This window comes from Myxocyprinus asiaticus, chromosome 41 (assembly GCF_019703515.2).
Source record: "Myxocyprinus asiaticus isolate MX2 ecotype Aquarium Trade chromosome 41, UBuf_Myxa_2, whole genome shotgun sequence".
Classification (NCBI taxonomy): domain Eukaryota; kingdom Metazoa; phylum Chordata; class Actinopteri; order Cypriniformes; family Catostomidae; genus Myxocyprinus; species Myxocyprinus asiaticus.
The window spans coordinates 12,465,815-12,609,993 of record NC_059384.1 but is presented as its reverse complement, the minus strand read 5'-3'; the positions used below and the strand labels follow the sequence as shown (position 1 = coordinate 12,609,993).

General features: G+C 39.3%; 3 protein-coding genes across 9 annotated transcripts; 2 read left to right on the top strand and 1 right to left on the bottom strand.

Moving 5' to 3' along the window:
- Positions 1 to 20,583: 20,583 nt before the first annotated feature.
- LOC127431697 (uncharacterized) lies at positions 20,584 to 23,028 on the top strand. Its single transcript, XM_051682220.1, has 3 exons — positions 20,584 to 20,958; positions 21,145 to 21,456; positions 22,003 to 23,028. The coding sequence occupies exons 1-3, from the start codon at positions 20,584 to 20,586 to the stop codon at positions 23,026 to 23,028; spliced, it is 1,713 nt and encodes a 570-aa protein (XP_051538180.1).
- An 11,421-nt stretch (positions 23,029 to 34,449) lies between these two features.
- LOC127431620 (kelch-like protein 24) lies at positions 34,450 to 60,412 on the bottom strand. Of its 2 annotated transcripts, none has more exons than XM_051682145.1 (7): positions 60,240 to 60,412; positions 58,296 to 59,274; positions 53,520 to 53,704; positions 48,557 to 48,675; positions 42,421 to 42,609; positions 37,983 to 38,171; positions 34,450 to 37,228 (listed from the first exon to the last, which is right to left on the bottom strand). In XM_051682145.1, the coding sequence occupies exons 2-7, from the start codon at positions 59,213 to 59,215 to the stop codon at positions 37,028 to 37,030; spliced, it is 1,803 nt and encodes a 600-aa protein (XP_051538105.1). In that variant the 5' UTR covers positions 59,216 to 59,274; positions 60,240 to 60,412; the 3' UTR covers positions 34,450 to 37,027. The 2 variants fall into 2 exon arrangements, with proteins under 2 accessions (XP_051538105.1, XP_051538106.1); XM_051682146.1 differs by having other exon boundaries at positions 58,296 to 59,271.
- Positions 60,413 to 67,544: 7,132 nt separating this feature from the next.
- On the top strand, positions 67,545 to 143,618 carry LOC127431616 (SH3 domain-containing kinase-binding protein 1-like). 6 transcript variants are annotated; one of them, XM_051682130.1, is made up of 19 exons: positions 67,545 to 67,871; positions 72,168 to 72,316; positions 84,325 to 84,482; positions 118,120 to 118,243; positions 121,306 to 121,412; positions 121,530 to 121,659; positions 123,255 to 123,448; positions 127,809 to 127,884; positions 128,019 to 128,113; positions 128,524 to 128,625; positions 129,001 to 129,052; positions 133,460 to 133,531; positions 133,864 to 134,023; positions 135,080 to 135,153; positions 135,436 to 135,539; positions 138,901 to 139,050; positions 139,314 to 139,534; positions 139,762 to 139,825; positions 142,791 to 143,618. In XM_051682130.1, exons 2-19 carry the CDS (start codon positions 72,226 to 72,228, stop codon positions 142,827 to 142,829), a joined length of 2,013 nt encoding a protein of 670 aa, XP_051538090.1. In that variant the 5' UTR covers positions 67,545 to 67,871; positions 72,168 to 72,225; the 3' UTR covers positions 142,830 to 143,618. The 6 variants fall into 6 exon arrangements, with proteins under 6 accessions (XP_051538090.1, XP_051538088.1, XP_051538092.1 ...); XM_051682128.1 differs by having other exon boundaries at positions 135,430 to 135,539; XM_051682129.1 differs by lacking the exon at positions 67,545 to 67,871 and adding an exon at positions 72,007 to 72,041 and having other exon boundaries at positions 135,430 to 135,539.
- The last annotated feature ends 561 nt before the right edge of the window (positions 143,619 to 144,179 follow it).

Here is a 144,179-nt window from a genome sequence, read left to right as displayed (position 1 = left end):
AAACTTTTTTTCATTAATATTTTTATTTATACTGTGAAGCTCTTTTGTGCAGCATTTTATTTGAGCCAAAAAAAAAATAGCTATTTTTTGTTGAAAATGAATTGTTAAATTCTATTTGATTAAAGCTTTATGTATTCATTTATGTGTTCTTTATGTTTTGATGATAACATTTAATTAAAACGTAAAACATGGAATCCAGAAGAATTTAAATGGAAAATGCAGAATTTGCAACTGCAAGACTTTGTGGTTCTTTTAATCAAGTCTTTTGCTGTGTGATTTCATCAGTAATCTGAGGCTATTTATTTGTTACCAGGGCTGGTATCAAAGCCAAAATGTTGGTATTGGAGCAACTCTAATCACTAGTGCAAGATGGTGAAATCTTTGGCTCGTACAAAAACAGACTTTTACAACCATAGAGAAAATGAAAAAACTAAACAAAGTTTAAACCCTAACCCAAACCCCAAACTTAAATGTAACCATTTTTTTTTTTTTTTTTAATACTGTAGCAAAATAACTTTTGTGTAATATGGAACAAAGAAAATATCTGGATTTGGAACAAGACGAGGGAAGTGTATTACAGGTTATTGACAAACATCAGTCATCTGTATTGTATAAATAAATATGAAATGAGTAACCAAAATTGTTCATAGATGTTCCCTTTCTTAAAATAAAATACTGAATAGGAGGAGAGCAAAAATGTTATGCCTGTACTGTATTGATTTGAAATTCTGTTTGTTGATTGGTCTCTATAGGAATTGAAGTATTACTTTTTCGGAAAATCCAAGTAATATTAAATTTTTTCCATCTCGTACGAATTTCAACGAGTTATAACATAGTAACGAACAGCAGCTTTCATGTTTTCTAGTAATTTTTTAATGTGGATAAGAATATTATATGGAACGTAACTCTAGTATTTTTGTTGTAGACAATAGATTTGGATAGTTTCTGTGATGTCATCCAGTGCTGATGAAACGTGTTTTTTTTTTTTTTTTTGTGTGTGTGTGTGTGTGTGTAAACGGAATTTATATCTTACATGCACATCTGTCTCAATCTTATTCACATAAAAGCACACAAACACACACACACACATTTATCTTGCCTACATTCACCTACACACACACACAAAACAGTCCAAATCATCTCTTAAAGTTTGGAATGGGGAAGCAGCACAAAAGAGTTCCCATAGCAACAGACTCTCTCACTCTCTCTCTTTTTCTCTTTTTTTCTTACTTTCTCAGCTCACATGAAGTCAGTAGTTTTAGATTTGTAAATGTATCCTAATAATACAAATCACTAATCTGACATGCACAGACCCTATACTGTCAAATAGTGTGCTTCTTGAGAAATACATGATTTCCTTCTTCCATTAATGTTGGTAGCTTTTGATATCTCATCATTTTGGGACACATGAGTGACTTTGTATTGGAAACACACAGTAGAGAGAGGCAGAGATGTGTTCTGATGGTGTTGCACAGCGCAGCCAGCCACCAATTACATTCTCCCCTGAGGGGCTCGACTAATTAGTGATGATGAGGTTTCCAAATTGATCTGTCACAAGCAAATGCATCCATTATTAATGCATGGCAGCTCTCACTTAACACACATGGGCAAACTTTAACTGTGTGTGTGTATTTAGGTGAAGTGCATGTAAGGGCTGGTGTGTGAATGCGTGTGTGTATGCATGCTGTGTGTTCCGGGGCAGTGCATGTATGGACTGGTATGTAAGTGTGTGTATGTGTGTGTGTGTGTGTGTGTGTGTGTGTGTGTGCTGTGTGTAATATCCAGTCTATAGTCCACATTCACTCCTCTAATTGCATTAGTGATATTGAGTGCTCATTCCTCTCCCAAAAGTGGTGAAAAGAGAGTGAGAAAGAAAAAGAGAGAGGTGTAGCGTAATCTGTCTGCTTGATCAAATCAATTTAATTCAAAGAGAAATACAAACCTAACTAATATCTTCAACCTCATACTTAAAGGTTGGGCAGAAAGCACAAGAGATATTCAGATTTTTATTTGTTGAGTTCATAGGCTGTGATATCAGTTTCTTCAATACACAACTATTTTAATTATATAATATACAGTATATTAATGTGCACAGACCATTTGTGCAGAAATTGTTTTCTAAAGCATTTTTTAAAATATGCTCTCGAGGTGTGTGTTTCATATTTACAGGATTTTTCAATGATAGAACATGTTTTTTTAGAGACAACTACAATTAAGTCAAAAGTGTAAATACTGTCTCATTTTCCTTGTTTTACTGTGCATAATTCATCAGTGCAAGTTATTTAGAAGAAAATGTTTCTCATAATAATCTTTCATCAAAATGTAATGTGTATTTATATTTAAAAAATCTGTGTGTTCACATATACAGTATGTGCTTGTGTGTGGGCTTCAACATCAAGGATTCTGTAGAAAACAAATTAGATTAAAGGGTTTACAGAGAACAGTCTGTCTCTTCTTGACCTACCATTTTCATAGAGAGGGCAACTAAGGACCCATATATAGATAAACAAAACAAACTTACATACTGTATATGTACAGTATACTTCAAAAGAAAGATTGTCTCAAATACAGCAATATCACATTTTTGCAACATTTCTGCACCACCTATACTGGGGGGAAAAATCATGAGTACTTTTGTTTTATCTTACAATAAAAACATCTAAACATGCTTCAACAAGATAGGGTAAAATGGGGCTAAAGGCACATTTGATTTGATTTTCTCCCAAAACACTAAACAGCAATAAATATTACCACAGCACTTTCCTAAGCAGCTGTTTGTCACTATGCACGGCAAAATTTTCCATGAGATCCATAAGATCTTTGCATGCCCTGTCTAAAGTTTGATTTTGAGGCAATTTGATCTAATTTTTAATATTTTTTAAAAGGTTGCAAATTTATGTAACTAATGAGAATCCCTAATATTCCCTATTAATATTCAATAAATATAAAAATAAAAATTTTAGATCTTGATACATTTTATCCCCAAATTTACTTAAAAAGCAAGACTGTGTAAGTCAAGATAATAAGAGTCATATTCAGAGAATATTACGTTTATATAAATATATTACTATATAAATATTATTTTTCTTACCCCCTTAGCAAATAGTTTTTTTCTTTTAAGCATAAATCTCTTCTCCATACTTTAAACTAGGTAAAAGGCTTTAACAATATATTGGTCTTAATATCTTGTGCAAAATGTTATTCTAAAGTTAATCTATGTTATCTAATCTAAGTATTTTAATAGGGCTGTCGATTTAATGTGTGTATTTAGTGTGATCATTTATTTAGAAATAACACGTTAAAAGTAGAAATGCACCGATACTACTGGTAGTACTCTTATTTTTATTTTACGGGTAATTCCAAATGTTTTCCGTAATTTTGGCAGATAAAAAACAGCAAGAAAAGAAAGAAAACCACTTGAAACTAGCTCATGAGTTTTCATTTGAACTATCTTCATGTAATGTATCCAGCTTCTCCCTTGCTCCATACACTTGTGTTTGAGGGAGAACAAAAGAGCGTTTTCTTTAGACTCGCACCAGATGGTCGTTGTTGTCCTTAACAATGCTAATAATGCTAACAATGCCTAAACTCCAAAAATCATATGTGTTATGTGTAAAGAAGACATCTGAAAAAGGAATAGGAGTTATTGTTTGTCACTTTTAACTAACAACAACTCAGGATAAAGCAATCAAACAAACGTCGAACTCTATCAGGCTCAATGCAACAAACCCACCACAATCAATCAGTACTAAGGCTGGATTGTCCACTCCATGAATGCCCAGGACAAAATGCATAAAATAACAAAGTTAAAGCATGAATAATGTATCATACATGTTAGCTGGGTTACTTTTAAAGGTAAGCTACACCTTGGTAAAACGGTCCTGGATTGTCATCTTCATTACAGAAAAATGCTTATATTGGCTATTCCAAGAAATCAAATACACTCACTGAGCACTTTATTAGGAACACCTGTACATCTACACATTCATGCGCTTATCTAATCAGCCAAATGTGTGGCAGCAGTACAATGGATAAAAGCTTCAGTTAATGTTCACATCAACCATCAGAATGGGGAAAAAACATGATCTCAGTGATTTTGACTGTGGCATGATTGTTGGTGCCAGATGGGCTGGTTTGATTATTTCTGTAACTGCTGATCTCCTGGGATTTTCACACACAACAGTCCCTAGAGTTTACTCAGAATGGTACCAAATACAAAAAACATCCAGTGAGTGGCAGTTCTGTGGACGGAAACGCCTTTTTGATGAGAGAGGTCAACAGAGAATGGCCAGACTGGTTTGAGCTGACAGAAAGGCTACGGTGACTCAGATAACCACTCTGTAGAATTTTAGTGAGCAGAATAGCATCTCAGAATGCACAACACTTCAAACTTAAAGCAGATGGGCTACAACAGTAGAAGACCACATCAGACACATTAATAGGACTATATGTTCCTAAAAAAGTGCTCAGTGAGTCGACAAATAGAATGGCATACATATACAAACATAAAACTACTCGTATCTTTACTCGTATTGGCCAATATCTAAAACTAGGTACTTGGCCCTTGTAAAAGTCTTCAAAAATTGGTATCGGTGCATCTCTAGTTAAAAGTATGTATTTTCTGCCTGAGTCTTTCAAGCTCTGCTAACATGTAACTTCGTATTTTTACGAGCCAAGTCAGCAGGGGGCAGTTAGCGCACCTCAACATGTCTCACAAGCAAAAACCAAGGAAATGAAAGCTGGCCAAACAGGACACATTCTTGACAGATAGACAAAGCAAAATACATCCTGTGGTGTGATTTATAAAGTTTCAGCTACTTTTAACTTGACAAAGCGTCCTAAAAATGCATTGTTTATGACAGTACAGATGGAACACAAGAATGCGTCCTATGACAGATTGACAAATTAATTTCCAAAATGGATTGCAGTGGACTGCAGAGTTGTTCAATGATATGGGAATGAAACAAACAATACTGAATTCTTTAGCCAATTTTTTAATTGTCTTATCAATGTTTAAATCATCTACCACAATAATGCAATATATTTCAGTCTGAATATCTGAATTATTTGATTTATTATAGGCCCTATGTATTACATGTTTAATTATTTGAACTATTACTGTATGCATGTTTATATTGTTACCTTTATATGGCGGGCTTTTCGGCAAATATTGATTTGAACATGTGATTTAAAAAAAAATTACATTAATCACCATGTCATGTAATTTATTCAATAAAAAATATTAATCTATTGACAGCCATAGTTTTTAGATATTTTACTGGAAAACAAGACAAAAATACTGATTAATAAAATTTTGTTTTTCTTTCTTTGCAGTTCTATATCTGGCCCCTATGCAGTGTGCACTGATATAATTTTTTGATATTATTTAATAGAATGACAGCTCTGTCCCTCACATACCTCATCCTCTCAGCCTGGCTTGTCCAGAAAGACAGCATTAAAGGGCAGATTAAGACCTTCAATTTTCGGAGGAATGCTCTTGGGAACAGCAGCCAGAGGTCTATTACAGTAAGAGGGGGAAGGAGTCCAGTCTGTGGCATTACATCACCGTTCCTAGGGGATTTTTTAATCAGTATGGACACAGGCCGGACCAGGGACTGGTTTCAGACCTAGCGCCTGTCAATCAGGGTCTGTCGCCCGCAGTCCTGGGAAGTGCAGCAGATTATAGTCAAGGTCGGGACAGACCGAACATATGTCCAGAGGAAGCACATATGAGAGGAAAGGAGGTCATAGGAATGATTGCATGCTGAGATTTTGACTTTCCTAATCTGTTTCTGTCCATGAATTATCATATGTGTTTGTTCAGATTTATATATAAAGGTACAGTTCGCCCAAAAATGAAAATTCTGTCATCATTTACTTACCCTCATGTTGTTCCAAACCAGTATGACTTTTTTTCTTCCATTGAACACAAAAGGAGATGTTAGGAAGAATGTTAGCCTCAGTCACCATTTACATTCATTGCATCTTTTTTCATACATGTCATTGCTGACACCATTGATTTGAGAGCTTCAGCAGAGGAGAAGATTTTCAGTGAATAACTATTAAAGACTATACTTTAATGGTGTCAGTCTTAGACTTAATATATATATATATATATATATATATATATATATATATATATATATATATATATATATATATATATATATATACACACACACACACACACACACACACACACACACACACACTACCGGTCAAAAGTTTTGAAACACACTCATTCTTTATTATAATTTTGTTTCTTCACATTTTAGAATAATAGTAAAGTCTATGGAATCAAAACTATGCAATAACATAAATGGAACTATGGGAATTATGTTGTGACTAAACAAAATCCAAAATAAATCAAAACTGTGTTATATTTTAGCATCTTCAAAGTAGTCACCCTTTGCCTAGAATTTGCAGACAAGTACTCTTGACATTTTCTCAACCAACTTCTTGAGGTATCACCCTGGGATGCTTTTTAAACAGTATTGAAGGAGTTGACATAGACTTGAACTCTCAACCAAAGTTACATACAAACAATACCTGACAATGGACAATGTAAAACATGAGGGTTAAATACATGAACATGGAAGAACACATGACAAGGATAACCAATAAACACAATAAACTCTAAACAAGATAACAAGACAATCAACCAATGAAAACAAGACACATGAACATGAAGGGAAACATGAAATCACATGACAAGGGAACCACATGAGATTAAACAGGAACTAGAATTTCAAAATAAGACATGAAAAACATGAACCAACAAAATACACATGACATATCCCCCCACTAAGGGGCGGCTCCCGACGCCCCAACACATGAACAAAACACATTAAACATGGCATAATAAACCCAAAGATCTGTAGGGAGCTGGGGGGGGGTCTTGAAGCGTGGCTAGGCAAGACATGGCGTGGCCTGGCAGAGTCAATGGAAAGTGGGGCCCTGAGAGGCTCAAGGGGCGGAGCCATGGAAGGCGGGGCCGTGAGAGACTTGAGGGTAGCCGACAGCTCGAAGGACCATGGTGGAGCCGGAGGTTCGGAGAACCAAGGTAGTGCCCAAGGCTCGGAGGACCAAGGTGGAGCTGGGGGATCGGAGGACAGAGGTGGAGCCTGTGGTACTGAGGTCAAAGACGGAGCCGTAGGGAAGGGGGTTCCTGGTGGAGCCGCAGGCTCGGATTGATGAAGCATAGCTGTGGGATAGGAGAGCTCAGGCGGAGCCAGGTAACTGACTGACCAAGGCGGAGCTGGAGGGACGAGGGACCCCGGAGAAGCTGATTGGCCGAAGGACCACGGTGGAGCCAAAGGGACATAGAGCCAAGATTAATCTGAGGAATTGGAGAACCAAGGCGGAGTCCAGGGCTCGGAGGGTCTAGGCGAATTCGGAGGGTCAGAATTTCCCCTTGTCTGATCATGAGGAAGGGTCCATAGGGTGGGTACAAAGGCGGGAACCATCAACAGGTCCAATAGCTCGGATGTGGCTATGACATGGTGTGGAACAGACTCAGGCGTGGCTGTGATGTGGCATGGAGCAGGCTCAGGCGTGGCTGTGACATGACGTGACATGGAGCAGGCTCAGGCATGGCTGTGACATGGCATGGAGCAGGCTCAGGCGACAGGGCATGGAGCAGGCTCAGGCATGGCTGTGACATGGCATGGAGCAGGCTCAGGCATGGCTGTGACATGGCATGGAGCAGGCTCAGGCGTGGCTGTGACACGGCATGGAGCAGGCTCAGGCGTGGTTGTGACATGGCATGGAGCAGGCTCAGGCGTGGCTGTGACATGGCATGGAGCAGGCTGAGGTGTTGCTGTGACATGGCATGGAGCAGGCTGAGGCATTGCTGTGGCATGGAATGGAGAAGGCTGAGGCATTGCTGTGACATGGCATGGAGCAGGCTGAGACGTTGCCGTGACATGGCATGGAGCAGGCTGAGGCGTTGCTGTGACATGGCATGGAGCAGTCTGAGGTGTTGCTGTGACATGGCATGGAGTAGACTCAGGATCCAGGGCAAAAGATGGCGCTAGCTCGGCGGCCATGACGTGGAACTCTGGCTCGGCAGCAATGACGTGGAACTCTGGCTCGGCGGACATGATATGGAACTCTGGCTCAGAATGCGCCTCCCCCACAGTGAAGGTGGAACCAATAATCTGCAGGGCAAGGTCGATATATTGAGCTATGCTGTGGGTTCTCAGCAAAGAGATAGACTCAGTCAGTCCAAAACGAAAAATGTCTTTGAGAACAACCACATTAAAGTCCACCTGGCATGCCAGAGCACAAAAGTCCTCCACGTAATCTTCCTGGGGACGATTCCACTGGTGAAGTCGAAAAAGCTGGATTGCTGGGTTCATATTGTGGTCAGGTATTCTGTAACGTTTGCTGTAATGTTTGTAATGATGTTGCTGGTGCTGGTGCTGGCAATGACAAAGACAATGACAATGGAGTAAAGAACCCAAGTGCAAATGTATTCAAATCATGATATCCATAAACCATAAACCCTAACTACAAATGTAAATAAAACATAAACATGAACTTGACTTGACATAAACTTGACTTAACATAAACTAGACTTGACATAGACTTGAACTCTCAACCAAAGTTACATACAAACAATACCTGGCAATGGACAATGGAAAACATGAGGGTTAAATACATGAACATGGGAGAACACATGACAAGTGTGGCAGCGGAGGCATGGTCAAGCGTCCGTCCGGAGAGAGAGAAAGTGGTAAGGGTGCTTGCACCTGAGCTAGATTATGTATAACACTGGTTTCTAATTCTAGTGAGCATGGGGAGAGCGGCGTAGAAGCAGCCTCACCACCAGCAGAGGGGAGAGAGAGTTTGGCACAAGGAAGGCCACGGTGCTCCTGAAGCTGTTATGTTTAATCTGTTATGTTTGTGTTGCTGATGTGTTTAAGTTACTACATGCCTGTGAAGCTAATGAGTTTAAGAGACTACGTTCCTGTGAAGCTGATGAGTTTGTGAAGTTGTAAAGCACTGAAGTGGCTGATTAAAATTCCTACCTGAGCCTGGAAAAACCTGCTTCCCTGTGTTCTCCTTCCCTTCTGTTTGTGAAGCTGTGTTACACTAGTGCCGAAACCTGGGATCTTGAAGTGTGCCCCATGGAGTCCTCCCAGTTGGCAGAGATCCTCAAATCCCTCACTGGCTTACACCAGTCCCACCAACAGTCCCTGCTTGAGCTCCGGCAAGATCAAGATCGCCGGTTCTTTGAGGTCCTTCGGGCTCAAGCAGAGGACCGGCATGCGATCTGGAGCCTTCTCAGCCTGGAGAGAGCCCCGGCCGCGTCCCCAGACAACCACAGCCCCATGCCCCCGCCCATGCTTCTGAAGATGGGGGCAGAGGATGACCCGGAAGCCTTCCTCGACTTGTTTGAGTGGACCGCTGAGATCTGGAGCTGGCCGCGTGATCAGTGGGCAGCCAGGCTCCTCCCGTTGCTGTCCGGGGAAGCCCAGCTCGCAGCACAACAACTGCTGGCGGCAAACCTCCTGGCTTATGAGGACCTGAAGAAGACCATCCTGCAGCGTGTTGGCCACAGTGCGGAGCAGCATCACCAGCTCTTCCGGTCGATGAAGTTGGAGACTACCGGCCACCCTGTTTGCCTTCACTCAACGGCTCTGAGACACCTGCCGGAGATAGCTGCTGGCAGGGGATCGTGACGTCGAGGGAATAATCAATCAGGTGGTGCTGGAGCAGCTTGTCCATCGGCTACCGTGAGGAGCGGCAGAATGGGTCCAGTGCCACTGCCTGGCATCGCTGGAGGAGGCTGTTCGATTGGCGGAGGACCATATGGTGGCGTACCTGAGGGCGGAAGAGCCCTCCCACTCTCTCTCCCCTCCCCCTGTGTTTTCCCCATTCTCTTCCCCTCCCCTCTTCTCACTCTGCTCTCTCCCCAGAGCCTGTTCCTGCCCCGTGGAGGCGAGGAGTCCCGCCACCGAAGCCAGTTCCCCGCGTGCGGGGTGTTGCATCGCCCACAGCAGCGACAGTGCCCTGCCGCTCTCCCCTTCAGGTGGAAGTGTCCACCGACGCAGGTGCGGGTGTGGCACCTGGGCCGGTCTGCTGGAGTCGCAGGGATCTGGGACACTTCTGGGATCAATGCCCTGTGATGGAGCTGGGAACGGTGGTCCGGATCCCCAACGCTCCGCAGGCTGCCCCCGATCGGGCCGGAGCATACCCGATACCGGTAAGTGTCAAGGGGGTACTCACCAAGCATTGGTAGACACGGGTTGTAATCAAACCACTATCCACCAACACTTGGTTCAACACGAGGCTTTGGGCACAGCTAAAATGGTGAGGGTGAAGTGTGTGCATGGGGATATTCACAACTACCCTGTGGTGACCCTTGTGATTAAATTTCGGGGAACAAAACATAGAGAGGAGGCCGCGGTTAATTCCCGCCTCACAGAGTTGTACAGAGTGACGCAGGACACTCAAACGAAGGAAGATACAACCCAGATCATAATGGGAAAGGAAAACACTGATCTGCCAAAATTGCCCATTTTTATTGGCCGGGCATTGACGCCGATGTCCACAGGTGGTGTGCGGCATGCTGCGAATGTCAGCTGGTGAATCCACCGGCCACCCCAAAAGTGCAATTGCGCCCCCTTCCGCTGATCGAGGTCCCCTTCGAGAGAATTGGAATGGATCTCGTCGGGCCATTAGAGCGGTCAGCGTGCGGACATCGCTTTGTATTGGTCCTAGTGGACTATGCAACGCGATATCCAGAAGCAGTGCCTCTACGCAGCATCTAAGCATGTAGTGTTGTAGAGGCACTCTTCAAAATAATCTCTCGGGTGGTAATTCTGAAAGAAATCCTCATCGATCAGGGTACAACCTTTATGTTACGGACACTACGTGAGCTTTACGAATTATTGGGCATTAAATCAATCCGCACCAGCATTTACCATCCACAAACAGATGGTCTGGTGGAGTGATTTAATAAAACCCTTAAAAATATGATTCGTAAGTTTGTGCACAAGGATGCTAGAATTTGGGACAAATGGCTTGATCCCCTGTTATTCGCAGTACGAGAGGTCCCGCAAGCCTCTACTGGGTTTTCCCCATTCAAGCTGCTGTATGGGCTGCGCCTGCGTGGCGTGCTTGATGTCATACGCAAAGCTTGGGAGGAGGGACCTTCAACCAGTAAAAACGAAATTCAATACGTTCTTGATCTTAGAGCAAAACTCCACACTTTGGGGCAACTAACACTGGAGAATTTGCTCCAAGCTCAAGAACGACAGAGCCGACTGTATAACAGGGGAACTCGGCTGCGGGAATTTGCACCGGGAGATAAGGTACCTGTATTACTCCCCACATCGAGCTCCAAATTACTCGCCAAGTGGCAAGGACCCATTGAGGTCACACGACGAGTGGGGGATCTCGATAATGAGGTTAAGCGAACTGATAGAGGGGGCACATGACAAATATATCACCTCAACCTCCTGAAATTGTGGAGGGAGGCGGTTCCTGTGACATTGGCTATGGTAGTGCCGGAGAGGGTGGAGCTCAGGCCAGAGGCGAATACAAAACACAATCGTTTCACCCCGGTCACTTGCGGAGACCACCTCTCACTGTATCAATGCGCAGAGGTTGCCAAATTGCAACAGGAGTTTGCAGACCTGTTTTCCCCACTACCGGGTCATACGAGCCTCATCCAGCACCACATCGAGACCGAGCCAGGGGTGGTGGTACGTAGCTGTCCCTACCGATTGCCCAAGCACAAAAAGAAAATTGTCCGGGAAGAATTGGATGCAATGCTCGATATGGGGGTAATAGAGGAATCCCACAGTGATTGGTCCAGCCCATTTGTTCTAGTTCCTAAGAGCTAGGGTCTGTACGGTTCTGTGTGGATTATAGAAAAGTCAACCCGGTGTCTAAATTTGACACATACCCAATGCCTCACGTTGATGAGTTGCTCAATCGGTTGGGCACTGCTCGATTTTATTTGACACTGGATTTGACAAAGTGTTATTGGCAGATCCCCTTGACACCAATTTCATGAAAAAACGACCTTCTCCACACCGTTTGGAATACACCAATTTGTGACCCTTCCATTCGGTTTGTTTGGGGCTCCGGCTATGTTTCAGTGTCTCATGGACCGAATCCTCAGACCGCATTCGGCTTATGCCGCTGCCTATTTAGATGACATCATCATTTACAGTAATGATTGGCAGCGGCACATGCAGCATCTGAGGGCGGTTCTGAGATCGCTGCGACGAGCGGGACTCACAGCAAACCCTAAGAAGTGTGCGATTGGGCGGGTGGAGGTTCAGTATCTGGGGTTCCACTTGGGCCACGGGCAGGTGCGTCCCCAAATTGACAAGACTGCGGCAATTGCGTCCTGCCCGAGACCCAAGACCAAAAAGGGGTGAGACAGTTCCTGGGGCTGGCTGGCTAATATAGGAGATTCGTGCCTAATTATTTGGATGTCACCAGCCCGCTGACTGATCTCACTAGAAAGGGAGCTACAGACCCGGTCCAATGGACGGAGCAGTGTCAACAGGCATTCAGGCAGGTTAAAGCCGCACTTTGTGGGGGGCCGCTTTTACACTCACCCGATTTCTCTCTCCCTTTTGTCTTGCAGACGGACGCTTCAGACAGAGGGCTGGGGGTCGTGCTGTCACAGGTGGTGGAGAGGGAGGAGCACCTGGTGCTGTACATTAGCCGCAAGCTCTCGCTGAGGGAGACTAAGTACAGCACCGTAGAAAAGGAGTGTCTTGCCATCAAGTGGGCGGTCCTCACACTCCAGTACTACCTGTTGGAGTGGGCCTTCACCCTCTGCTCGGATCACGCCCCACTCCAATGGCTCCACCGCATAAAAGATACCAACGCGTGGATCACCCATTGGTATCTGGCTCTTCAGCCGTTTAAGTTCAAGGTTGTCCACAGACCAGGAGTGCAGATGGCTGTCGCCGACTTCCTTTCCAAGAATGGGGGGAGTGGTAGACAGGCCGGACGTCTCCCCGGCCTGAGTCGGGCAGTGGGGATATGTGGCAGCGGGGGCATGGTCAAGCATCCCTCCGGAGAGAAAGAAAGTGGTAAGGGTGCTTGCACCTGAGCTAGATTATATTTAACACCGGTTTCTAATTCCAGTAAGCATGGAGAGAGCGGCATATAAGCAGCCTCACCACCAGCAGAGGAGAGAGAGAGTCTGGCACAAGTAAGGCCATGGTGCTCCTGAAGCTGTTACATTTAATCTGTTATGTTTGTGAAGCTGATGTATTTAACTTACTACGTGCCTGTGAAGCTGATGAGTTTGTGAAGTTGTAAAGCACTGCAGTGGCCGATTAAATGTCCTACCTGAGCCTGGAAAAACCTGCTTCCCTGTGTTCTCCTTCCCTTCTGTTTGTGAAGCTGTGTTACAACAAGGATAACCAATAAACACAAAGAACTCTAAACAAGATAACAAGACAATTAACCAATGAAAACAAAACACATGGACATGGAGGGAAACATGAAATCACATGACAAGGGAACCACATGACATGAAACGGGAACTAGAATTTCAAAATAAAAGACATGAAAAACATGAACCAACAAATTACACATGACACATACGCCTTCAGATCAAAAGATTCAGTCAAGTGTTTCAAAAGTTTTGAACGGTAATGTGTGTGTATATATATATATATATATATATATATATATATATATATATATATATATATATACTTTACTATGTATATAATGTAAATATCCCGCATGCAGCAGAGAGCACAAGCAGCTGTCACTTTATGATAAGTGAAATTCTGATTGTAACTGTTTACCATAAGAACTCTGTAGTCATGGAACATTTGCTAAGTTTAAGGTCTCCTGTTTGTGAGTATTTATGTGTGTGTACATTAACTACAATTGGGTTTTAAAAAGAGAAAAAGAGAGAGAGAGAGAGATAAAGATATAGAGGGAAAAGCACAGAAGAATCATGAGTGGGGCAACATCAGATAATCCCTCATGCATCACACACACACACACACACACACACACACACACACACACACACACAGCCTGATGGGATATAACATCTTTCCAGCTAAGATCAGACAATGTGGTCTCATCAACAGCCCAGTGTTTATGATGACCTGCCTGCTGAATCTTAACCTGAAACAGTATTATAGTGCCAGATACTTTTAACCTACTATCCATGATCCCCTGAAAACAACCATGTGTACCAATACTCAATCCAAGTATGGAATACCTTCATCATACATTCAGTATTACATTAATAAGACTATGGCTTAGATGTTACATTTTTAAACTGAAATCAGTGCAACATTTACTGTGAAGGCATTAGTACATTAAATCTCAAGGTGACCTTGTTGATTTGGATGGTAACTGGTTGGTGAAATCTCTGGGCGCATGATGAAACTGAGATTAGGTCAAAAGACCAGCAGTCTAACAAACTGTTAAACAAGAGGCTTCAGAGATGATATATCGGACATCACTTAATAAAATCAATTTGCACCCTCTAGGTGCTAAACTCTGATTAGCTCTTTAAGGGATAGTTTAACTAAAAATAATAATTATGTCATCTTTTACTCACCCTCATGTTGTTCCAAACCCACATTACTTTTCTATCTGTCTAAAGTGTAAAAATGTACTTTGGTAAGAATGTCCCCAAGTATTCTAGTAAAGTCTGTGGTGTGTATGGGAGGGGGAGAAAGTTGGTGAGCTAGGCTTTCATTAGACAACCTCTGCCTAGATGTTTGCCATTCTGCCTTGAGAGCTTATTAGAGGGTTTAGCTCCTGAACAGATTAGGTTTCCTGCGCCATAAGAGTGAAAACGTACAAATTGTACAAACTAGATGCAAAAACCTTTGGCAGATGTGTTCATTTCTGCAATCCCCTGGGTACAAATCCATAACATTATTTGTACAGTACATGTATGTATGTGTGTGGGTGTGTGTGTGTGTGTTTGAGAGATTTTTAAGGTGTGCACATACAGTATGCTTGGCTGGGTTCAAACTGAATTAAACTGAAATGTGTTTTTCTAGGTTTTTAATCTTTTAGTTCCATGTTTTAGGATTAAAAAACACCTATGAAACATATAGGTGTAATACCTGCAGACTGCAGATTAACAGATTAACAGATTATAGAATACAATATAAAATGACAAATATAACTGTTAATCCAATCTATTCTATATATATATATATATATATATATATATATATATATATATATATATATATATATATATATATTTCTATCTATCTTACCTCTGGTGATCTAACGGTTTAAATCGCATATGAATGTGGGGACACATGGGAACAGACTGAGGTAATTTCTCACGGAAATACGGATGATCTCATCCTTCGATGACATTGTAATAAGGTTTGTTCGTGAAAGAGGGAAAGGAGGAAGCGGGAGGCGACAGATCCAACTCAAAATGTATTTTATTTTCACAATTTATAGAAAATGTCACACTCGACACTGCGGGCTGCACAGACACACACACACACATGCAGGCTCGGCTCTCTCTCCCTCTCTGGGGTTTTGGGCAGCCTTTTATCTCCCTGCCTCTCACTGTGAACATAGAAATCACAATTAGCAGCAATTCATCAAAACCCTTACCATTTCCTCTCTCCCCAGACGAACGCTCGGCCATGCCCTCGCCTCCACATACCCCCACTGCCCGACTCATGTCGGGGGAACAGCCCAGCTTGCCCACTCCACCCCTTTTCTAGCGAGAAAGTTCATGACAGTCATCTGCACCCCTGGCCTGTGGACCACCTTGAACTTAAATGGCTGGAGTGCCAGATACCACCGGGTGATCCGGGCATTGGCATCCTTCATGCGGTTGAGCCATTGGAGCAGGGCATGGTCCAAACAGAGGGTGAATGCTCGTCCCAGGTACATTGGTGTCAAAGGGATCTGCCAATATCCCTTTGTCAAATCCAGTGTCAAATAAAAGCGAGCCGCACCCAACCAATCAAGCAGTTCGTAAATATGAGGCATTGGATAAGTATAACATTTTGACACTGTGTTAACTTTTCTTTAATCCATGCAGAAGTGGACCGAGCCATCGCTCTTAGGTACCAGAACCACCGGGCATGCCCAATTACTGTGGGATTCTTCTATTACCCCCATATTGAGCATGGCCTTTAATTCTTCCTGTACTACCTGTTTCTTGTGTTCAGGTAAGCGATATGGAGAACTAGGTTGTCTTGATCTGGTGTTTTATGAGATTAGTGCGGTCAGGGAGAGGCGAGAATACATCAGAGAAATTCTTTTGCAACCTGGCAGCCTCTGTACGTTGTGATGGAGAGAGGTGGTCTCCACAAGGGACCAAGGTGAAGTGATTGGCTTTTAGATCCTCCCTCTCCGGAACTACCATCACCCAGGAAAGAGGTACCACCTCTCTCCATGGTTTTAGTAGGTTGAGATGGTAAATCTGACGTACCCCACCCCTATCCGTATACACTACCTCATAATCGACTTCCCCAAATCGCCGTGTGACCTCAAAGGGCCCTTGCCATTTCGCAAGTAATTTAGAGCTCGATGTTGGCAGTAATACAAGTACTTTATCTCCCTGTGAAAACTCCCGTAGCCAAGCTCCCGTTATACAGCTGGGACTGACGTTCTTGTGCCTTTAGCAAATTCTCCTGTTATAGTCGCCCCAGTGTGTGGAGTTTTGCTCTCAGGTCAAGAACGTATTGAATTTCACTTTTGCTTTGTGAAGGTCCCTCCTCCCAATTTCCATTCATGACGTCCATATAACAATTAAAATGGGGAAAACCCCATGGAGGCTTGCAGGACCTCTTGCACTACAAATTCGAGTCACTTATCCCAGTTCTGAGTATCTTAGTGCATGAACTTACGAACCATATTCTTTAAGGTTTTATTAAATCTTTCGACCAAGCCATCTGTTTGGTGATGGTACACGCTCGTGTACATGAATCGATTTAATCCCCAATAATTCGTACAGCTCGCGTAGTGTACGTGACATAATAGCCAAGCCCTGATCAGTGAGGATTTCTTTCAGAATCCCCACTCGGGAGATAATTTTGAAGAGTGCCTCCGCAACACTGCGTGCTGAGTTGTTGCGCAGCGGCACTGCTTCCAGATATCGTGTTGCATAATCCACTAGGACTAACACAAAGCGATGTCCGCTTGCTGTCCATTTTAATGGCCTGACGAGGTCCATGCCAATTAGCTCAAAAGGAACCTTGATCAATGGAAGAGGGAGCAACGGGGCATTTGGAGTGGCCGGCGGATTCACCAGCTTACATTCATAGCATGCCGCACACCACTGGCGAACATCCCGTGAATGCCTGGCCAATAAAAATGGGCTATGAGACAGCTTAGTGTTTTCCCCTGTCTCAAGTGACCTGCCATCGAATTATGATGAGCCACCTGGAATAAAATTTCCACACGGCTCTTTGGTACCAACAACTGGGTTACATTTTCTTGCGTGCGAGTGTCCTGTGTCACTCTATATAACCAATCTTTTATAATTGAAAAGTATGGATATGAGAGTGCGATGCCCGGTTGGAGCCTTTGACCACCAATCACAATCACTTGGCCAAAGGCGTGTTGCAGGGTTTCATCTCGCGACTGCTCTAATGGGAAATCCCCTGCCGGTAATTCCCTAAGGGCGGGGGAGGATGACACCTCCCCTTCCCCAGTGTCAGTCTAACGTGGAGCAGCCACAAACAGCCCAGGTCACGCCTCCCCAGCCAGTGTTTTGCGCATCCCACATCGATTCACTTTCTCACAGGACCCATCCACACACAACCAGTTCAACAATGAGCAAAAAGCCAGCCAACTGGTTCCCAAAATTAGTGGATGGGTGAGGCGAGGACTAACCACCGCCTCATTCAGGGAGGTGACATCAGTGGAAGGAAAGGCAGGGGGCACAACTGCGCCTGGATATGCTGCCAGATGGTCCTCCGCCAGCTTGACCACTTCATCCAGCGACGCTGGTCAGTGGCACTGGACACACTCGGCCATCCCCTTCAGCAACCGGAAGATGAACTGCTCCAGCACCACCAAGATGATGACATCATCAGCGTCGCTGTCCTGCTTGGCCAGCACCCACCAGCAACAGGTATCACAGAGCTGCTGGGCAAAAGCAAACAGGCAGCCAACCTCACTCAGTGTTAAGGAGCGGGAACACTGCCAATGTTCTTCTGGGCTATGGCCGACCAGTTGCAGGATGGTCTTCTTCAGGATGTTGACAACCGGAAGCTGTTGCGCCATGATCTGGGCTTCCCTGTTCAGCAGTGGTAGCAGATGCACCGCCCACTGGCCCTGTGGCCACTTCATCGCTTCGGCATTATGCTCAAAAAGCTCCAGATATGCTTCTGGGTCATCTTGGGGGTCCATCTTGGTAAGTAACACGTGGGGGTGGGTGCACTGCTGCCAGGGTTGCGGCAGCAGCCCCCTCCTGGGAAACCAAGCTCTGCAGCACCCGCCGATCTTCTTCCTGGGCACAAAGGAGCATCTCAAAGCGCTGCTGCTGCTCACTTCCACTTGGTGGATGCTGGCAAGGGACCAGAAGACTTCCAGTGGCGACGACTCCATGACAGCGTACTGTATCCTGTTCCTCCAAATCCCAGCTTTCGGCATCAGTGTAATAAGGTTCATTCATGGAGGAGGGAAAGGAGGAAGCGGGAGGCGACAGATCCAACTCAAAAAGGTATTTTATTTTCACAATTTACAGAAAATGTCACACTCGACACTGCAGGCTGCACGGACACACACACACATGTAGTCTCGGCTCTCTCTCCCTCTCTGGGGTTTTGGGCAGCCTTTTATCTCCCCACCTCTCACTGTGAACATAGAAATCACAATTAGCAGCAATTCATCTCAGGTGAAAACCTTCACCGATTCCTTTCTCCACCAGATGAATGCTCAGCCACACCCTCACCTCCACAGACATCATTGTGTCTTCTCAGTTGCACAGACCTCTGTTCCACTGATCTGCGTGTTTCTGCGGTTCTCAGGTAACAGGGCGACAACATAATGGTCTTCAGGGGCTCGCTCTCCATCTATCTATCTATCTATTGTAAGACTGAGACAGAATTGTTTGCATTACAAGTTTAAAACCCATCAAAATCATTCCATATGCAAGTAGACGCTCATGAAAATACGTTAAGCGGAGTGCTAGCTCAACAGCATGGAGGAAAATTGCGTCCAATTGCCTATTACAGCTGAAAGAAATCTCCTGTCGAACAGGGATTCGACCCATGCACGCAGCATGTGCTGGCAGTTCATTGGATTTTAACCACAACAGAACCTATTGTGGGTTTCCAACCTGTTGTTGTGCATACAATGCACACGCCAGTGCAAATGTTGCTGCAGGGCCGAATTAAAGGGGTATCATCACAACGATTAGCAAGATGGTTAGCAGACATACAAGCACGCGATGTAACCACAGTTAACACTCGTATTTTACCGCACCTATTAGGGGACATGGAGGGCCACCCACACACATGCCAAGCAAAACCAGAAACACAGGGTCCGGTTCATGACCAAAAACTCCCGAACCAGACTCAAGTGTACATTGATGGCTCCCGGTACTGGCAAGACGGTCAGTTCCATACGGGATGTGCAGTGTGGACTCCTAATCCTCTAAATTCAGATGCTGACCAATTGTTACTCAAATTACCCGCAAACATGTCTGCACAAGAAGCAGAACTCATCGTGTTACTTGAGGCTGTCAGGACACATCACGAATCACTATGTGTGTTTACTGATAGCAGATATGCGTTTGGTGTAGTGCATGATTTTATGGCTCAGTGGCAATTACACAAGTTTCTAACATCCGCCGGGACACCGATAAAACATTTTAATATAATCACCTCGATTTGGCAAGCGATCAAAACACATGATTCCCCGGTCTCAGTCGTTAAAGTGCGTGCGCACATTACAAAAACCCAGACGAACATGAACAAAATAACAACATTGTTGACAAATTAGCAAAATTACCAGCTATAAAAGGGGATGAATGGCAGCCCGATATGCTAATTGCACCTGCTGTGAGTGCGGTTCAGGTTACTCCCATCAACTTAAAACAGTATCAACAGGAACTGTGGATCTCTGATGGAGAGCTTGCACCGAAATTAAAGCAGGATCAATTAATCAATGTTAGTAATTAGTCCCAAAACACAACAGCTGATACAACAGAACTTCTGGTGGCCAGGAATGGCATCAGACATTGAAAGATGGTGCAATACATGCATCGTATGTGCCACCATCAACCAAGGTAGACCTGGTCGAACTAAACTCTGCAGACCAGACCCACCAAAAGGACCTTGGGAATTATTACAGCTAGATTTTATTGGTCCACTACCCAGTGCCAAAGGGGGGTATCGCTATTGCCTAGTGATAATTGACAAATTCTCTAAATGGGTTGAAGCAATTCCCACTCGCAATAACAGTGCAAACACAGTGGCATGAGTGATAGCGAACCATATCCTCCCACTTTGGAGGGCGCCAATACAGATCGAATCAGATCTAGGAACACACTTCACTGGACAGATAATGAAACACATATGCAAAATGCTGAACATCAAGCAAAAATTTCATGTTCCATACAGGCCACAAAGCTCTGGAATGGTTGAGCGTGTGAATCGCACCATCAAAGAGAACATATCGAAACAGATCATGCAGCATAATAACAGGTGGACTGAGGCGTTGCCCACAGTTCTGACAGTCTTGCGAGCAACCCCGTCCAAAGCCACGGGCATCAGCCCGTTCGAGCTGATGACTGGACGAGTCATGAAGCTCCCCATAGACCCAGAAATCACCCCAGCAGACCTAGGGCCCCTTGTGCTCGCATCTCAGCAGACTGTGTTGAAACAATTACAAGAAAGGCTGAAAGTGTTACATACACAAGCCACCTTAAAACAGCAACAGTCAGACCTGATTAATGATGCACAGTTCAATCCAACCTCTGAAATTAAATTTGCTGAAGGTGACATGATAATGGTACGTGTCTTTGTGAAGCAAGGTGCATTCACACCTAGGTGGCATGGACCATATGAAATCAAAGCTGTATGCAACAGCTGTGTGGCCACAACCGTAAAAGGGAAACTAAGATGGTACCACATGTCTCAATGTAAATCATTCAAAGGGCCACAAAAAAACTAAGTGACTTCTCTTTCTCTGTCTCAGGACCACCATAGCGATTCCATGGAGACCGGACACAAGACAGGTGTCCGGGCCCACCTGCATCAAGCTGGGCCAAAGGGTATCGCTCATGCACACATTGAAATGTGGGAGATGGGTGTGGAAATACTCAAAGGGGCCTCTCACACCTCAAATTACCATTACACCAAGAGAAATAGTTACATGGCCTCCCGGCGTAACGCCGGAATCAAATTGTGCACCACAAATCTGTTGCAAATTAGGTTCCACCCATCTCCCGACCATGAACATCTCAACACACACTCCAGCGTGGCCATCCTAACACAACATCACTGCCTGGTATCAACTAAAAAAATATCCAGGGGCTACAGAAGGTGGGTTGCGCACCCTATATGTAAAGGACAATGATGGCATAGACCCAAAAATCTGTTATTTTGTCAACAATTTGGAACCTGCTACATATAGGTGCACCCACACAGAAACAATAAACACCACACACATTAGCTACACTGAATACCAATTCAACTTAACACTATACAAACCTTTTGACAACAAACCAAAAGCCTTCATTTGGACTAGCCGAAAGGAAGGGACTTACTGTGTGGGAAAATGCAAACATAGCATAGACAATGTCACTGACCCACACAACTGCTCATGGACTGTCAATCATTGTTTCAATTTAATCACCTGTGGGTATAGCAAGCCAAAACAATGCCCGATGCTTTATCCCATTCCTCCTGGTGGACTTATTAAGGGAAATGTCAACAAAACTTTACTGCATGATGTAAATTTGGTTATGACTCATGTAACCTACAACATTTCAAATATATTAACTGCTTATGTAAAACATTGCAATAATGAAAAAAGGCGTGTGCATGGCTACAGACACGAATCGATGATTTAATCTCTGATTACAAAGGCGCTGCAAGACAAGAAATTTTAGATCTACGTCTGTGCAAGACACCTAGGCATGTTCTAAATGATCTTATGGAAATTTTGGACCTGCGCAGGTGGCTTGCATCAGAAAAAATGAAAGGCATTAATTATTCTAAATTATTATCCACTGTAATGATGTACACTGGTGCTGAATGTTCTGGTTGCCTTGGATTCCTTGCCACCTTTCCTTTAATCCATCCAGATCAAGTTTTTCCAAATTCCACTACTATACGCCCTATTGGCGTGGTAGTGAAAGATCAGATAGTCAAATGGGATCACCTTACTGGTTACATGACGGTGAGGGGCACTGAGACCTTGTTTACCAGTCGCACATGTTGTCACGAAACGCATAACTATGTTATTTGCACATGTAACACATTACAACCTTTTTCTTCCAATGACACTAAGCTTATAAACGTTCAGTCATTACATGGGCATTCTGATGCAATCCAGGTTTCCCATACTCAGTGGTGTGTTGTCAGTGAGATGAGTTCCTTCTCGTATGGAGGACTGACCTGTCCGGCCAATCACTCCTTTTGCCTGGAGGTAACAGAGGACTTTTCTATGGGTCAGATCAACATCCTAGGGAGGATACCCCTGGACACTAAAGTTTCCCCATGGTGGGATGACACATTCTACGAACACAGCACGCAAGCTGTGGCAGACACAATGGACTTGGCACAAAGAATGATCCTGCAGACGGAATATCACCTCAACCAGGCACAGATAGAAAAAAATCTGGCCAAAAGGACTGCACAGATCCTCTCCAGTTCCTCTACACGCTCAGCACTGTATGCTTACACATGGTGGGACTGGGTATTCCGAGGATGTGCAATTGGCAGCGCCTTCATTTTCACCTTCACACTGCTCCAGTGTTGCTATTTCAGATACCTCATCGGATCCTTACGAACATCAACCAATGCGGCATTGGCCCTCAGCCCACTGCATCTGCACACACTTCAACAACTAAGATAAAAACATTTTTGACAAAAACCCAGCAGACATTTTACAATGACCCCACCTGGACGGTTCTGGAACTGTCCCTGGGGGGCCAAGCGGAGGAGCTGTAAGACTGACACAGAATTGTTTGCATTACTTCCGGGAAAGTCAAAGAATTCTGCGAGAACCAACATCACAAAACTCTCACACAGAGGAGCATCTCCACCTGAGAAAACAAACCCTACTGATTGGGGACCATAAAACGCAATTCACACTCACATCTGCTCTCTCTCTTTCTCACCTCAGGTCACCTTAAGGACACTAAAAACTAAGTTATGACTTATCCTGTTCTTATCCTGAAAAGGTTTTCTGATCATACATGTTTGGTATCATTCAAGAGGTCTCAGTGCGACTGGTAAAACGGTCTCATTTCTTTTCAGCAAAGTCAAATCACAAGTAAGATTTAAGAACTTAATAAAATACAGTATCCTATCTGGGGCATGCCCCTCCCAAGTCTCACACAGAGACCAGATGCTGTATGCAGATTAGGTGTATTCTTTGTAAACATCAAACAACCTACTCAATCAAAGGTTGACTTACAACTCCCTAAATTACAAACCAAATCCTAAATCAAACACACACATCTGAAATAACAATGGAATCGTTTGGTACTTAAGGAAGGATGGCAGAGAAGCTCGGGGAATCTGCAAATCAGATCTCCCATGCTTCGTCGTTTGCATGTAGTTTTTTCACTACCAGGTAATTGCAATTTGTATTTCTTATGTTTGGTAAATGTTTGAATGGAATACAACTTTAAATATATTATTATGTTTGGTTCACTGATAGCTTTGAGTTTGATTTATTATTTTAATTGGATTGTTTGAATGTATTACTATTACCTGGTAAATAAATTGTTATTATGATTCATTCTGAAGGACTGTTTTCTAGTATATTTCTTGTTAACTACAAATCTATGGTCAGAGTTGGCTTAATTAAGCTACTTCAGAAGTAACCCATTAGTTAAGTATGTAAGAGGCTAAACGGCAAACCGAGAATCTATAATAGATCTTAGCCAAGTAGAATCAAATGGGAATACTAAATGTAGGACCGAGAACCTGTAAAGCAGGACTTGATTGACTGGGGTTAAGCGGTGAACTGAGAATCTATTATAGAACTTAGCCAAGTAGAATCAAATGGGAATACTAAATGTAGGACCGAGAACCTGTAAAACAGGACTTGGTTGACTGGGGTTAAGCGGTGAACCGAGAATCTATTATAGAACTTAGCCAAGTAGAATTAAATGGGAATACTCAATGTAGGACTGAGAACCTGTAAAACAGGACTTAATTGACTGGGGTTAAGCGGTAAACCAAGAATCTATTATAGAACTTAGCCAAGTAGAATCAAATGGGAATACTAAATGTAGGACCGAGAACCTGTAAAACAGGACTTGATTGACTGGGGATAAGCGGTGAACTGAGAATCTATTATAGAACTTAGCCAAGTAGAATCAAATGGGAATACTAAATGTAGGACCGAGAACCTGTAAAACAGGACTTGATTGACTGGGGTTAAACGGTGAACCGAGAATCTATTATAGAACTTAGCCAAGTAGAATTAAATGGGAATACTCAATGTAGGACCGAGAACCTGTAAAACAGGACTTAATTGACTGGGGTTAAGCGATAAACCGAGAATCTATTATAGAACTTAGCCAAGTAGAATCAAATGGGAATACTAAATGTAGGACCGAGAACCTGTAAAACAGGACTTGATTGACTGGGGTTAAACGGTAAACCGAGAATCTATTATAGAACTTAGCCAAATAGAATCAAATGGGAATACTAAATGTAGGACCGAGAACCTGTAAAACAGGACTTGATTGACTGGGGTTAAACGGTAAACCGAGAATCTATTATAGAACTTAGCCAAATAAGACTAAATGGATAAAGCCAAGAACCTATATGGACTTAGTCTAAAACTTACTAATATCTGAAACTGATGAATTTGTAGTTAAAAGGACCTGTGTCTGACCAGCACAGGACCCAAATAACATTGAAGTAACAAATGCAGTCTAGAAGAGAGAATTACTAAAATTCAGAGCATAGATACATCAACGAGGTTTTTCATAATTGGAGTCAGATGAAATAAAGAAAAGAATTAATGATAAGATTAATAAAAAACATGGAACTCAAGTCAAATAATTAAAGTATTATTTAATGTCGCGCACGAGAAGACAGAATACGCAAGAGACTTTCAGCCACGCCATTGGATACCGTCCTTGGGCCAGTGGGTGACTTCCCCCCTACACTATCTATCTATCTATCTATCTATCTCTATATATATATATATATATACAAGTTTAATTATATGTGGGTCAGCCATAGCAGATATAAAAGGTAACATGTTAATGACACACCTCTCTCTCCACCTGTCTCTCTCTCTCTCTCTTTCACTCTTACCAGGAGCATCCTAATACTTTGCCACACTAACCCTGTCTTTCACCTGGGCTCCACTGCCCAGGAATAAAGCATTTAGGATTCATCTCACACAGTCACTACATCCTCCCTGGGGTTGGAATGCAATGGGAATCTTTAGGGGGAGACTGTGGAGCCTCTTTGCCTTCCATTCAGCTCTGTCTCTCATTCATAAGAAGCAGCGTCCCTGACAGAGGCAGAAGGGGACAGGGGAGGGGGGAATCACGCCGGCTCTCTGCCGCAAAACACCACCAAAACATCAATGGGAGTACAGAGAGCATACCAAACAGAGGTGGAAACAGGCGTGCACCTGCATACTAAGCAGGAGATGAAAGAGAGAGCAAATAATATAGTCTGTCTCATCATAAAGATAAGTGAGGAAGCATATGGATATTTTAGCTCATACTGAGGGTGCTCACACACACTGGTGCAGGGAGTGCAATGAATAATAGCTCTTAAGCATAATTCATGCTTTGGCATGCTCATGGATTTCTCAGGATGGTGAAGCTTTTCTCATTTCTCTCTCCATTGCCTCCCTCTCTCTCTCTCTATCTCTCCCAGCCGCAGGATGGGTAAGAGTGTGGGAAGCTTTGCTGGACACAAGCTAATGCAGTCTGACTTGTTGTGATGCATATCATGTGTTGCAAGGCATGGTTGTCTACACACTTCTTGTTGAAATGACACAAAAACATGAAAAATGCACACACTTCACTAACAAAAAAAAAGTACCATGGTTTTTGTTTTTGGACATGTACCATGGTAATACCATGGTATTCTTTTAAATACCTTGAGAAGCTACCATGTATGTAAATGCTATGGTATAAGAATATGTTAATCAATTAGTACTATGTTTAATACACTCACTTAGCACTTTATTAGGAACACTATGATCCTAATAAACATGGTCTTCTGCTGTTGTAGCCCATCCGCCTCATGGTTCGACAGTGTGGTTATCTGAGTTACCGTAGCCTTTCTGTCAGCTCAAACCAGTCTGGCCATTCTCAGTTGACCTCTCTCATCAACAAGGTGTTTCCGTCCGCAGAACTCACTGGATGTTTTTTGTTATTGGCACCATTCTGAGTAAACTCTAGAGACTGTTGTGTGTGAAAATCCCAGGAGATCAGCAGTTACAGAAATACTCAAACCAGCCTGTCTGGCACCAACAATCATGCCACAGAGATCACATTTTTCCCCATTCTGATGGTTGATGTGAACATTAACTGAAGCTCCTGACCAGTATTTGCATGATTTTATGCATTGTACTTTCTATGCATGTAATTTCTATGATTAGTAAATTGGGTATATTACTCAATAAAAGAAATACATTACAGATTACTGATTACTTCTCTAAAATGGTAATATGATTACTGATTATTTTGTCTGAAAAGTAATCACATTACTTATTATTTTACTTTTAAGTTACTTTTACATTTTACAGAAGTGCAAACAGATGTACATAGGCCTATAAACATAATTCATGTTTTAAATATGTTCTACATAAATAATATTATTTTAAAAATGCAACCAAAGGAATATGCTCAAAAGTAATTTTCACTTCATTGAAAGTCAGTTACTGTAACCTGATTACACAAATTTTAAATGTAATCTGGTACACTACCTTTTTTTTTTTTTTTTACCAAAACTGTAAACTTATAATACAGTAACTAATTACTTTATTATCAGATTACATTGAACACAGTCCATAATATTTCCATGACTTTTTTATGATTTTTCCAGTCATAAGGATTACTGGATAAGGATTTTTACAAATCATTTAACAGAGAACGCATTCACAAAGTGTAGTTTCTAGCCAATGAAATACAGGATATTTGAGCAGAGCATAAAATTGTTTTATAATTCATGACTTTTCCATGACTGAAGTAATGTTCCTTACAAAAATGTTGTAGTTACTACAGTTATTACTGTAAAATCATTATAAAATAGCATGTGGTCAGTGACAGTGGTGTGTAGGGATGTCAAAAGTACAGGTACTTCTGTACCAAGTCAATACTAAAATTAAAAAGATTAAACAATACTAGACTTTCTGCAGTATCGACAGTACTGACTCATTTTGGTACCAGCTTCTTTCGATGTGCGCTCGAGCGTGTGATTTGCGAGCTGGTAACACAGCTAAACAGTCAAATACACTTCAAAATTCCTTTAATATACCTGTCTTGGCAAGGTATTAATGTAGCACAGTTATATCTAAATTGAATGTAAGCAGTAGGGCAAAAAATACAAACCAAGGATTTATATCAAGATATCAGATCTGTGCATTGGACTTGTTATATGTAAACTTGTATTGCTTGTAATCAGTTTTATTTTAATACTGACCATTTTCTTGTCTTCTATAATTACTTGATATCATGAAAACAATGGATAATTAATTACAAATTTGTTTATGAGCTTTGATTTGGTATCGAGAATCGAGAAATTTCACTTGTATTGGTACAGACTACTGACATTTTGGTATTGTGACAATCCCTGTGTTGCCTAATGCCACAGTTTTATTGTAGTAACATTAATTGTACTATGTTACTGTGGTAGAAACCAATGTTACCATGACAGATTTTAGTAAGGGGTACAATATGCGTTAGTTTTGCCTGAGATAATGAGTAGGTTGCTAAACAAAATCTAAGCATTCCAAAAAGAAGTAAAACAAGAGATTATTTAGCAGGTGGGCCAATTCTAATAAGAGTTGTGCCTCATCTCCCACCCACCCCGTCTTCCTCCTCCCTCTTCATGGATTTCAGACCACATTACATGCGTTTCAGTGCAGTATGAGGGTTGCAAAATGAGTGGGCTTTGAGGGTGGGTGGTCTGAGCCGCCAAACAACTAGACACACATAGGACCAAAGCTATGCATTTAATTAGGAGCAAAGAGAAATTTGCAGAGACTGTCAGGGTATTCTGCAGTTGTAGCTGCTGTTGTACCGATCCATTAGAACAGGGACAGTTCCCCTCATTCCCTAACACACATCTTGAAGCCCCACAGGTGATGCTGTACATACACAAACTACTTCGCATCAGTTCAGCAGTGTGCTGTAGCTCAACACTGACCCCTGTGGACGGATGAGTAAATAGCAGCGTATTCTCGCACAACCCATACACACGTGTAGCAAAATATTTAAGCAAATGCAAACGACAAGGACTCTCACTGAATCCTTTACTGTACACAAATATATCTGTCTAACTTTTAAAATTTTCCTTCAGAACATCTTTATTGTTTGGAAGACACTCGTGGGTGAAGAGAGGGAGATGGTATCAATATATGAAACAACTTCTGTTTACCGATATTTTTATTTCATGCCTCCAAGTGTAGCCTACTAATTTTCTTAACACAAAAACACAAATACCTCTACTTAAAGCTGCGTTTTGTGATTTCCGCAAATGTTCGAACAAGTAAGCAGGTAGTCCCGCTCCAAACTCACGCCATTGGTTAAGGTAGGCAGAGAGCCGCCTAGGATTGGCTAACATGCGCGGGCCGCACTCAGACTTCTTTTTTTATTTTATTTTTATTTATTTATTTTTTCCTGTTTAGGGCACCTAGATTTCTCAGAACACCCATTTAAGTGATATGTGTCAAGTAGTACAGACATTAAATGCGTGGTAATAAAAAACGCTTTGGTTGGGCTGCAGAGAGTAATATAACTTACACTGCTTATACTGATACCCTCTGGTTAAATATTTGAATTGCATGCTCTCTTTGCTCATAATGCATGTTTTCCTCTTGTTGTTAAGAGATATGTGCCAATTTATTTCCCTATTTTCAGTTTTGTAGAATATGTGTGTATAGTACATATACATAAATGTGTGAGGCCGGATTTTAGGAAATGGACATGGGGGGCGGAGACAAGAAAGGCGGGGGTTAATAGAAGAAAGCAACAAGCGGGCAGTGGTAAAAAGGGGCCCGAATAAATTGGTTCATCAAAGTTGATCTGTGACTCCTTTATTACTTGTACACATCCACAAACAAAATTTTTGTTAAACACAAAAAACTTCTCAAGCAATTTAAAGTACTACATTTTTTTCGTGACGGTTCAAAAACAATTGTGTCAGTCTATGCATCTGTCTATCTATCTATTTGTTTATTTTTTTTCCCTGTGAGGGGTGGGAATATTTCTAATAAATATAAAAGACATGAACTTCAGCCAGATTTTGGAAACATTAGATTGTAGGTTAAAGGTAAACCTGCCATATATGGAAAAAAGAAAATTAGTATTTCAGACCACAGTACATGCGTGTCAGTGCAGCATGAGTTTTGAAAATGTATGATGACTAAGACTGCCTCTACGAAAGACCCTGCAGGTCTGAACAGACCATTTTTACTTGTTCCAGGTAATGCACATGACAAGGAAGAACGAGGAAACCAAGGGCACCTTAGGGGAAATAAACAACACACTCTATCACCTCATCCTGCTGTTTTGTCATGGTGTCTTCAGTCACAGTATGTTACTCTAGGTCTAGGTCAACTGGAGCTCCTATTTGTGGCTTAGATAAAAACATCTGCTAAAAAACTAAAATATATTACAACAGTGGTTCTCAACTGGTGGGTCGGGACCCAAAAGTGTCAGGTCTGTTTTGATGCAAAATGATAAAATGCAACTAATTTTATAATATAATAAGGGTTCACCCGCAATGTTAACATGAATAAACAAGATTTGTCAGCAATGTGTTTTGTGTGGTTAATAATTGGCTTAATAGCTACAAATATACAAATATATGTGTGTGTGTGTATATATATATATATATATATACACACACACACACACACACCAATCAGCCACAACATTAAAACCACCTGCCTAATATTGTGTAGGTCCCCCTCGTGCCGCCAAAACAGCACCAACCTGCATCTCAGAATAGCATTCTGAGATGACATTCTTCTCACCACAATTGTACAGTGCGGTTATCTGAGTTACTGTAGACTTTGTCAGTTCGAGCCAGTCTGGCCATTCTCCATTGATCTCTCTCATCAACAAGGCATTTCCATCCACAGAACTGCTCCTCACTGGATGTTTTTTGTTTCTGGCACCATTCGGAGTAAATTCTATAGACTGTTGTGTGTGAAAATCCCAGGAGATCAGCAGTTACAGAAATACTCAAACCAGCCCATCTGGCACCAACAATCATGCCACAGACCAAATCACTGAGATCAAATTTTTTCCCCATAATGATGGTTGATGTGAACATTAACTGAAGCTCCTGACCCATATCTGCATGATTTTATGCACTGCACTGCTGATTGGCTGATTAGATAATCGCATGGATGATTGTTGGTGCCAGACTGGCTGGTTTGAGTATTCCTGTAACTGCTGATCTCCTGGGATTTTCACACACTTTCAAACAATCTCTAGAATTTACTCCGAATGGTGCCAAAAAACAAAAAACATGCAGTGAGGGGCAGTTCTGTGGACAGAAATGCCTTGTTGATGAGAGAGATCAACGGAGAATGGCCAGACTGGTTCGAACTGACAAAGTCTACAGTAACTCAGATACAATTTGAGTTACAACCGCTCTGTACAATTGTGGTGAGAAGAACAGCATCTCAGAATGCTATTCTGAGATGCGCCGGGTTGGCACTGTTTTGGCGGCACGAGAGGGACCTACACAATATTAGGCAGGAGGTTTTAATGTTGTGGCTGACTGTTGTATATATAGTATAAATAATAATATGTTTAAGTGAAATGTGTTGGGTTGCTACACAACTCCTCTTCTCCTAACTCTGGAAGCAAATATTATAATTGCCTATTAGATACTCTCATTGTTATTTTTCTTTGTCCTGTAAAACAAACAGAGCTTCGTGAGAAGGAAGTCGTAGCCTGGAGCAAAAACTAGATTCCATGTAGGCACGTACTGTGTGATTTTTAACGTAAGTATGTCCAGTTGATGGATCACTTCTTCTGTTGCCAGCAGTGACAGTTTATTGTATCTCCCCTGGCTCTGTTCCTGGGATTCTAAGTAAAGTGGCAAGTAGTTCAAGTAGGTTGGCATTTTTCTGCAGGTGGCTTTGTAATTCAATATCTCATCATCTGAGCAGTTCAGAACCTCTTTGTTTGATTAGCGTGGCATTTTTTACAGACGGTTAACAGACAGTTTTTATTCAAAGCAACTTATAATACACAAATAAATGCCTCAGTGCAAAGAAAATAAATGGGTGTCTTGTGCAGTGCCACAACAGAAATCCAACAGACTACAAGCTACTCAGATTTAATCTGCAACCCTTGTGTTACCAGGAAATAACCGTAACCAGATCATGACCAGTAGTATTTCAAGAGGCAAAACACACCACATTTGATTTTCTGAAGAGAATGGAATTGGTTGTTGTGAGAGCCTTTGTAAGTGCCACTAATTATATATATATACAGGTGTATCTTAATAAATTAGAATGTCGTGGAAAAGTTCATTTATTTCAGTAATTCAACTCAAATTGTGAAACTTGTGTATTAAATAAATTCAATGCACACAGACTGAAGTAGTTTAAGTCTTTGGTTCTTTTAATTGTGATGATTTTGGCTCACATTTAACAAAAACCCACCAATTCACTATCTCATAAAATTAGAATATGGTGACATGCCAATCAGCTAATCAACTCAAAACACCTGCAAAGATTTCCTGAGCCTTCAAAATGGTCTCTCAGTTTGGTTCACTAGGCTACACAATCATGGGGAAGGCTGCTGATCTGACAGTTGTCCAGAAGACAATCATTGACACCCTTCACAAGGAGGGTAAGCCACAAACATTCATTGCCAAAGAAGCTGGCTGTACACAGAGTGCTGTATCCAAGCATGTTAACAGAAAGTTGAGTGGAAGGAAAAAGTGTGGAAGAAAAAGATGCACAACCAACCGAGAGAACCGCAGCCTTATGAGGATTGTCAAGCAAAATCGAGTTGGGTGAACTTCACAAGGAATGGACTGAGGCTGGGGTCAAGGCATCAAGAGCCAGCACACACAGACGTGTCAAGGAATTTGGCTACAGTTGTCATATTCCTCTTGTTAAGCCACTCCTGAACCACAGACAACGTCAGAGACGCCTCTGACGTTGTCTGTGGTTCAGGAGTGGCTTACCTGGGCTAAGGAGAAGAAGAACTGGACTGTTGCCCAGTGGTCCAAAGTCCTCTTTTCAGATGAGAGCAAGTTTTGTATTTCATTTGGAAACCAAGGTCCTAGAGTCTGGAGGAAGGGTGGAGAAGCTCATAGCCCAAGTTGCTTGAAGTCCAGTGTTAAGTTTCCACAGTCTGTGATGATTTGGGGTGCAATGTCATCTGCTGGTGTTGGTCCATTGTGTTTTTTGAAAAGCAAAGTCACTGCACCCGTTTACCAAGAAATTTTGGAGCACTTCATGCTTCCTTCTGCTGACCAGATTTTTAAAGATGCTGATTTCATTTTCCAGCAGGATTTGGCACCTGCCCACACTGCCAAAAGCACCAAAAGTTGGTTAAATGACCATGGTGTTGGTGTGCTTGACTGGCCAGCAAACTCACCAGACCTGAACCCCATAGAGAATCTATGGGGTATTGTCAAGAGGAAAATGAGAAACAAGAGACCAAAAAAATGCAGATGAGCTGAAGGCCACTGTCAAAGAAACCTGGGCTTCCATACCAACTCAGCAGTGCCACAAAATGATCACCTCCATGCCACGCCGAATTGAGGCAGTAATTAAAGCAAAAGGAGCCCCTACCAAGTATTGAGTACATATTCAGTAAATGAACATACTTTCCAGAAGGCCAACAATTCACTAAAAATGTTTTTTTTTTATTGGTCTTATGATGTATTCTAATTTTGAGATAGTGAATTGGTGGGTTTTTGTTAAATGTGAGCCAAAATCATCACAATTAAAAGAACCAAAGATCTTTGTTGTTTTATGTATAAAAAATAGAGGTCACCATTTATTTATTTATTTTCATAGAGTTTGAAAACGTTTTAACAGAAATTAAGATTTTTAACCTCTTCACCTCTGAGGCATTTTTGGGCTGCCATCTGCAATTTTTCACACTCAACTTTAAAAGCTCACCATTCACACATCCTGTGGACTAATTGCAAAAAACTTGTCTAATTTTTAAGAAACAATCCCCCGCCCCCATCTAAGAGATAACATTGGATTTGTCACCCAAGCAAGCTCACAGACAAGTTAAACATTTTCATTTTGTAGAAAACTGCATATGGTAAGAGCATATATAAAGTTTTTAGCTATTTGGGGCTTACAGAAGCAGTGATCGGCGCATAAAAGAGACATTTGTATTTGATGTCTTACAGAAATCATATTTCACTTTGTGATTCTTTTGAAAATCCTTTGAACTGTGGTATTAGGGCAACAAAATAAACTGTACAGTCGCAGTTCTGAGACTGAGAGCTTTCATTTGATATATGACTATGTAAGTGCTATGTGAAAGACTTTTATATTCAGATTAATATTTTTACCACATTATCTCTAGGTAGCGCTTATTTGCGACATGGATGATTTCAGGCCTTATTTCTTTATTTTATGTAACATAAATGTAGAAGTGATGGTGTTCTATGAAATGTTCAGATTCTAAGATGACTCTATGCCTGACTTATGTATCCAGTAGAGATCTGCAACCGGACCCAGGCCCGGCAGGGCCCCCCGGGCCTCTAGTGTACTGAGGGGCTGCCATGCTTTGTTAAAACTGTATGTTTATTGTTTCAATACCGATTCAAATGTGGCCTATAATGCTTACATAAAATATAGCCTATTGCAACAGTACTTGCTAGGAGAAATTATAAAGATAGTGATCGATTTCGGGTCGGGTTCGGGCCAGGTAGTGTCAGGCCACACGGTCTCGAGTACGGGTCGGGTTTCATTTTAAGGCCCGTGCAGACCTCTAGTATCCAGGGCTTTAACGTTTTAAGCGTAAAATTATTTTGCGACTTAGCGCCCCCTTCTGGAGCTGCCTGGTGGGTCCAAAGAGTTGAAGAGGTTTAGAAGTTAAAGGAATAATTCATAATATTGGATTACAAATTCATACTAAAAATTGCTTTATTGAAGAAAAATGTATGCATATACACCATATTAAGCTCTTGTACATTTCCAGAACTCAAAACAGCAAGAGATTTTAAGTGACAGTTTTACACATATGACATATTTCTTATAATATTGCCCAGAAATGAACAGACAGAACAATTCAATCATCTTTGGCCAGTTGTCAAGAGTCTATTATTCTGCCACAAGGCACTAAACGGTAGGCCTATTCTCTTTTAATGCACTTGAGTAATATTGTCTTAATTTAGCACTTTCCTCTGCCAAATCATAACTGTAATCACTGCTAAAGGCACATTCTCACTATAACAATGGGTATTGTTTGACATATAGGAGTTTAACTGTTTTTTTGGCATCACAGTTATCTAAATACCCTAAAGTGTAAAAAAAAAAAAAAAAAAAAAAAAAAACCTATGGCTTATACCACTGAAAATTCTCAAAAAAAAAATTCTTAAATCAACAAAAATAAGAATTCTTATCAGAAAGCTTCGCACTCAAACAAAAGACACTTAGAAACTCACACCCACAACTCCATACATTTATTTATAATAGTCAAACTAAACATCAAAAAAGCAAATTCTGATAAAAAAGGTAAAAGAATAAAAGGCCATGTTTTGTTGCAATTTCTGTGTGTGGAGGAATTTCTTTCAGTTGCACTGTAAAATTCCCAGATTATCGAAAATGAACAATGTGTATGTCTTTTTTTTTGTGGTCTTGCAGCTAACATAACTAAAAGCAGGCAACAAAGCTAACATCACTGGTCTCCGAATCCCAGTCGTACATGACCCCACACACAGACTCTCACAATCTTTTACGGATACGTCATTTTCTCTGCCCTGCTCTGTGCACACAAACACTGAGGATCTAAGCAGAGATTATTGTTAAAAGAAAAATGGATGAGTTTTGTTGTGAAATGGCCATTTGGCCTGATGCATCACCCTTGCAAACACTTACTGATACAGTAAACCCGAAGAGGGATCAAACTCCTATTTACATTAGGGTTACTGAGAAATATTAAAGAAAGACTTAAGTGCCTGGTTGGGGCTTTCAGACTGCTACCAAGAATAAATAACAAAGTCAAAGCACATAAATGATTCACTTATAAACAGTGTCCTGACATCACTTCCTCTACGACCTGCACCATATGCCGTATGTGAGAAGGCATGTTTTTCACATGCAATGTGATAAGTCTCGACACTCTTGTGGCACAAAGATCATAACCATGTACTAACTAGGATTTAATTGGAGTCCAAATGCCAGCTCACGTTGCATATGGATGCAATTCATATTAATAAAACAATTTTATCAGACAAATAATAGTTCATAAAGAGGCATTTGTTTTGGTAAATGTCATAACAGCCACAATGAATACTACGAAATATCAAGTGAATACAAACATGCATACTGTATGTAAAGCAACATTATATTAAACACTATAGATTAGACATACTTTCTGGTGCCTGAAGGTCTTTTGTTTACCATATACCCATTGGACACAACACCATAACACATGAGAACTCGACATAAAATGGTTCCACCATGTTTTGTATTTCACCATCACCCTCTTGCGCGCACACACCCTCACACACATTTATATACCGGTACACATCACTGCACACTGAGTCCATTACAATAAAACACTCGCTCCATCTGTCACAAATAATCACACCATTCACCCACTCAAAAAACAACCACTGATACCATACACAGTCAATAAAATACAATAGAATACAATAACAGTAAATGTAGTTTTAAAAAAAAAAAAAAAAAAAAAAAAATGACCCCATGGATAAAGGGGAGGAAGGGCGACCCAGATGACAAGAGAAACTGGAGACCAATCAGAATTCATGGGGAAAGGCAAACTGAAATCTTCCCTCCAAAGACATGTCAGCCAACCAGTTGTCAATCAGCTTGGGGAGTATTTGGGTAAAGGATTTGGAAGTATGCAAATCTGTACATTATCTGTGTGATATTGTCAAACTGATCCTTTATATTTTAACATCATGGTGGAAGAATGTAAAACAGTTAAAGGTGAAGTGTGTAATTTATTTGGTGTTTAAATACTTTATAATCCCAGTTTAATATGCAGAGACAGCTGTAAGTAAGCCCTTCATAAACACTGTCTGTGTGGCACTTTCAAAACATTGCTCCATTTTTTTGAGCATCTTGACAAGTCCGGCACAGAGACACTGGCTCAACCAATGACATTAGTTTGGGGCAGGACTATGTGTTTGTTAGATGGGAGGAGGGTTTGGGAAATCAGTTTAAAAAGACATGTTTGCAATTCCATTTGGTCAAACTAGTGGGACAAAAATTACATACAGCACCTTTCCATCAAATGGTCTGGTGTGTCTTTAATAGCCATGTATTCATTTTTATACTATACACTGAAATAAGTCTTTGCGTATTACTGGGTGTAACTGACTGGTCTCCACTAACTCAAGCCTTGTGAACTGAGAGGGGCTGTGACACGCAGGTACTAACATATCTATCATATTGTAACCTGATCTATAATAAGGCTCAGTTTATCAATTTCCCTGTGTGTGTTTGTTTTGTAGTGTCATGAATGATAGAACTTCTCATTGTAGCGGTGGATGGTGACGCAACCATGGTAAGAAATGGGACGAGGCATGGCGGCCACTCCCGTTATGATGCCAGTGGCCGGGTCATAGCACAGGATCGTGTCTGATGCCTCTCCAGTTTCACCACGGCCTCCCAGGACATAGATTTTACCATTACATACCGACATACCACAGCTTTCCTGGGAAACAAGAGAAAGAAAATGAGTCGTAAACAAAGTAGAGATACATTCAGGTTTATTTGATTAATTTTTTCAAAAAGTGTGCAAAAATAGGGTTTCAGAAGTTAAAATTATTTCTCCACAGAGAAATAGATTAAGCAATAAAGTATAAACATTTCAAGACAGACCTACCATGAGTTTTAAGGTTGCTAAGCAATGATATATACTTCTGTAGAAGCCATAATTCAATGTGACTAACTTAAAAAAAAAAAAAAAATTATGTTTATTTGCTTAATTCCCTATGAAGTACTACCCTACCCACAATCCTTAAGCGAGACCCACCAATCAGAGCAGGTCGATATTAAAATGGAAGTAGAAATCACGGCAAACGGTGGCAGCCACTCTCATAAAGCACTGCAAATGATCTACTATGAAGTCAGTCTCTTAAATAACTTGTATATATGAATATTTAGCAATAAACTTTCAAATATATGGTATTTTATATAGGCAAATTTCATTCGCAATACTAGATGGGATGAGCAGATCGTTCCCTCATAAAAAAACCTTATGTACATTGCCTTGTACTTAAATAAGCTTTTGCTTCAAATCAAATGTTGAAAAGTTGCGATTCATCTTGGAACTGATTGGTTGGTTGGTTCAGTTCTTAGAACTCTTTAATGAAGAATCTTTTAAAAAGCCTACAGAGAAAATGAATGGAAAAATACTTCCAGAACCTCTGTAGCATTTCAAAACGCAACTTCATAACGACTGGTACCTGTTTGCTGAATGTGTGCACCACATGCATCCAGTAATCTTCAACTGGGTCATAGCAGTAGATGGACTTGGTCAGGCCTCCAGAAACATAGATGAGGTTGTTCAGTGATACGGCCGTGATGCATCGCTTAGCAATGGGGATGTTGGCTCTTAGCAACCAGGTGTCGGACTCAGGGTCATAGCATTGGACCTGGAGGAACACACAGTGACATTTAAAAAAAATAAATAAATAAAATAAATAAATAAATAAATAAATAAAAATCAGTTAAAAGATACTACAGAGATGTTATTGGACATTACATACATTAAGAGATTTAAAAAAAGAAATTCATACAGGTTTTGAACAACATGGAAATGATGGCAAATATAATTTTGGGGTTAACTATCCCTTTAACCTAACAATTGATAGTAAAAACCGCTGGTTAAATTAGACTGCCTGGGTTAAACCCTTCAGGCAACAAAACAATTCTAAGGTGAAAAACATTCTGGCATTCTTCATATCCAAGTTCCAGGAGCCGCAGACATACATCAATCTGAGGGGATATGAACTTACAAAAACCGCTATCAGCGATAATGTGTCTTGATAAAAATGAAAGAGTCACACACAGACATGTCTCCTGAGAAAAGCATGTTCGTATTTTCATGTCCCTCTCTCTCTATTGTGCAGTATGTGATAGGGGAGGGGATGGCATTTTAGGTGCTCTACACATTTTGGAAATAGCAGACACTTGTGTAAGCGAATGCTCCAGGCACAACTGCTCTGGAAGACTAGAATGGAGATGTGACTGCAACAACAGTCAAAGTCAAGTTACACCACACACTGTTTTATGGGTTAACCAATCAGGGTTGAAAGGGGTGGCATAATTATCATCAGACCTTCCTTATAAGGAGACAGGAAATGTTCCAGTGTCTTTCAGAGCAGAAATCCCCTCAGGACATAGACTTTCCCTTCAATGTCCTAAACATTAATAATTAATAAACCAGCAAAATCCTCATTTTAGAGCCATTTCGCAATGGAATCATGGGTCTGAGGATTTATCTAAGTTTTTTTGGCTATTTTGCTTGAAAAAGTTGGAGAATAGCAGGACGTATTTCAGAATTGAGGGGAAAAGCATGTGACCCAGATGGAAGACTGTATCTCAGTAAAATACAAGGGAATCAATATAAATATCTGTGGCTTAGTATTTCTTCCAAAGAGACACCTGGAGAATGTATCAGGGCTGGCCTGACAGATCCAGGTCAGATGGTCATAACAGTAGATCTCCAGTAGGGGGCAGTGGTCAATGCATTCAATGGGTCTTCTGTCTATTGTTCTGCTTGGCAAAGTCAGACCATGACACAAAGGGAAAACTCTCTTTCCACAGTGTAAGTGTAAACAAGCTGCCATCACGAAACCATTCTCTGGTTGCTCTGTTCTCTGACCATTGCTCTGGGTCTACAAATAAGCACTTGATGCCGTTTTGGATACACAAAAGCTGCTGTACTATTTACCATAATAGTGCCCTGCTAATTGCATTGCTAATTACTTTGTTTTTTCATATTTCTTATAATATATGTTAAAGGAATAGTTCACCCAAAAGTGAAAATGATGTCATCATTTACTCAACCTCATGTTGTTCCAAACCCTTAGGACTTTCTGTCCTCCGTGGAACACAAAATATGTTTTAGGCAAATGTTAAGAACTGATAGCCTCAGTCACCATTCACTTTCATATTAGGGTTAGGGTTTCATTCCCCTGGTCGAAATAAAGACCTACCATACGGGCGACTATTGTCCCATATTTTACCGAAAAGTGAAATGTCCCATATTGACAGCTTAATCTCATGAAATTTATGTGAAAATGACGACATTTTTGAAAACCAAAATGACATGCTTCATTACATGTTTGGCTGCCGTTTTCCAGTGAAATGTCCAGCAGGGGGCACAAAAAACAAGTGAAATGATGATGTAATCAGACTAGGTTAAGGTGGATAAAAAAAAAAAATGGATGTTTCAATGAGTAAAACGTACCTCCCTAACCTAAAACTTTAACCTAACCAATAGTGTCTGTAAAGATAAATGAGAGGTGAACAAAACAGAAGTCCTTGCCTTAAACATACACCTACATCTAACCGGTAGTTTTAAAAGCAAATTCGACATGAATTCGACATCCAGCAGCCATATCATCCTGTAGCTCTAAACTGGTTACCCAATGAAGCTTAGCAGTACTGAGCCAGGTCTGTACCTGGATGGGAGACCTTCCGGGAAAACTAAGGTTGCTGCTGGAAGAAGTGTTAACACCCTAGTATAGTGATGGGGACACTATACTGTAAAAAGGCACCATCTTTCGGATGAGACGTTAACCGAGGTCCTGACTCCCTGTGGTCATTAAAAATCCCAGGGCACTTCTCTTAAAAGAGTAGGGGTGTAACCCCGGTGTCCTGGCCAAATTCCCCCCACTGGCCCTTATCCATCATGGCCTCCTAATAATCCCCATCCATTAATTGGCTGAATCAGTCCACTCTCTCCTCTCTACCACCAGCTGGTGTGTGGTGAGCGTACTGGCACACTATGGCACTATGGCTCACTCTCCTCAACCACTACTGGTAGTGGTTGAGGAGAGTACCCTGTTCACTGTGTAAAGCACTTTGAGTGTAGTATCAGAAAAGCTCTATATAAATGCAACATTTATCCAAAAGCACATTTACTGAAGCAACCACATAATTTCGTGTCACTTTCACTCAGAGCGCCTTGGCTGGGCTCGAGGCTCGGTCTCAAGAGTCCAAAATCCAAACTTCTATCAGGTGATCTACCACGGAATGTAATTACACTGGAACAAGTGTGTAAATGTAGGGGAGTCTGTAATACAAGCGTTAAAATGTGTAATTTTTCAAATTATGTGTTAAAGTAAAAGTGTTTTAATATGTATTATAGCAGGGTGTGATTAATAGAGCAAAAAATAAGTGTTTATAGAGTCATATACAGTCATAGTACTGTTGATTTGTGTGAAATTGAATAAAAGTTATTGTAGCACCTCATGTGTTTCACCAGGAAACTGTATCAAAACGTAGAAAGCAGCACGTAAACTCATTTTTCCAAAATGTTGTTATAGTAACATCCATTCTATGAGACTAGGTTGCATATTGAAGGCATTGTGTCCTGTATTGACGTGCCCTGGACAGAAAACAAAACACTCCTTCCGTTTATTGTTAAGGGTAAAATGGTTGTTTTTTCATTTTGTTTTTAGCTATTTCTTTCTTCCGGTTTAAAAAAAACGAAACTTGAAGAATCAAGAGATACAAGCGTAAACTCCGAGTTGTGGTTGGTAAGAGAGTACGCTAATACGCCATATGATTGAGCGTTTCTCCACATTATACATGAGACGGAACGCTTCCATCCAATCACTGGGCTACCTCATGCATTAGCTCGCATTACAGTGGAGAATTCAAAATCACATGCGGACAAGAAAGCTGTTCCTGGCCCAGATATGAGAGCAGACTTTTACACTAAACACGGTGGTGAGATTGGAATCTTTCGTCAGAATGGACCGCAGTTGATAACCGGACCGGTTCGAGCATGTTGGCCATAGTACTGCTACTCGCATTACAAACATGAAGTTTGTTTAAAGATGCACTCATTCCATTGTCTTTTCTCTACGTCGGATCATGGAGAGGATAACACCACAGCTTGTTCAAAACAGAAGACAATGATGAAAACTGAAATCTCAAAGTCATGTCAACTCTCTTTTTGGTTTCCTTTACATCAAACAAAAATGATTTAGGCCTACAGGATTTACTGGCGCTCCATTGAGAGTGAGCAAGTTGTTGTACTTGACCCACTACCCTCACACCTTTTTACATATTTTCACACCACTTTCATGACAATTTTTTAAATCTGAGGTGTGAACGACTGAACTAGGGGGGTTTCGTGACACTTTAAGCCAAAGATTTAAGTCCAAAGACAGAAATTTTGGCCCGTGTCTGTGTTTTAATGTATGATTAATCAAATTTATTCTTTTCATATTGCCTCCCTAACTAACCTGGTAAAATACATGTTTAATATTAATAATAAAAATAGCATTCATGTGGTTTCTCAATGATGTAATGGTAATTAAGCTGGAGCATTACTATGAAACTGCTCCAAGCGCCCTAATAGGACATGAGGAATAATAATTCACCATGATAGCAGCACAGAAATGCAAATAAAGCCAGTATTGCCCATCTATGAAATAAATAAAACATCCCAGATTTAATTTTAGGGCAGAAGGTTTTATAATGGGTTTATGGCCCAATGCAATGTTCTGAGGAAACATAAAAGGACTATATTAGAACATTTATGGTGTCACACCCTCCAGCACTGTGACCTAAAAATAAATCTCATGATTACACGCAGTAAATGCACAATGGCATACAGACATAACTGACAGGGCGGTTTCCAAGATGCCCTCCTCTTCTACAAACCTTATCAGAGCATGTGTTGTCGTCCGGTCCTCCTCCAATCACAAACAGTTTGTTGACGCAGCTGGAGACAGCAGGCGAGCTGACAGCCTCCTTCATGGGAGCCACCTCTGTCCAGCGGTTTGAGAAAGAGTCATAGCATTCAACGCTGCTGAGTCGTGACTGACCGTCATATCCACCAACGGCATACACCTGTAGATAAACACAATGAAGAAAAAGAAATTAGCATAAACAATCAGGGTGGTGGTGTTAGGCAGAATGACAGCCTCGGCTCAGTCACCATTCACTTTTTTTTTTCTTTTCACTTTTGTCCATACAATGAAAGTGAATGGTAACTGACACTGTAATTCTGCCAAAAAATTTTGTGTTCTAAGGAAGAAAAGTCACACAGGTTTGAAACAACTTGAGGTTAAGTCATCATTAAAATCATTTTTGGGTAAACTGTCCCTTTAAGCAACTGCCCTGTAAACAATACATATCAATCACTGTATAGTGCTGCGCAATGTAGATGCATTCAAACTGTTTTGTCTGTTTGGAATTGGACACGTGACATGTCCTGGGTGAATGATACAATTGATAACGATCTGACTGAACAACAACTACCTTTAACCCTTTTGTATTGCCTATTCTCAAATTGATGTGGAGACAAAGGGATTGACACAGACATATCCACACACACATCCCTGGGGCAATGACTGCATTAGTAATGGCAAACACTGCGTAAAAGACAAGTCTAACTTTATACCTGTGTTTTAATTATGTAAGTGGACTAAACAGATCAGATCAAGACAGCCTGAAGACAAACGTCCATTTGGAAGAATCCAACATAGTTTTTTATCAAATAGTCAACACAATCTATATGACGCAGATTCAAGGTGTCACACATTGGCAGCATCTAATAGATATGTTAAAACTAGTGGGTTTTTCAGTGACCCACCCCAGAGAACAGTGTGTAATCTAGCAAACAGGTAGACCTGCGCCAAACTCATGCCATTGGTTGAGCCACTGTTGCTATGTCCAGCATGTCGGGATACTCAAAAAACAGAGCTATGTTTTGCTAGCGCAAAGAGCCACAGTGTTTACACTTTTTCAGGGAGTCAGCCTATAGGCTTACTTATAGTTGTCTCTGTGCATTAAACTGGGAAAATAAAGTATTTAAACATAAAAAAAATAAAAATAAAAATAAAAATTACACACTTCACAATGTCAACAAATGAGGTGTACACAAAACTGGAACAATATTAACCAATTAATCGGCCTGGTCAATATTCTGTATCGGTCTATCAAAAGTTCAACCATCTCTGCTGTGTATTAGAACATGACGTCTTAAGAGTGCAAAATGTTGACAGTTGTGTGTTGTAACACATCACGTTATGACTCTTGTTTTTGTGAGCTTCCAGGAAATTTCGAGACCTTTCTCTCTGTTGATCTCTACATCATGATTTCCCTAAAGTATCACATGGAACACAAAGAACCCTGAAGATTCTGGCTCCCCCCTCTCCTCAAGTCTCCATGTTATTGAAAGGTAGAAGGTAAACATGTTTCCCCTAATAGAAAAACCACGAAAACCGGTCGGACCAGTAGTTGTGCACGAACATGCTAGAACACTGGAGGTAACACACCACTTACACAGGAGCACAAGTCCATGTGCTTACTGATAAGCTCTTTGTTCAGACTTGGATGTTATAAAGAGGAAAAACAACATCATAACACTTTATAAATTTGTCTTATCAGAATTGCCAGAAGGTATAGTTCACCCAAAAATTCTGTGGAACACAAAGAGATGTTAGTCAGAATGTTAGCCTCAGTCACCATTCACTTTCATTCCATCATTTTTGCATCTCCTTTTGTGCTCTACAGAGGAAAGTGTGTTGTGGTTTAACAACAACCTGAAGGTGACTAAATAATGACAGAATTTTTTTTCTGGGTAAACTATCCCTCATGTCAACAGAACTGCTATAAAACATGTCATCATACACACATGATAAAAACTTCAGTGTAATTCTGTTTCCTGTTTTCAATTTGCACATAAGTGTGTTTGTTAATATGTATTTGCTGACGGTGTGAGGATGTAAGCCATTATTCCTAATTTAAATCTTAATTATAATTTTGCATCACACACTTACAAAATTATAACACTTCATCACAAACACACATTCTATACATCTAAAACAGTTTCAGTGTGGCTCAGATCAGATTATTGTTCATACCCCTGTGGTAATGGTTTTATAAGTTCCCATGTTCATGAAGTCATGAATCTCTCAAACCAATAAATCCAACCACAGTTAAAGAAAACCTATGACTCCAGGGTTAGTGCAAAGAAAAACATCAGTGCTCAAAAACAAACCAAAATGATCTGCTGGGGTGAACAGTTTGCATCGAGTCTAAAAGTATTTGTTCATTTCTCATGTGACCTGAGAAAGTGTTGGAGAGATAATGTCGCCAAGAGGCTGGAGGGCGAGACAAAAAAATCTGGCCACTCAAGACAAAAGCATCAAACAAATGAAAAGAAAGAGGTGTTTATGCAGACCGCTGGATACAACTTACAGCGCATGTTACTGTAATTATTTATTTCACAAGTAGTTTCTGTTGGATCCATCCTTCCATTGTTTAAAAAAATAAAAAATAAAAATATAATTAAATTATTGAGCCTTTTGGCCTGTACTAAAATTCTTCCTGACTGAGTGAAAAACAAAATGCATCAGATCTTTCACAACAGGACAGAATAATGTACCTGACTGATGCAGCGAGCGATTCAACCCCCTGCCAAAGTAAATCAGACCTCTGGAACTGAATGTGGTCATTAAGCAATGATGAAACCGGCCTGATGTGAATTATAAAATATAAACTGAAGTATATGGATGCCTTTGGCACTGACCTTAATTAATGATATGGACTTCGATATGTTTGATCATTTTGACGTTAGTTAAGGATTATTAAAAACCGCAGCGTTCGCAAACTAGCTCCAAGGGAGAGGCTAAAATGATGACAGTATTTGACACTGCACGAAGGAGGAAAACAAGGAACAAGCAGGAAAAAGAATAACAGGGACGGAAAGAGGCTTTAAAAGTGACAGAGGGACTGACAATGCAATATAAAAAGGAACAAAAAACAGAAACAGGGAGGAAGACAAAGAGCAATAAAAGAGAAACAGACAAGCAGACAATCAATCATAAGGGAGGAATCATGTTTACAGGCTAAATAAGTGTAAAGAAACCTCACCAACACCCATTTATATATGTAATAAATATTCATCATGGTCAGAAGAGGTATGTAAACCATAAAACACAACCCTAAACAACAGGTTTTTAACAATAGAGGAACCCATATGTCCAGTGAGAAATTATATAAACACTTTCTCCTCCAGGGGCTGGATTAACAAAAACCTTAAAAAATCTTAGGATAAATTATTAGAAGTTAGGATAAACATTAAGTCTTTTCAGGAATACAAACTATTCTTAATTTAATAATAAGAAAATCGTAGTTGAAGATTAATTGAATGATTCATGAATCTTGCCCCAGAAATGTTCATTTTAGTGAAAGAAAACAACTCATTACTTGTCAAATTAGACAAACATCTTATTTTTCGATTGATCGATTTTCAAAAGCTTTGGCTTATTGCGCAGCCCACCAACAACTTTAGGGCATCCCATACAAGGGCGTGTCCAGATGGGGGGTATGGGGTGGCCCTGCCCCCCCTAGAATTTGACTGGCCACCCCTAGTGCAGTAAACTGTGATTGGTCACTTCCCAAGTCAGAGGCGGGCCTTCAATAAAACCAGGTAGAACCTTGTATAAATAACCCTCAGTTATTTATAGCTTAGTTTTTAGCTGATTATATTAGTATAACATTAAAAGACACAAGATATGTGTTATGTTTTTACTGTTATTATTCCCCCTTTGAGTTATTCCGCTTATCGGGACTTTTATGTTGAAGTGTTCTCGGAAGAATAGGAGTGAATGGAACACACACACACACACACACACACACACACACACACAAGTTAAAGGTGTTGCAAAGTGGAAATTTGCACATTTGTTTTTTTTATTATTATCATCATCATCATCTAGTACCTGGTTGATAAGGGCACAAGGTCAGTAATGTTTATTTTATGTGTTAATATTTTGCATATTCTTTGTCTTCATGTCAGTTACTTTGGTTTATGTTCAGTTTTATATTGTTTATGTTTAGATGTTAGGTTAAATGTGTAATTTTGTTGTAAAATAGCCACTTGTGTTGTCTCTGGTTTGTTTAAATCAGTTTAGCCTTGCAAATACCCATTCTATTTTATTTTCTTGTTTTAGCTTTTACAGTGTGCTGTGGAGAATATGTGAAAGGAATAAAAGGAAGACAAATCACAAATATCGGTGAAAGAGAGCAAATGTGTTTTATTCAATCGGGCTGCTACACCTCGTTGGTTTAAATCGGAGCAGAAAGCAGTGTCAGGAAATGATAGTTATCCGAGTGTACTCAGGTTAGCAATGTGTACAGTCATTCGAAATGAAATATGGCTTGAGAGTGTACTGTAGATCACGCTGCAGGTCACTCGAGTTCCGAGACCGGACACGACTAAAGTGCACCTGTGAAGAGGGCTTAAAGAAATAATTTCACTATAAACAATGGTTACATTCACTGCAAACACTGTACAACGTCACAAAAAGCACCATGAACATCTGTCCCGTTAGAGGTCTGCACGGGACTGTTTTTTTCCATATGGCTCCTGCAGTTTCAATCCCGCAACCGAACTCTCCCGCTGAATTTTACTCCATGTTTACCCGCTCTCTGCCCGCAGCGATTTTCTTCCTGATTGCTTCCATCCCATCAACCCCGCATTTGTTTTCCCACATAGGCTGAAAGCCATACAAATAAACAACTATACACAAAAAAGTTTTCTGTTATTGCCATTATCAGATGACTATGATGCCCCTCTGACTTGCCTGAGGTTGGTTTCTTAACACTAAATTGATCTTCACATCCTTTGATGACACAGTGTGCCCATGCTTTGCTCTGCGAGTCCCATTGACTACCTGCCTGCTCTAAATATTGTATAAAGTGCTGTGGTGCACATTTATTTACCTTTTTTTATTTTTATTTTTATTTTTTTTTGCAATTATTAATAATTCAAATAAAAAATAAAAGATATTCACATCGTTTTTTCAGGATATTTTATGACCACCCACTCAAAGTTTTTAAAAATCTTAAAAAAAAAAAAAAAAGATACAATGCCATGAACCTTGTAAACTTTGGCAGGGTTTTTATTATAACCATGTGTTAGTTTAAATTAATACACCTATACATTTTTTAAGTAGCAGACATTTGAGTCTTTACATAGCCTATATTTATTTTCTTTCATAATTGAATGCATTCAGTCTTAATTCGTAGAAAGTAAAGATGCAAAATAAAAATTGGAAATCAGGAAAACAGTTTTAATATCAAATTAAGTTGTTTTTAAATCATTGTTTTATTAAATAATCAATTTATCTTTGGCAGCCCCAATATATGGCTAAATTGACTAGCTTACACAAAACTGAATGCACATTGCACATTTTCTATATGTAGGCTCTTGAAAAGATTAAGAAATATCTTCTTTATTGTCTCAAAATAAACAATAGCCTACTTGATAGTATTACAAAATGCCACGGTAGCGTCATCTCTCCAACTCCAAAACTCCACAAAATTGCACAGAACTACCATGTGTTCAATAATGCACTGTTCTTAGTTTGTTCATAATAGCAGTGTCCATAACATTTATGCAGTTTAAAGAGACACTATTTAAAATGATACAGAAAAAAAAAAAATGCTATTTGCAGTATTAATAACAATTAATAAATTATTAAGTAACATTCAACTATTAAAAATTCCTGAAAATGTACATATCTTATTATTATTATTATTATTATTATTAATATCAGGGATGTTGAGTTACGCTTCATGCCACCCTTGAATGAGTCTGTGACCCACGTGGGCCACCGCAGTCAAAAAACTCTGGACACAACACTGATCCCATAGTAGGAACACCTACTAACGGCTAATAATAGAGCAACTCAACGATCTCCGATATCTTTGCATGTGCGAAAGGGGCAACAAGAGATGGGCTATTCCGGGAGGTGTGTGTGAAAGTGGAAGTGATTGGACTCACCTTTCCCAGCAACACGGCCATTTTGTGTCTCCAGCGGCCCTTGTTCAAGGAGGCAACCCTGATCCAGATGTTGAGCTGGGAGTTGTACATCCACACATCTCTGCTGTTGATTCTCCCCCCTGAAATTACACCACCAGTAGGTCACTACCGGTTTTTTATGTCCATTGTCTTAAGTTGGTTATTTATATCTTCAGCTTTATTGTGACGACAAAAAAATAACAATGTTAGACTCCCAAACATTCCTTTTGCAAATAGAACAGAATAGAAGAACAGGGACAACAGATGGCATGACCCCCACAGAGCCCCCACTGAACATCGAGTCAGTCTGGTATTACATGGAGACAGAAACAATTGAGACAGCCTAAATAGATAGAAGAACTGTGGCAAATTCTCCAAGAAGCTTGGAACATTTTATCTGCCAACAAGAAAACTGTGTCCAGGTGAACCTAGGAGAATTAGTGCCATTTTGAAGGCAAAGGTGCTCACACCAAATATTGATTTTTGATTGATATTTACTGGACTTTGTATGACGTTAATTGATAAATAAAAACTATTTATGGCATTATTTTTGAAAACATCTTCACTAAGCTACATTTTTCACAAGTGCCTAAAACTTTTGCACAGTACTGTATACATCCATCAATACTTTAAATAATAAAGCCATAGAACTGGGACAAGATGTCCCCAACTGAGACAATTCCAGTAAGACAACATACCTACAGACACCAGGTTAACCAAAAACATTTGATTATTATGAAAAGAATCAAGCAATACTATGACAGACCGTAAAAATGCTTTACATCTGTTTGTATATTTGAGTGTGTTTCTTAGATTATGTATTCTTTCTTAGCTATTCTACAAAACTGTTACAGTACTGATAGTGCTTCTAGAAGAACAGAGTGAACTCAGCTAAGCTGCTCAACCTGAAACTCACCTCAATACACTTCCAATTTCCTATTAGTTTCTGTCTCACTTTAAAGGAAAATTGCAGGTTCAATACAAGTTAAGCCGGTTTCACAGTATTTGTGGCATAATGTTGATTACCACAGAAATGGACTTGTAATGTATATTTGAGCTGTAAAGTTGTTTAAATTGTAATTTTTACAGTCATTTTAGGGTTTGTTGACATTACAACATCATGGCAACGATGTTGTAAAATTGGCTATAACTTTACTCAGAAAAGGTTAGTAAGTGATTTGATCACACTAAAATCATGTTACCATGCATATTGTTTATGTCTTGTGGCTATACTTTTTCAAAAGTTTGTATTTTAACATAAAAAAATTGGATCCAATTAACATCCAAAAGTCCATTGTGCCTCACTGGAACCCAGATTTTTTTTTTAAGATAAGGAGGGACAAAATTAGTCAAAGAAGTCATAATTCATTTTTGTGGGAGTCAATATTATACCACAAATGTTGTCGATTGAGCTTAACTTGTATTGAACCTGGAATATTCCTTTAAGCCAGGTGCACACTGTACAATATTTTTTGTACGATTTTGAACTGATGGCTGATTAAGAGAGGAAAAAGAAAATATTGAGAAAAAAAAATGTTAATACTATCTTGTCTATATTATTGTACCATCATAACAAGAAAGTAATGTTACGTTGTACTGTTAAAATTACCCTAAGTTTGCTCTGAAGATTTGGCTGTCCATGGTGTTCCGTTTTGCAGAGCCAAAACTGACTTCATTCACTCCATCTTTGTTTTTCTTTTTCAGGCAAAACATTGCCAAAATTAGCAAAAGAGCTTGCTTTTGCTTTCTGAAATTGCATGGCACCATTTTAATTTTCCATGTCAAAGAGAAAATCAGAACATGACGCACTGTCAATCTAGACCAAAGTCTAAATACATATTTGTCATAGTTGATGTTGCACAGTCGGTCATGGGCTTTTCCCAAAATCTCAACAAGCAACAAAAGGACAGTGCAAATTGTACAGTGTACACCCAGTTTTATTCTGGAGTTTGACACATATATAGATATTAAAAGCACAAACTCATTACGAGTGATTTCCTGCCTTGAAAAAACTCTGCCTTGGTCCTGCACAACTTTACTGAACAAACTTCAATAGTGGAGAACAAATAATATGTGTGGGGAAGGAATGGAGGAGGTTGAACCTGCAAGAGATGGGCAAGAGAGAGCGGGTAAGAAAGTGTTAACTAGCAAGACCTTGTTCTCATGGAAACACGTGAGCTCTTGGCACATGCAGAATGTGAACTGATCGCTCAGGATAGCCTCCCCCTCACTCACTCATGTTCTCCCTCTCTCTAACACTTTTTTTCCCTCTCTCTCCGATAGCTGGAATCCTTGGTCTCTTTTAATCACATCACGCTTTTTTTTTTTTTTTTTTTTTGCTGAACCTGCTCGCGGTTCAAAGTGAGCTGCTCCATTATGCGTGACATCCTGCTGTGTTTAACAAACCCCTGCAGATTAAACCACCCAAGAAGTAACCATTAAACTGGGCCCAGGGGTGTAAAGTAACGAATTACAAATACTCACGTTTCTGTAAGGTATTTTTCCCAGGAATTGTACTTTAAGTAGTTTTAAAATTGTATGAGTACATTTTAAGTGCTGTAACTGTACTTTTAATATGCTATTTTCCCACCGTCTGTGTTCGCTACTTCCCTGTCCTGTCCTGTTTGACTCCCGTCAAATCAAATCACATGTAAAAAACTTGAACGGCAGCTGCAGATCCGCACCAACTCTAATGGATGTGGAGGATGCCTCAATCACATTTCAACACCTGAACATCACGGCCGCACCTAAAAGCGCGTATGCCATCCGGGATGGCATAAGGGTGACTAAATGAGAGAATTTTCATTTTTGTGTGAATTATTCCTTTAAAGCCCAATGTGGCCCCTGTACCAAATAACTGCTCTACCGTCTCTATTGTGCGGGACATGACGCGCCAAGTGACCCTGCTTTTTTAGTGTTTTTTTGCATTCCTTGCCTTGTTTTGAACATGTTTTATGTGCAACAATAACTTTCTCAGTCGGCACTAAAGGGGACCTATTATGCAAAATTCACTTTTACATGGTGTTTGAACATAAATGTGAGTCGGCAGTGCGTGTACACAACCACCCTACAAATGTTAAAAGTCCACCCACTCCGCTTTCTTATTTCTATTAACCAAAAACAGTGTCTCAAAATGACTAGATTTGGTATCCACTCTAAAGTGGCATCACTTTAGAGCAGGCCTTGCCCACGACTTGTGATGGACTCCACCCTATTATCATAGATCCTCCCCTGAGTGATCGACACACAGTCTGCCATTTTTTTCCTCACTTGAACCAGCTACATTGAGAAGAATAATGTCTCAGCTTCATAAGCGTCATACGTGTTCTGTTGTAGGCTGTAAAAGTGAACATAAGAGTCTTCATGTTCTCCCGGCATCAGAGCCACTGAAGACGCAATGGACAAGTTTTGTTTTTGAAAAAAATGTTCCCCAAAACACACCAAAATTCATGTATGTTTGAACAAATCATTTTACACCGGACTGCTTTGTGAATGAGGGTCAATATAAAGCAGGATTAAAAAAAAAAGCAAAAAAAAAAAAAGCAAAAAAAGAAAATGGACTCAAGCATGGATCAGTACCAACTGTTCCTGTTCCAGCTTTATATCCTGAAGATGTAAGTATTGCATTTTATATTTTGTGAATGTTTGCAAATCGCATGATGCAAGACAACTCCCTAAAATGTCATGTCTCGTTATAGCGCATAGCTAACGTCATTACAGTATATTTTTGTGTTGCTCATCCATCGTTGCTAAATGGCTGAAAAACACTCCGGTATTTACGGTGTCAGTCATATTGGTTCTGATTTGTTGTTGCTATAGTATCCGAAGCACGGGCTGTAAAAGGCACAGCCCTGTTCCGGAAAGGGGCGGGGAGCAGCAGCTCATTTGCATTTAAAGAGACACACACGAAAACAGCGTGTTTTTGATTCCACCCAAAAAGAGGCATTTACAACATGATATAATAAATGATCCATGGGGTATTTTGAGCTGAAACTTCACAGACACATTCTGGGGACACCTTAGACTTATTACATCTTGTAAAAAGGGGCATAATAGGTCTCCTTTAAGGAAAATTTACACTACACAAACTGATTTTAATGTAATTGTTTCATACGTTATGATATTGCAAATAACTTTTTCATCTTTTCATTAATCATGTCGCCCTTTTATTTATTTTTTAAATCAGATTCATGTAGTGTTTACAGTATCATAAGTGATGTATTTTAAAAGTGGTCAATCACAAACACCTATAAAATACCTATTTTGTTTTATTCTTTCTGGCAAACAGCCATAGAAGGGAATGTAAATTACGGTATGTGTGCTACATTTTTAAATTGCAGCATTGAGTTTTTATTTTAAAGGGGCATAGCTTTCGCAACTCAGTACTCATGAGTACTTTTAAATGAGCTACTCTTTTACTCTTACTTGAGTAGTTTTTAGGACTAGTCTACTCAAACTACATTTTTAAGAAGTAACTGTACTTCTACTTGAGTATTATTTTCAGTACTCTTTCCACCCCTGACTGGGTCAAATGCAATAATTAATAGTGAAATTAATGACATGGACTACAGATGATTGACATATGCAGGGCATTTTAATTAAACTGCAATAACTAGCAGGACAGACAGACATAAATATTCAAAATAAAACACCACAGTAACCTTTTATTTCATATATTTATAATACATCTATAAATCATATATCTTTTGTTTAAAAATGAGTAATCCACACATTAAACATGTCCTTCCACCACGGCTTAAATTAAAACTACTAATGGAGTAGGAATGCTGTTACAAAAATCAAAGATTACCTGGAGGATAGAATTTATGACTTAGTTTTATTTACTTATTATATACAGTATGTGCTCTTTATTTATGACATATCAAGCACGGTGTGCTATACTGCTTGAAAGTTGCTATAAAAATTTAATTATTATCATTATTACCTGAGACCAGAATGTCGTTCCTGAGGGCACACACTGCATACTCGGACTTGGTGAACTCTGGAAGTTTGGCTAAGGACTTCCATTCGCCGGTAACAGGATCATAGCATTCGGTGTATGGCAGGTTGAAACCCCCCATCCTTTCGCACCCTCCAACTACCACAATGACCTCAGAGAATCCAGTAGACCTGCAGAGACACAAGGGGATGTCAATTTTGGACACATGGACAAATGTCAATCTTTTATAAGATTGGCTACAATTCTTAATTTTATTAAAGCAATAGAAAGAATAGAATTCAGTACAAAGGTATTACAATTTCCCTTAGGCCAAGTAAGAACTCTGTCATACTTCTAGTACTCCCAAGTCCCTCGCTTTAGGGAATGTTCCGGGTTCAATACAAGTTAAGCTCGTTTGACAGCATTTGTGGCTTAACAATTTTGACTTCTCCCTCTTTTATATTTATTTTTTATTTTAAGAAGAGGAAATCAGGGTTACATTAAGGCGCTTACAATGGAAGTGAAAGGGCCAGTCCATAAACATTAACACATCGTTTCAAAAGTATAGCCACAAGACGTGTTAACATTATACGTGTTAACATGATTTTAGTGTGATAATCACTCACTTAACTGTGTAAATATATATCTAATATTACAAATTCATTGCCTTGTCAACATAACACCAGTAAACCCTGCAAGAGGTTTTATCACCATAAAATCACGTAAACCTGTAAAATGATTACGTCCTGTGACTGTACTTTGAAACGGTGTGTATTTTAATGTTTATAGACTGCCCCATTCACTTCCATTGTAAGCACCTCACTGTAACTGTTATTGCTTTTTTCTTTTCTTTAAACAACTGAGGGACTAGTCAAAAAATTTTGTGGTAATCAACATTATCAAGCTTAACTCGTACTGAGCCTGGAACACTCCTTTAATTAACAGGAGTTCATTGTTTACGTTTTATTTTCTTTGACTTTTTGGCTTCTTATTTTTCTCTCCAGTGACAGTGAAATGAGACAAGTACATAACTTCTAAGAATAGCAGTAAATAACACTGTCAACTACTAACCAGAGCACAACATGCATTCCCTGTGCAAAGAACCAATACGCAGGCAAATACATTTGGAACTAAACATCTTCCCCTTTTTCCCTGAAATCATCTCCTTAGAAGACTGGGCACTCTGTTTAAATGATCAGGGGGTTAGAGAGTGTGCAAGTGAAGATGGTAAAGTTAGAGATGAACTTTGATTACCCTCTCTGTGGGGGAAAGAAATGAGAGTGGATAGAACCAGTCACTAGGCTAAATCATGCCAACATGAAAACATCAGATCAGTTTTTAATGTTTGATATAATAGGTCTAAATGCACTGCACCCACATAATTCCCTGAAAATAATTAGGTGAGATCGGCTGGGCTCCATCCTATAATTTTTAGGAATATAAATTATTTATAGGAATATTATAGGATTATATCCTATAATTTGTCATGCCAAAGAGGCTTAAAGAAGCAGGGATAAAACCTTGTATAATCAGGCCAAAAACACACTGACTAAGGAAATTAAAGTGGCTAAAAGAAGCTACTCTGAGAAGCTGAAAAACCAGTTTTCAGCTAATGACCCTGTATCAATGTGGAGAGGCCTTCAAGACACCATTCCCCAGCACTGTAGGGAATCAACAGCTGGCTGACGACCTGAATGTATTTTACTGTAGGTTTGAAAAGCCCAGTCTCGCGCCCCACACCCGCTCTGACCTTCACTTCACACAAACACCGACACCTCCTGCAACCCCACCCCCGCTACTCAACCTGCACTTAACTTTGTTCCGGAAACAAAAGACAAGGAAAGCACAGGGCCCAGACTTGTCTAAAATCCTGTGCTGACCAGCTCACATTCCCTTGCACTGTATATTACAGATTTGTATTTGTACATACAAATTTATATATAAGTGCCTGACTGATTTATCGGTCGGCCAATATTAGCCTTTCACAGATACATCAGTATCGGTGTATATGTTTACCAATATGCACAGATATGAAAACTTTTTTTCAGAACATATAATGCAGAAAACAATGCTTTAGAATTGGTGTCATAACGTAGTTTGTCCAGCAGAGCGCGCTCCAAATTCACCGTTTACAGAGCTGAGCAGACGGTGGTTCTGCAGACAGTGCGGAGTTAAGCGGTGCGGTTTTAAGCAGTGTGGAGCTAAGCAGTGTCTTCACGGTAAGTTAACTAGTTTGTGAAATACATATTGGAAAGTTAATAAACAATGACCCCATCATTTTCCCTTTTCAATATAACTAATATAAATGTTAACCCTGTCCCTGACAACCATGTCACTCATGTTTATCACATCTGTTTGCCATGTTAGCCAACTATAGTTTGTCAGAGCATCTTTTTGCAGCTCAGCAGCCAACGGTGCGGTGGTGGATTGTGTCTGTTGAGTCTTAATTTCATGCTACGTTGTTACCTAGTTGGTGAGACGCAATGCTGGAAAGTAAATAAAGTCCATATTTTGCTCTCCGTGACAACGAGCTTATAGCTAACTAGCTAACCACGTAGCTACTTTCATTGCTTGTCAGCTGAGTGGAAGCTAATGTGTAAACATGTATTCACCAAACTGTTTTGTTCAGGATTCTTAGTTTGGTACCCCCTTCAACCGAACAATTCCAGTCGTTGCATTTACGAAATTTAATATTTAAAAGTCTGGTTTTCCACCATTGAACGTTTCCCCTAGACTTGTATAGCAGAATACGGCGTAACACCGCTGTCACTGTTTATCTCTTGACTCGGCAGTTGTAAATGCTTCTTGTTTTACAACCTGCCCCTAATTGACTGGCAGTAATAAAATGGTCAGCAACTGACTGATACTGAACATACATAGAGTAAATGTTTATTTAGCCATTTATTTTATTTTTACTTATTCTTTATTTTCTCAGTGTTCATTTCTAGAATTTGTTGACAATGTATAATAATAATAATAATATCAAATATTGTTTGATAAAAATATTTAAGAAAGTAGCATGCGGAGTACCTTTGCATAGTCATATCGGTGCAAAATCGGTGCACAATCCACATAGAAAAGGTCTGTTTTCATTCTAGCTCAAAAATTTGCTATATCGGCCACCATATCGGTAATTGGTGAATTTTCCCACTCGAAAATCGGCATCGGTTGGGCTCTAATATAATAATAATATTTTATATTATATATATATATATATATATTTTTTTTTTTTTTTTTGTCTTGTGTATTTCTATATATACTTATATTTTCTTTTGGCTTTAAAAAAAAAAAAAAAAGATTAATAATAATATTATATATATACATATATATATATATATACACACACACACACACACACACACACACACACACATATATATATATTTGTATTATCTCTGTCTTGTTTGTGCACTGGAAGCTTCTTGTATGTGTAAGCATACTTGGCAATAAAGCTCATTCTGATTCTGATAGTGTAAATGTGACTGAAGAACCATCCCAAATCTGCCTGGAAACAGAAGAGGTGGAAGAGAAACTTTTGGTCAATTGTAAACCAACACCAATCTGAAAACAGATTTAAACCTATCACAGCCAATGGTACATGGGAGTATGTAAACAAAGTGCCTTTTGATTTGCACACTTGTGTGTGTGTGAACATTTACCGAGCTTTTGTCAACATTCAGCTGGTTGTGCGAGACTGGGGCTGCAGTTACACTATTATGAGGTTGTTAATAACTGGCCCTGTAAAATTGGCAGTTCCTTGAGTGAATCATGTTCAGGCAATTTCAAGGCCACTATATATTCAGTTTAGAGCAGAACACAAGCTGTTAGCTCAACTCCTCCTCCTTATCACCCCTACACTCCACCAGACATAACAAAAACAAAGCGAGCACGTGGCATGCAGGATTAGGTCAACAGGAACACGTTTAGAAAATCAGGTGTTTATGCGTTATATAGGTTGTGGAGGAAGAATGTGTACGGGCAAGCCCCGTTCAAGCTTGTTTTTCCTCAGTCTGCTGTAACACAGAGCCTGAAGAGACAGTCTTTTTCTTGATTTGTTGCTCTGAACTTCTTACGTGGCTTAGATTATTCACATCTGCACATCAACCTCTAAGACAAAAACTATTAAAAAAAACAATGCTTCAAGTTAGGTTACTTCAGACATTCACTTGTTGAATCATGCCTTCATATACAATGACTGAATCTATAATGTGGCCTTTCTAGCTTCCTGCAGTGTTTCGGTTCTTTCATAAAGATTTTTTAACTAAAGTCTGGTACATTCAGCTCCAAACATAAATTCAAACATTTTAAAGTTAGCATTTGGATTTGTAATGTTGGAATAGATAATTTTCACAACGCCCAACAAACACTAACAGGGTTAACACATGGATCCAAACAATGACTTTGCTGTCATTTGTTGGGCCAGTGTGAACAAGACTTAAACCATACAACTATTAATGACAAAAAAAATTAGCTCTTGCTTTCACTGTGGGGTTGCCAATTATTTGAAGTCAAACTTAGAAAAGATGCTCTGTGATGGTGGCTTGCGGGAGCAGGACAAGTAATAATCTTGGCATGGAATGTTTTTCTTTCCTACCATCTCCCTTTTTCTCTGTGAACTCATATCTGCTCAATTTTCCTATAGTTTAAACCGATTATTACATTCAGTACATGCAAAGACCAAAATGATAGCATCAGTGTACATTTTTGTGTACTAGGTCATACGTTTATAAAAGCTCTTCAGGGCACAGGAAATGGCAAGGAACTGTAAGACACCATTCATACCTGCGTGGACGGGTTCTGGGTGACATCATTTCATTGCCTAACACATGATAGCGTCTGGCCTCGTGCAGAAGCTGATAGCACTCTGGTGCATTTTGGATCAACTGGTCACCCTCTACTGTCTGCACAAAATAATTTGGATGCAGCAGGGGCAGGCGGACATGGTTCAGCAGGTCCTTCAGCACGATTTTGCGGTGATCCACGTCATAGTACACCCAACGCATCACTGCCTCAAAAACGGTCTCCTCCTTGCCAATGGCCAGCTCGTCACTGCTGAGGTACTCCTCCAGCTCCTCCTTACGCATGTCCAAGAATTCCTCATGTTGGGCCACGTCGGCGAAGCTCTGCAGTGCGTAAGAACGACAGCGGCTGGCCAGCTGCTTGAGGGAGTGCGCATCGGCGAAACGCTGAATGCCAAGGCAGTTGCAAGGATCAAGCTGGTCCTCCAAGAACTTGGCACAGGCATCTCTCAAAGTGCCAATCTGGAAGAGGCTGGAGGTCTCAAAGAGGAACTGCACATTATCAGTGGTAATGCGGGCACGTCCAGTGTAGACATACTGCAGGAAGCGGTCCATGGCTTCAGCACGGATGCCGTTGATCTCCACAAGCATCTCACGGCTCTCCCGGTGGTCATTGCAGAACATGGCTCGGAAGTAGCTGCTACAAGCTGACAACACGGCACGGTGACAAGGGAATTCACGTCCCTCTACGCTGATCACCACGTCGGTGAACAGACGGCTGTCACGGAACTCATTAAACATCTGCAGGATGCTCTCGGAGTGGCACGGGCCAGAGAAGAAATCAAACACATCATGACTACTGAGGGACTTGTTGTCCATCTCCAGAACCTTTCGCTTGACCGCTGGAGACTCACGGACTCCAGAGTCCTCCCGATTCAGTCTTCTTCCCAGAATAAGTACCATTGTGATCAAACTAAAGAGGCCCAAGGCCCTGTTGAAAATAGAAGGAAATGATGCCTCTGCTGAAATTAACAGTAGAAAGATTAGTTAGTTCTAGATATAAACATAAGAATATTCTGTTTTAACTGAAAATATGCTTACAACAACAACAACAACAACAACCACCAAAGCCAACCATAGATGCAAAGCCTTTTGGGCTGAAGTCAGCACAAAAAGTTGGCACATCCCCACTGGAACATTAATTATTAAACTTATAAGACTTTTGAACTGCAAAGTGTAGGCCTAATTATTTATACATTTAGTTTGTGATGAGGGTACAAAAACAAATCATAACAACTTTAACAACTACCCTTTATGATGTTGAACTGCAATTTTAGCTTGACTATTTTACGTTGATATTGTCACAATAAACCTGGCAACCCTTTGTCTCATATTGTACTCATTCAGGTGAGTTCACCTTTAGAGTGACTCTGCTAGTTTTCCCTGCTGCCCTCTTGCGGTCATTTCCGTATTCAGCAAGAGGATCAAAACAAAGAACTTTAGGAGCGTCAACAAAATCAATTTTAGAAAATGACCTGCCACCACATGTTGAGTGATTTAATCATAAAATTTTCTGCCATAACAAAATCAGTAAATTCAAGTATAATAAAATGGTGTATAACTATTTAAACACATTTTTATACCATTAGGTAAATTTCAAGTTCCAAAACTGCAAAGTATCATGTTTTTACGTGTCGCGGTATGTTAAAGTCATTTTCTGAAAACACAAACGTATCAAAAACAGCTAACTGGATATGAAGACTATTAGACAAAAATACATAAACAAAGGTTTCAGTATTGGTTGCCTGGGACTTCTTTTTTCCGACATGCAACACATTTCTATTTATAGCTTTTTGCAAAACATTTTGCCAGCAAAAGCACAAATTACAGAAAATATATTTTTTAAATACAACACATTCAAGAATAGAATAGAATAGAATAAAAAAGCGTAGTAAACTTTGTCATATTTTCTCCAGCATAAACTTGCCTGTTAATAAAAGCGAATAATTTGTTGTGGAAGTCGCGTGAGTAAGTAAAATGTGAAAATCAAAAGAGAATCAGTCCAGGAAATCTCTCCACGTCTACCCTTCGGCTGTCATCTCAATACAAGGACAGAGCCAAAAAGATCTGCTGGAAAAAAACGGTCCGCTGGACGCTTTATTGCCATCATCACATCCGAAAAACACGAGCGGTTATCAGCTGATCACGACGGAATTATGGGAACTGTATTTCTTGAGGAGCCTGTTTCAATGACTGCAGAGGCGCAGGAGACTACAAGTACCAGTGTTGTCAGAACTCCACATGGCCTGAGATTGTTTGTAAACGTTTCAACGGTCACAAGAGTGGAGGAGGTGAGTCTCACGAGTAGCCTACAAAAGATTTTCAACTGTCGCCTAATTCTTTGGCGATTCTTTTAAACTTCTTAAACTTTTTTAAAGTTGATGATGAGGCTACAGTTTTGTGTGAACCGTTTTATTAAGGTTATGAGTTCCGTCTGTGTTTACTTGAGGAAAAACATTTTGGTAAAACGTCATCAGAATAAATATGATCTTACTGATACTAGGTTGTCAATAGTTATCGTCTCTATAATTTAATCACACACAAAGAGAGAGAGAGAGAGAGAGAGAGAGAATTTTTACCACAAAATTAAACATATTCGCAGCACACTTGACCATTCAACAAACACTAAAAAAAACGGCCCTTCTTAATAGGTGAATACAAGGACTGCTGTGTGATAGCAGCACAATACAGGTGCATCTCAATAAATTAGAATGTCGTGGAAAAGTTCATTTATTTCAGTAATTCAGCTCAAATTTTGAAACTCCTGTATTAAAGAAATTCAATGCACACAGACTGAAGTAGTTTAAGTCTTTGGTTCTTTTAATTGTGACGATTTTGGCTCACATTTAACAAAAACCCACCAATTCACTATCTCAAAAAATTAGAATATAGTGACATGCCAATCAGCTAATCAACTCAAAACACCTGCAAAGGTTTCCTGAGCCTTCAAAATGGTCTCTCAGTTTGGTTCACTAAGCTACACAATCATGGGGAAGACTGCTGATCTGACAGTTGTCCAGAAGACAATCATTGACACCCTTCACAAGGAGGGTAAGCCACAAACATTCATTGCCAAAGAAGCTGGCTGTTCACAGAGTGCTGTATCCAAGCATGTTAACAGAAAGTTGAGTGGAAGGAAAAAGTGTGGAAGAAAAAGATGCACAACCAACCGAGAGAACCGCAGCCTTATGAGGATTGTCAAGCAAAATCGATTCAAGAATTTGGGTGAACTTCACAAGGAATGGACTGAGGCTGGGGTCAAGGCATCAAGAGCCACCACACACAGACGTGTCAAGGAATTTGGCTACAGTTGTCGTATTCCTCTTGTTAAGCCACTCCTGAACCACAAACAACATCAGATGCGTCTTACCTGGGCTAAGGAGAAGAAGAACTGGACTGTTGCCCAGTGGTCCAAAGTCCTCTTTTCAGATGAGAGCAAGTTTTGTATTTCATTTGGAAACCAAGGTCCTAGAGTCTGGAGGAAGGGTGAAGAAGCTCATAGCCCAAGTTGCTTGAAGTCCAGTGTTAAGTTTCCACAGTCTGTGATGATCTGGGGTGCAATGTCATCTGCTGGTGTTGGTCCATTGTGTTTTTTGAAAACCAAAGTCACTGCACCCGTTTACCAAGAAATTTTGGAGCACTTCATGCTTCCTTCTGCTGACCAGCTTTTTAAAGATGCTGATTTCATTTTCCAGCAGGATTTGGCACCTGCCCACACTGCCAAAAGCACCAAAAGTTGGTTAAATGACCATGGTGTTGGTGTGCTTGACTGGCCAGCAAACACACCAGACCTGAACTCCATAGAGAATCTATGGGGTATTGTCAAGAGGAAAATGAGAAACAAGAGACCAAAAAATGCAGATGAGCTGAAGGCCACTGTCAAAGAAACCTGGGCTTCCATACCACCTCAGCAGTGCCACAAACTGATCACCTCCATGCCACGCCGAATTGAGGCAGTAATTAAAGCAAAAGGAGCCCCTACCAAGTACTGAGTACATATACAGTAAATGAACATACTTTCCAGAAGGCCAACAATTCACTAAAAATGTTTTTTTTATTGGTCTTATGATGTATTCTAATTTTTTGAGATAGTGAATTGGTGGGTTTTTGTTAAATGTGAGCCAAAATCATCACAATTAAAAGAACCAAAGACTTAAACTACTTCAGTCTGTGTGCATTGAATTTATATAATACACGAGTTTCACAATTTGAGTTGAATTACTGAAATAAATGAACTTTTCCACGACATTCTAATTTATTGAGATGCACCTGTATGTGTCTGTCTGCCACAGAATGCCGGACAGTGAGTGAACTGACCCGAGTCTGAATCTCCAACATACTTTCTCTTTCTAGTTTTTTAGTAATATTTTATTTTTCCTTTATGTGTAACTTTAAACTTGTGTATTTTTTTAATTATTTAACATGATCATTTTACCTTATTTGTCAAGAATACATTGTATATTTAGTTTTTTATTTTATTTTTATTATTATATTATGTACATTGTTTTGCACTGTCTTTGTTTTACACTGTTTTATTTGTATGCAGCTCAGCTGTAAACGCTTTGGCAATACAAATGTTAAAATGTTTGTCATGTCAATAAAACACCTTAAAACTGAAAGAGAGAGAGAGAGAGAGAGAAACCTTTGAGGCTATATTAGTGAGGCATTGGTTTTTATACCAAGATAATGGTACCTTTACCCCTAAACCTAACCTTAGGGTTTAGACAATTTTTGAGCCTTTTTAAATAGTGAGGACCACTTCAAAGTTGTTGTTCTGAACAGCTTTCATCATGTTCTTTCCTTCGCATTTTCATTGTATGGCATAAGACAAAGATTTCCTTTAGCCTAAATCCTTTTTAAGCCCAAGAGCACAATTTAAACTGTGACGTCTGGCTCTGCTGGAGAGCAGGTGAGGCCATTTAACTTCCTCTCTTTCCTCTTCTGAATGCCTGAGGCTAAACATTCATATTGTTAATCATAAAGACACGTTCAGTGAAGTGAGCTATATTCTTAAAAAATACTTTTAAATCTCAAATAACTAACACAACATTCTGACAGATCATCTGAAAGGACAGGAAATGTAGGTGTAGGAACACCTGTACACCTACTTATTCGTGCGATTATCTAATCAGCGAATCATGTGGCAGCAGTGCAATGCATAAAATCAGGCAGATACGGGTCAGGAGCTTAAGTTAATGTTCACATCAACCATGAGAATGGGGAAAAAAATTTGATCTCGGTGATTTCGACCGTAGCATGGTTGTTGGTGCCAGACGGGCTGGTTTGAGTATTTCTGTAACTGCTGATCTCCTGGGATTTTCACACACAACAGTCTCTAGAGTTTACTCAGAATGGTGCCAAAAAAAAATCCAGTGAGCGGCAGTTTTGCAGACGGAAACACCTTGTTGATAAGAGAGGTCAACTGAGAATGGCCAGACTGGTTTGAGCTGACATAAAGGCTAAGGTAACTCAGATAACCACTCTGTACAATTGTAGTGAGCAGAATAGCATCTCAGAATGAACAACACGTTGAACCTTGAGGCGGGTGGGCTACAACAGCAGAAGACCACGTCGGGCACTTTATTAGGACCGTAGTGTTCCTAATAAAGTGCTCAGTGAGTGTACACAAATAGTATTTGAACACTTAAGCCACAATTAATATACGGTATACATGCATTTCACGGCATTAGATACAAAAAGTGTTGGGTAAGTTACTTAATAAAAGCAATCTGCTACAAATGACTAATTAGGCCTATACTTCTCTAATATTGTACAGACTACTTTGTTGAAAAGTAATCACATTACTAACTACTTTCAAGCTACTTTCTAAAAACATTTAACAGAAAATGTGTTGCTTTTCCACAAAAACGTCTATATTTCCTCCTTGTTCATTGTAACACAAAAACAGTCTTTCCCCCTTACAATGACTGGTTAGGGAGCGCACGCTCTTCAGTCACCCATTGTACAAAAGGGGACTCAGTTTGTTCCTGGGTGGCAGCAGATGCCCTAACCCCATCCCCACCCTTATCCTAATGATGTAAGGCTGAGTACCCTGCAAGTAAAATGAAGTGGCATTTGCAAACACATGATGTGGACCTTTTCTCAGAACTAACTTCACTTTTCTTAGCTTATGCAAATAACTTTCAACCAGCTGCCCCCAAGTGGATGTATAAAGTCAGTTCCCCTCAAGTTCACACAGGTATAGTTAATCACATAAGCTATAAATGTTCCACTTACATTTGACAATCAGAAAGTACTTTTTTCCAACAATCTATCTGTTGTTTTATAGTGTAAAACCTAACAAAAACTTTTTGTCAAAAGGTTTTGCTTGAAAAGTGCTTATGATGTTTATCATGCCACATGTTTGATATTTTGGTATCTAATGCAATGTCATTCATACATTTGTAAGTGTAGATTAAGTGTGCAAATACTTTTTTGGGCCACTATAAACAGTGACATTCATTCATGTATAGGCTATGCATAAATATGTGGGCAGGTGGCCATACTGAATGAGCAGCAAGAATTGTGAAGCTGTAGGTTTAAATCCTGCTGCAGGTGCTCTGACTATTTAACAAAGCTTTTAATCTCTGACTCAGTCTGACTCACAAGTACTGTAGAATAATTTAGCTGATGTTCTTAGATTTAAAGGCACCGGCACTTTATCTCCCGACTTTTATGTGCAGTTGTCAAACAAACGGACCCAATTAGGATTAAAATATTATTGACAGTGAATAGAATCCTTCCTCCCATGTAGAAATAACCTTGATATGAACTAATCAGTCATTATCTTGTATCAGACACATTACTGTTAGACCATGAAGTTCAATCAGGACCAAAACTCGTAAATAGCTGATTTGAGAGTTGAATTGGAGACTCATTAACACAACTTATAAGGTCTACAAGGAGATTTTCTGTGAATTTCAAGACACCGTTTTGATTAAAGGGAGCGCTCATTCTCCTGTTTTCCTAAAATGGTTTATTAACCTAACCTGTAGCAAATAGGAACTATTGATGAAGGGGATTTGATACTTCACTTGGCCCTTTGAGTCAGAGAAGAACATGTCTTATAAGCTCTACAAAAACAAAATAAATCAGAGGCAGGTCTACGCTGGCTCACACTCCGCCTATTGGCCAAAACATGCATGTGATGCATATCTCTGCAGAAGCCTAAAGCATTCTGGCAAAGATCCTGTGACTTTCCTTCCTTTGTCAACCAATTCACCTGTAGTCTCTCTATCATGTTTGTGCTCTTTTGCTGTCATGTTCTCTCTTGCTTTCCACACCATTGCTGCCCACCAGCTGACTGCACTTTCTGCTGTGCAAAGCACATTCCTCTGTCTCTGTGTGTTAATGTGATCAGTAGTTATTCCAGCATTAATAATTCTCATAAGGCTTTGGTCCAACCTTTAAGCCCCCATTAGTCCATTAAAGCACAATAGTGGAAAATCCAAAGCACCCAGACGTAAGTCTAAGGAAATATTATTCAAGAAGTGGAGAAAAAAAACAAAAACAAAAAAACAAACAGAATATTTGTGCATATTCATTAATGAGGCATGACCAAAATGTATTCAAAGGAGCACTGCTGGTTGTATCATAAACTGGCCAAAGGGGTGCAGCAGTGACTATGGAAGCAGTAAAACAGAGAAGTTCCCAGGTTCAAAACATGTTAATAGGGATTTGGATTTACATTTGCTGTAACAACAGTATGCTAATTCAGGGCTTATTTGTAGAGTGCTATACTTTACATATGAGTCAGTTTTTCGGATGCTCTGTCAGAGACCCGAGCACTGGCATTGATTTTGTAGACTATTTTATTTTTTTCCTCCTTAAAATTGTTTTTAGGAAGCCACACATGATAAAAATTTAGATTTTTAAGCAGACTTTTCTTTTGTGATTTTTGGCAAGCTAAACATTCAGTATGCAATTTCCCCCCCACCAAAACGGTTACTGCGATACAGATTAAAGTGTCAGCTACTATTATATGTATTTTTTTTTTTTTTTTTTATAATAAAAATATGTATGCCTATTAAATGCTGCCACGCTGGGTCTCTATGGGTTAAAACCATTTTAATTTAATTCCTCAATTTAATTGAAGTCATCAGGTACTTTGTCCATGTGACAAACCATTTAAGATTTAATTCTAAGTTTACATAACGCTCTTTAAAAAGTAGCCCTAACGTATTAGGAGCAGTTCAAACCGAACGCGTTTTTGCATCCATCTGTGCTGTTTTTCAATTGTTTTCCTATAAACGTGCTGCAAAGGTGTCTTTGGCCGTTGTGCCGTGTCTCGTTGTTTTATCAGAATACTGTTTTTATCATTAGACGCCGTGTCAGGTTAAAAAGAACAGTTAAAAACGCGTCTCCTTTAGGCTAGTACGTTTTCAGAGTGAACAGACCCTTACTCCGTTGATTAAAGGAATATTCCGGTTTCAATAGGCTACAAGTTAAACTCAGTCGTCATTTGTATTTGTGCAATAATATTGATTAAAAATTGACAAACTTAATTTCAACTCGACCCTACTTTCCTTATATATATATATATATATATATATATAAGGTTAAGGTGAGGCACAATTACAATGGAAGTGAATTGGGCCAATCCGTAAACGTCGAGATACTCACTATTAGTATAGTCACAACGCATAAAATGTCAACATGATTTTAGTGTGATAAAATAGTTAATTAACATTTTCTGTGTAGTTGTATCTGATATTAAAACTTTGTTGCCATGACGATGCAATGCCACCCTAAAACGACAATAAAAACGATGAAATAAACAACTATACAGCTAAATAAATAAAATTATAAGATGCACTTTTTTGCCTTTAAGCACTTCAAAAAATGGCGCCATTGACATCCACTGTACGTGCCTTACTGTAAACGCAATTTTTGCTTCTTTTCTTAAAATAAATTAAAAAAAGGAGGGACGAGTCGAAATTATGTTTTGTGCTAATCAACATTATGCTTTGAATCATGTCGGTTGAACTTAACTTGTATTGAACCCGGGCTATTCCTTTAAGGTCTATAATGATCAGTATTGGGGAGACTATAGCCTAAAACCAGTCCATATGTCCTCACAAGGACATATTTTTGAGAACAATTAACCAATGGCTAATTTAGCGATTTGGAAGATAAATAAATAGAAAATCCCGTTTGATGGTTCGATGACCACAGCGCATCCATCCAGTTCTCGCGAGAACTTCAAGAGCACCACCGAGCGCAATGACGGTAGGCTGGAGTTTGTAAAGCGACGGAGGCAAAACTGTAACAGTGAAGCAGCGCCTTACGGCCGGGGCAATATCCACATCATCTCTTACCCTTCTGCATGGTTGTCCCTGTCCTTTTTGCACTTTTTTAACGAGGGGCCGAATAATACGTAAGAAATATGCTTCGAAGCCGCTTTTCTCCTTCTTTCTGAGTGATTATTTGCAGTATTTCCGACCAGGACAGAGTCCCAGGGGGTTGCATCTCCTGAAAGTAGCGGATTTCTATCTTTTTCTCTACATTGAAAATATCTCCCTCCTAGACCAACACGTCGCGTAAACAAGATCATAAATGGGTGAGTACATTAGGTTTGTGGAAAGATAATGCATTTGTAAGCCAAAGGACTATTGATGTGAGATATAAAACATGAATGAAACTGAAATTATAAAATTTGCCTTTGCATGACGCGTCAGACGCGCTCTTATTTAATGCCTTATTTATGACAGTGTTAGAAGATAAAGCCGATCGCTTCAAGATGTGGACACGTTTGCATATTTTTTTCCTCCTACTGTGCTGCCTCAGAGATCATGAAGAGTTAAAGGCTGAATTTAATTTCCCACTGAGGTCTCCTGCTCTTCTCCAGCTGTCTGTTATGTTTCTCTTCACAGAGAATTTTACTATACAGTTGTACATTGTTTCAGGAGGATGCGGCGGAACGCGCTTTTTTAACAGTGACGTAACAATGCATTTCTGTTCATAGCGTTTTATCTATTGTGAAGGTATAAGTGTCACTGTTTGGATTTGTTTACAGATCTTCTAATTATTTCTGTTTTCTGAACACCACATGCTGTGCGGTAGTTTCTGAAAAGGCTTTAAAATAGTTTCAGCTTTATATCACATCATGTCATTCTTTAGAGGTATAGGGAAGTTTTTTTTTTTTTTTTTTTTTTTTTTGAAAAGAAGGCCTCCTAAACCGCCCACGGGATGTTGTGGTCGATAACAGAGCAGCTGTAGCTATAGCAATTTTTAGCATCGAAGTCCAAAAATTAGAGTAGGTGGTGTGAGGTTTTGTGTATTCACTGATAATATGAGTCTACATTAAATTTCATTAAGAAAACAGGATGACAGGCAACATTTATGAAGAATGTCATCACTTTGGAATGAGATGGTCATGCTGAACTGCACAGTCATCTAATGTAGAAAGACAGGTATAAGCTGTTTGCCTTGTATTAAGCAGAAGATTAGCCTATCAAAGGGCATAGAACTGAAGTATTTTATACTGGAGAAAAATTCATCGATTTACCTTATCAACAAACTTAAAACAACTTCTTATTGGAAATGACATCAGACTCTTTTGAGCCATTCTGTTCAATGAGTTCAAGGGGATCATCTTTGACAAAACACCAGTGTTAGACACTCACAAGCATACATGTCTCTGATCTTTCTCCAAGAGTCACCAAAGCTTTTAAATCAACACACATATGTGTTAAAATGTAATCAGCATGATCAAGGTTTGGAGCAAAAGGCACATCACATTCACAACGCTTACATTCTTCAGTAAAAAAGGCCATCGGTATGCAAACCTGCAAATCAGAGTGTTTGTTAGGAAATGGCTTGCTCAGTTTAAACATACAACCAGCTGTGTACACAAACTACTTGTAAACACACATCAGTCGCACAAATATCAGGACTGATATGGTCTAAAAATCAATTGATGGCAAATTAATCAAGTTCTGTACAAAATTAAGAACGTCGGAAAAATCAGAACACTTACATTTGCCTATCAATATTAATGTTTAGTTTTGATAAACACTTTGTGACTTAAAATCTGCGATTTCTCATGAGACACTCCCTGAGACATATATGTAAGAAATATTTAGTGATGTGTTTGGTGATTTAGTGATGGAACCTTCTTAGAAAGCCAAGCCTAAAAATGAATAATTTTTAGAGTAGAATATGTGACCCACCATGATTTCTGAATTCTTATGCCATCCCGCAGGGTTTTATCTGTGTCCTGCTTGAACTGGCTAGTAAAAAGTTAATGCATGGCGATCAAGGGCTGTCTAACATTTATGGGGCTCCGTGTGAATTCTAATTCTATGTGCAAGTTAAAGGAATAGTTCACCCAAAAATGAAGATTCTCTCATTATGTACTTACCCTGATGCCATCCCAGACATGTATGACTGTCTTTCTTCAGCAGAATACAAATGAAGATTTTTAGAATAAGAGAGAGCTCTGTCAGGTAGTTATAATGTAAGTAAATGGGTGCCAGCATTTTGACTGTCCAAAAGTCATATTTAGGCAGCATAAAAGTAATCCATGCGACTCCAGTCGATCAATGAATGTCTTCTGAAGGGAATCGATACATTTATGTAAGAAACAAATCGATAATTAAAACATTTTTAACTTTAAATTGGTGCTTCCATCCAGAGCTCTGATGCAGTTTGAAATGGCCGAACTCTCGCGTGACGTTCATTCTTCTGTTTTAAATAAGCGGCGCTTCCGAATTCTCGCGTGAACTTGCCAATGCGCATAAGTCACGCTTGGCATCAACTGCTGGCAGGAAGTGCTTTTTAAAAGTTAATTACCTTTTAATTTTCGATTTCTTTTTTTACACAAACGTATCAATTTGCTTCAGAAGACATTCATTGATCGATTGGAGTCGTGTGGATTACTTTATTGCTGCCTAATGTGACTTTTGGACCGTCAAAGTGCTGGCCCCCGTGTACTTGCATTATAAGGACCCAACAGACCTCTTAATAAATAAAAATAAAAATCTTAATTTGTGTTCTGCTGAAGAAAGACGGTCATACACATTTGGGATGGCATCAGGGTAAGTACATAATGAGAGAATTTACATTTTTGGATGTAAAGGGATAATTCACCCAAACTTATTCACTCTCATGTTGTTCCGAACCCAAATTCTGGAAACAAAAGGAGATGTTAGGCTGAATGACAGCCTCTCCCTTACACTGTATGGAAAAAAGATGCTTTGGGAGGGAATGGTAACTGAGACTAACATGCTGCTTAACATCTCCTTTTGTTTTTCATGAAAGAAAAAAAAAGTCATATGGGTTTGGAACCACATGAGGGTGAGAAAATGACACAATTTTCATTTATGAGTGAACTATGCCTTTAATTAAGCCCATATCTGCACTTACCATAGCCCTACACTGTACTCTGGTCTTATTAGTATCACGCCTGCCCTGCTGTATCATGCTCATTCATTGCCCTTTTGGCAAAGAACAGGGAAGTAGTCAAAGAGGCAAGTTTGTGTGTATTACAAAGAGTTCCTCATATACTTAAGCATCAACCACAGGTTCCACTCTGCAATGACAGATGTTCTTTTATTGCCAGTGGGAACAGTGTTGGGGAACCAGTCACAGTTCTACCACTGAATCTAATGGGATCTAAAAGTCTTCATAAAAGATTCCAGGAGAGAGTTATTTTGGAGCACAGAGCTGTAATACATTTTGGCCCACAGTACCAGAGGAACATTTGCAGTATATAACAATAACAACCATAAGCTGTTTGTATCAGAAGGAAAAAGAAAAATTGTTTCTTTTAAAGAGCGTGAGTAATCACTGGTTTCTTAAGTCTACAAGAGATTTCGCCATTCAAGATTTAAAGATCCCAAAATCGCTTGACAAGTACAGTTTTCTTTCCTGTGTTGATGTTAGGGGTGGGTGATATATCCAAAAACTTTTATCATGATATGAGTAATTTTATATCACGATAATGATGTATACCACAATATAGTTACAGTTGTCTAAAAATAAATAAAAAAATATTTATATATTAAATAACCATGTTGTAATGCCTGTTTTTGAATAATTCTGTCAGTGAATTAAATTTATACTTTAAAACTACTTCCTCTCATATAATTTTCACTTTATTTGGAACTTGATATTGTCGAGTAATAAAAATAGTAATAACTTAATTTCACATTATGCCACATTTCAGTCAAATTTTGTTGACTAGTATTCTTATTATAAACGTTCCTCAAGAAACTTGTCTTAGAAAGGAAATAATACATAATTAAAAGTATATCGAATGAAAATAAACTCTTCATTAGGCTCTTAAGGATTTAAGTCATCTCTATTGAGAATATACAGTGGATATAAAAAATCTACACACCCCTGTTAAACCAGCAGGTTTTTGTGATGTAAAAAATTAAACAAAGATAAATCATATCAGAATTTTTGCACCTTTTAATGTAAAAATTACAACCTATGCAATGCCACTGAAAACCAAAGTGACACATTTCAGAGAGAAAAAAAAAACTTAGAAAAACCTAACTGCATAAGTGTGCACATCCCTGAACTAATACTTAGTTGAAGCACCCTTTGATTTTATTACAGCACTCAGTCTGTTTGGATAAGAGTCTATTAGCTTGGTACATCTTGACTTGGGAATATTTTTCCACTTTTCTTTGCAAAAACATTTCAGATCTGTCAAATTGTGAGGGCATCTCCTGTGTACGGCCCTCTTCAGGTCCCCCCACAGATTTTCAATAGGATTCAGGTCTGGGTTCTGGCTGGGCCATTCCAAAACATTAATCTTTTTTTGCTGAAGCCATTCTTTTGTTGATTTGGATGTGTGCTTTGGATCATTGTCATGCTGAAATGTGAAAGATCTCTTCATTTTCAGCTTTCTAGCAGACACCAGAAGGTTCTGTGCCAAAATTGACTGGTACTTGGAGCCATTCATGATTCTCTCCAACTTCACTAAAACCCCAGTTCCAACTGAAGAAAAGCAGCCCCAAAGCATGATGCTGCCACCACCATGCTTCACTGTGGGTATGGTGTTCTTTTGCCGATGTGCCGTGTTGTTTTTGCACCAAACATAAGTTTTACAATTTTGTCTCATCAGACCAATACACATTTTTCCACATGGTTTTAAGATGTACCTTTATTTTAATACTCTCATGTCAGGGGCCTGGGTAGCTCAGTGGTAAAAGTCACTGGCTACCACCCCTGGAGTTTACTAATTCGCTAGTTCGAATCCCAGGGCGTGCTGAGTGACTCCAGCCAGGTCTCCTAAGCAACCAAATTGGCCCGGTTGCTAGGGAGGGTAGAGTCACATGGGATAACCTCCTCGTGGTCGCTATAATGTGGTTCATTCTCAGTGGGGTGCGTGGTGAGTTGTGCTCACGTGAAGCCACAACAAGCCACGTGATAAGATGCGGGGTTGATGGTCTCAGACACGGAGGCAACTGGGATTCATCCTCCACCATCCGGATTGAGGCGAATCACTATGCGACCTTGAGGACTTAAAAGCGCACTGGGAATTGGGTATTCCAAATTGGGTGAAAAAGGGGAAAAATCCAAAAAATAAATAAAAATACACTCATGTCAGCCACGTCAGTACGCATTTCCGTCAGGCGGTGAAGCAGCCTTATTACATTCATTTGACTTTGAGTGCTAATATGCTTTTCATGTGGGATACAGATGTAAGCGTTGTCTTTGAAGCCAAATTGTGCTCTGCTATCCGTGCAGTGTGCGCATGCATCAACCTAAGTATTTTGAATTGGACCAAACTGAAAAATTAGCTGTCATTAAACGAGTGATGATCACTTGTGTGTGACTTTATTTTTTATATTTTTTATCTGTATAATTTTGTTTTCAACATCTGAAGTACCTTATTTTGTTGTGGATGTCCCAATGTGTATACAGAGAGCTGAATAAAATAATAAAATAATATTTTGGTTGCATTTGTGGGCAACATATTTTTAAATTAATTGATTGTGTAAAATAGGCACATCGATCACAGGCCCCTGAATCGAATATCATGGCAGACTTTGAAATATCGGCAAAAATCGGACCACAGGACAAGAGAAGCGATTCAAGATCGTATCATGATGAAACGTCCGATTTACACGCCTATTTTTAATCTCTGACTTTCTCAGTGTGACCCAACTCTAACCCACATAAGTAGTGGCTTGGCTAAAAGGATTCAGGAACCCAGGACACATGGTGAGCCACATGTGGTCATGCATTCAAGACTGTAAGCCTGTGTTCTGCTTTGATGAAGCAAGTTGAATAGCTAAATTATGAGGGTTTGTGTTTGTGACTATTAGCATAGATGTCATGATAGTTTTTCCTCTTGCATTTTCATGCAGTCTGACCTAGTTGGTGGATCACTGGTTTCCCCTGCTCTGCTACCCAGTTAGAATTTGAGGTTATGTCCACATTAATCTGGATACATTTGAAAACAGCGTTTTCAAAACGCTCTCCATCCACACTGCCATTTTCAAAGTTTTCCAAACGTTGCTCGTCTTCACTGAAAACGTTTAAATCCACTTACTGCACATGCAGAATTTTTTTTTTTAAGAAGCGTGGCCCTGTGTCATGTCCATGTACGGTATGAAATTCAATTGTTCTCGTGTTCCGCCGCCAGACAGAAATTGAGGAAACTTCCCGTCGCCTTTGAAGGAATGCAGTGTGAAGGTTGTGCAGAGTAACATTTATCTTTAACAATGTTATCAAAGTGAATAGCAGGCACAACAAGACTGCTACAACATAGGATGCCATCTTGATTGTTTTTGGTTCAATGGATCACATGACTGTCACATGACAGCAAATACATCATGATTTTTGAATATCTCCATTTTCCCTGTTCACACTACAGCACAAAGACAGTGTTTTCAAATGTATCCACTTTGGTAAGTGTTTTCGAAAAGCTCTGTTTTTTGAAAAACAGAGAATTTAAGAGAATGTATCTTAAATATAAGTGCATTTTGTATATACAGTAAGTGTATTTTTTTCACTTGGTTATAATTCTGCGAGTGCAGTAAAGACAAAATATTCTTGCATACATTCAAGATCTATTCTTTAAAAGCAAGTCTAAATATCTTATATGCTGCTTCTCAGGTAAATGCATCTTTTTTTTAAAGGATTTTTAGATATTTTAAAATATTTGTATTTTAAATATTATATTCAACATTCTCAGATAAAAAAAATGTCTTCTGCAGTATAGCTGCTTAAGAAAATGTACGTTGTTTTAAAGGAGTTTTAGATATTTATATTGGAAAACAAGCCAAAACAAAAACAATTCAAAAACTTCTTTTGTTTCAGTGTGTAATGGGGCGAAGACTACCCTCTCTCACCTTTTTGTTCACTTCAATCCATCTTTAACTCACAAAAAAAACAAACATCTCTCTTATTAATAAAGCTGTGTATTGCCAATTTTCTTCACGATAAGAAATACACAGTAACATATATTATGATTCAATAAGTCGCGAGCCATCACTTTATAATCTAGCTGCATTAAGTGTGCGTGCACGAGGAACGAGTGTCCCCTTAGATCAGGACATTCCCGCAACTCATAGAAGAGCCGCTGGCCACACATAGAAATGGCAGTTTCGGAGTTTGTAGTTATTTACATGATCTGCTTCCGTAATATTTGAACTTTAATAAAGCTATAACACATTAAATATAACTGCATTTATGATGTAACACCGGGATGTTTCCTTTAAAGAGCTCCGGCTCCGCTTATTCTACAACGAGAGTGCTTTTTGGTATTTTTCTATAATTCCCTCATACTTTGCGATCTACATCTCCTGAAGCTGTTTGGAAAATTTAGAGTGCATCTGGACTGTGAGGCGTGTAATTCTTCCTCTCCTCAGTCAGGCGCGAACTGCAGTGCTGCTCTCACGTGTCATCATTAGAGTTTAATGTGATTTCATGTTATGTTAAATGAAATCAAACGACTATTCGACAAATTTTTTGGCGACAATTTTTATTGTCGACGTTGTCGATAACATCGACTAATTGTTTCAGCCCTAATTATAACAGCCTATAATAATGAATATGCAAAACCTGTTCACCTACTTATTCTTGCGATTTATCTAATCAGCAAATCCTGTGGTAGCAGTGCAATGCATAAAATCGTGCAGATACGGGTCGGGAGCTTCAGTTGATGTTCACATCAACCATCAGAATTGGGGAAAAAATGTATCTCCTTGATTTCGAACCGTGGCATGATTGTTGGTTACAGACGGGCTGGTTTGAGTATTTCTGTAACTGCTGATCTCTTGGGATTTTCACGCACAACAGTCTCTAGAGTTTACTCAGAATGGTGCCAGAAACCAAAAATATCCAGTGAGTGGCAGTTCTGTGAACAGAAACGCCTTGCTGATGAGAGAGGTCAACAGAGAATGGCCAGACTTGTTCAAGCATACAGAAAGGCTACGGTATCTCTGATAACCACTCTGTACAACTGTAGTATGCAGAATAGCATCTCAGAATGCACAACGCGTCGAACCTTGAGGTGGATTGGCATCAACAGTAGAAGATCACGTTTATTAGGAGCATATAAAGTGCTCAGTGAGTGTATGTACATGTCAGTGATCCTACTGTGCTTTTTGCTTGTCCAGTTCAGTTTCTTGAAGACTTAAGTCTTAATTAGTCTTAAGACTAGTTATGTGACCCATTTTTTGTGTCCCAGCATGACAGCAGTAAAAGCATATTATTATAGGATCTCTGGTTTAAACCTATTTAGATAGATTAGAGAGCAATAGATGAGGAAGTCTGATTCATTTCAGCTAATCAGTTCTGTAAAACTGTTTCTGAATACTGATTCAACGTTTTGTGTGTCAACTCCAAAGTGTTCACAGAAGTCCTGAATGGTATATTACACATTTTTAAATGTAAAAGATATTTTGATATAAACATTGCCATTTATTACTATATATTGGTACAATTAAACATTTTAATCTACATAGCAACAGTGGCTTTTTGGTCCAAATTCTGGTTCCTTTTGGGTACAAAAAGGAAAACAAACAACCTTTCATCCTATTTCAGAGCAATACATACTATATTCATATATATATTAGAGCTGCATGATTAATCGTTAAAAGATTGCGATCTTGATTCAGACACCAACGCAATCTTATTTCTAAATGACAATGATCCTGCAATGTTCCCACATTCCCGTGGCATGCCTTTGGAAGGCTGTCAAATTTAAATTTGAAATTCACCTCAAGATGCGTTTTTAAATGTTGATCTTTTAAACTGTATATGACATCTACAAAACACAACGCTTCTGCAAGAGAAGCTGAATAAATTAAAACGTGACACCAAAGACGTTTGTCCAGCACAGTGGTTTACAAACTGCAGGGTGCAGCCACGATTAGCTAGTAGTGTGACGAAATCTTTGCTCAGAAAAATAATACCGGCATTACCCATATCTGACTAAATTCGCAACAAGTATGCTGTTTAATTACAGCCGGCTGCTCTCAAACGCTCACAAGCGCATGTCTGCTCGTGCGCTTGTGTCTCGTGACGTATGCAGCGCTCCTGCACGAGACTCTGCGCTGTTTTAATCAAACTCCTCTTACTCCTCTTTAGGTGGTATTAATGTAAACACAGCTGTTAATGAATTGCGAGATTGTAAACAGATTGGATTAAATCTGCAATGTCTTGAGGAGATACTAAAGCAAACACAGCCATTAATGTATAAGCAGCCCATCTGGCACCAACAATTATCCATGCGATTATCTAATCAGCCAATAATGTGGCAGCAGAGCAGTGCATAAAATCATGCAGATACGGGTCAGGAGCTTCAGTTAATGTTCTCATCAACCATCAGAATGGGGTACAAAATTTAATCTCAGTGATTTGGTCTGTGGCATGATTGTTGGTGCCAGATGAGCTGGTTTGAGTATTTCTGTAACTGCTGACCTCCTGGGATTTTCACACACAGCAGTCTCTAGAATTTACTCCGAATGGTGCCAAAACCAAAAGACATCCAGTGAGCAGCAGTTCTGTGGACAGAAATGCCATGTTAATGAGAGAGGTCAACAGAGAATGGCCAGACTGGTTCGAACTGACAAAGTCTACGGTAACTCAGATAACCGCTCTGTACAATTGTGGTGAGAAGAAAACCATCTCAGTAGTGGGTTGGCACTATTTGGCAGCACAAGGGGGATTTACACAATATTAGGCAGGTGGTTTTAATGTTGTGGCTGATTGGTATATATATATACAGCCGAAGTGACCCATTTTGTTTTGGTGTCAGTATTTAAACGTTTTACACACTGCAATTCTCCATGGCAATTAGATACTCAGGGGTTCCCAAGGCACTAATGACAGACACTGTGCACTTTAACAAATGTGTCTGTGATCGAATCAGCTGATTCATGCATATTCAAGTCACTGTTACTTCCTCTGTTGCCCTGGTGACAGAGCTGACTACATCTCGGACTTAAAAAGGGTGGCCCCTCTCCTAACCAGACCACGGCACAGAGGACAACAAGGAATGCACAGTCTTAAATGGGTTATTTTTGATCAAAGTAATGTTCTGAATGTGGTATGCTCTTGTTAGTATCAGCTATATTTCAGTGTACTGTCTTGGTTGGTTGTGTCTGGAACATTGGATGGGAGGGTTTTTGCAGTGGCTTTAGGCCTGTTTCACACTGCATGCAAAGGCTGCGCATATTTGTTTTTGTCACCGATATGGACAAGTTAGAGCACTCATACAGCACACATAAGTCAGAGCAGGAGCGTAGCAAAAGCATAGGTGTGAGTAGTATAGTTTCGGCGCTAAATCTATTTTTGCTACAAGTAGTGCACTAAACTCAATATATACATATGTATAAGCACAATCTTTTGAAATATAGCCTAGCCTTACAACAATGTAAAATAATGAAGCAAACTACTCACCCATTGATTGAAAAAAAATAAAAATACACCTTTTGGGCTTGATGCAAGTTCAACATAGTGATAGTTACATAAATGGGTTTTATTCTGTTCTATTCTGAAAATCTGACTGAAACAATGTGTGTGAAACAGGTCTTATACTCTTATTCTTTTTCTGCACTTCAAAGTCGGATTCTCTGCCTTTATTTCTGAGGTGTGTACTAGGTCAACTTGGCATTAAATGGTTTGGCTGTAAAGGTTATCTGCAGTGTTTTCATTTTTCTGTGTCTGTCTTGCCTACTCTCAAGGTTATCTAGCTCATTTCTGCTCAAAACAATGCAAAAAAGTGTTGCATCTTGTTGGAGTCAGTTTGAGCTTTTCACACCTAATGCTCAAACAGTCAGACTTGGGCAGCATGAGCTCTGCCCCAAGTCTCAAAATACTTTTGCCAATGTAATTAATTTAATTCTGGTCCATCTAGTTCCATTTAATGCAATCTAATACTGTAAATTTGATTAACCTTTTGGGACTACGTGAAGGAGAGGCAGTCAGCCTCACTCAGTATGAGGAAATTTATTTAAACATTGCCAATTAAGACCTACTTTAAGTCACAAGGTCCCCTCATGCGAGGATACAATGAGGGATTTAGTTCAGTTCAGTCACATCATTTCCCAAGAAGGTTGTTCATACAATGCTGAAACATTATTGATCTTGTACTGGATCAAAGCTAGGAATAATCTATGAATAGCACACATATTTCTTAACTTTTCTTTACACGTTCTTCTATCCCAGCTTTTTGTTTGTTTGTATGTTTGTTCACTGTGGCATTTCAAACAAACACAATCATATTACACAGTCATTTCAGTTTGCATACACCTTTCACATTACAGTCAAATGTTTTTGAAACAGTAACAAAAGAAATGTTTCAGATTAATGGGTTTCGTATGAGTTTTTTAGATTGATGCCACGTGTTTTTTTTTATTTTTATTTTTTAAGAAATATATACATCCAGGGATGAGATCACTAATCTCTTATCCCAGCTTAATATGCAGAGACAACTATGAAAGTGAATAATTACAGAATGACATGAGGGTGAATAATGACAGAATTTACATTTTTGGGTGAACTGTTCCTTTTACTTGGAAGAACTCTCAGGGCTTTGGAGATTTATGTAAACAGTGCCGTGGATTATATATATATAATGTTTGTATGACTGGGGTAATGGATCAGGCATACATAAATTCAGTGGGTATTATAGATTGAGTGTGTTGATGTTTAATGCAGAAGAGTGCTCAGAGAGAAAGAGCTATTGGCGTGAAAAACACATCACATGGTTTGAGGTTCTCTAACACAGACAAACACTTGACTTACATCAGTGTGAATCAGCTGAGACCAGAGGCAAAGACTAAAAGATCTATTTAAGAGGAGGAGTATTTATAGGTGGTGGTGGAGATGGCCAGCATGTAATGAGGCCAGTTTTGAACAATAACTCTAATCTTTAATGCACTCACGTGGATCTGCCAGACCTGTGTGAGATAGGCTGCAGAGCTTTTTAAGAACATAAAATGAGGAATCAGGTCACATCAGAATCAGAAGGTTGGCCAGAACAAAAAAATACACACAAACACACAATTTGTTTTTCTGTTATGGTGGGGACTTTCTATAGACTTCTGTTGTTTTTATACTGAGATAATGATATTTCTATGCCCTAACTCTACTACCCCTAAACCTAACCCACACACAACATTTTCTGTATTTTTACATTTTCAGTTAGACATTATTAGACATATTAATTAGACATTTTGTTTGTTTAATAAGCTGTTTTTGTCCCACAATATATTAGGTAAAACCTTACTCCCCACACATCTTGTATAGTAGTAAATAGTAAAAGTCGCCGCCACCATGCTATAGGGTGTTGTGGGTGGTTACCAGGGTGTTGCTATATGGTTGTAAAAGTGTTATGAGTTGTTTTTAGTGCATTGCTGTGTGGTTGCTTATTGCCCTAAGTCATAAAGCCCATCCCCAAGTCTCTATGACATTCTTGTCCCTAGATATGGTTCAGGTTCCTCCTTCAATATAAGTCTAATTTTTTCACCCGTTTGATCATTTGCCAGGTGAAAAACATTAGTCTAATAGCTTACAAAAGTAATAGCACACCTCTTCTCAACAAACAGCACCATTTGAGGTGCAGGAGGTGCACAAATGTTGCAGGACAAGTAACACGTCAAAGTAGGGTCAGGGGTTTGTTCAAAACCCTAAATATAAGCAATAGGAGGCTAATAGTGAAGCTTGCAAGCACCAGTAATAGAGGAAATATACACACGAATAAACAGCAGACAAGAGGCTTTCTTTTGTTGTTTTATGTTTTTGTCTAAATTTGGAAGTGTGTTGTGTGTGAATGTGTTTGTGTGTAGGTCTATTGAGGAAAGGTCATGCTTAAAAGTCAGATGGAGACAAACTTTGTGGGCGCGGCTGAGATTCAAAAGGAGTTCAAGTATTTTTGGTCCGTGGGTGTATGTGTGTGTGTGTGGGGAGAAGGTTTTTTGGTACATGCTCCACTATAAACATGGCAGCTGTGCTTTGTCACATTTTTCTCTCTAATCCAAACCTCAAACAGCTGGAAGACAGGAGAGAGAATGAGAAAGAGATAATCACAAACAGGAAACTGAGATGGATCAACTTCATGATCATCAGTCAGTAGGTCCGAACGATTAATCAAAATAAAATCAGAATTGCGATATGACTTAGCGCGATTATCAAACTGCAAGGGCTGTGATTCAGTTAAATTTACAGTCTTGTAAATGTATCTTATTGTTTAATCACATCGCAGTTCAAATCGCAAACACAATGTTTTTCAAAATAATGGCAATTAATTTTTTTTTGTTTTAATCATTCAGCCATATCAGGCAGGATGTCATCTCAATGCCTAGCGTAACATTTCCTTTAAACAAGCGAGATTGAAAGATCCAGCATGGCATTTCAGGGCCGTGGAAAGTTCAAGGATGAATTGTTGAAATATAGGTGTTATGATCAGCCTAATATACTGTAGGAAGGGCCCTAGGTGATCAGTAGCCTAACATGGAATCTACGCCCCCAGAACTCTGCTTGAAGCTCTGCTGATTTATGCAAATATTTACCAATTGCGCATTATTGTATTAGCTTTTATACAATGGGGTTCAAAAGTCTGAGTACACATTGAAAATCTGGTATTCAAGATCTAATTTAAACCTGGAAGTAAATTGAAAGTTCTAGGATTTTGATAAATGTAAAGCAAAGATACACTATGAAGTAAAATGGAGAGAAATATTTTGGATTCTGCACTGTTTCTAGGCAACTAATCAAATTAGAATATTTATGACATTGACCATATTTACCATTTGGTATGGAAGGTGAGATTTCCTTGCTTCCTTCGAAGCAAACAAGATGCTCTTTGGAACGTTCTCAAAAACATGATTCACCATCTTTTGCAGTAACTTGTGGAGTCAATGCAGCTCGAGTGCCTGCTGTCATTACAGCAAAAGGGGGACTTAACAAATACTAAGACATTTTGAAGTTCATCCTAGATTTCAATTTTCATAATATAATTTGTAATAAAAAAAATTAAATAACAATTCTCACAAAACTCAGAATTTTGAACTACACTGTATTTTTTGCTAATTTGATTATATTTTCAACATGTTGTACACTCAACTCCATTTAATCAATGCAGGAAATGCAAAAACAGTCTGAAGATTGTGCCTGGCTGGGCCTGATCAGCCATTCGAGATGATGAATAGACTTTTGAAGCTCCATAACAGTATGCATTTATAGAGTATGCGTGGGTTTGTGTCTGTAGATGTTTTTATCTGTGTGTGTGTGTAGGCGTATGTGTTAGTGCATTTCACCAGATGTTTGGAAGCATTGTTGGATACTTTTGTGTTTGTTATGACTGTGGGCTGACCGATTTCAGTTATACAACCTCATGCTTTCCTCCCTGCACAGCTCAGCACTTTCCAGAATGTTTTACAAGGCTTAAGGGTCAACTGATGAACTTTAAAGTGTGTCTGTGGACCAGGATTGTGCGACAGGTCATATAATTCTATAAGTGAAAGTGTAGTTTTTAATGGTATATTTCACTTTTCCAGTCTTACCCATTACCCATCTGTTATCCATAAACTTGCTATCATACAAATAACAAATGGGTAATTGGGAGTATTTCCAAAAACTTTAGATGATATTAATAATCAGTCTTTGAAATGCCACTTATAGAAATTTACTTGATATACACTCACCTAGCACTTTATAAGGAACACCTGTGCACCTTCATATTCATGCGATTATCTAATCAGCCAATCATGTGACAGCAGTGCAATGCATAAATTCAAGCAGATACTGGTCAGGAGCTTCAGTTAATGTTCACATCAACCAACAGAATGGGGAAAAAATGTGATCTCAGTGATTTCAACCATAGCATGATTGTTGGTGCCAGACGGGCTGGTTTGAATATTTCTGTAACTGCTGAGCTCCTGGGATTTTCACACACAACAGTCTCTAGAGTTTACTCAGAATGGTGCCAAAAACAAAAAACATCCAGTGAGCGGCAGTTTTGCAGATGGAAACACCTTTTTGATGAGAGAGGTCAATGGAGAATGGCCAGACTGGTTCGAGCTGACAGAAAGGCTACGGTAACTCTGATAACCACTCTGTAGAATTGTAGTGAGCAGAATAGCATCTCGGAATGAGCAACACGTCAAACCTTGAGGCGAATGGGCTACAACAGCAGAAGACCACATCGGGCACATTATTAGGACCATAGTGTTCCTAATAAAATGCTAAGTGAGTGTATATTTCACTATATTAACTTTTAATTTTATGAACCATTCTGGAAGAACACTTCATTTCCCAGGGCGTTTATCCTTGAGTTTCCAAATGGAGCCAAACATCAGTATAAAATCAAAAGATTCATATTTTGATGCCAATATTTGTTTTTTATAAAGTTATCAGAAACCAATATGGTGGGAATTTTGTTGTGATGTATGGCAAAATATTTTTTGATGGTGTTAACTGACAGCATTGAATTTAGATTAGAGAATATTTCTAATCTAGTATTCATAATTAGTCAAAATTAATTATGTAAAATTTAAAATGAATTTCCTGTTTCAATTGTTTGAATTACAACTTCAGTATATTCCTTTTGATCATTCCAGTTAAACCTGTAGTCAAATTCAATGCAAATTTTATTCAAAACTCATTAATCCAAAAAGCCAGTTCTCGATTCTGCCTAATCCTGTCGTGGACCATGATTTCATATTTGCCTAAACTGCAGTACCATCTCTGCAGAAAAGTATCTGATGAACTGGCATTGATATCCTTGACCAGGGAGTGGCAATGCATATGTAGGGGGTGGTATCCAGAGACCACTCTCTGCTGTAGTCAGGTTCCACGGGAAATTGCAAAACGGTTTCTGCACACATCTGTTGACACAAACACCCCTAGTCAATGTAGAGAGGTTTTGAGTCATATGGAAGTAATAAAGGATGTTTTTGCAGTGTCCTGCTGTATGTTTTTATGTGTGTGTGTGTAGCATGCGCTTGCATTGGAGCAAGGCGGTGGTGTGCTCTTGTCTTGTGTGGCATGGTTTGATGACTCATAAACACATAATTGTGATGTTCTATCTCCATCTCTCATCCCCGTCCTAATGGTAACCCCCATCCATTATGACCTATTGCAAAACACACAACTGAATTCAAACACACAGAGTCACAGAGCTGGGAAGACGCAAGAGTGATGTCCTCAGACTTCACTTTCCTGTCAGAAATAGCACCTCTGTAGGAGCTCACAAGAGTACATGGAGATTCCCTTCAATATTATAGGCTATAAGTTGAATCATTGTATCTGACTGATAATGGTTTATCAATGGCCAATGATGAAATATGGACTGGTCAATATAATGCCGATATATTCATAATCAGTGACGCACAAAAAAAACCTTGAAAACAGAAAGTGTTCATACAAAACATATCTAGAATAAGTGGTATGTTTAGGTCTGTTTGAGCATTGTACAGTAATACTGTAACTGCATATCCTGCTTCCTGTAGGTAACCATGACCTCTTAATACTCTTTTTCTCTACTGTCTCTCTCTTTAATTGTTTTCCTCTCTCTCTCTCTGTCTCTTTCGCACTCTCAGTGGAAGCCATTGTGGAGTTTGATTACCAGGCCCAGCACGATGACGAGTTGACCATCGCTGTCGGTGACATCATCATTAACATCAGGAAAGATGAGGGGGGCTGGTGGGTGGGGGAGCTAGACGGTCGGAAGGGGCTCTTCCCCGACAACTTCGTCAGGGTAAGTGCTGACCTCAGCATTTGCCCTTTTGACCTTTCACTTTTGGAGATACTGGACCTTTGTCTTTATTTAGATGACTAAGTTGCTGTCAACATTATTGTTCAGTGTGTGTGTGTTAGGGCTGGCCAATACAGCTAAAAAAAAAAAAAAAAAAAAAATTTCAGAGGAACCATTATTTAAACCAAACAGTCATTGTAGCCAAGTACTGTAGATTCAAAATATTTAATGTAAGAAGTAAAATGATTGTTAATAAAAATCAAGGCATGTTTTCCACACTGTTTTTTAATGAACACAGGGAAGAATGATGTTAAATGTCACATAACTAATGTGATGACACAGAAACTAAATGACAAAATAAAAAGTGCATTAAAATCTTTGCTATTCACAATGTTGCTTCATTTTATATCACCAGCAAAATCGTTCTACGTATATAATGTCAAATAAAGTATTTTGAATATTTGTTAGATTGCCAAGCACTAGTGTGTCTGCAAGAGTATGTATGTTGAGCTGAACTCAGCAGGCCATGTGAATGCTGACATTCAGAGGACAGCAAGCTTGTGTCTGTATGTGTGTGTGTGTGTGTGTGTGTGCTTATTGGAAGGGTATTGTTCACACGGAGCTGCAGTACTGCAGAAAGAAGAGATCTGAGATGAACAGGATGCCGGTGTCGATTTGGAGAGAGAGAGAGAGAGAGAGAGAGAGAGAGAGAGTGAGAGTGTATCTCCAGTCATTCAGAGGTGTTTTGCACCAGGAATCCCATGAACTTCACCAGCAGTTTGTCATCAGCTTAGGTGCTAGGAATCCACGGAAGCTTGCTAGTGCTGTAGCACTACATACTTGTTGACATGAATAAGACGTGATATGGGATGTGTTGTAGTCACATTTCAGTTTCAGTTTAATTTGAGGTCAGGAGAATTCTCAGTATGCATTATTATATTTTATGTTTTATCTCAGGAAAGCTTTCACCACATGTTGTTTTGTTTATTCCTTACTGTAAACTGACTTGTTTTCAACAAGTTGTTTAAAATCACTTATGCTGCCAGTATGAACATATGTGAAAATTTGGTTGGCGACCAAATAATAAGCAGAAATATTCAAAGAAAAGACAACTGTTTGTCCTCCCTTGCTAAAAAACCCCCAACTTAAACCATCCTAGGCTGATTTACTGGTCTAAGCTGGTTGTTAGCTGGTCTAGCTGGTTTGCCTAGCTGTCCATGCTGGTCTATTTTGTCTCCCAGCCTAGCCAATGTGGTCTTTAGCTGGTCTAGCTGATTTAACGGCCTGGCCAAGCCTATGTTTAGCTGGTTTAGCGTGCTGGTCTACCAACATGACCAGTTGAAAAGTACACCAAACTCCTCTAAACAGTAAACAGACCTTAGACCAGTAAACCAGCTTAGGCTGGTTAAAGCTGCTTTGTTGTAGCATGGTCATGAGGAAGTGCATTAAAATATGTGCATTAAATTAGGTCAAGCCGTTCTTAAGAACTTTAAAACTAAGTATTTGATGCTAAGTCAGTGCGTGAATAAATGTCTGCAAACAATGCTATATGCATGCATGGATGTATGTGCCCTCAGGGAGCACAGCGCTGAGAGACTCTGCAGCTTTATGGGGTCACTTCCTTGTCTTCAGCTCATGGTAGAGGGAAGTGCTGACTTCCTCTGATGGCACTGGGGAGTTAAATGGTGAGAAAGTTAGCAGGTGCAATTTAAGTGCATTTTTAACAGTTTGTGCATGACAAAAGAGTGTTTCTAAAAGTCACCGTTTCATGGTGCCTGCTTACTGACGCAGGGCCAGTTTGATATGCTCTCTCTGTAGGTTTGGATTCTGCTGAGTTGGGGTATCATTAAAACAGTGTGTGAGTCATATTTCCACCTGAACAGCTCAGAGAGCACACGTCTCGCATCTCACAGTGGTCTGAGAGCACCCGAATGAGAATGGAACATTTAGACTTGTTTGTGTTTACGCTAACATAAGTCATGTACCGTGTTCAGGGTTCAACTGCTCTTTGACCATAAAGGGGTAACTCACCCAAAAATAAATTCTCTCATCATTTACACACCCTAATGCCATCCCAGATGTGTATAACTTTCTTTCTTTTGCAGAACACAAACGAAGATTTTTAGAAGAAAATCTCAGCTCTGTATGTCCATACAATGCAAGTGAATGGTGACCAAAACCATTTCCTAGTGCTTGACACTTGCACAGAGTGCTAGATGGCGCTAGGAAGTGTAATTGAGCTTGAAATCATGATCGCCAAGGCGACTGCTGATGTCAATATTTATAGTGAAAAAGGAGTTACGTTTTGGTTATTTCTCACCCCAAACCAATTAGATTAATTCTGAATCAGAATCAGAATGAGCTTTATTGCCAAATATGCTTACACATACAAGGAATTTGTCTTGTTGATAGAAGCTTCCAGTGCACAAACAATACAACAAGACAGAGATAATACAAAAATATTTTTTGAATAAAAAGTGAATAGAAAATATAAGTATATATAGAAATACACAATAATAAAATGTATGTATATGTGTGTAATATATATATATAAAATATACACATACATACATACATACACCCACAATTCTGTTATATACAGATGCAAGGGAATGTATGGCAGAAGAGGTAGGGTATGTTGGATAAATATAAATAGACTAAGCTGTGTATTGCACATAAATATTGCTCAATGGGGCTGTTTTAACTATTTGTGAGATGGATAGCCTGAGGGAAAAACTGTTCCTGTGCCTGAAAGTTCTGGTGCTCAGTGCTTTAAAGTGCCTGCCAGAAGGCAGCAGTTCAAAAAGTTAGTGGGCTGGGTGAGTGGGGTCCAGAGTGATTTTTTCCAGCCCTTTTCCTCACTCTGGAAGTGTGCAGTTCTTGAAGGGAGGGCAGGGGGCAATCAATAATCCTTTCAGCAGTCCGAACTGTCCTTTGTAGTCTTCTGATGTCCGAATTCATAGCTGAACCAAACCAGACAGTTATTGAAGTGCAGAGGACAGACTCAATGAATGCTTAGTAGAACTGTATCAGCTGGCAAAGGAAGTACAACCTCTGCTGTGCCTTTTTCACATTGTAGTCAATGTGGGTCTCCCACTTCAGGTCCTGTGAGATGGTAGTACCCAGGAACCTGAATGACTCCACTGCTGCCACAGTGCTGTTTAGAATGGTGAGCAGGGTCATTGTTGGGGTGTTCCTCCTAAAGACCACTATCATCGCCACTGTTTTGAGCATGTTCAGCTCAAGGTTGTTTTGACTACACCAGTTAGTCAGCCATTCATCCTCCCTTCTGTATGCAGACTCATCGTCATCTTGGATGAGGCTGGTGACAGTAGTGTTGTCTTCAAACTTCAGGAGCTTGACAGAGGGGTCCTTGGCGATGCAGTCACTGGTATACAGCGAGAAGAGTAGTGGGGAGAGCACACATCCCTGGGGACCACCACTGCTGATCGTACATGTGCTGGAAGTGAATATCCCCTGTCTCACTAGCTGCTGCCTGTCCGTCAGAAAGCTGGTGATCCACTGACAGATAGATGTGGGAACAGAGAGTTGGTGTAATTTAGTCCAGAGTATAGCTGTAATGATGGTGTTGAAAGCCATACTGAAGTCCACAAAAAGGATCCTTGCATATGTCCCTGGTCTGTCCAGATGTTGCAGAATATGACGCAATTCCATGTTGACTTCATCCACAGACCTGTTAGCTCGATACGCAAATTGAAGGGGATCTAGAAAGGGTCCAGTGATGTCCTTCAGGTGGGCCAACACCAGTCTCTCAAATGACTTCATGACCACAGACATCAGAGTGATGGGTCTGTAGTCATTAATCCTGTGATTTTGGGTTTCTTTGGGACAGGAATGATGGTGGAGCATTTGAAGCAGCAAGGAACTTCACACTGCTCCAGTAATCTGTTGACGATCTGTGTGAAGATGGGGGCCAGCTGGTCAGCACAAGATTTTAGACAAGTGGGTGAAACACTGTCTGGGCCCTGTGCTTTCCTTGTCTTTTGTTTCCGGAAGACACGGCACACCTCCTCTTCACAAATCTTAAGTGCAGATTGAGTAGCGGGAGGAGGGGGGACAGCACATCTTCTTTAACGTTGTTACATCTGTACACCTCTGCCTCTGTCTTCCCCATTAACTCTGCAATGCGATCTGTTCTGAACAGCTGAAAGCCTGGCAGATGTAACACGCTGTCCAGAATGGTTTCACTCAGCCAGGTTTCTGTGAAGCACAAGGCAACAAAGTTTGAAAAGTCCTTATTAGTACAGGTGAGATGTAGTTAGTCCGTTTTGTTAGGGAGAGAGCAGAGATTCACTAGATGAATACTCGGCAGCGCTGTTCGAAAGCTGTGCTGATGGAGCTTGACCAGCGCGCCGGCTCGCTTCCCTCACCTGCATCTCATAGCGCGCTTAAACAACACAGCTGCGCCTCGAACTAAAATGTCCAGCAAAACATCAGAATAGTCCAAATCCGATAAAAGATTGTCTGGTATGTGCTGCCGAATGTTCAGCAGTTTGTCCCTTGTAAAACTGATTGGAAAAAAATGACTAAACACAGGACAAACAAAAACATCAAAAGAATTGGAGAGCTTCACACCGAGGCTGCCATCCGCAGCGCCATCTTGTAAAATTTGTCTGCCATCAGAAGACATTGATTAAACCACTGGAGTTGTATGGATTACTTTTATGCTGCCTTGATGTGCTTTTTGGAGCTTCAAATTTTTGGTCACCATTCACTCGCACAGTATGGACCTACAGAGCTGAAATTTTCTTCAAAATTCTTTGTGTCCAGCAGAAGAAAGAAAGTCATACACATCTGGGATGGCATGAGGGTGGGTAAATGATGATAGAATTTTCATTTTTGGGTGAACTATTCCTTTTAACATTTAGTGCAAATAAACAAGTCACGTCAGTATGGGCGAGCATGCTGGTTTATGTTTGGGCCATTTGTGTAATTTCTGCGCCACTAGCACCATTAAACGTTATTGCAAAAATATTGCCTGTTTTCAAACAAATTTCCCGAACATTTTCCCTATCTGTAAATAGACAGTCCCGTCCAAAACTCAACCACTGGTTAAGCCAATGTTGCTATATTGGGCCGCTTGGACACTCAAACATATAAAGCAATGTTTTGAAAGTGCCACAGTGTTGACACTTTTCAAGGGAATCAGATAAATTGTTTACTTATAGTTTGTCTCTGCACATCAAGTTAGAATAGAAGTATTTTAACATTGAAAATATTAAACCCTTCACCTTTAAGTACATATCTAATGGTGTATTGTATATATGCGCTTATCTTTAAGAGAAAGAGACATGAGAAAGCATGATGCCATCCACAGGTTTTTCCTGCTTGAGGTCTGCACAGAGTAAATCTTACCCTTATGCTGTTGTTTTGTTGATCTGTGCACTCTCATGCTTCTTAAATCCAGGTTTTTCAAAGCTCAATCAGATCTCATCTCTGCTGATGATGAATTAACAGTTGTGACTGTGAGCACACTAGTGGGCTGGTCAGCTCTGCTACGGGTGGCTTCCTCTCTGGCAGATTTATTCAATCATGCATGCATCCTAGCTTCCTGTTAAGCTGATGTGATAATGGGACGATAATTTGGACACTTCTGTGATTAAATGAGCAATGTAATTTAGAACAGACATCCGTTCTTCACAAACGCTCAGTCGTTTCTGGATGCATGCCATTCCTCTATCTGCGCTCTATTTCTCTCTCTCTTTTGTTCTAGCTAGCTCTCATTCTTGATTCAAATCGACACAGCTGCCAAGGATTGTTTCTGTATCACGTTTTTAATTAACCTGCGATAACCTTTTCTCTGCATGGAGATCAGGGGATTATGTTAAAGGGATAGTTCACCCAAAAATGAAAATTCTGTTAAAATAATTTGTCATGTATCATATACTTACTCATTCTAAAGTATGATTTTCTTCTGTGGAGCACAAAAGGAGATGTATTCCAAAATGTTCTGGTCACTGTTTTTCATGCCATGGCAATAATTGGGGATTGGTATTTTCAAGCATCAAAAATGACTTTAAAAATAGTCCATATGACTCTTGCTGTATATTCCAGGTCTTCTGAAGTCATATGTTAGCTTTGGATGAGAAGCAGACTGAAATTTGGTTGTTGTGAACTGATAATCTTCGCCTACAGGGATCTGTTGACATCAGAACTGCTGCAACTGAATCATTGAGTCAGTTGAACTCCAAGAACTCAGTCTAATTCGTAAGCGAATTATTTAGATCATTTTTGTGAACTGAATCAACAAATTCATTGAAAGGATCAGAATCAAAAGAACAATTCCTGTTCCAAGCACAAAGCTATCGTAGAGTTTCAGAAGACTTGGAATAGAGTGCATGAGTCATATGGACCACTTTTATGATACTTTACAAGCAATGACTTGAGGGTGAGTAATTGATGACAGAATTTTCATTTTTGGATGAATGTTTCTTTAAATCATAAGCAACATAAGCGCTCATTCTCTCGTTTTCTTCTTTTACAGTTTCCTTGGTCCCTGAGCTAACTAAATCATTCAAAATTGCTTCCTCTTTTTGTGTGTATGTGTCTATATACATTTGCACGTTCTTTGTGTATATGAAATTGGCATTTTTACCTACAGTATTTGTATGTTTGTGTACACGTGGGAGTGTGTCTATCTCAGCATGGGGTGCTCCGTTCTCGCTCCAGTGCACTGGCAATCTACAGAGCGGCAGCTTGCAAAACTGTGTCGTGTCCAATGATGCATTCCACCCTGAAACACTGAGTCCTGTATACTGAACACAGTTGCCGATGTAACTGCATTGAAGAGTGTTTAACCTTTTGACCAAAGAGGGAGGTTTTGATGGTGCACTGAGTTTACGTCATTCATTGTTCTTACTCAATTCCAGTCAGAACCACTAAACACATTTAGCTAGTCTTAACATGGAAACGTTACTGAAATAGCCATTTTAACATAGTTTTGGAGAATTCCACATCTTTCACTTGGATATCTTCAGATGTCTTTGTCTTTACTCATGATTTTTTTGTATTCTTAGGGAGAAAATTTTGTTTTTTAACCTAAGTATTAAATTAACATTACTGATCATTTATCTACCTGTTTTGTCACATGTTAACTTGTGTATTGCATTGTTACATTTAGGTGCACTTGATGTGTGACTTCTTCAACATGGAATGCTGGTTTTGCTGGTGCTCAGCATGGCTGTGCTGATCTTTACAGCATTACACTGAGCCTGATATTGCAAAACGATATTAACTGGCTCCTTTCATGTATCGCGGCAGTATTAAGAGTTGCTAAAAGAGTGTTACATTTTTGCCCAAACAAGTTCATGCTCCATCAAGTTTTAAATAATCAAAACCTACCTCTTTACCTTTAACCTTAACCTAACCGACAGTGTCAGATAAAGCAAATGGGAGATGAAAACGCAATTGCTGTAGCTACCTCCTCATCATGTGGTGCTTCTATGACACTTTCGACTCGTGTCGACTCGGTTCTATGCATCGGAGTAAGGGCCGAAACATACTCTACTCAAGTACCTGAATGCAGACGTACCAACACAAGCTCGATTTCATGCACTGTTGCATTCCGAAATGTGTCAGACTGCAATTCATGGTGCTTAATTTTCATGCAGTGTGTTTAGAGTATAAACGGCTGTTAACACTTAAATTAACTCCTTGGGTGCAGCTCGGAGATTTCAGCTCGAGAGTCGTGAAGGGATTATCCCAGCCTTAATGGGAAGCTTGATATAACTAACCCATAAAAACAGGAAGAACTCAAAGGTCTGTCAAAATAAAAGTCCCGCTAACATGAAAGCTAAATTCAAATGGATTAGTGAAATTGAAGACAGAAAAATATAACTACTGTATAAAAATGTAATATTCAAAAAGTAGCAATAATACTCATAATAACAATTATATAGTATTAAATGGTTTTATTATTATTATTATTATTGTCTGTAAGCAGTATCACAAACGCAAGCAGCCTTGTGCGTCAGGTAATCCGATTTTTTTCAATAATGATTTCATTAATACTGTGAAGCTCTGTTGTGCAGCATTTTATTTTACCCAAAAAAAAATTCATTTTTTTTGTTAAAAAATAAAATAAAATAAATACAAAAAAATATATATATATATATATTTGATTAAACACCATTTAATTGTAACATTTAATTAAAACATTTAACATGGAATCCAGAAAATGTTTAATGGAAATTGCATAATTTGTATCTGTAAGACTTTATGCAGTTCTTTTAATCAAGTCATTTTCTGTGTAATTTCATAAAAAATCTGAGGCTTTTTATTTGTTGATTATAGTATCGATACCAAGGTGCCAGGGGCTGGTATCATATCAAAGCCATAATTATGGTATCGGAGCAACCCTAGTTAAGAGAATATTGCTGAGCAAGTCAGATAAAATCATTATATTTATAGTAACTTACCTGAATAATAACACATCCAGTTTAATGGCACAGACGTTTGAAGGTAACTCTTGTCACCCCCTTGAGTACTGAGATTTGTTCCCGCCATGGTAACATAAGAACGCATGTTCAGCCGGACCGCACATTGGCAATGTGGTGGCAAAGCACTCGCATCTGTGTTCACGTACTTGCATAGAGTATGTTTTGGCCTTAACTCTCTATAAGTTGAGCTTCAGCATGGTTTGATCGTGCCTGAACAAGTTTATAGCCTAAATGTATTTGGTTATGTAATGCAAACACTAAAATGTATGCACTTGTAGGGCTTTACCGGTTGTTTAGATCAGTGTTACTATCAGAAATAATTAATAATAATTTCTGGGGGCCTGGGTAGCTCAGTGGTAAAATACGCTGGCTAGCACCCCTGGAGTTCGCTAGTTCGAATCCCAGGGCGTGCTGAGTGACTCCAGCCAGGTCTCCTAAGCAACCAAATTGGCCCGGTTGCTAGGGAGGGTAGAGTCACATGGGGTAACCTCCTTGTGGTCGCTATAATGTGGTTTGTTCTCGGTGGGGTGCATGGTGAATTGAGCGCGGATGCCGCGGTGGATGGCGTGAAACTATGTCTCCGTGGCAACGCGCTCAACAAGCCACGTGATAAGATGCGCGGGTTGACTGTCTCAGACACGGAGGCAACTGGGATTCGTCCTCCGCCACCCAGACTGAGGCGAATCACTATGCAACCACGAGGACTCCGAGTGCATTGGGAATTGGGCATTCCAAATTGGGAGAAAAAGGAAAAAAAATAAATAATAATCCCCCCCCCCCCCCAACAAAAAAAAATTCTGTAGTTATTAATTAATAATTAATTAATTGAATCTAACTCATTAAAACCTCATATGGGGCTCCAGTAAATGTAGTGTGCTACGTTTAGGAGCAAGTTTGGTTATTAGCAATAATTAATAATTAAAATCAATAGAACATTGATGAGAATCAATGTTAGCTTTTTTTAATCCTTTAAATCAACAATTATCAAAGATAATCGTTAATTGTTAACATCGATGAAACGTTAATTAAAATTAACACTAGCTTATTGATCATTCAAATTCAGTCATCAAAGATAATTATCAATTATCAAAAATCAATAGAATATTAATAAGGATTAACATTGACGGGGCACCACCCTGAAATCAGGGCCTAATAACCAAATAGTAAAACAGTCTCAATATTATATTGTTTTCTTAGGAAAATCGACATCCGAAGAATATCGATTTTCGGGAAAAAAAAACAATGAATGAAGGTTTGAATCCGAGCACTGACATCCCGTCAGCATGACACAGGCGTATGCAAAACAAACCAAAACACTTCTTTGTAATATAAACAAAGTTTATTTATGCAGTAATATCAGTTAATAATTAATACAATGCAGTCAATAAACTTCCGACTTACAACTACAAACTAATCAGTGATATGATTAGATATGGAAATCAAAATAATCCTATAACACACAAGGTGTGTGTGGGGTTAGTACGAGAGAGAGAGAGAGAGAGAATTAAGTGACAGCCCTAAAGCCGATTTCGCGATAGTGGGAGAGAAAGCAGCTGTTAGTTTATCACTCAGAGATGCGGTGGACGGCTCGTAAAAGTCCCGCGTTATTTGACTCGTTAATGGATTAACTCAGTTGCTGTCTCACCCGCGATGGCGAAATTGCACAACAATCCAATTTGGTTGGACCACAATACAGCAAAACAAATTTGTGATAATTAATACCCTGAGTATTAATAATGAGCGGACATGGCAGTCCGTAAACTGTACAAGCAAAAACCTTGAAACACAAGAATAACACACTATAATATTCTATCTCTGCCCAGACGTAAACCTCTTACTTGAATCGCATGAGATGCAGGTAGAATGTGTTTTCCTCCGTCCTTTAACTCTGACCCGGTTCCTTGAGGCTCGGGTGATGACGGGAGGCTGTTTCCTCGCTCTGTCTGCGGGCAGTACGGCTGTTGATTCTCGGCGGGCTGGCGGAGAACTCAGAAATGTCGACTTGATTGAAGATGGAAGAGAAATCTTTAATCTCTTCACTTCTGTAGGCAAACGGATGAAGATGCGAATTGCTTGGCACTCTCATTCGGATCCGTTAGAGTGTTCGGTTGAACACAGAGTAATCTCAACTCGTCCAGCGAGATGGAGATTGTATGGCCACAGTTTCAATTCGGACGTTACTTCCTTGTGCCACGAGGTTGCACCTGAGCGCAGCGAAGAGCTGCGTCCACACGCTGCAAACAAAGTTGCTGGAAGCAAATCCCGAAAGCATTTCAGAGGTATTTCAACTCCTGATGATGTCATGGTTTGAGGTGCGTTTGTAGTCTGTTTTGGACTCCCTTTGTTTGATTTTTGCATGATTTTTATATATAATTTATGACTTGGAATGTGGGGGCCTGAGTTAGGTTTTTATGACTGTGTTAGGCCTGCCTGTCTTCTATCTGAATACATGAGGCCCAACACACTTTACAAAAAGTCTTTTGATGTCATAAAATAACATTTTGTGAGGAACAGGGCAAAAAGTGGTTATGAATTGATAAACTGACGTTTTACTCGTGATTTGTGTGAAAGTAAATAAAAGTTGTTGTTGTAGCGCTTTTAGTGTTCATTTTTACCAGGAAAAATTAGTGTTGTCAAAAGTACCGGTAGATCGGTACCAAGTTGATACTAAAATAAAAAAAGATGTAACAACACCAGTGTTTCTGCAGTACCAGTAGTACCGAGCACTGACTCAATCTGGTACCAGTGCGCAGTATGACTTACACACGACTGCTTTAAAATGCTCATTTTGAGCGCGTGCTCTGTTACTTCTTACACTGAAATAGAACAATTAATCAAATTAAAATTGTGACATGTCCTAGTGTGATTTATTAAACCGCTAAAGGCTGCAATTTTAGTGTGGAAGAGCTGCGTACTTTGAATGAATGTATAAATCTGACCGCTCATACATATTGAGAATCATTCACATGTTGTATCAGATGACAGAGCAGAGCACTAATCTACTGTGAACAACGCAGCACATGTAAACTATATATTTATATAATTAAATCACTGCATTTGCACTTTAATCTCAACTTTATTTATAAAGCATTTAAAACAACAGAGTTGACCAAAGTGTTTCACAGTAATAACACCACATACACAAACACCAGTAATCTAAAACGCAAAATACAAACACTCCAAAACTGTGTCCTACATTACATTTGTCAGACCCAAAGACCAGTGTAAAGAGATGATATTTCAGATGTGACTTAAAAGTCTCCTTGTCAAAAACCAGTGTTGCCAACTATTTCTCATGGGAAGTCACCAAAGGCTCGCAGAAATGTTGCTAAAAGTTGCAAAATCACGTGATGACGTCATTTAATACGTAAGACGTCAAATTTACATATGTAAATGAATTGCCTACGGCAATTCTTTAAAGGTGTAGAAACGTTTTTTTTTTTTTTGTTTTTTTTTATGAACTAATGATTAAACAATTAGTATTTAACTACTAATCATTTAGCTATCACTAATTGAACTTGCAAACGTTCAAACAGTGGGGGATTACTATTTATTTATTTTGTTATGTAATTAAACTGCATTATTGAACAATGACAAAGTCCAAAATTATCCTAGCAATAGCAACCAGGGGTAGGCAGCGGTGCAGTGTTGGATGTTTTTTTCTATTATTTTTAAACATGGACCTATATGCCTTATAATGCCTCATGTGGAGCTGTTTTGGAGATAATATGTAATATATCTTATTGTTTTTTACATATCTGTTGTGCGATGCTGAACCATCAGTGTGTATTACTTGTGCCAGTGTTACTGTGTCACAGTGACTTTTGACAGTGTAACCTCATCTGTTCATATCACTTATCTCTACACTTATTATAGATCAGGGGTTCATATTCATTCAATTCTCTCTCTCTCACCCTGCTAGATAATTTCTGTATGCACTTCTATCGTTGTAGGCGGACTTTTCTTTTCTAAACAGAGAGCATGCATGTGAATTGAGGTTGAGATTGTTGCAAAAAAAAAAAAAAAAAAAGTTAAGCTCATCTCGTCATTCGATATATAGAACATCCGTAAGCACATAGATCCTACTCCTGATGGCATGCAGGTCAGTCATATTACTTGAAACACAGGGGGGCGCTAGAACACCGAGAAAAAATGAGACCTCATTCACGATAGAGCTGATGTTTTTGTGTCGCCAGATATGGAAGAATGTCGCTAAAGCAGACTACAAAAGTCGTTAAAATTGTCACTAGTCGCTAGATGGCTCTTTTATTCGGAAAGGGGGGTCAAAATGTTGCTAAATCTAGCGACAAAGTCGCTAAGTTGGCAACACTAGCCTAGTTTCCATCCACTTTGTGCTATTTTGTTATCGACAAAGTGAAAATGCGTAAACATTTTTTTTTACATTTGCCGTCTTCTGCCTGTTTCCATTCAAATGGCCTTTTATCGATAAAAATGGTGTGCGATGACATCATGCCTAAAGAAAACACTTTGTCGCATAAGTTTTGGTTTAGCGCAAAATAAATCTGCCCTGAAGCCGTTTCCATACAGAAATGCGTGTTTTTCACTAATTCGCCTTACAGATGTCTGTAATTTTTTTCCTCTGAAGTTTTGGTAAAATGGGGAGAGTATTGAGACAATTCATTGAAATTAGCCAGCTTACTGTCATTTTAATTTCACAAATAAAAGCAATCAGAAGATGAGGAATTGCGATCAAAAGGGAGCAGTTGCCCTTCTGATAGGACTCTAATATTGGTCCTGATGTTGCACCTATCGCATGTTGCCACCGGTTCCGACCCAAAAGCGAATCGTTATGGCTCCGTTCAAGCTGGCAACCTGCACCAAGTAGTGGGGGAAACTTTCGGTCTTAGTATAAGGGCCATCCACCGATGTGTATATGCTGTGTGCACAGCAGTTAAAGAAAAACTGATGCGGTGTAATATCAGGGATTACATATGGTATATTCCAGATATTCAGTAGGCTATTTTGAACAATCATCTAATCTAAAGCATCGCCATCACAACTGCATTATGTCCCGCATATTTATCCAGCAACTTTTAACGACCAACTGAACTTGATTGTCATCTAAAATTAATTTAATGTCATAATGCAATTTACATTTTCTGAAGAAGCCCAGCAAATGTGATCCAAGGTAAAGAGGGTTAGATTTAAAATATTTAAACGTTTTAAAATGTTCAAAAGCTCGTTTTCTGAAAGTGAACTCATTGGACAAATAGTTCTGATAGTTTATAGTCTTGAAAAAAGTGTAGAACATTCTGATAATGTAATTCAGCTGACTTTTTTTGTCTACAAAACAGGATAAGGCTAATTTAAGTTTGTGTAAAAAAAAAAAATGAAAAAAAAAAGGCAAGTCTATAGGTCTAAAAAATATATATTTTTTTTCGTTTGGTAATTAATTTTTTTAATTTAATGCTTTATTCGTTTGGTCATTTATTTTATTTAATACAGGGAATTGTGCCGGCAGCTTCAAAAGTAGGCTAAACAGTAGTTTTATACAATTGGGCTATGTTAGTGTTCGGAAAAAGCACACTGAAGCGTTTCTCCTAGTATTGTGTATTTATTTTTAATTTAAAACATCTTTGTGCACAGAAATGATATGTTTTTTTGTATTTTGGTCTAATTCCATGACTGCCGTCTATTATTTTGAATGGTGTGGAAAAGCAACTTTAATAAATAAACGGATGGCTACTGCGATTAAATTAATCACAAACAGTGGCCATTAATTTTTTCTCCGTGCACTTGTCGATGTGCATGATATGAGATATTTGTATTGAGACTCCTGGAAGTGTAATGTTTGCAGTATCGGATCTGTGCAGGTATGCCGTTAAGATCAATCCATAATCACGTACAATAAATCATCTTTCAAGGATGTATACTGTCTTCATGATTAACACAGGCTAACGATTGGGGCAAATTCTGTCATGTGACACTACATTTTTGCGTTAATGCCAATTTTCTCGACAAAGTGTTTCCAAACCAGTTTTTCGCGGCATTTGAAGTATCGATATAGAGTTTATGCGCTAGAGTTAAACAGAAAAATATTATGTCGACAATTTTAGCAATAATTTGCGTTTCTATCAGCTTTATTTTGATGCGCTAAAACTTTTCGCAAAAAATCCTTGGATGGAAACGTAGTTACTGTCGAACTGTTTATCCAGAAAGTCAAGCTTCAGGCAAAAAATACACGTCATAATAAAAGCACATTTCAAAATATAAGCTAGAGCCCTAAAATTGAAGAAATTTTTGACACATATATTACTACTGTATAGTAAAATATAATATTTATTGTAATAATAATAATAATAATAATAATAATAATAATAATTAAGCAATAGTTCACAAGCAAGACTGCTGTTGAATAAAAGTTTGGCAAAAAAATGCAATGACATGTTGAAAAGTTCTATTTTCACTTGTTAAAAGTTATAAGAGTGAATTGATTAGACACAATTTTGATGATGAAATTAAATTAAACTAAAATATGGAGTTCTGGAAATGCTAATAATAATAACAACAAAAAGGAAAACATGATTTGGTAAAGAATAAAACAGATTTCAGTAGGGCGCTACTTAAAAACACTTTAGCAATGCATCCTTGATTGAGAAACACTTGAAGGAAACATGCATTTCTTTTAATTTATTATTTACAGTAAAATGTAACTTTTTACATAGGCTAAAAGGGTGTGTTCAGTAGTACATTGTCATATTAGCTTATTTATGCTCTGGTACTGAAATTGGTATCGAGAACCGTGAAAGTTCACTGGTATCGGTACCGACTACTGAAATTTTGGTACCGTGACAAAACTACGACAAATCAAATAAAAATTCATTTTGCAACAATCTAGGTATAGTAACATGATTTTATGAGACCAGGTTGATTACATAAAAGTGTGGACATGTTAAAGTGTAAAATATGAACATTGTTATAAAAAGCATTGTGATATATTGATAATTGATTGTATCAGCCCAGCCCTAGTTGCAACATCCACTGTTAGACTTTGTTGGCCCTTCAAATTGACTTCCTTGTTATGTGAAATCTGTTTTTACGGGTTTATATAATCACATGACATTTTTGTAGGACTGACCAGCCTGACGCTCTGCATGAGTCGGCCCGTGGCATTGATCAAAGAGTAGCACCAACCGTACCAAGGTCATGCTACACTGTTGTGTTGTGTGAGAATGCTTGTCATTCCCCAAAGCACATGATTACTTTTTTCTCCTTGTGTAGTGGAAGAGTAAGTGTACTAACAGAGCAGTGATGGGACGCTGTAGAAACCAGCAACCATTGACCATCTTGAACATAAGATTGGGAGGGGAATATGGAATGTAGATCACACACAAATTTACACACTTTCAGAGCTCTGTAAATGCTTTCAAGAGCAGGAAGTCAGAGATTCTCGTGACAAGGAGAGCAGGTTTCCCAGAGCTGGATATGAGTGTGCGTTAATAGAATAACCATGTTAGACAATGATGTGCACTTGGTCACATACTCTTGGGGATGTAGTGTAGCTCTGATTCTGTTCCTCTCTCACACACACACAAACACACACACACACACACACACACACACACACACATTACTTCATCAGGTGAGTCTTATTAGGCCTCTGTTTCATGCTGTTCCCATAGTGCTTTGCAAAACCACTGTTTCAGCTGGCATGTTTATTTTTACAATTCAGAAAGAAGAGGACTCCTCTGTCTAGTCTGTGTATGTCTATGTGTGTGCGTGTACAGTGTATGTCTACACACAGTTGTTAGATGGGGTTTTGCAGAAGTTTGCAGCTAAACACTGTGGTTTGACTTTAGCTTTGTAGAAGTCTTAGACTTTGGCAGGAAGTGTGATTTTAAAAAAAAGTCAGCCTCTCAGCTGTGTGCTGTACAGAAAGAGAGAGAAACAAGGGAGTTGTGATTGTCCCCTCCACAAACACCACAGTTGGCCATCTAAAATGTCTCCTTTGGTCAAAAACATGTAAAAGTGTTTGTGTATGTATGTACTTATTGGTCACTATCCATTTTGCTCAAGTTTCAGTGTTCGGACTACTATGTATGATCTCCAACTGTACTTTGGCCCCTAGGGGCCTGGTTTTAATACATTACCATGACAACAGCACTATTAGGTATACAGGTAGACCATCACGCATTTGCCAGTTCAACTATACGTTTTAAGTGTTTGGTGATGATAGAGTTTTGATTATGTAACTTGTTTACCGCTTTTTAACCAAAACAGTGTGGTTTTTGTCTAGAGTCTGTTTAAATTTTAAAGACAAGCTGCAACAACCCCCTTATAAAACAAATTTTATTAAAAAAATATTATATTTAGCTTCATTTAAATGAATTCTAGACTGTTAATGGAGCCCAAAAGTTAACTTAATAGAATAGTTAAGCCACAGTTCTATCATTTACTCACCCTTACATTGTTTCATCCAAACCCTGTATTACATTTTCATCCGTGAAACAGAAAAGGCAATTGTTCGCTTTGGTCACTTTTCAAGTGAATGGTGACTGAGGGTGTCAGTCTGTAACATTCTGCCTAGCATCTCCTTTTGTGTTACACGGAGGAAACAAAGTCATACGGGTTTGGTATGTGTGGCAAGGTTTAACTCTCTCTGAAGGAGGAAGCGGGAGCCAGGTGAACAGTCCAGTGCGATTTTTATTTCTACACTTTTCAGCATCAACCAACAAACTGCTTTTCAGCACAACATAAAATTAATGAACACACAGTAAGCCTTGTGCATCTCTCTCTCTCTCCCCTCCGGCAGTCTGGACACCCTTTTTATCCCTCTCCAGCTGTTACTGAAACACAGAACAGCAGCTGTTAGAGATAATTTCCCCACAGGCATCAGACCTTACCATTCTTCCTCTCCCGGCCTCACTCTCCACAGACATCACTCGGCCACACCCACATCACCATATACCCCCATCGCCTGACTCAGGTCGGGGAGCCATCCGGCCTGCGTCTCTACCCCCCATTTCTAGAGAGGAAATCCACCACAGCCATCTGCGCCCCCGGCCTGTGGATCACCTCGAATTTAAAAGGCTGGAAAGCCAGATACCAACGGGTGATCCACGTGTTGGCATCCTTCATGTGATGGAGCCATTTGAGTGGGGCGTGGTCCGAACAAAGGGTGAAGGCCCTCCCAAGCAGGTAGTACCAGAGGGTGAGGACTGCCTATTTGATGGCCAGGCACTCCTTCTCTATCATGCTGTATTTCGTCTCTCTCACCGAGAGCTTCCGACTTACGTACAGCACGGGGCGCTCCTCCCCCTCCACTACCTGGGATAATACAGCCCCAAACCCGCTGTCCGAAGTATCCCTTGTGAACGCCTGCTGACACGGCTCTGTGCACTGACCGGATCTGGTGCCCCCTTTTTAGTGAGATCAGTCAGCGGGTGTAATCCGAACGTGTGGAAAATGGTGTCTTTTCATGGGACATGGGAGTTATGGGGATCTGTCAATATCCCTTTGTTAAATCCAGTCTCAAATAAAAGCGAGCTGCGCCTAACCGATCGAGCAGTTCATCAATCCGAGGCATTGGGTACGCATCAAATTTAGACACCAAATTGAGTTTTCTATAATCCACACAGAACTGGACCGAGCCGTCACTCTTCGGAACCAGCACCACCGGGCTGGCCCAGTCATTGTAAATCTGACATGCTCCAACTCTATCCGTTCGTTTAATCTCATAATCGATTTGCCCAACTCCCCGTGTGATATCAAAGGGCCCTTGCCACTTGGCGAGTAATTTAGAGATCGATGTGGGAAGTAATAGAGGAACTTTATTTCCCGGTGTAAATTCCCATGGCCGAGTACCCCTATTATACAGCCGGCTTTGACGTTCTTGTGCCTGGAGCAAATTCTCCTGTGTTAATTGCCCCAGTGAATTTTGCTTTCAGGTCAAGAACGTATTGAATGTCATTTTTGCTGTTTGAAGGTCCCCCCTCCCAGTTTTCCTGTAAGACGTCGAGCACGCCGCGAGGTCGATGTCCATACAATAATTCAAATGGGGAGAACCCCATGGAGGCTTGTGGGACCTCTCGTACTGCAAATAATAGGGGCTCGAGCCACATGTCCCAATTTCGAGCATCATCGTGCACAAATTTACGAATCATATTCTTTAGTGTCTGATTAAATCATTTCAACCAAGTCGTCCATTTGGGGGTGATAAACGCTGCAGAATCGATTTAATCCCCAATAATTTGTACAGTTCGCGTAGTGTATGTGACATAAACATAGTGCCCTGATCAGTGAGGATTTCTTTCGGAATCCCCACTCGGGAGATTATTCTGAAGAGTGCCTCCGCAACACTACGTGATGAGATCAATGGAAGGAGTGCAATGGCACACTTGGGGTGGCCGGCGGATTCACTAGCTGACATTCATGACATGCCGCACACCACCTGCGAACATCCCCGTGAATGCCCAGCCAATAGAAATGGGCCATTAGACGGTTCAGTGTCTTTTCCTGCCCTAAGTGACCCACCATTGGATTATAATGAGCCGTCTGGAATAACATTTCCTGACGGCTCCGCGGTATTAACAATTGTGTTGTATCTCCTTTGTCTAAGCATCCTGTGTCACTCGATACAATGGTTCCTTGATAATTGAAAAATGCAGATATGCGAGTTCAGTGTCTAGCTGAAGGCGTTGACCAATCACTTTCACTTGGTCAAAGACGTGCCTTAGGGTCTCGTCTCATGTCTGCTCCAGAGAGAAATCCCCAGCAGGCAATCCTCTAAGGGCTGGGGAAGCTGAGACTTCCCCCTTCCTTACGTCGTCCTGACGTGGAGCTGACATAGACGGCCCTGGCTTCGCCTCCCCAGCCAGCGTGTCACACACACCGATACGCTTTGTTGCAGGACCCATCCAGGCACATTCCCCATATTAAGGTAGTAAATGCTGGCCAATTCATTCCCAAGATTAGCGGATGTGTAATGCGGGAATTAACCACAGCCTCGACACTATGTTTTTGTCCCCAAAAATGAATAGTGACCATCACTACAGGGTAACTTTGGATATCCCCGTGCACATACCTTGTATCCAAGGCTTGTAACCAAAGCCTCGGATTGAACCAAGCTATGGTGAATGGAGGTTTGATTACAACCTGAATCCACCAAGGCTTGATATGTACTCCCCTTAATACTCACAGGTATCCGGTATCCTCCTGCTCCATCAGGTGTGGCTTGTGTTACGTCCGGGACCCGGACTAATGTCTCCACCTCCATCATGGGGCATCGGTCCTGGAAATGCCCAGGTTCCCTGCAACTCCAGCAGACCGGCCCAGACTTAACGCCCACACCCGCGGCAGTGGATTTACCAGCCTGTGGGAGATAGCGGAAGGATTAGAGGAAACGTGCAGGATGAACGGCCCATGGGACCGGGGAACCAATTTTGGAGTAGGAATTCCCTGTTTCCAGGAAACAGGATGAGGGAAGGAGAGGGGAAGGGAAGAGAAAGAGAAGAGGGCTCACCGGCCTCCGAATATGCCGCCCATATGGTCCTCAGCCAGCTGGACCACCCCATCCAGCGACGCCGGTCAGTGGCACTGGACACACTCCGCTGTCCCTTTTGGTAGCTGGGCGATGAACTGCTCCAGTACCACCAGATTGAGTATCTCCTTGGTGCCGTGATCTTCAGCCAGCATCCACCTTCGGCAGTTGATACGAAGCTGTCAGGTGAAGGCGAACGGGCAGCTGTGCTCACCAAGCGTCAGTGACCGGAAGCGCTGGCGATGCTGCTCCGGGCTTTGGCCAACCCTCTGCAAGATGGCTCTTTTCAGATCCTCATACACCAGGAGGTTGTTGACCGGAAGTTGATGGGCCACGAGTTGGGCTTCCCCAATCAGCAGCGTGAGTAGGCGGACCGCACACTGGGAGTTCGACCACTTCCACGTCTTAGCCATCCGCTCAAACAGCTCGATGTAAGCCTCAGGGTCATCTTGCGGTCCCATCTTGGCGAGCGTGGCCATAGTTGCAGCTGGGGTCACAGTGGAAGACCCCTCTGCGGTTCTAAGCTCCGTAACACCTGCCAGACCTCTGCTTGAGCCTGGAATCGCAGCTCCTGCAGGGGCTTCAGCAGGGCCTGATGTTGAGCCTGGTGGATGCCGGCGAGGGTCTTGAAGATTTCGGCCAGTGGCGAGGACTCCATGATGATGTTTCCTTCCTCCAAACAATTCCGAGTTTTGGCACCACTGTGACAAGGTTCTTTAACTCTCTCTGAAGGACGAAGCAGGAGCCAGGTGAACGATCCAATGTGAGTTTTATTTCTACACATTTCAGCGTCAACCAACAAACTGCTTTTCAGCACAACATAAAATGAATAAACACACAGTCAGCGTTGTGTGTCTCTCTCTCCCCTCCGGCAGTCTGGACACCCTTTTTATCCCTCTCCAGCTGTTAGAGATAATTAGCCACAGGTGTTAATCCTTACCATTCTTCCTCTCCCAGAATCGCTCTCCACAGATTTAGCTCGGCGACGCCCACATCACCACAGTATGACATGAGGGTAAATGAGTAAATGTCAACAGAAGTTTAATTATTGAATAAATTAACCCTTTAATAAGCTTTACACAATCAACATCTTATTGGTGATGACTCGAAAAGCTATTAAAGCAATAGTTCACCCACAAATGCAAATTCTTTCATCATTTACTCTCTCATGCCATCCCAGATGTGTATGACTTTCTTTCTTCTGCACAACACAAACGAATGCAAGTAATGCAAGTAAATGGTGGCCAGAACTTTCAAGGTCCAAAAAGCATATTAAGGCAGCATAAAAGTAGTTCATACGCCAAAGTGTTTTACAATAAATTTTACTCCCTGCTCAGTAGGTGGTGATATGCATAAATATCAATCGCCAAAAACAAAAGACAAATAATGTAGAAGTGAAAATGAAGATTTATAGTAAAAAAGAACTTAAATATTGATCTGTTTCTCACCCACACCAATAATATCCCTACTGAAAATATGGATTTAACCACTGGATTTCATATGGATTACTTTTATGCTGCCTTTATGTGCTTTTTGGGCCTTCAAAGTTCTGGCCACCATTCACTTGCATTGTATGAACCTACAGGGTTGAGATATTCTTCTAAAAATCTTTGTGCTCAGCAGAAGAAAGAAAGCCATACACATCTGGGAAGGCATGAGGGCGAGTAAATGAGAGAATTTAAATTTTTGGGTGAACCACCTAACTTAAATTGCTGTGTAATGGATATAAGCACTCTTCCGAACACTGAGATTAATTTAGATGTTTTAAGAGTTAATCAGTTCCATGCTGAAGGCTGGCACAGGCTGATCTGAAATCACACAGTAAGACTTTGTGATATGTGGAGTCTTGAGATGACCTATTGATCTCTCAATGGCCCTGTCTGTCTGCTAACGCAGTGACTGTGAGAACCCAACACTGTTTACATAGCACTGTTAAAGGGATAGTTCACTAAAACATGAAAATTCTTTTACATTTATTTATACTCATGTCTTTCCAAATCTGACTTTAAGAAAAAGAAAGTAATTTTTTTTAATTGAGTCTATTTTACATATAATGACATTGAAGGGGAATGGGGTCTGTCAAGCTTCAAAATGACAAAAAGCACTCTAAAACTGGTCCATACAGCTCATGCACTTTATTCCAAGTCTTCTGAAGCTATAAGATAGGTTTATATTAGGTATGTGCAAAACTACTAATTTTCAGAATCGACTAGTCGGTCGGTTGTTTGAACAACTAGTCGACTAGTCGGCATTAAGGATAATAATGTATAATTAAGCTCTGTTATGATCCTTTTAGAGGGATATACAGCACTTGAACATCTATTCAACAAATAGCGGATATACAACAAATAAATAGACTAAATAACTATAATATCTTATTGCACAAAACTATCAAAGTAAGAAAAGTAAGAAATAAGAGATTTTGATACAGAGTGCCAAAAAACCACATATGCGCATCCTGAATGCAGAATGATGCTCTTCAAGACAATCCTCGCTGCGCATTTAAAAGTGCAGAGTCATACAATATTGCGGGTACATATCTAGTTCACGACATCAAGCAGTTTAAACCTTTTTTACTGCAACTATTTAAGCAGTGCCAGACAGAATCAGCAAAAGACTCTAATCTCCCCACAGCACCTCGCAAATACTGGAATATTACTCACAGTCTGACAGTGATCGTCTTGAAATGTATTGTTGATACAGCGTTTTGATGTAACAGCAGTGCATAAAAAGACTAAACTTAAAGCATTAAAGAGAAGAAACTTCTTGCAGAGGGTTTTACCTTGATGAACGTTATTAACTGTTAAGCACAGCAAGCTATTGCCATGCAAATACGCTCTTTAAGAAGCTGCATCTCTCAATTAGGGAATGGCGTCTCCCATTAAAACCACCACCACTAAAAATATTAATGTTAGTAGTCAACCCCACTAATCACATAGTCAGTTGTTAGATGACTAGTTGACCACCCTGGCACATTCCTAGTTTGTGTAAAAAAAAGACAGAAATTTAAGTAATTAATCGCAGATTATTTCAGCTGTTGCTCCGAAATGGACTAAAAGTGACCCATTGATGCCATATAGCATTCCATACGAATTTTGAAGTCCATTTCAGAGCTTCGGCACTAGCAAAGCATCTGCTATAGAGCACAGCAGTGCCCGCCGTCTTTTTCAGCCATCTTCTGGAAGTATTTTTCCCATTTTGTCCATAGGGTTTTCATAAAGTACTTCACACAAGAGTTCTAAGCCATGAACCAAACCAGCCAGCTCTGAGGTAAATCACATAATAAAATTTTTTGATTTGAATCAAATAAGTATTTTAAAATCAATACTTGCGTCATAGTGCAGTGCTCGTTTGCTGCTGTTTGTTTGCTTCCATTATATGATTGGTGAATTTTCCACCTCAGGATCATTGGTAGTGTAGTTCTTCAACAGGAATTCCACTATTATACACATTTTTAAAAACTCGTCTTTAAAAGTTTAGAAAAAATAAATAATTATGGAATTGTTATTTTTAGAACAAGACTGTTGCGCTCTACTGTTTAATATAATTAATATTACTAATTTTATTTTGCTACTGTTAAATGGCCATCAGTCGTGTAGTCATATGCAGATATGGCATCTACCAGTAGGGTAAACTGCCAATGCTAATCTTCGAAACACTAGTTGTCTGTTGCTAACAGACAGATTGTGAGTTGCTGTCACAATGGGGTTGCTGTGTGTTCTTTTCATCACAAATAACTTGATAAGAGTGAACGAAATTTTGTTTCCAAGGTTTTTTCTTTGATAGAAAGTTTCTGGGCCACACACAGATGTGTGTTCATCAAACCTTGTTTACACACACACACACACACACACACACACAATGTCCAACACAATACATTCATTTAGAGGAACCACTGTTGTGATCTGCTGCTCAAGGTCAGCTCTTATTTGCTTCTGCGGACTCTGTCCTTTCTATCTCTCTGGTTATGTCCCTGCATTCTTTACAAAAGTGCGTCTATGTGTATTGTTAGTGTATATCCAACCTCAGGCCCCAATAGGCATTCTCATTCTCTCTCTTTCATATTTCCCATGGTAGGGCCAGGGAAAGTACACAAACACAGACTCACAGACTTTAATACACAACATTGCTGTCAAATCTCAAGAAAGCCAAGACCAAACCCAGTAAGCACACAAGCACACCTTGCGGACACATCTGTGCAAATGTGCATCATCTGGAAAGCATTGTGTTCTATTTAAAGTGTTATGTTTGTAAACAAACATCTGATAAACATCAAAAAGAGTGGGTGCACTTGTGTTCTAAATCAGTGGTTTTCAACTGGCTGGACCTATTTTTGTGTCGCAGGTCTGTTCTGATGGATAGCAGGGAAAAAACAATACTAAATGCAAATAATAAAATGCAACTAAGCATATAGTCGTGCATTGTTTGGATGGCAAAATCAACAACATGAGGGTGAGGAAATGACAGAATTGTAATGTTTGGGTGAACTAACTCTTTAAGTGCTTGTGTGTATTTTGCATTTGAGTGTGTGGTCTGTTGAGCGGATGTTAAATGCATGATGATGAAATGCACATGAGTTTTCTGGTTGAATATCTCTTATGTTATCTCTAAACCGTGCTCTTCTGAAACACATTTTTTACCCTTGTTTCATGCAGCTTAGGTGATGGTCTCACTCTCTCTCCTCTTCAGTTTCTCTCTCTCTCTCTCACACACATATTTTATGCAAGCTGTAGACGAAAATAGTGGTCGACCGATATGGGTTTTTTAATGGCTGATGCCGTTATATAATATAGTAAATAACAAACATAAAATTGCTAAAAAATAAATAAATAAATAAATAACTCTTGTTTAGCACTATATTTACTCAATTTCACACAAAAATGTAACTTTGTATAAAAGAATCTTAAAAAATAATATTGTATTTTAAATGGTAGATAGCAGTTTCTTCTGATTTCTGTTTAGTCATCAAATTTTTGTAATTTATTTGCACATGAAGAAATTGTTAATATATTAGGAAGAAGGAAATATCAGTACACACAGTAGTCCAGCAATCATGGATGGCATGTCCATGTTAGCAATCGCATTTACTAAAAAAAAAAACGCCAAATCAATCCAATTGTATATACAGTGCATAATGAATAAGACATTTACTTGTAGCACACGTGAAGCGCCTTTACCTTGAAGTTGCACCAGAGACGGGCCAATTCTATTAAAATGAATGGGAGAAATTAGAACACCCAACTGCAGCCATTGGTCAATGGATGTAGATAGGAAGTCCCGCCTTACAGGTAAAAGAGTCAAATCACATCATCGCCTGTCAATCATCTCGAGAATGTGCATGCGCATTAGCTGTAAAAGCTGAGAAAATTTCATTTTTTAGCATAATCTGAGGTAAAGAAGCACCATTTATGATACCAGTGTTGTCAGATTTTACTGCTGATTTGAAATATATTCTTTGATCGTAATCTTGACCACCTGTTTTGGAGATTTCGGTCTTTCCCCATTCAAGTAGATAGGAGCTGCGCCGTCATGAATGGAAATAGCCTCCCGAGAGCATTCCAAACATGGCCGACAGTGGATTGACTTGCTAGAAAGACTTTGGTTGCACTCACTCGCTCGCTCGTGCGGATCCAGCGAGCAGTAGCAATCTCCTGAGTTTAAACAGCCTGGATCGCCTGCTTGGATTGCGACCACTGATTCACAAATCATGATGGTCAGAGGAACTTTTGATCCTGATCCTGAAGTTTTGATTCTAGCTGATGGAATACACGCTTCATAGGAAGATATTAGATGAAAGCTCAACGGGAAGAAAACGCTGGGTTTTCGTGAGGTTCGTGAATTACATCTGTTTAAATTAGATATCTGCATATTTGCATATAATAGAAGTTTTATTGATATTTGCCTTTTATCATTAGAAAAGAAAGTTAAAAGGAGAGGCTGAAAGAATACAGTGCATCTGGAAAGTATTCACAGCGCTTCACTTTTTCCACATTTTGTTATGTTACAGCCTTATTCCAAAATGGACTAAATTCATTATTTTCCTCAGAATTCTACAAACAATACCCCATAATGACAACGTGAAAGAAGTTTGTTTGAAATCTTTGCAAATTTATTAAAAATTAAAAATTAAAAAAAATCACAGCCTTTGCCATGACACTCAAAATTGAGCTCATGTGCATCCTGTTTCCACTGATCATCCTTGAGATGTTTCTACAACTTGATTGGAGTCCACCTGTGGTAAATTCAGTTGATTGGACATGATTTGGAAAGGCACACACCTGTCTATATAAGGTCCCACAGTTAACAGTGCATGTCAGAGCACAAACCAAGCCATGAAGTCCAAGGAATTGTCTGTAGACCTCCGAGACAGGATTGTATCGAGGCACAGATCTGGGGAAGGGTACAGAAAAATTTCTGCAGCATTGAAGGTCCCAATGAGCACAGTGGCCTCCATCCGTAAATGGAAGAAGTTTGGAACCACCAGGACTCTTCCTAGAGCTGGCCGCCTGGCCAAACTGAGCGATCGGGGGAGAAGGGTCTTAGTCAGGGAGGTGACCAAGAACCCGATGGTCACTCTGACAGAGCTCCACCATTTCTCTGTGGAGAGAGGAGAACCTTCCAGAAGAAGAACCCTCTCTGCAGCACTCCACCAATCAGGCCTGTATGGTAGAGTGGCCAGACGGAAGCCACTCCTCAGTAAAAGACACATGACAGCCTGCCTGGAGTTTGCCAGAAGGCACCTGAAGGACTCTCAGACCATGAGAAACAAAGATTGAACTCTTTGGCCTGAATGGCAAGCGTCATGTCTGGAGGAAACCAGGCACCGCTCATCACCTCGCCAATACCTGTTTTTTCAGCGGCAGGAACTGGGAGACTAGTCAGGATCGAGGGAAAGATGAATGCAGCAATGTACAGAGACATCCTTTATGAAAACCTGCTCCAGAGCGCTCTGGACCTCAGACTGGGGCGAAGGTTCATCTTCCAACAGAACAACGACCCTAAGCACACAGCCAAGATAACAAAGGAGTGGCTCCGGGACAACTCTGTGAATGTCCTTGAGTGGCCCAGCCAGGGCCCAGACTTGAACCCGACTGAACATCTCTGGAGAGATCTGAAAATGGCTGTGCACCGACACTCCCCATCCAACCTAATGGAGCTTGAGAGATCCTGCACAGAAGAATGGGAGAAACTGCCCAAAAATAGGTGTGCCAAGCTTGTAGCATCATACTCAAAGAGACTTGAGGCTGTAATTGGTGCCAAAGGTGCTTCAACAAAGTATTGAGCAAAGGCTGTGAATACTTATGTACATGTGATTTTTTTTTTTTTTTTTTTTTTTTTTTTTAATGAATTTGCAAAGATTTCAAACAAACTTCTTTGTTGGGGTATTGTTTGTAGAATTTTGAGGAAAATAATGAATTTAATCCATTTTGGAATAAGGCTGTAACATAACAAAATGTGGAAAAAGTGAAGCGCTGTGAATACTTTCCGGATGCACTGTATATGCTTTAGAGGTAAATAAATGTGCGCGCCACAGGATGCTGGATCTGCTCAAGTTGTGTGATGTTGATTTATTACATCTGTTTAAATGAAATATGCACATATTTGCAGATGGTATATATGATATTATTTTTATTATTTGCCTTTTTATCATGAGACAAGACACTTAAACGTTACAGGGAACTGTTGAGGAGAGAGAGGAAGAATGAAACAGGTGAGCACTTTAACATTATGAGCTCAAACACGTCTGCCGCGGCTTTGATATGCAGACCGTTTAAATGACACTGTGTTGCACACCGGTTTATTATTGTAGTAACACGATGCACGTAACAACAAAATGAACCGTGACTGGCCGTTTACATGTCTCAGTCACTTCTCATGCAAGCAGATGATTTTCGCCACCCTCAAGAAAAAATCTGCCAAACAGAAACATTTATTTTGTTAAGGGCTTTATGTCTAGTGGTCAACCGATATATCGCAGAGGCCGATAAATCGGAGGATTTTCTGACTTTTTTTTTAATTACAGCGTCGGCCGATTTATCGGCCTCGGCGTTATATCGGTTGACCACTAGACATAAAGCCCTTAACTACTGTACCCTTTTTTCATTCCCTGGCTGATAACTTTTAAATGGAATATTTCTGCACATTATTCAGAACGGAAGACCTCCCGCACTATGCGAGATACACTTCCTGGTTTGTGTGTCATGATTATTTCTGGATAATAACCCTTACGAAAATCGAGAGTTCATAGCAAATTTGCCATAAACTTGCTGCAAATTCACCATTGATAATTTTCACATGCAATTTAGCTTTGCTGCACACATGCTGCAGAATTGTCCATTATTGCCAAAGGTTTGCTGGAGGTTCACCACTACCAGCAAACTTCTGGCAAACATTTGCGTTGAATCAAAAGCTAATTTGCATGTGAAAATAACAAAGGCAGTTTTGCAGCTAGTTTAGATTTTTTGTAAGGCTTTTGATCTTCCCATTTTAATTAGCTCTTAATAAAACAAAAGCACCTCTTTTGATTGCAATCTTCTCGGATTTTGCAAACTATCAAAAATGAACTTGATCAACAATGCTAGAAAGTAGTGCTTTGTTGATTGTGATTTATTTGGTGTGTTGTTACATGTTAATTAGTTTTGAACTGATTTTGATTGATTTGGGAAAGATTTCTCTGCAGGAAATTGGGCAGTTTTTATGCCACTAATGAAAAAAGTTTAATTTATTTATATATATATATATATATATATTTAATAGGGATGCACAGATACGATGCCGATTTTAACAAAAACCTTAGGTCGATACCAATACATATATTTTGCCAGTTACCTTATTTTGTCATCAGATCACTGTTTTACTTTGGAATTTTGCTTTAAAAATGTACAAAGAGGTACGAAAGCTTTTTCACTCTTCTAACAATAAGTCATTTCCATTGAACGTGGGTTGGATCTTTTGAACACATGACAGGCCAACATTTTAAAGTGAGCCACAATGAAAGATAAATAGAAGATAAAAAGATAAAATAACTAAATATGGTAACATAATGATTGTAATGAAAAAGGTTATTTTGTACTTCTAAAACATTTTTGCACTTCTGATTTTGCAGTTCAGAACAACAGAAGTCATATTTTAAATGTATGTACTGTAAATGATAGAACATAGCAATTCATACTATGTATTTGTTGGGCAATTGAACAGAAATGTCAACCACTTAATGAAAAGTAAAAAGTTTAACCAAAGGAACAAAACCCCCCTTTTAAATTCTGTATTATAGAAGGTGCCGCTTGCTCACACAACGCTGACTTATGCATTAAATGCAGAAACGTAGCCTTTTAAAGTTTAGTAATCATGCAAGGTCATATTGCGATTTCAATATTACTTCGGTCAATCATGCAGCATTAATGGATATCAAATCTGATGTCTCAGAAGTCAGTAGCTATGTTTCTTTCCAAGCTGTGAATTTAATTTATGCGAAAAATCTGAATATTACAAGAACAATGTGCGAATAAAGCCGCATTTCCATTCCACGTGTTCAAAAGAACAAAGCCGTCACATTTGGGGAATATATATATATATATATATATATATACACACACACACACATTATATATTTAAAACACTCGCGTTTTATAGCACACAGACAACACTGTAAAGAACTTTGTCTCATATCTGGGAGCAACAGCGCGTCACACAATTTTAGGAGCACAATGTATGTGTGTTTCTCAATCCTTATGTCTTTACCATGTGGATCTATAATATATTTTTTTCAAAAGTGTCAATAAACCTCCTCTGCAGCACAGTTCAAGTTTGTATTCTATTTATATTTCTCTGCAAACTCTATACAGGCTTTGGATTTTCAGGACACTAGTATTTTAGAATGACCAGAGCAACATTTTAGATGAGAGGATTGGTCCTCTGGTTAGTCCAGTTATGAACGAAATATTCAGTCACATGACTTTTTTGATGCGCATCTTGTATTCCTAATAAATACAATAGGAGTTTATTCTGTAAATGTGTTTCAATAACAGTTCTTCTTATCGAATAAAACATGTATCCACCTCAAGCGAGTGTATATGTTTTTGATGCACATTTTGGAGATTTTATTTATATCTTGGAGTTTCCATCCAGCAGTTTTTTTGCGATTATCCCAAAATGTGCATAAAAATATGTGGATGGAAACCCAGCTAGTGTCTTCTGGTTTCGAAGAGATTTGAATGGTTTCCCTCATCATTTAGCCTATTATGTAAGTGCCGTTTTCACAACCGTCACGTTTTTCTGCATTAACATAAGAACGAGAAAGAATAAAAATAAATATTACACGTTCTTAGGAGTGCCAACCCTACTACATATTGTGGTTATTATTAGTATTATAGTTTTTACTAAGTGTGTTACTAATTATAAATCAACCATCTTTTTTTTTTTTTTTTTTTTATCTTCATTTTTATAACCAATATGCAGATGGTTTTAATTTGGTCTCTAATTGGCTGATAAATATCGGCAGCCAATACATCGATTCATCCCTAATGTTTAATAAGGTCCCAAAATGTGTTTAAAGACCCCATGAAATGGTTTGACTGTGTTGATGTATTTCCTATTGAAATAGTAGCTTAAAATACAGTAGGGTGGGACATATTGAAGGGCGTATGCCTTTTATATAGCCAGTATATAGAAAGCAAGAGTGTGAGCACAGTTGAAGACAAACCTTAATTTTCTAGTCAGAGGATGGTTGGTATCAAAATTTAGTGGAGGAACATTCTAGAGAGATTTTACTGGACAGAAATCCATGTACTGGATGAGTCATCAATATTTTAGTCTGTTTTCCTGGAAGAGAAAAACTGAAAATGCTAGGCTAATTTTAAATGCTAAATCTGCTTTAAAATTTGTACATTTTTAAGAGTATATTAGTATAGATGGCTTCAAAGCTAAAAACCATGGTCTAAAGGCCACAAAACTCAGATTTTTATTTCATGTGGTCTTTAAAAAAGGATTAGATGTGCTCCTTGAAGAGTATGTGTATATAGTATATGTGTAAGTCCATGTGTGTGAATAACTCAATTTTATTAAGTTGTTTTAAATATTGTCCACTTGCAGATTGACGATTTGATCTGCAAGAATAAAACATCCAGCAAGCAGATATGTGCCCTTTTTCATCTAATAAATAACCATGTCAGAGGGAGAGAGAGAGAGAGAGAGAGAGAGAGAGAGAGAGAGAGAGAGAGAGAGAGAGAGTAAAACATGCAGAAAGAACTTGCAGTGAAAGCAGAGAAAGATAACATGCAGGAAATTGAGAAAGGGTGACAGCTCTATGTGAGCCAAGAGATGAAGCTCTTTCTTAACAAGTCACTTTATTGCACAGGCCATAAAGGGAGAGCCCCCCCCCCCCCAATTGACCCTCATGTTGCTCCATACATGCAGAACACAAAATAAATGTTTGGCAGAATGTTAGCTTAATGGATGGCAAAAAATACTAAATGAAAGTAAATGCAACATTCTGCCTTGCATCTCATTATGTGTTACACAGAAGAAAGAAAGTCATATGGGTTTGGAACAGCATAAGAGTAAGTGAATAACCAAATTTTTATTTTTGGCTGAACTTTCCATGAACAGTGGGAGAGAAGAGGGGTGTAATAATGTACAGATAATGTTTACTTTTACTAACAGATGAATTGACCGATGGGGGAAGTGTCTGAAGGCCAGAGTGTGTTTTTTAGGTTGACTGTTCCTCTCAGTTACTGCACTGCCCATCCAGGAAATGAGTGCCTCTTTGCACTGGTGCACTACAACCTACATCACCACCCCTCTGTCTGTCTCTCGATTTTTATCTTTCTCTTACACACACTCACACACTATTGCTATGTTCGGAATGGACTTCTAGCTTACTGCTTAGTGAATACTGCACAGTATGTACTGTATATTCCCTATGAAATGTTTAATAGCATGTCAAACAGAACACATTTAGCAATGTTTCAAGCAGGAATATGCTATTGTTGTCACATGACCTCATTACATTGTATATTTAATTCAGGGAGTGGCATCCAGTTATGATCTCAGAAAAAAAAAATCCAGTTATTGTGCATTTTTAATCCAATTTTATGTAAAAAAAAAAAAAAAAAAATCTTATAAGTGAAGTGTGTAAATGATGTATCACTATCAGCACCAAGTTGCAAAATAATAGCTGTTTTTATAAAGGTTTCCAAAACACTACTTCTGACTGCCATTGGTTGGTGAAATAGATAGTCCTGCCCCATAATCATGCCACTGGTTGAGTCAATGTTGTTGTGTTAGGCTGGTTGGGATTCTCAAACAAAAAGAAATTTTTAAAAGCACCACATAGCCAGTGTTTATACTTAATAGGGATGTGTGCTACGACTAATTCGACTGTCATTTAAACTTAAGTTTTGTAACCGACTAGTCGACTAGTCTAAAGAGAAACCTTCAGAAAACAGTTTTAAAAAAATAAAAAATTATGCAACTCATTTAAAATACTTAATCTATTCCAAATCCGATGCTAAGTTCTACTGAAAAGGGGCATTTATCTGCAACCTGCTCGCCTTGAATTATGATCATTGTACATTAAATATAGTCAGGACATTGTTGAAAATAATTAACAGGTAGACTAAGCCAAATCTATGAGAGAGACAAAAAGTTGCGCATTAGCCCTTGATCTAATATGACAGCTGTTCGGTAAAGAACGTTAACCAATAACAGTTACGATGTAAAAAAAAAAAAAAAAAGTAGCTATAAGATAGAAAAAAAAAAATAGGCCTGTTATGTAGCCTGTAATAAACCTAATGTATTCTAAACACGACGTGCACACAGAATAAAAGATAGTTTAACCCGTTAAGCAGTCGGCACCTCGTTGAAAATAGCCTTCTTAATCAGCAGATTAAACAAATTGCATACCTAGTCTAAAACAGTTATTTTCTTTTTTTGATGAGTAAAATTAACACGTCAGCATGGTCCGGTGAAAGACGGGACTTGACTCACCTGAGGCTGCTATCCTGCACTTGAAAAAGCCTGCTCAGCGGAAAAATAACATCCAAGCATGCACAGATGTAAAGAAGACTCAAATGTGAAAACATCCATAGGGACTTTCAAACATTTGGAAAGCCGATTCCCGCACCACTGAAGTGATTTCATAACTACTTTGAGTTTTCTTGTCTACTGAGAGGACATTTTCCTCTGCGCGCCGTGAGTGAGAGAGGGAAGAAGCACGCGCAGCCTGAGGTGAAATTAAACTATCTGCTCCAGATATCTTCTTTTTAAATAATATTTGTATTATTAATTCTATTTTAAATATGTAACATTAATATGACAGTAATTTAAGTGCAGCCTCTGTAAGAATATAAAGCGAAACGTAAATGTGTAAAAATGATCAGTTTAATGAGGGGAAATATTAAACGACTAGTAATTCCAGTGTCGACTAGCAGCATCAGAACCGTTTAGTCGACTAGTCTCGCACATCCCTAATACTTAAATCAACAAAAATGTTAATATCAATGTAGTATTACGGTGTTATATACTGTATATTTTGGCAAATGTAGTACAGTAGGTCATTCAGGTATTCCATGCATACAAATTTTGCATACTGTACAGTATACATACTGTATACTGCAGAAATAGTCATTGCTCCCCCTACTGTTTCAATAAATGTAATGTCTGTTTGTTTCCCATTTTAAAGGAGATAAAGAAGGACTCTAAAAAGGAGATAAAGAAGGAGTCAAGTTTGGCCGGATCCAAATCAGACCTGTCGAATGGCAGCACCAGCCCGAAATCAGAACCCAGCCTCAGACCTGCCAAGAAAGGTAGTCCTGTCGTATCAATTTCTCAGTCTGGAAAAGTAGTTCAGCACTTATTCAGCAGAACACACACCCACACAAACACACCCAGAGTCTTATTATTCACAGTCTCAAAGGAGGAGATTTTGTGATTGGGTAAATATCCACTGGACCTTAAGAGCTGGGTCAGGTTTGCTTCTGGCAGATGAATAGCGAGAAATACAAATCTAAAAAACTTTTGCAAAAACTCTTAATCCTTCTCAGATTTGCCAAGTACAAACCCAGAATATGGCCGTCAGACCAGTCGTAGTGGGGAATGAGTTTGATTGAGCCCAGGAGAGTTAGTACGGTCAAATTTTTTAAGCTCTCCCCAGGCCAGATACCATTTACAGTACTCCTACCAAATCATGTATGTGGGACTATAAGTAATTAAAAGTTATTAGATATCTTTTACCCAGGCAATTAGGGAAGCTTCACATATAATCTTCATGGCCCCACTGTGAATCCTTTGATTGGTCAGATTTGGGTTTAGTCATGAGGTTTGGCTTGATTAACTTGTGTCTGTGTGTTGTCACGTTACATCTGGAACAGCCAAACACACATTCAGCATTTGAATGCACTTTCTGATTGGCTGGTTTTCCATTATCATAGACCTCAGAATGGTAGTGAGGTCAACTGAAAGCACTTAAATTACTATTATCCATTGCAGCATTTCCGTACCAGGGTTCACAAATCTAGGGGTTTGTGATGGAACTGCACCACTGCAGGGAGTTCATGAGATAGAAATGGCAATGCCAAATTAACCTCCTGAGACCCATGCAGGACTGCTGTGTATTTCCATTTCCCTTTTTGATTTGTAAAAAGTAGAACCTAATAAATATGCCAAAACAATTATAATTAATGTAGCAAATAGTTTTCCTAAATATTGATGGAAACATATGTGGACAGCGGGACTAAGTTTTAAATATTAAATAATACCAAGCTATAGAAAGTCAGATTTTTTTTTTTTATCAAATTGTTTGTTTACAGGAGTGTTGGTTATTCTTGTTTTTCATTACATCAAAAAGTTGCATAATTAATTCTGATTCAAAGTAATGGCCAGCATCATCCAATCACTGCCAACGATGTTCAAATAAAATTATACATTATTTTTTCATTATTTATAAAATTATAAATTCTGAATCTGTTTACTGATTACCATTGTCCGATGTCTGCCAAACATGTCGAGTGATCCAAACATCATCTGTGGCCTGAAACTGAACTTTGACCAGATGTTAGGAGTGAATACACATATAGGATAGCTATAGGATGCTCCCTTGCTCCCTATTTAGTGAATGACTAAACCATCAGTGTGCTGTCTGTCTGCACTGGTCTCAGAACAGTTCGAAATGCACCTTATATACTTCCTAACTTCATATAAAGCCTCTGAAAGTACACATTATTGTACATTGTGTTTAGCGATTAAAATTGCTCAAATAAAAAAAATTTAAAAAAGGCTTATCAGATGAAACTAGAGACTGTAATCTTTTGACTCAAACAGGTTTCAAAGTAAACTTAATTAGGTTTCTTACCAGATGTAGTTTTGTTGTCGTTTTTCCCAAAGACAAACTCTGCTGTGGTCAGCGCCTTGTTGTTTTGTCACATGACTCAAAGTGTCAAAAGTTCAACCCTTTTGCTGACAGCACGGAGTCTCCTTAACTGAGATCAGATGGTTTAAATGATTTAAATTATGCGTGACATATAGCGAAGCCAAAATACAACGTCTATGCATGTGTCCACTGGGTCGCATGAGGTTAAATGCAAATAAATACAATATTCATGATTTATTAAATACTGTCACGAATGGTTGCTCAGATGAGATGTAAGATCTAATTGCAGGCTTTAATAAAAATGATGACAGTGAAACAACAAACAAGAACTGACAAAGGAATGTAAAAACTAAAGGGTATTTATACAAACAAGAGCTAATGAGGGAATGGAAAACAGGTGAGAACAATGAGGAACAGATGGCAGTGATGAGGGCAGTGCATACTGGATAAAGTAGTCCAGGGGAAACACTTCAAAATAAGGGTCCTAGGAAACACGAGGGAGACAGGCTGTGACAAATACAATTGCATGATTAAATTGGTTGTTCTAATTATTTGTGACAGGGTCAGAAATTACTCAGTCATCGTGTTCAGATTTGTTCAGATTTAGAATGTATTTCGAATCATTCATTTAATTTACTGACGTATTTGATGTAAATGGATATCATGCTTTGTGTTTTTAAATGCCCTCTTAAAGGTAAAATTTGCAAAGATTGCTCCGTAATAAAAAATAAAAAAAAGGAATAAACTGCAATAAACGTGAAGATGTTGGTAAATTCAATATATTTATTCAAATTCAACATTACTTAAAAATTTCAGTTGGGATGTCAAGTAAATAATTTAGGTACAGTTGATAAAAAAAGACTGGGAACCCCTGATCTACTGGGTGCCATTTTCACTTCTCAAAGTGAAATCTGTTTAAGGGAAATACTCTGTTAGGTAGCCTGTTTCTGAGACACAAGCTCTGTTCAGAGCCCTGAATTAATCTAACCTGATTTCCAGACAAGTGAACCAATGTTGGTTCATGTGCTTTTAATTTATTTAGCAGAAAGAGACGTTGGCTTCCCAAAATAAAAAAAATGTTTTGATTTTTAGATTGTTGGAACAGAAATAAAAAGCATGTATCTAGCATATCAGATCACAATGGGTTTCTCCATATTATTTGTATATTATTAGGGGTTCTCAATGGTGTTAATGCAGCAGAATGTTAACATTTAAGAGGACAAATTTAGGGTTAGCCCCAAAGTCAACCCACTTTCTCCATTTAGCTTCTGTAGAGAAGTGAAACTTAAGGTTTCTTTTGAAAGATTGGTTGTTTCATGAGCCACAAAGAAATATGTATTTAGTGATCAGTCTGGAGCAAAATCTGCAAATTGTTCAGCATCAGCTGCCAGCAAAGAGAGACACCTAGTTGTCAAATGTAGAAATGGAACACTTTTCTCTGTTGTATAGATAGATAATTATTTGTTTATACTGTATGTCTGTTTGTGTGCTCTTAAACAGGTGAGGCAATACGAAAAAGGCGTTGCAAAGCTGCCTTTAGCTACACTCCACAGAACGAAGACGAGTTAGAACTGAAAATTGGAGATGTAATCGAGGTTCTGGGAGAGGTGAGTGAAGATCATAGTCATGTTATATAACAAATGGCTTTAATCATTCTACCACATATATAATGTCTTGTTTATCTGTGATCCTAAAAGTGCATCTGTTTGTGTGTATTTGTTAAGGTGGAGGAGGGATGGTGGGAAGGGACTCTCCACGGCAAAACCGGGATGTTCCCCTCGAACTTCACCAATGAGCTGTTGGCCGAGGTGGAAGATCAGGCCACACAGGATAACTCCCGCAGCACAAGAACCAGTCAGTCTGCACCAATCATATACTTAATTTACCACATCTAAAAAAACACATTTCTCATTTAGCCAACCCATTTCCTAGCCATTCATGTCATCATAAAGTGTCTCAGATTTGATTCTGGAGCTTTTGGATGTGTTTTTCCTTTCATTGAAAATATATCATCAATCATTGAATTGGCTTTATCATTTAGAGTGGTGGCGATTTCCCATCAAACAACCACTTTTCAAGCAGATGGTGAAACTGAAGATTCACACCAGTTCACACTGTGATCGTGACTCACGCTACTGGCTACCCACAATGATTTGCGAGTCATGTGATGTTGCTGTGTGAGATGAGGTTAAAAGGGGGGCAATCTCCACCATTCTACTGATGGATCATCTTGGATGAGTGTCAAACCATTGTTAAAGGGATAGTTCAGCCAAAAATGAAGATTCTGGCATTGTTTACTCACCCTCATGTTGTTCCAAATGCATGTAACTTTCATTTTTCAGGGGAACACAAAATGAGTTATGCAGAATGTTAGCCTCAGTCACCATTCACTTTCATTGTATGGAAAACAGATGCAATGAAAGTGAATGGTGATTGACACTTACCAGTACATACTGCCTTGGTATTTCCATTTCTGTGTTGCACAAAAGCAATCAAGATACCCCCAACCAACCTCAAATTCCTTGTAACACCTCCATTCATGTACAAGCTATGTTCAGAATGGAATACTACTTAATGAATCTTGTGCAGTATTTATTGTATATACTATTATATACTACTTATTTATTATAGTATTTAGTACTGTTTCACACTTTTATACAGTATTATAATATTTATTATATAATAAAAATAGTATATACTACAGTATTTAGAAAAAAAGTGAAACAGAATGCATTTTGGCATCCAGTTACAACCATTATTGTGCAGTTTTAATCCAATTTTGTGTAGAAATGTAACATTTGGCTGTCCAGTCAAATAAAGTCGAGAAAGAGATGTTAAAAATCTCAACTGAGATTACTTGTTTGGTTGTATACTGCACATTTTGATAGATGTAGGTCATCCGGGCATTTCATGCATACAGAAATAATTTACGTTCTGTGCACAATATAGATACTACTGTACAGTATAAACTTCAGAAAATAGCAAGAGTTGTATGAAAGTATGCCATATGTTCCCTGCGCCACTTCTGAATCACATGACCATAAATTTGAAACACAAAAGTGAACTATAGCAGGATAAACTGCACAATTGGCGTATAGAGGTAAACGGATGACCACTGCAAATATGAGTGTTGCATTTCCTTTTGCTTCAGTAGCAACAGAGAAAAATCGCACAAGTACATTTCCATGATTTTCCAAAAGAAGAAAAAATAGAGAGTACAGCAATCAAAAGAGAGAAAGATGACACATTTACTGTCACTCCCTCAGCAGCTGTATTTGAAAGTAATATAACACTGAACTCTGGGAAAAGAATCTATCGTGAGGAGCCATGGATGGTGTTCATTATAGAGATATAACTATGTTATAGCTGACAAGATAGTTGTTGCATGCAAAGATGCATGCAAATCCTCCTAGTCCTCCTTTGAAATGCAAGCTTTGTGTGTGTTGCAGGTATAAAGGACAGCACAGGCTCAGAGAGTGATGGTGGTGACACCATTAGTTTACAGTCTGACACTGGCAGCATCTCCTCTAGCTCTGAGATTCAACCCAAAAAGGTTAGAGGTTTTGGCTTCGGGGACATCTTCAAAGACCAGCCAATCAGGCTCCGCCCACGTTCCATGGACATGGACAATGAGGCAGAGAAGGTGAGTTTGTATGTTTCTATTGGATTTCTTACATATTTTTAATGGTGGGAGTTAGTATACTTTGTGAGTTTTCATTTAGGTGTAGGGTTTGGGTTAGTTTGTAGTCATTTATAGTCATTAGGTGTTAAATGTAGTATTTTGAGTGTGTGTCTATGTGGTCGACTAGAGCTTCCCTTGTATTTCCTCTAGTATTTATAGCCAGGCTGTCTCTGTAAGAGGTATCATGGGCCCCTGTGTTCTCTCTGGCTTTGGCCCCACAGTCTCCTGTTCATTAAAACCTTCCTGTTTTCCTCTCCCACTGAGAGAGGCATGCATCCTCTCTCTTGCTCCTTTCCTCCCTCTCTTCCTCCATCATTCTCTCCCTTTAGTGGTCTCAGGCTTAATTTTGATCTTTTGTTCATTTGTTTAATCAAATGTGGAAATATCACAGGTGGGTTTTAATAATATTATTAGTGTGATTTGTTTATATAGCACTTTTCCAAAGCTGAAGGACACTTTACAATCCAATAAAATTATATTAAACTTTGCTAAACTTTTAAACCAAAAGAAATAGTACTATAATTGTATTTTTTTTTATAAAATATTTAAAATGATGTACACTCACATGAGATGAAGACTGTAGTCATAGTAGTCTAAGAGAACAAGATGATTTATTCTTTTTTTTTTTTTTTTATCCCCTTTTCTCCCAATTTGGAATGCCCAATTCCCACTACTTAGTAGGTCCTCGTGTTGGCGCGGTTACTCACCTCAATCCGGGTGGCGGAGGACAAGTCTCAGTTGCCTCCACTTCTGAGACAGTCAATCCACGCATCTTATCACATGGCTCGTTGTGCATGACACCGCGGAGACTCAGCATGTGGAGGCTTATGCTACTCTCCGTGATCCACGCACAACTTACTATGCGCCCCATTGAGAGCAAGAACCACTAATCATGACCACAAGGAGGTTACCCTATGTGATTCTACCCTCCCTAGCAACCGGGCCAATTTGGTTGCTTAGTAGACCTGGCTGGAGTCACTCAACACACCCTGGATTCGAACTCGTGACTCCAGGGGTGGTAGTCATCGTCAATACTCGCTGAGCTACCCAGGCTCCAGATGATTTATTCTTTATCATTTTAACAGGAAACTGCTGCAATACGTACAACAAGTCATGTAAAAAATCATTTTGCAAAAATTGAAGTATAGTAACGTCATTCTATGAGACCATGTTGGTATAATGTGCGCAGTATTCAAATGCAGATTAAATAATTAAAAATGCAAAATACCCATATTTATTTCTAAGATGATAAGTGGACTCCACTTGTTGAATTGAGGTCTTGTGACAATGTGGCATACTACTGTTGGAAACAGTATTCAGTCAGTAGTAAGTATTCAATTCTGTTTCAGGAAGAATATTTAATTTCAGTGCGAGTACTATTCAGTTTCATCCATAGCCACCATTTGTTTTTAAGAAGTTATTGTGTATATTAAGTGTGTGGGTGTGTTTAAAGGAAGATGGCACACATAGACAGAATTGGGTACTGTCGGTCACTGAGACAGGAAGTCAATTGTCATAGAAGTCTTTATGGGATGTCTTCCATGCTTTGTGTCTCTCTTCTCAGCCTTAGTTTTTTTAGATTGAAAGGAAATCTCTGCAGGCTCTCTCTCACTGTATATTAGTATACATTCCAATGCTTAACTATTTCACCTGTAACATACAAAAGTATTCGTTTACAAGATATACTGCAGGTTTACCCATATACAAATTTTACCACACCCTTACACAGCACTGTTTCCATATCCACCCCACTCTTCCTCTCTCTCTCTCTCTCTCTCTCTCTCTCTCTCTCTCTCTCTCTCTCCCTCTCCCTCTGAGTGGTTTCCTGACTTTAGGGCAGCTTTAAAGCAGAAGTAGGGCGACTGTAAGAGATTGTCATGACTCAGGGGGCAGTGAACCGCAGTTAGAACGAAAGCTAGTCAGAGGTTCCTCTTGCAGGCGGGACTTAAGAGAGGTATATACTGGACATTTGTTTTGAAGGATCACTTTGACATTTTTAGTCCTTGAGCAGACAATTGGTGTAGTCTGCAAAGACGAAGGTAAATATAATATCTCTGTATCTCTTTGTTTGTTGATCCATGATTTTGATTCTCTTTTCCATGAAGATTTTAATATAGAAAAAGAGCTGTTAAATATGATGGCTAGGATTTCTGTTGTTTTATGTGGCCATGATTATTGGTTCACCAATATAGGTTTATGGGTGATGTAGTCATGTTTTGGGGGGTGGAAATCACTGTAGAGTCTTCACAGATATAATGTAAGGCCCATGAGAAGAGCAGTCCCTAAGGATACAGACTGCCAGATGTTGCTTAGATGTTGTAATGATGTTCCTATTATATCGGTGTAACATTTGGCTGCCACATGGCGCTTGTTTGTCCGACTCCATCATGACTGCTCTCAATGAGAGGAAAAGCGAGGAAGGAAGGGAGGGAGAAAGAAGAATGGGTGAGTTTTAGGAGTGAACAGAGCGAAGAGTGTGACTCTGTGTGTGTTAAAGCCACACTGGGACTGTGGGGTGTTAAAGAACTTGTTGTATGTCGGGTTGGATTGATTCCCTGCCATGTTTGTGGAAGGTTTGTGGCTCCCTTTAAGGAAAGAGGCAAGATACACACAGCCACAAGTACAGTATGCTATTCATACAAATATGCAGGGCCGTCATTTAAATTCATGGGGCACGGGACAACATTTGTATGCGTGCCTTCTGCCGTGCAGAATGAGTAGGCTATACAGTGACACGTGACCCCGCCCCCAAATCACACAACTTCTTTTAACTAATACACCACATTAGTGTTTATTATCAAATAAATACATAGTTTTTGTGATTCGTTGGAGCATGTAGTGGGCCTCCCTCATCCCAGGGCCTGGGTCAGCGTTACTGGTTGTGCCCTCTGTTGACAGCTCACTGCAGGACTTTAAGAATATACAAGCCATAAATGACTTTTAAAATAAAATTGTGAATTTAATTAGTTTTTGGTGTGATATTGATATTAATATGTTATAATATAATATATATATACACACAGTGTGTGTGTGTGTGTGTGTGTGTGTGTGTGTGTGTGTGTGTATATATAAATATATATATTTACACCAATCAGCCACAGCATTAAAACCACCTGCCTAATATTGTGTAGGTCCCCCACATGCCGCCAAAACAGCGCCAACCCGCATCTCAGAATAGCATTCTGTGGATGAAAATGCCTTGTTGATGAGAGAGGACAACAGAGAATGGCCAGACTGGTTCGAACTGACAAAGTCTATGGTAACTCAGATAACTGCTCTGTACAATTGTGGTGAGAAGAATATAATCTCAGAATGCTATTCTGAGATGCGGGTTGGCGCTGTTTTGGCGGCACGAGGGGGACCTACACAATATTAGGCAGGTGGTTTTAATGTGGTGGCTGATTGGTGTATATATATAGAGTGTGTGTGTGTGTGTGTGTGTGTGTATATATATATATAGATATATATATAATTAAAAGAGTTTTCAAACAAAATAGTGTTCAATTGCGTATTATGAATGAATGAATGAACGTTACATTTATATAGCACTTTTCTGACACTACACACAAAGCGCTTTACACGGTGAACAGGGGACTCTCCTCAACCACCACCAGTGTGTAGCATCCACCTGGATGATGCGACGGCAGCCATAGTGCGCCAGTATACTATGTCAATAGACAATAGACACACTAGCTATTGGTGGAGAGGAGAGAGTAGAGTAATAGAGCCAGTTAATGGATGGGGATAATTAGGTCATGATTGAGAAGGGCCAATGGGGGGAATTTGGCCAGGACACAGGGGTTACACCCGTACTCTTTTACGAGAAGTCCTGGGATGTTTAATGACCACAGAGAGTCAGGACCTCGGTTTAATGTCTCATCCGAAGGACGGTGCCTTTTTACAGTATAGTGTCCCTGTCACTGTACTGGGGTATTGGGACCCACACAGACCGTCGTGTGAGCACCCCCTGCTGGTATTAGTTTATACTGTGGCATTTATATAAAGAAAAAAAATTATAAAATATTTTTTAAATAAAATGGTGTATTCAGTAGTACAATATTCGTTTGTGCTGTGGTATAGAAATTGGTTTTGAGAATCGTAAAATTTCAATACCAGTAAAAGTCTACTGACTTATGGTATTGACTATTAAAATTTTGTTATTGTGACAATTCTAGCAGGACAGTTTTGTTATTTTTACAATGAATTGATATCAATTTAAAATATTACACCAGCAGTTTATTTTCCACAGTTTTTGTGCATTTCCGTTTACATGTTTTAATGTTGTATTTGATGAGTAAAAATAATTTACTCCTCCCCACAGCCTCAAATGGTAAAGAAAGCCCCCCCATCTGTTGCCCAGGAAACCATGAAGGCAGAGCCTGATAACAAGGGCAAAGGTAATGGGATCGGATCACACCTGTGAAATATTTGAATGCTTAAATTATTTATATATTCAAAATTTTATGCAAAAATACATTATTGGTTCTTGGTGTGATTTTTTTTTTTTTCACTGTGAAAATTCACATTTCAGCAAAGGAGTTTTGCAAAGCTATATTTCCATATGAAGCTCAGAATGAAGATGAGCTGTCAATCAAAGAGGGAGATATTGTTACGATAATCAGTAAGGTGAGTTTAAATAAACTTAGTGCTGTCAGTTTAACATGTTCAATCAGTACAGTTAATTATATAAAAAAATACAAATGTAATTAATTGACAAACTCAATTACAGTGTGGATTGCTTTTGACTGTAGGCTAGTGAAAGTCTTATGTTCAGTGGGATTGAAATAAAACAAACTTCTGCCACAATAGTGTCTAAAAATTATCTTCATTTGGGGGCTTTTATCAGCAAATATTGATACATGAATGTTGATTAATTTATTAGCGTATAATGTGATTACATTTTTTAATTGACAGCCCTAATTAAAACTAAAACATTTAGCATGTAGTGAGCATTGTCACACTATATCATGAAATATGTAATGTGTGCTTTTGGCACTTATGTGTTTGTGTGTGTGCACGTATGCGTGTGTTTGTAGGATTGTGCAGACGCTGGTTGGTGGCAGGGAGAGCTGAATGGCAAAAAGGGAGTGTTTCCAGACAACTTTGTGAAGTTATTCATTCCTGAGGTAGAAAAAGAGGTGAGATTTTATTAATTTCTCTCACTGACACAACACATTTCAGCTGTTTCCAGCAGGATGCTCCCTGCCTGTGTGACGTAGGGCCTCAGTCTCTGATCGGCGGGAGAGCTGTGGTGAAATACACACACACACACACATACACACACACACACACACACACACACACACACACACATACAGACACACACGTTCCCTTGTGTCCTGTACCTTTGCCTCTCACTTCGCCCTTGGCCTGATTAAGCAGCATGTTTTTGCCTTTGATGTTTCAATGCCATTTTTTGAAGGGACTGTGTTTAAATGGGTGAACTGTGTGTTAATGAGAGTGTGTGTGTTTTATAGATGGACTGTGTGTTTTAACTGTGTATATGCTTACAGAGACCTAAGAAACCACCTCCACCTGCAGCACCCACCACTAAACAGATCACAGGTAACAATCTCTTCTCCAACTCTCGTGTCTTTTTCCCTTGTTTTAGTTTTAACATTCATTTTTCTGTATTTCTTCTCAGTACATCACTTTTTCCACATTTAGTGACTTTCTTTCCAGCTACATTTATTTTCATATCCCTGTTTGTGAGCATACAATCACAAACAGGAAATATAGCCGCAAGCGACTATTGTCGGGGGCCAAGCACATATGGCGAGATGACCAAAACAAACAAATTTGACAGAAAAGATCCTGTGGATGCTGTGGACAGCTATTTTGGTGTGACATTTCACCTGCTCTGAGCACAGTTGCAAAAATAGGATTGCCGTAAGTTATAGCGCCCCCTAGCATCAAAAATGAATGAAACTCGTTATGTTACCTCAGAGTGTTCTCTTGTCCATGTGTACAAACTTTGTTATGTTTGAAAATTGCACTCACAAGATACAGGCTAATTAGTCATTATAGGCCATGCCCAAAACATATTTGCTTATATCTTTGAAACGGTTCAACGCATCAAAATTCTTTTGATAACTTTTTGTCAGGAGGGTCTGTAGATGATGTATACCAAGTTTCGTGAGAACGGCCTAGGACGAGTGTAAAAAAGTAGGTTTTTCGAATAAATTGAAATTGTAAAAAAAAAATCTTGCGGAAATGGAAATTCAAGTGACCATATCATTGTGGGGCACTAGTGGATTCAGAGAAGCTACAAATTGTTATTGTAGCCTATACGGTTCCGAAGTTATGAGCAAAAATGCAAATTAGCTAATTATACTGCCACCGTGTGGCCGATTGTCACAAAATTTTATATGCTGCTTCGGCTAATTTGTCGAATTGATTTTTTTAAGAATATGTTAGCATTTGAACCAAAGAAGATGCATATTTAATTTGAACTTTGTTGCTCAAACGGCTGTAAAGTTATGTCAGTTTTTTTTAGTTGTAGCACCCCCTAGGGGTGAAATTGTACAAATTTTCTAACATCTTCTAAACGTCCTGTTGACTGTGTACCGAATTTGGTTACTTTTTGAGTTTGCTTTGAGTAGATATTGATCAATTACACAAATTGTGTTAAACCAAAGGAACTCTATCGTTAATATCTTCAGAACGATTTTACATATCAAAATTGTTTTGATAACTTTTTGTCAGGAGGGTCTGTAGATGATGTATACCAAATTGCATGCTGATCAGACTAACGTCTAAGAGGAGATCCAAAAAGTAGGTTTTTCAAAAAATTCAAAATGCCGTAAAAAAATTATAGACTGAAATGAAATCGGAGATAGGGCTTGACTTAAGGAATCAGAGGAAAAACGAGAACTTCGATTCCAGCACTTACGGTTGCAGAGATATGAGCCAAAACTTAAAAGTGTTTATTATAGCGCCACCTAGGGTCAGATGGGTGTACATTTGTGCGCCTGAGTAGTGAAGGGGATTTGGGATCATCCTGCCAAGTTTGGTGTCTCCACGACTTACGGTGTCTGACGCCCAGATACTTTTAGGGCAGAAAAAAAAAAGAAGAAGAAAATCTGTACAATTACAATAGGGTTCCAGCAACTCCGCTGCTTGTCCCCCTAATGAAACCAGTTTTATCAAGTGAAAATGATAACTAGGTTATGTTTGTACCATTTTTGCAGTATGTAGAATGTGTACTCTGCATTTGCCAAAATGTGCAGTATAACACAGAGCATACTGCGTGGGATACTGTATCCCATGATATAATGCTCTTGACTTACAGTAACCTTTCACTTGTAGTGTAATATATGAACTGGAAAAGGGTTAAAATACAAAACTGTTTTTTTTTTTTTTTTTTATGAGCTGGTAACTTGACAGCACTCACTGAATTAAACGTAGTGTAGTGAGGTCATGTGACAGTGTAGCATTCTACAGTTTTAACTATTTATTATTGAAAGACTAAAGCATACCCTTTCACATACTATTAAAAAAAAATATTAGGTAGTATACAGTATATATTGCGCAGTAAGCAGTGCGCTATAGCGTATTCCATTCTGAACATAGTCCCGGAGTTTGAATAGAATGATTTCTGGCTCCTCCTTGTGGTGTAGTTTAAATCTATCAGATATACAGTATCTGCATAATATTTAATGGAATCAACTTTCTGTCTTTTTAGTGATTACTGGATCGTAAATATGTGTAATAGGAACCAGACTGCCCAGAAAACTGTCTCAAATGAACGTGCTTTATGTATTGCCAATAATGTGCATGTATTGTTTTACTCCAAGTATTCTTATTCCTGCTTTTATGCTGTTTTGTTCTCTTATGTGTCTTTTTGTAATACTTGCCCCAGGACTACAGTTAAAAATGAGCTACAATAGCAAACTGGCACATTTACTGAAAAGTTTATTTTAGTATTTTAGCTGTGAATCAATTTAAAAAAATTAACTAATTAATCACAGTTTTCTGTGATTAATCGCAATTAATCATGGTACACGGTACATTAAACAAACATTAAAATATAATCATAAATATATTTACTTTATACTGTGTCTCAAAGAACTTGAAAGAAATTGGTTAGTCATCATTTATTTTAATTATTTTAACATAAACATGGATAGTTTATTAGACAAATTTTTAAAGGTATAAATCTTTGATACAAGTATACGTATACATGCCATAAAATCAGTGGACATGCTGTAATTAAAAGTTGGGCAAAATCTTCTGCCGTTTTCCAGGGATTTTTTAAATATTAGGATCAAATGGGCAGATTCAATTTATAAACTTGTCCGTATCTCTCCCACACCTGGCTCACCACTTGTGGGTGAAGTCTCCATTCTCCATACAGTAAATCTGCTCCCGTGATTATTAATCCCGGGACATGCGTCGCGTGTAATGAATAAGCATACACTGCTCCACATAATCAGTTTCTGTGCTAGGGTGTGCAGTCGAGTCGAGCGTGTACCTCCTGGAAATTTATGTATGCCAATTTTAGCCACAGGAAGTGGGAAAAAACAGACACTGCATTAATTGCGTAAAAAAAATTGTTACGTGTTAAACAGGCAATTATTATAGCAGATAATAACAAGTTACATTTCCCATCCATAGTTTATTAATGTACACTGTCCTTGTAAATCTAATTTAAATAAAAAATTAAAAGTAAAGTTAAATATAAATGGGCAAAGACTTCTTCACAGTTTACCTTGAGAGGTTTTGAAACTCTGCCCATGTAATCTGTTCTCTTTATTGACGTACCAGAGAACCACAATACAGGAGTGAAAAACAAAGAGAACACAGAGATTACTCAATTACAGTTACAGTAGTTATAGTTCCAACACTACATTTCTAGAATAGTGATGGACTGATATATCTGCCAGGGCTGCGTTTCCCAGAAATATTGCAAGCTTAAAGGGATAGTTTACTCAAAAATGAAAATTCTCTCATTATTTAATCACCCTCATGCCATCCCAGATGTGTATGACTTTCTTCAGTAGAACACAAACAAACAAGAAATTTAGAAGAATATCTCTGCTCTGTAGGTCCATACAATGCACGTGAATGGTGATCAGACCTTTGAAGCTTCAAAAATCATATAAAGAAAACATAAAAGTAATCCACACTAGCAGTATGCTAGGTGTGTGTGAGAAACAGATAAAACTTTTAGTTCTTTTTACTCTAAATCTCCACTTTCACTTTTACATCTGAAAGCCACATGTTGTGCCTGTTAAGTTTCACTTTCACATCTGAAAGTGAAAGTGGAGTTTTAGAGTAAAAAAAGGACTTACATTTTTATCTGTTTCTCACACACACCTAGCATATTGCTTCCGAAGATATAGATTTAACCACTGGAGTCATATGGATTACTTTTATGTTTCCTTCATGTGATTTTTGGAGCTACAAAGGACTGGTCACCATTCACTTGCATTGGAAGGACCTACAGAGCTGAAAATCTTGTTTGTGTTTTACTGAAGACAGAAAGTCATACACATCTGGGCTGGCATGAGGGTGTGTAAATAATGAGAACAGTTTCACTTTTGGGTGAACTGTCCCTTTAAGATGATCGTAGAGACCATTGGCGCCAATGGTTTCTATGATCTACTTAGGCTTACGATGCTTTTGGGAAATGTAGCCAGGCTGGTTAAATAGACATTACTGACAACAGGCCTGACTGAACTGATGCTCAACCGATTGGGCCATTCATTTACATGAATTTTAAGTAAATATTGTGTAAAATCACTTTTCTTTTAATTTCAGCAATTTGCCATTGTATTATGCATATATCGGCCATCAGGCACCCTGTTTTTGAAATATCAGGGTTAAACCCATATCTGTTGACCACTAAAAAGAATATAGCTCAGAATTCAGGTGGATAAAAGTGACATGCTTCTATGTCACTTTAGCTGAAAGCTTGGAAATGAGTCAGCTGTACCCTATTCAACTCTCATATTGTGTCTTGATCCCCAGACAAAAAGACAGAGGTGAAAAAGGTTCCACCAGAACGGCCCGAATCCCTCCCACACAGAACTGAGGAGAAAGGTAGCGAAAATCTCTCTGAACTCTCATTCTGCTGCTTTAATTTGTTTTGACCAAATTGCATTCTGTTATTCTGACCTTTCACTGTAAAACCTGCTGCTCTACGGGCTGTGTTTAGATTGGCTTTGTGTGTGCGTGTGTATGTGTGTTTTCAGGGAGTTCATGGAATAATATTTTCTCTCGCAACTTGCCTTTGACAATTCTTTCTTGTAAACAACCACATATGCCAACCCTTAACATTTTGTAACCTTTAATGTATTATGTATTACATTAAATATGTATTAATATGCATTATTGGCAATGTTGAGAATGATGATGATGATGATTACATGTAGGTGAGGAGATGAAGGTGGCGGAGATTCTGAGGCCATCCCTTCCTGCTGTCCTTCCAAAGAAGCCCCTCCCCCCGAAGAACAACAACTCGCTGAATCGACCATCATCCCTGCCACCCAAACGCCCAGACAGACCTGAGAGACCAGCTGTGCCCAATATATCGTCAGTCTCATACACACAAACAAACACACAAACAAATATCATTAAATCTCTAAGATTCTCTGCAGACCATATTACAATATACAGTAGTTATGTTCAACTCTTGTAAAATGATTTTCCCAACATGTCAATTTGGATTGGGAAAGGAATATTCCATGTTCAATACAAAATAAGTTCAATCAACAGCATTTTTGGCATAATATTGATTACCACAAAAATTAAGTTTGACTTGCCCCTCCTTTTCTTTTAAAAAAGCAAAACTCTGGGTTCCAGTGAGGCACTTACAATGGAAATCAATGGGACCAATCTGTAAATGTTAAAATACTCACTATTTCAAAAGTTTAGTCACAAGACATAAACAATATGTGTGTTAATATGATTTTATTGTGCTAATTCGCTGACTAACCTTTCCTTTTATAGTTATAGCCAGTTTTACAACTTCGTTGACATGACGATGTAATGTCAACCAACCCTAAAATGACTAAAAATTACGATTTAAACAACTTTACAACTCATATATAATACATGAGATTAAACAGCTGAATTAATGTAAATGCTTTTATAAAATAAGCTTCCCATTTCTGCCTTTAAACCCTCCGAAAATTGGCCCCATTCACTTCCATTGTAAGTGCTTCACTGTAACCTCGATTTTTGCTTTTTTAAAGAAAAATAATAATTTTTTGTGATAATCAATATTATGCCACAAATGCTGTATGCAATATGCGAAGACATACAGCATGACCAATGGAGTCTGATTCGTGTACAAATGACGAGTCGATCATTTTTAAATGAATTTATCATGTTACACATTCGAAGTTCAGAGTTTTTGCATGATAACATATTATACATTAAGATATAATCCCAAAAAGTAATATTGTATTAAAGTAATAAAATAATCGTTAATGGAATCATTATGGAAATAGAATCAATATGTGGAATCTGAACCAAAATCGTTAAATTCATTAAGATTCCCTTCCCTAATTACATTTACATGTCACTATGCTTTATTTTAGTGTTTTTAATAAAGCTATTTTTTTCTGGATGGAATATAACTTTCAGGTGTGACAGTCCGAAGTCTGAAGGCGGTGGTGTGACGGCTGACCGTGGCTCTACAGACAAATCTTTAGATATCGGTGAGTCCTTGTTCAGAGTTGACCTCCAATTCAGAATAACCCTAGCATTACTAATAAGATTTATGATAAACCATTCCTAATCAGATTATAACATGACTTAGAGCTTTCTGTCCATCTTCATTTGGTTCCATTCACTGTACTTCTGGAGATGTGTGACTACAGTATGACATGCTGAAATCAGTGGTGTGTTTTTTTCAATGTTTTGATGTCATATGTATCTATGTGATATGTATGTGGTCCTGTGCGTTTGTGTATTCATGTCATGCTCGGATGAAGATGTAGAAGACTTCGACACTATCATCTCATCCACAGAGAAGCTGAACCACCCCACAGCATCACGTCCACGTGTGATGGACCGACGGCCACGATCGCAGGTCTTCACGTCTGTGAGTTCACATACAAACTCAAGCACACAAACACACTAATGGGCACCAAGTTTGTTTGGTTTGTTTAACCAATCTAGGGCTCAACAATAAGGGTGGCCTGTTGGCCAGTTACTTACCTTTGTGGGCCAAACAGCTTTGTTACTAAATCTTAAGTTTGTGTATTATGTACATGTGGTAATGTGGCTTGCAAACTGACACGTTAGGTTTTCTATGATGTATTGAACATTGTTGTTGCTAATTCTGCTGATTTAAATCATGTCACCAAGGTAAAGTTGTCTAGTTGGTTAACATGGATGAGGTTTTGTTGAAATTGCAATAACTTGTGATAGTATTGTAAGCATCAGTTAGAATTGGTTTTATCCACATAATTTTCCTTCCTCATGATGCCATCAATGTTGTGAAGTCATTCACAAAGTAGATGTCCTAAACGACTTGCCAAAACTATAGTTTGCTAATATGAAATCTGTGGAGTGGTTAAATAATTAGTTTTAATGACTTCAGCCTAAGTGTATGTAAACTTCTGACTTAAACTGTATATACACTGGCTGCCAAAAGTTTGGAATAATGTACATATTTTGCTGTTTCGGAAGGAAATTGGTACTTAAATTCACCAAAGTGGCATTCTGCTGATCACAAAGTATAGTCAGGACATTACTGATGTAAAAAAACAGCACCATCACTATTTGAAAAAAGTCATTTTTGATCAAATCTAGACTGGCCCCATTTCCAGCAGCCATCACTCCAACACCTTATCCTTGAGTAATCATGCTAAATTGCCAGTATTAGGTCAAAAATGGCAAAAAAGAAACTGCTTTCTCTAGAAACTTGTCAGTCAATCATTGTTTTGAGGAATGAAGGCTATACAATGTTTGAAATTGCCAAAAAACTGAAGATTTCGTACAAAGGTGTACAATACAGTCTTCAAAGACAAAGGACAACTGGCTCTAACAAGGACCGAAAGAGATGTGGAAGGCCAGATATACAACTAAACAAGAGGACAAGTACATCAGAGTCTTTAGTTTTAGAAATAAGACGCCTCACATGTCCTCACAAGAACAGACATTGGACAACAGATAATTGGAAAAGAGTGTTATAGATCTTAACCCCATTGAGCATTTGTGGTATCAGCTAGACTGTAAGGTGCGTAAGAAGTGCCCGACAAGACAGCCACATCTATGGCAAGTGCTACAGGAAGCATGGGGTGAAATGTCACCTGAGTATCTGGACAAACTGACAGCTAGAATGCCAAGGATCTGCAAAGCTGTCATTGCTGCATGTGAAGGATTTTTTGAAGAGAACTCTTTGAAGTAGTTTAATTTTTTTCAAATTGTAATAATAATTTTTCATGTTATTAATGTTCTGACTATACATTGTGATCAGTTGAATGCCACTTTGGTGAATAAAAGTACCAATTTCTTTCCATAAGAGCAAAACCTGTACATTATTCCAAACTTTTGGCCGCCAGTGTATAAATTTTATATATATATATATATATATATATATATATATATATTATAAATATTATTCATTATTAAAATATATAATTATTATTAGTGGTATAATTTCTGTATAATATAATATTTATATACATATAAACAAGTAAACATATACAGTGTGTATATATATATATATATATAAACAAAATCACAAAAAAACAAAATCTTTTATTGTTTGTCGTCTAGTCATAAAATGTCTATGGTGAATATGAATACTTAAAATTATGCTATGCTCTAAAACTCATTGGCTAGAAATTGCTTTTTGTCAGGGCAGTCTCTATAGGTTATACACTATATTGCCAAAAGTATTCGCTCACCCATCCAAATAAATGAATTCAGGTGTTCCAATCACTTCCATGGCCACAGGTGTATAAAATGAAGCACCTAGGCATGCAGACTGCTTCTACAAACATTTGTGAAAGAATGGGCCGCTCTCAGGAGCTCAGTGAAATCCAGCGTGGTACTGTGATAGGATGCCACCTGTGCAACAAGTCCAGTCGTGAAATTTCCTCGCTACTAAATATTCCACAGTCAACTGTCAGTGGTATTATAACAAAGTGGAAGCGATTGGGAATGACAGCAACTCAGCCACAAGTGGTAGGCCACGTAAAATGACAGGGCGGGGTCAGCGGATAGTGCGCAGAGGTCGCCAACTTTCTGCAGAGTCAATCGCTACAGACCTCCAAATTTCATGTGGCCTTCAGATTAGCTCAAGAACAGTGCGTAGAGAGCTTCATGGAATGGGTTTCCATGGCCGAGCAGCTGCATCCAAGCCATACATCACCAAGTGCAATGCAAAGCGTCGGATGCAGTGGTGTAAAGCACGCCACCACTGGACTCTAGAGCAGTGGAGACGCGTTCTCTGGAGTGATGAATCGCGCTTCTCCATCTGGCAATCTTATGGACGAGTCTGGGTTTGGTGGTTGCCAGGAAAACGGTACTTGTCTGACTGCATTGTGCCAACTGTGAAGTTTGGTGGAGGGGGGATTATGGTGTGGGGTTGTTTTTCAGGAGCTGGGCTTGGCCCCTTAGTTCCAGTGAAAGGAACTCTGAATGCTTCAGCATACCAAGAGATTTTGGACAATTCCATGCTCCCAACTTTGTGGGAACAGTTTGGGGATGGCCCCTTCCTGTTCCAACATGACTGCGCACCAGTGCACAAAGCAAGGTCCATAAAGACATGGATGAGCGAGTTTGGTGTGGAAGAACTTGACTGGCCTGCACAGAGTCCTGACCTCAACCCGATAGAGCACCTTTGGGATGAATTAGAGCGAAGACTGCGAGCCAGGCCTTCTCATCCAACATCAGTGTCTGACCTCACAAATGCGCTTCTGGAAGAATGGTCAAAAATTCCCATAAACACACTCCTAAACCTTGTGGAAAGCCTTCCCAGAAGAGTTGAAGCTGTTATAGCTGCAAAGGGTGGGCCGACGTCATATTAAACCCTATGGATTAAGAATGGGATGTCACTTAAGTTCATATGCGTCTAAAGGCAGATGAGCGAATACTTTTGGCAATATAGTGTATTTTAAAAACCTTTTCCAATAATCCAAGTGACTGGAAGTTATGGAAAATTCATGGAAATTGATTGGTCAAAAGGTGTAGGAAACCTAAAAAAAAATCAACTACTGGCCGTTCTTATTGTCGAGCCCTCTAATCAAAAAATGTTTTCACACCTATCAAATGCAAACAACTGATGACTTGTCATACATTTGTGACTTTTCAAAACTTTAAAAATGGCAGCATAAACACTTCAGATATGATTGTTGTATTTGCTATCTGTGATCGTCTCTTGGGCTTACCCTTCTCTGCCTGTCTGTGGGTTATCTGTGATAATCGATAATTTAAAGCTCTCTTTTTCTTAGTCCTCTCTCTCTAGTTCTGACCTCCTGGATGCCCCATCTCCAGAGGAAGAGAGGAGAGGCAAGGAGATGGGAAAGGAGGAGCAGGACTCAATCCCTCTCAAAACTCTTGACAGCTCCAAAAAGATACCCAAGGCAGTGCCAGTCATAACAGTAAGCCCCTCCCCCACCCAGTCCCCCCTCCCCGAGTCCTCCCTTGCATGCACTTCCCTGTCCTACCACAAGAGAGCACCCTTGTCAAGAATTATACTTGTACACATACACACACACACACACACACACACACACACACACACACACACACACGAGACTGAGGCCCTGTGGAATGGCCAAAAATGGATGGTAAAATGTTTGATAGTGAGCATTGGTACTGTTAACAAGGCTTTGTACTGATACCTTGTGGTGGGTTTTCACAGGCCCCTGAGAAATCAACTCTGCCCCCCAAGCCCTCTGCTCCTCCCTCATCTTCTGGTTGCAGTGGAGCTTCTCTCCACCAGGGTGGCGTTAGTTTGCGGCCCCATTCCCCTTCCATCGATGCCAGAGGCAAGAATGAACAGGGTGCCACTACAGTGGAGGAACTCAGAGCACAATTACGAGACCTGAGAGGAACTGTGGAGCTTATGAAGAGCCAGCACAAGTACGAACAGGGAGGATGGGGTGGGGGTAGATGAAAAATAGACAGAGTGAAGAGGTGAAAGAGGGAAGGAAGTTGAAAGAGGGAGGAACAGGGGACAAAAGAGGGAATAAGATGGATAAGAAAGTGAGGGAAGTGAAGAAGGAAATGCTTAGGACAAGAGAGATGGGAAAAAAATATTTTGGACATAATTTCTGGTGTCTTATAGTTGTCTAACGTCTTTTTCTCAGACAAGAAATCAAACAGCTTGTAAGTGAGCTGGATGAAGAAAAGAGGATTCGTATATCACTGCAGGTGAGTACTACAATCAGCATTCCTGCTGTATATGGCCATTTACAATACAAACAATGTTTTATTTATTTCTAGGGCTGTCAGTAAATAAAAATGTTTTGTTTTTTTTAGTTAACTTAATTTGTATAGAATTTTAAAGTTCCTGAAATGTGCTTTTCAGTATACACTGCCTGGGCAAAAAAAAAAAAAAAAAGTAGCCATTTGGATTTAAATGAGCAGATACTTAAGAGCCTATGATTGGATCATTATTGCAGTGATTAATATGTTTCAGCTGGCAACAATTCTTTTAACCCTAACTGATGCAGTGTGTAGCTTCTCATTTCTTAAACAACCATGTCGGAAGACGTATCCTGTGGTCGTGGAAAAGATGTTACTCTGTTTCAGAAGGGGCAAATTATTGGCCTGCATCAAGCAAAGAAAACAGAGATTGCTGAAATCACTGGAATTGGGTTAAGAACTGTCCAACGCATTATTAAAACCTAGTGGTAGATAGTGGTGAACCGTCACCTTCGTGAAAGAAATGTGTTAAAAAAAAAAATCTTGAATGATCGTGATCGGAGATCACTAAAACGCTTGAAGTCACATCTTAAAAAATCGACAGTAGAACACACGGCTGTGTTTAATAGTGAAAGTAAGAGCATTTCCACACGCACAATGCGACGAGAACTTACAGGATTGGGACTAAACAGCTGTGTGGCCACAAGAAAGCCACTTGTTAGTGAGGCTAATTGGAAAAAAACAACTTCAATTTGCTAGGGAGCATAAAGATTGGACTGTGGAGCAATGGAAAAAGGTCATGTGGTCTGATGAGTCCAGATTTACCCTATTCCAAAGCGATGGGCGCGTCAGGGTAAGAAGGGAAGCGCATGAAGCGGTGCACCCATCATGCATAGTGCCCACTGTACAAGCCTCTGGAGGCAGTGTTATGATCTGGGTTTGCTTCAATTGGTCAGGTCAAGGCTCAGCAACGTTATGCGGCAATAAAATTAAGTCACCTGACTATTTGAATGTACTGAATGACCAATTTATCCCATCAATGAATTTTTTCTTCCCTGATGGCACGGGCATATTCCAGGATGACAATGCCAAGATTCATTGGGCTCAAATTGTGAAAGAGTGGTTCAGGGAGCATGAGGAATCATTTTCACACATTAATTGGCCACCACAGAGCCCTGACCTTAACCCCATTGAAAGTCTTTGGGATGTGATGGAGAAGACTTTTTGAAGTGGTTCGACTCTCCCGTCATCAATACAAGATCTCGGCCAAAAATGTATGCAACTCTGGATGGAAATAAATGTTGTGACGTTGCATAAAGATGTCGAAACAATGCCATGTCGAATGCACTCCGTAATCAAAGCTAAAGGTGGTCCAACAAATTATTAGAGAATGCGACTTTATTTTTGGCCAGGCGGTGTAAATCACCAACAAAACAGCTGCCATGGTACTACCATATTTTTGGACATGTACCGTGGTATTCTTTTAAGTACTCTGGAGTGCCATGAAAATACCATGATTCACCAATATTCAATTATTTCGGAGAAGAACCTCAGAATTAAATTGCACTTGACCAAACCCATTCACGCTTTGCACACGCTAACACAAACTCCTAAGACTTAGCACATGCTTGTATTAAAATACCAAAGCTTCATATACATGATGTAGTGGTTTTAAAATAGTGCCCATAATGTCGAATTAGGCAAATTTGTATTACATAATTTTAAAGGAATAGTTCACCCAAAAATGATAATTCTCTCATTATTTACTCACCCTTATGCCATCTCCAACTTGTATCACTTTCTTTTTTCTGCAGGACACAAACGAAGATATTTTGATGGGCATTTGATGTGAATATATCCATACAATGCACGTCCATGGGGTCCAACACTTATAAGCTCCAAAAAGGACATAAAGGCAGTAGAAATGTTATCCTCATATGGTTAAATCCATGTCTTCTGAAGTGATACATTTGGTTTTGGATAAAAACTGACATAATATATGTATAAACTGTATATTCACATCATATCTCCATCAAAATATTTTCATTTGTGTTTCGCAGAAGAAAGAAATTCATACAAGTTTGTGACAGCTTAAGGATGAGTAAATTAAGAGAGAATTAAAAAATATTTGTTGAACTATTCCTTATAGGTGTTGTAAGCGATTTTTATCCGTTCAAGAATTTCCATTCTTGGATTAGCCATGCCCCCTCTTTCCAAAAACCTGCACTCCAAAGACACCAAATAAGCTTTATTGAGACTGACACAAGCAGAAGCGGTTGTTAAAAAACAAACGCAGCAAAATAGCGCCCTCTACTGACAACTATTATGAACAACATGGCAGAAAAATGGCATTAAGCTGCAATAATTTACTGCAACTACAACACTATGAGAATGTGCAAAATGATTGACGGGCAGAAAGCATCAGAGACCACAGCCCGTGGACACATTTTTGTTTGCTGTATATAGAGTATAGTGCTGTCACAGAGACAGGTGAGATATCTCAGGACATTTATTTAATTAATATCTTTCAGGGAGAAGGAAAATTTGTTGCATACATTTCCACGAAAAATCCCTTACAGCATCTTTAAATGGTGTTAAACATTATTAACGAATCTTAAATGTAGTGATAGACCGAGATATCGGCTAAACAGTTTGATTAGCCAATATTTGGCCATTTTTAGATTATTTGCAGATAAATGTGCCCGATCTGCCTAGTGTCAGGTTGAAAATTTACTGACAGCCTTGTCAATGGATATTGTACATTTATTAAATTAAATAATTTAAATAAGAGTTATATCGACCAGCAGTCACCCCACTGCTCTCTAGCTATCAGTATTGGCATCAGCCATTTCAAAAACCCATACTGGTTGACTGCCACTTTATTTTAATGTCATAAATTAATGTTTTAACTTTGACAGCCCTTATGGTTGTGTAAATTTCCTGTGTTTAACTGTTTGTATCTTTATTGTAGATGGAAGTGGAGCAGATTAAGAAATCTCTGTCCAAATGAACTGAAGCATGCTGGATGTATGAGATGAAGGATTTGGCTGAGGTGTCACGCCCCAGACAAAGTAGATTGTGCCAAAAAAGAACAAAAATGTATCAGAACGTGCTTAAAGAAAACAAATGTTTACCCCCCAACCCCCCCATTCACCTTTACACTTTTGTCTGTCTGTGTGTGTGTGTGTGTGTGTGGTGTGTGTGTGTGCTTGTTTTTTTAAAAGAAGCCTTTTATTTTATTTTATTTTTGCATATTTTGCTCAGAGTGGGCACTGATTCACAGACCCGTTGTCTGGGTGTGGCCTTACTGTGGTTCATGTGGCTCAACGATGCTGAGGGCCCACACCTGGAGACAGGTGATGGTGATTAGCTTGTCTTCTGCACAGCTATGACACAGTTACCCCGAGGCCCTCTCTGGTACTGCCTCTGAACTTTAGTCAGAGAAAACATCAAATGAAGGAGAAACCGTGTGTTTTACTTATATACTGTTTACTTCAAGTTATTTTCTTTAGCATTGGAGGCCTTCTGTTATTTTTATTATATGCAAAGATGTGTTTTAATTCACACCTCTAATGGTTTCCACAGCAACCCCACATTGAGGCCTTGTTTATTTGGAGCGTTCCAAACTCTTCTGTCTTTCCTATTTCTCGTGCAGTACGTTGGTGATGACAATGAGAAAACTCACGTTTTGTTTTCTTGAATATTTCTTTGAAATCTGCTATATATACTTTTATATTATAATGTACTAAAATGCAATTACGTGTGCAGATTTTATTAAAAAAAAAGATACTTCAAAAAATGCTGTCACAATGTAGTCTCATTAACCCACTCAAAGTCTCCTGACCACAAGGTAGTGCTTTATTACAATTGTGTATCAGGGTCAATGAGGTGAAGCTCATTTTCTGGGTTTATTACACTATGTAACACAATTTTTGTTCCTGGGTAGTAAGTGTTATTTCCTAATTGCTTATGACTCAGAAGTATAGAAAATGGCTATTATTCCCCACAAACTTTGCTTTTGTAACCAGGACAGTGATATTATGAAATGTACCTATTTCCAATGAGAAAACAGGCGAATTTGTGTCTTTTCGTTCACATAAAGTCAGAAAAAACAACATAAAATCCTTCTTTATCTGTAGTCCGACGAAGACACCGGCTTTGACCTTTGCCTCAGACAGCTTAGGGAAGAAGTCTTGAAGGTACTTGAAGGCTGCTGACTCCTTATCTAGAGCTCTGACAAATTGTTTCATAGGCCCAATTTGATGTGCAGTGGTGGCATCAGCACCTTCCAGGGGTCCACCAGTGGCTCCCACTTGACGTTGTTCCTCTCTACAGAGAACTCGGTCCGCTGTGGCCAGTC

Coding starts and splice junctions, on each gene's coding strand:
- LOC127431620 (XM_051682145.1), bottom strand. CDS start 59,215: ATGGTACTTATTCTGGGAAGAAGACTGAATCGGGAGGACTCTGGAGTC. Junction 42,610..48,556: donor TGGCCGTGTTGCTGGGAAAG/GTGAGTCCAATC, acceptor GTTTATCTACAG/GTGTATGCCGTTGGTGGATA. Junction 37,229..37,982: donor TGCACACATTCAGCAAACAG/GTACCAGTCGTT, acceptor CTTGTTTCCCAG/GAAAGCTGTGGTATGTCGGT.
- LOC127431616 (XM_051682128.1), top strand. CDS start 72,226: ATGATTCTCTCCAACTTCACTAAAACCCCAGTTCCAACTGAAGAAAAG. Junction 127,885..128,018: donor GCCTGATAACAAGGGCAAAG/GTAATGGGATCG, acceptor TTCACATTTCAG/CAAAGGAGTTTTGCAAAGCT. Junction 139,826..142,790: donor GGATTCGTATATCACTGCAG/GTGAGTACTACA, acceptor TCTTTATTGTAG/ATGGAAGTGGAGCAGATTAA.
- LOC127431697 (XM_051682220.1), top strand. CDS start 20,584: ATGGTTGAGCGTGTGAATCGCACCATCAAAGAGAACATATCGAAACAG. Junction 20,959..21,144: donor CTGAAGGTGACATGATAATG/GTACGTGTCTTT, acceptor TCTCTGTCTCAG/GACCACCATAGCGATTCCAT. Junction 21,457..22,002: donor TAACACAACATCACTGCCTG/GTATCAACTAAA, acceptor GCATGGCTACAG/ACACGAATCGATGATTTAAT.